The 122,653-nt window shown below is 44.3% G+C and overlaps 3 protein-coding genes across 3 annotated transcripts in view; all 3 read right to left on the bottom strand.

Annotated features, from left to right (window-relative positions):
- Positions 1 to 6,978: 6,978 nt before the first annotated feature.
- On the bottom strand, positions 6,979 to 60,964 carry egf (epidermal growth factor; the record flags this gene model as incomplete). The annotated part of the gene is made up of 24 exons (XM_084332015.1): positions 6,979 to 7,082; positions 7,611 to 7,707; positions 10,848 to 10,953; positions 17,939 to 18,103; positions 19,487 to 19,646; positions 20,833 to 20,955; positions 21,457 to 21,582; positions 22,513 to 22,624; positions 24,761 to 24,921; positions 25,660 to 25,809; positions 25,968 to 26,135; positions 26,786 to 27,009; positions 27,784 to 27,888; positions 28,737 to 28,879; positions 40,892 to 41,028; positions 41,880 to 42,005; positions 48,590 to 48,712; positions 51,860 to 51,982; positions 52,818 to 52,931; positions 54,140 to 54,342; positions 56,890 to 57,117; positions 57,499 to 57,680; positions 58,435 to 58,634; positions 60,838 to 60,964. 24 exons carry the CDS (start codon positions 60,962 to 60,964, stop codon positions 6,979 to 6,981), a joined length of 3,507 nt encoding a protein of 1,168 aa, XP_084188141.1.
- Positions 60,965 to 65,132: 4,168 nt separating this feature from the next.
- Positions 65,133 to 92,214, bottom strand: lrit3a (info leucine-rich repeat, immunoglobulin-like and transmembrane domains 3a; the record flags this gene model as incomplete). The annotated part of the gene is made up of 4 exons (XM_084331888.1): positions 65,133 to 66,208; positions 66,646 to 66,954; positions 87,247 to 87,713; positions 92,099 to 92,214. The coding sequence occupies 4 exons, from the start codon at positions 92,212 to 92,214 to the stop codon at positions 65,133 to 65,135; spliced, it is 1,968 nt and encodes a 655-aa protein (XP_084188014.1).
- Positions 92,215 to 96,322: 4,108 nt separating this feature from the next.
- gpm6aa (glycoprotein M6Aa) overlaps positions 96,323 to 122,653 on the bottom strand; it is a gene marked incomplete at its 3' end in the record, with an annotated part of 50,081 nt that continues 23,750 nt past the window's right edge. The window contains exons 2-7 of the mRNA XM_084331567.1: positions 114,721 to 114,913; positions 111,376 to 111,532; positions 102,249 to 102,402; positions 100,071 to 100,147; positions 99,426 to 99,491; positions 96,323 to 96,475 (exon numbers count right to left, since the gene is read on the bottom strand). Coding sequence (XP_084187693.1) covers positions 96,323 to 96,475; positions 99,426 to 99,491; positions 100,071 to 100,147; positions 102,249 to 102,402; positions 111,376 to 111,532; positions 114,721 to 114,913 — 800 coding nt within the window. The remainder of the gene's footprint in view (positions 96,476 to 99,425; positions 99,492 to 100,070; positions 100,148 to 102,248; positions 102,403 to 111,375; positions 111,533 to 114,720; positions 114,914 to 122,653) is intronic.

Raw genomic sequence — 122,653 nt, 5'->3', positions numbered from 1 at the left:
ATGTGACTGGACTGCAGCAATACACAACTGCCAAGAAGAGAAGAGAAGAGCTTATATTGTCCTCATCTGGAGGCACATATGGTGAACTGAAGACATGATATATATATATATATATTGTGACGAGCCTGGTGGGGTTCAGACTCGCCACGGTTCAAATACAAACACATTCGAATGTCCACACAAGAGCAATATCAATCAATACAAGTATTTATTGAATTAAAGGCAGAATCCAGTGGGAAAGGCAAAAGAATGGTCGTGATCCAGTCCGAGGGTCAAAAACACAAAACAGGCTCGCCGACAGAAAAAGGGATTGTTCAATACTCAGGGTAGTCGTCCGGTCCAGGGTCAGTACACAAGGGGGTTTCTCAGCCAGTCCAGGGTCCAGTAGACAACGAACACCTACTCGCTTTCACCTCTCCTCTCACTACCTCTCACCTTCACAACTCCGAATACAACAATCTCTCTCTCTCTCTCTCTCTCAATAACAACAACTTACTCCTCACTAACCTAATGGCTTTGTAGTGTATGGGTCTGGGCGTGTGCACGTGAGATGTGGGTGGACTAATGATGCGCAGGTGTGTTCTATCAGTACTAATCAGCTACCTAATTGTCTCTACTCTTTCCGTGGCAAAAGTATCTCCCATCCTTCACATATCCATGAGAGGGGGGGGTGAAATCTGCCACAATATATATATATATAGACTTAGATATATATACAGGTTTCTCTGTTTGAATAGGCAAGACATTACATAGTGTACCTAACCTTTGTTTGGACGGGGAGGCCCTCTTTAAAAGGGTTAACAACAATGTTTTAAATCTTGGATTCCTGAATGTAGAGAAAGTCGTTGCAAATAAATAAATGTATTATGATAATCCCCCATTAAAATGTAATTTAAAACAATACAGAAAAAATATCACATTTCAAAATCAAGGCCCCTTTTACTTACCTGTGAGTCTATTGACCCCTATTGCTCCCTATTGAGAAGTAATACAAAATAAATTGACACAAGGCCCAATTTCATCTTTATTTCAGGGCCGATCTGCTCCTGTTTCTGGCGCCCTAACCTATCTGTTAGACCTAATGGAGGGCAATATATAGATAAGTGTCTCGCCAGGAAATCAATATCAATGGGGTCACTGATGGTTTTTGAGTGAAAGTGCTTTGTTTTCTGCCACTGCCTCGAAACAAAGAGGTTGTGGGTCCCGTCTATTAACTACTCCCAGTCAACCTTGAGAGATGGAGAGAGAGAGAGAGAGAGAGAGAGAGAGAGAGAGAGAGAGAGAGAGAGAGAGAGAGAGAGAGAGAGAGAGAGAGAGAGAGAGAGAGAGAGAGAGAGAGAGAGAGAGAGAGAGAGAGAGAGAGAGAGAGAGAGAGAGGGGGAAGTGGATGCACTGGCACCACATGGCTAGAGTGTTACATCAAGATAGAAACGCATCACCACTGAAGCACAGCAAGAGAAATGTGATATGATGTGGAGAGAGAGAGAGAGAGAGAGAGAGAGAGAGAGAGAGAGAGAGAGAGAGAGAGAGAGAGAGAGAGAGAGAGAGAGACTTAGATGCCAAAATAAGATTTCAATTATATGGAGATAAAGTCATTAAAGACTTGTGATTTGTATCATTTGCAAAGAAAAGTATAGGAGGATAAGATATAGTTTGTAGATGTGAAGTGCAGTATACCATAAAAGACATTAGGGCCTTTGACCATGAGGAACCATGAGGAACCACGAGGAAACAGAGTCATGGTTAAATGAAAAGGTGACTTCAGGAGCATTTCTATTATAATTAAGAAGGAATAGGAGAGAAGGGAGGGGGCCCTCACAGACAGAAATGTAAGATATATTGCAATCATTCATACAGTACATCTTTGTAGATATAAGAATTTGATTTTAATACCTGCAAAAATTACAAGCCTCAATTTAAAACCATGTCAATCCAGTTATGCGTGGTTGTAAAAAAAAAAAAAAAAAATAGACATGATCACAGCTCAGTACAGACAAGAACAAATTTCTGAATGTTGTGCAAATGTGAATGATTTCCATAAAGAGGTTTACATGACTTCTCGATTACTAGTCTGAAGAGCTACAGTGAAGGAATGACATTGCACAAATCAGTAGCATTACATTCATTGCAGAACCTTCCCTTTGCCAGACAAAACAATCAGATTAAAAACCTACCTCTGTTTGATCTGTATTAGAATAAGTAAGACCTACACAGAGCTCTAGCAGTAGCGAACATAATGTCTTTGTCTGTATAAAAATAAATATAGCATCAAAGTCACCAAACTACAGTACATTCTCACAGTTGTCATGATAGCTGGACAATGAACAAGCGATAATGCAGGGCTAAATATTACCATACATGATGCTGTAGTATCTATACATTTATTGACACTAATATGGCATAAAACAAATGAGAACTAATTCGTCTCTCTCAGCTTACAATAGAACATGTTATCTTATAGCATTAAATAAGCGGTTGACTGCAAAATACTTTATATCGCTCAATTAAAGCTTGCTGACTGCTGAAACTATTTAAGCTTATGTAACATAGCTTATGTAAATAGAGACACTTATTCAATTGCTCAAATATTTGTGTTCTCACCAACACTGCACCCAACAACCTGTCTACCCAGGCAATATATTTGTTTGTTAAAAGTGAAAAGAAGACCATTAGAAGCATATTCTACTGATCTCTAACCAAGCCTGCCTCTAGGACATCCTGAATCTTTCCTTTAATGCTTGAAATACATTAATATGCTGAGAGGCAAACTTCCCAACAGCTTAATACACTGACAAAATGTGATGGTGCTTTCTAAACAAACAACAAAAGTAATCCCTTACAGCACAACTGAAAAAGTATAATTTCGTTATTTTTTCTTCTAATTGTTAACATAACCTACAAAAATCCCCAAACCTACAATGCATTTCTCATACTTACAAGTCCATCTAGCCAACACCTGATGCAGCTCGTATCCTCCAGAAGTCATAGAACTCCATCGTTCAAACTATGCTGCAAAGCCGTGCTGTTGCTTTGGTCACCGTAATTCATCTTTGCGATGAACAATGGGCATTGTACTTCTTCCTGGACTCAAGCGTAATGTGCAATGTTCCTGCTCTGGGACTATGTTGTTCTGTTTATTACCGTACGTCCATAAATCCATGGAGGTTGTTGCCTTTTGACATACATTTTGTAATAACAACAATACCCTTGTTTTTCATGATAATACATTACAATATAAAAAATTGGAAATAATGCGTTTGCGAGCTGTATTTAATGATTCTAGCATACAATGGGATCAGGTGGCTTCTTGGTTGAGAGCTCCTAAGGGTAGGAGAGAGTAGGACGAGTATTGAGAGCTGAAGAAATGCTTTGTAGGTTTGAGTCTTTTTGCAGGCGATGTTGACAATAACAGTTTAGGGCCACAGACTCAGAAGAGGGCAGCGGAGCTAAAATCAATGGTGAATCATATTTTGATGTCAGAGCTTATGAAATTATAATGTCTCAATAATGCTAACAATCTCTTGGGTTTCTATCCATTTTCAAAGCTTGGTCGTACAAAGGTATATTTTAATTGTGGATTAGAGGTCTTTGCTCTATATTGTGTGAAAAAGAATTATGGCATTCGTAATGTCCTGCCTCGCATTGACTCTGATACAACGAAGTTGGAAGCATCTTCATTTTAAATACATTTGAATGCTGTTTGTTGTGCATAGAGGACAAATAGAGATTAGCCACAGGAGCGAGTGGGCGTTCCAACCAGTGTAGCTGCTTTCATCGATTGTACAGTATACTGAACGCATTCTTTCACTGCATTCTGTAAATGGATGTGACGCCCCGCCACATTTTTATTACACTGGCCTTATCCTTAAAGCAGTTACCCAGTCCTGACACGGTACAGTTTTAGTCTCAGTCCTGACATCCTCAGTCCTGACACGGTACAGTTACCCTCAGTCCTGACACGGTACAGTTACCCTCAGTCCTGACACGGTACAGTTAGCCTCAGTCCTGACACGGTACAGTTAGTCTCAGTCCTGACACGGTACAGTTAGCCTCAGTCCTGACACGGTACAGTTAGCCTCAGTCCTGACACGGTACAGTTAGTCTCAGTCCTGACACGGTACAGTTAGCCTCAGTCCTGACACGGTACAGTTAGCTTCAGTCCTGACACGGTACAGTTAGCCTCAGTTCTGACACGGTACAGTTAGCCTCAGTCCTGACACGGTACAGTTATCCTCAGTCCTGACACGGTACAGTTAGTCTCAGTCCTGACACGGTACAGTTAGTCTCAGTCCTGACGCGGTACAGTTACCCTCAGTCCTGACACGGTACAGTTAGTCTCAGTCCTGACACGGTACAGTTAGCCTCAGTCCTGACACGGTACAGTTAGCCTCAGTCCTGACATCCTCAGTCCTGACACGATACAGTTAGTCTCAGTCCTGACACGGTACAGTTAGCCTCAGTCCTGACACGGTACAGTTAGCCTCAGTCCTGACATCCTCAGTCCTGACACGGTACAGTTATCCTCAGTCCTGACACGGTACAGTTATCCTCAGTCCTGACACGGTACAGTTAGTCTCAGTCCTGACACGATACAGTTAGTCTCAGTCCTGACACGGTACAGTTAGCTTCAGTCCTGACACGGTACAGTTAGTCTCAGTCCTGACACGATACAGTTAGTCTCAGTCCTGACACGGTACAGTTAGCTTCAGTCCTGACACGGTACAGTTAGTCTCAGTCCTGACACGATACAGTTAGTCTCAGTCCTGACACGGTACAGTTAGCTTCAGTCCTGACACGGTACAGTTAGTCTCAGTCCTGACACGATACAGTTAGTCTCAGTCCTGACACGGTACAGTTATCCTCAGTCCTGACACGGTACAGTTATCCTCAGTCCTGACACGGTACAGTTGTCTCAGTCCTGACACGGTACAGTTAGCCTCAGTCCTGACACGGTACAGTTAGCTTCAGTCCTGACATGGTACAGTTATCCTCAGTCCTGACACGGTACAGTTAGCCTCAGTCCTGACACGGTACAGTTATCCTCAGTCCTGACACGGTACAGTTATCCTCAGTCCTGACACGGTACACTGGTACAGTTAGTCTCAGTCCTGACACGGTACAGTTAGCCTCAGTCCTGACACGGTACAGTTATCCTCAGTCCTGACACGGTACAGTTATCCTCAGTCCTGACACGGTACAGTTAGCCTCAGTCCTGACACGGTACAGTTATCCTCAGTCCTGACACGGTACAGTTAGCCTCAGTCCTGACACGGTACAGTTAGCTTCAGTCCTGACACGGTACAGTTAGCCTCAGTCCTGACACGGTACAGTTATCCTCAGTCCTGACATGGTACAGTTATCCTCAGTCCTGACACGGTACAGTTAGCCTCAGTCCTGACACGGTACAGTTAGCCTCAGTCCTGACACGGTACAGTTGTCTCAGTCCTGACACGGTACAGTTAGCCTCAGTCCTGACACGGTACAGTTAGCCTCAGTCCTGACATGGTACAGTTAGTCTCAGTCCTGACACGGTACAGTTAGCCTCAGTCCTGACACGGTACACTGGTACAGTTAGCCTCAGTCCTGACACGGTACAGTTAGCCTCAGTCCTGACACGGTACAGTTAGCCTCAGTCCTGACACGATACACTGGTACAGTTACCCTCAGTCCTGACAAAACCCACAGAGTGCTAAAGTGTAATTTTATCGTAGTACAGTGTAACCTAACTGTGTTGAATAGAGATCATTCAATTTCACATGACTGGGAGACATTGAAATAGCACACTAACGCTTATTTTAAAGATTAAATATCCCAGTGTAATGTGCTGTCAAAATAATTTAAATTGAATGTAAAAAGAAATATTAATAATAATAATTAATCAATAGAATATTGGCATCACCATAACATGTATCATTATTGTGCGTGTTGGTTAACTGGTTAGTCTGATTATTTTATTTTTTTATCTCCTTTTTTCTCCCATTTTCTATTTTTCTCCCATCCCAATTTCGTATCGTCCAATTCTACCCTCCCCTGTCTCGAACGCTGTTAGGCCATGCCTCCCACAAGCCGGCTGCAATGTGGATGAAGCCTTACATCACGTGTCCCCTCCGGTAATCGAGGAAGCAGCCGTCGCATCTTTTCACCTGCACAGCGCGATCTCTCAGCGGCGAGGGTCTGCGTGGGAGGGACACGCCGCCCCCGTTGCTTCCTGATTCTGCTGCACAGGCGCACCAACCGACTTGTAGGAGTCGCTGTCCACAACGTCCGATCCCCACCCATCAGCTTTCCCACCCCTAACACTGCCAATTGTGTTAGTATGAACGACCAGCCAAGCTGATAGCAAAGCGGAGAGCTGGGCTCAAACCCAGTGTCTCCTGCATTGGTGGCGAGCGCCTTGCCCACTACACCACCTAGCCGCCCTGGTTAGTCTGATTCTATAGCTTAGGTTAATTAGCAAATGCTCATTTGGATGCACAATAAAAGGCACAAAGAACTGCCAAAGTGTCTGTTGACGGTTGTCAGGTAAATGTACCGTCAACTAATACAGCATGTGTCGTAGCACTGGAGTCAATCCACTTTCAATTCTATCAATTCATAATATAACATTAAAACCACTATTCACTTACTAATGATATTTTCAATGATTCCTTTATAGACTGTTTACAAGAACTGAACCCTTGCACTGAAGCATGATATAACTCATCACAAGAAAGTTCTCAACCTCTACTGTCTTTTAACAGTGCATGCACAAAACACTAATGTACAGCACCAGTTACCACCTTGTAGATAATACAAACATTGCTCCTCTGAAAACCTACTGTATATGGTTCTTTGTCTGAGGTACTTGAAAGGTTTTCAATTTACAAAATGTGATGAAAATCAACACGTTGAATCGACTAGATTGAAAGGGAAGTGAACCAATTCTTAACGTTTATTTTATAATTTATAGTTCATATTTTATGACGATGAACCACGGCCTCAGGTGAGCAGAGGGGCGGCGGGCTGAGGGTCATCCAGGAGTATGAGGTTGTCGATGGACTTGGGGGTGTGGGCACTGGTCTCGCTGGTCGCCATGGCAGCGGCTGGAACCATGGAACATTCATACCCATGGTTGTGTTTTGGCAGAATCTCTTCAGACGTGAGGCAGTCACCTTGACAAAAACATAATTTCTTTTGAAAGGATCTCAATTTCAGATTTTGCAGGATTTTGAACATTAAAAAGGTGCTGTAAGTAGTATTTATCCCCCCCCCCCCCCCCCCCCAAATAAGTGTTAAATAGCTCTACATTCCGACAGCCGTCACTGATATAGATATTTTGTCTGGTATCCCATTCCACTTTATCCAATCAGGAGAGAGAACCCTATAGGTATATCTTTCTGTCAGCAATTATTGGCAGCCGCGCAATTTGGAGAAGACGCTGCTATCTGTATCCATGAGCTGTGTGTTGATTGTCAGGTTCATCATCCATGTGTGTGTGTGTAACTTTGGTTGCCATTGTCAATTTGGGCATGAATGTATCAGAATAACCCACAATGTACAAGTGCACTGATAATATTTGTGTTCGACATTAATAAAGATTCTAAATGTGTGTGTGTGTTTCAGGAAGGTACCTGGTTCTGAGGAGCACGAGGGACACACAGCTCTTCTGGGACAACCCATGACATGGATGATCTTACCATCTCCAGCGTGCTCCAGCACTACATAGAACTACAGAGAGGAGAGTCTGTCATGACATCATCACAACAACAACAACAACAACAACAACAACAACAACAACAACAACAACAACAACAACAACAACAACAACAACAACAACAACAACAAGAGCTTTAGTTCAGTTCACTCAGTCACTTTATTATCCCAGATGGGAAACGTGACTTGCAGCAGTCAGGGGCACAAGATAAAAAAAACACAAGAGATTAAAGAAAATCCCCCGGACATACAATACGGAGCACAACAACACAACAAAGCAATATCTAAAGTGCTAGATTACATGTGTAAATTGAGCAGAGTAATTGTACAGGGAACTAAGGAGCTTTACTCCTATAGGGATGACTAGGCGCTACGTCATCATATTCCAAAACGCCATTTCCGTGTCCCGTTGCTTCCAGACGGGATATTCAAAGGCAGTAAAATGGTGCAGTGCTGTGTCCCGTGTTGTGGCAATAGAAATTATGTCAACCAAACAGTCTCTTACTACCGCTCTCCTCCGTTACCGTTATTTTTTAATATTGTTTTTTTAATAAATAATTTTTTTGAGTTATACAAGTTGAGACGCTTTTTCACAGACTTTGAGAAGTTAGCGAAGTAGGATGTCACAGTAAAAAGGGTGACCGCTTCCTGGGCTGTAGCCATTGCTGTTTACATTGGCCACATTAGACTAAACATGCTAGTGGACACGGAAGTAATTTGTGACGTCACACTAGCCATCCCTATTGCACTTATAGAGTCTCAACCTCACAGTGAAGGGGGTCTATACTATACGGTCCAATATAGACCGGCCTTGTGGAGAACCTGCTGGTCAAAGATAGTCGTCTATCACCTTTACCGGCCGCGTCTATTTTTTTACCAACGGATTTCCAGTTCCGCGTTCGCGTTCTGCGATCTGATTGGCCACTGACGTTTCTGGTGCGATCTGATTGGCCACTGACGTTTCTGGTCATGTGACATGTGCGCCCAATCGCGTGACGCCTGTGTCTTTGCCCATTTCCGCCTCGAATGCCATGCAAACTACCTAACGCCTAGTTTATCACTGGTTAAGCTTAGGCGACTCTTTCGAAGTTGGTTAAGGTTAGAGTTTGGAATCACGGCTGTTGTTCTATCGCCCTGCTCTAAGACAAACTCTAACCTTAACCAACTTTGAAAGAGTGCCTAAGCTTAACCGGTGAAAGAAACAGGCGTCACACGATTGGCCGCACATGTCACACGACCAGAAACGTCAGTGGCCAATCAGATCGCAGAACGCGCACGCGGAACTGGAAATCCGTTGGTAAAACTATTGACGCGTACCGGCCGCGTGTAGCTTTTCTCCAACGCGTTTGTGTTTCCGGGTTCCCGTTTTGCGCTCTGATTGGCCAGGTCATGTGACATGTGCGCCAATCGTGGGACGGCAAGTTCTGCGCCTATTTCCGGGTCAAACAGCCTGCAAACCACCTAACGCCTAGTTTATCACTGGTTAAGCTTAGGCGACTCTTTCAAAGTTGGTTAAGGTTAGAGTTTGGAATCAGGGTAGGCGTTCTATCGCCATGCTCTAAGACAAACTCTAACCTTAACCAACTTCGAAAGAGCGCCTAAGCTTAACCAGTGTAGAAACTTGCAGTCCCACGATTGGGCGTACGCGTCACTTGACCTGGCCAATCAGAGACGAACGCGTTGGAGAAAGGCTTCAAGCTTACCGGCCACCTTCAAAAATACTGCTCTGGTGGTTTTTGCCTCTGATGTTCAGGTTACTGTACCAAGCAATCATAGAAAGATTAAGAACAGAACTGACTGCTTGATCATTATGAAATGAAGTAGCGAAAACATATGTATTTTCTTTTAGTAAGAAATCTATCCTAACTATGTGTCCTAAACGCAACCCTTAAAATCGGTCCCGCAAGAGTAATCACACCCTTGTAGAAACAGGTATAGGGTTGTCGGGTTACAATGGATGCAACATGTATGTGAAATGCTAATGATGGCAGGTAGGTAGGTCAATTAAGAACAAAACATGTATGTGGCGTAACGGAGATTGCGTTCGTCACCAAACCCCGGAGCGGCTAGATTCGCCTTTTCGAATCCAGCTCACAGCTCCGGGGTTGTCACCAGCTTGGCTGGCCGTTCACACTAATACAATTGGCAGTATTAGAGGGTGGGAGAAGCTGGCGGGGTGGGTCCGGGTCGTTGTAAACAGCGACTCCTACAGTTCGGTTGGGGCGCCTGCTAAGCGCGGATAGGACTTGAGTGGGATAGTGTGATCCTTCCACACGCTACGCCCTCTCAATGAGAATCCGCGCTGGCAGGTGAAAAGAAGCGGTTGATTGGCTGGACGTGTGTCGGAGGAAGCACGTGATAGCCTCCACTCTCCCAGACCGACTGTGGGGGGTAAGTGCGCAGCGACCAGGAAGGGGATTGGGAATTGGCATAACGACTAACATTGGGATGGGAGAAAATCGGAGGAAAATGGAGGGGGAAAAATATAATAAAAAAAAAACATTTATAAATAAATAAAGGACAAAAGGGCCTCTCAAAGGGTAACAGGGAAAGGGGACCAGAAAAATTAAATAAAAGGCAATAAATACATCACAGAGGTAAGGGAAATAATTTAAACACACATCGAACAAATAAAATGACAAGGTATGTAATACATGATGCAGAACAGGCAAATTACATTTAAGGGGGGGGGGAGGGGGTAACAAGAAACATACTGTATGTTTAATATATCATATGAGTTAACTGGGTTTGGGGAGGGCCCATTCACTGAATTCTTTCAGGGGCCCAGCCGTCTCTGTTGGGGCCTGACTGTGACTTACCTGGGGAGGGCTGCTAGAGGCTGTGGTCTCTGTGTTGGGGCCCGACTGTGACTTACCCGGGGAGGGGAGCTAGAGGCTGTGGTCTCTGTGTTGGGGCCTGACTGTGACTTACCTGGGGAGGGCTGCTAGAGGCTGTGGTCTCTGTGTTGGGGCCTGACTGTGACTTACCCGAGGAGGGGAGCTAGAGGCTGTGGTCTCTGTGTTGGGGCCTGACTGTGACTTACCTGGGGAGGGCTGCTAGAGGCTGTGGTCTCTGTGTTGGGGCCTGACTGTGACTTACCTGGGGAGGGCTGCTAGATGCTGTGGTCTCTGTGTTGGGGCCCGACTGTGACTTACCCGGGGAGGGGAGCTAGGGGCTGTGGTCTCCGTCATGCTCTCATCAGTCATGCTGGTGTCGCTCATGTTGTCCACCGAGGGATGCTTCCGGAAGAACCTTCTAGTTCTGCAGGTGGGATTTAAATAAAGCATCTCAGTGAAGATTATAACACGTAGGATTGAACAACTTTTCCTACGTCAACGAAGGGGAAAGGAAAGTCCTTCACATTAATAATCTTGTCTTCACAAAGTCGCTTCACTCTGCTGCCATCTTGGTATCCATCCATACCAACCAGACCCCTATCTGTTTGAAGGGGGAGTCATCCGTATCTATGATTCTGTCACACATATACAGCACCATAGCAACCGTTCACTATGTGAAGCCTTTTGGCAGAGATCATTATTATCGTCATTTGAATTATCTTTAAAACTCCTCAATTTCACCTCAAGACGCAATCAATTATAGTCTTTACGACATAAAATCACATCACATTTAATGATTCTATCTGAATATCTTTATTTTGTTGACCTAGTCCCATTATCACCACCATCTTTAGTGGTCCTGAATTGTCCCATTCACAACGCCCACAGTGATGTGTCTCTCTTTATATTGTCTCTTTGCATTTCCTCTGGTGCCTTCAACTGGTATCTTGGATATCTACGGTTTAGAATTTTCCTTTATCATTTTCATCACCATACACTTCATTTGTCACATGGTTGATTTCATTGATTGAAAACCTTTATTTATCCCCGACGGGAGATTCAGATGTCCATCACAGCATCAACAGCCATTTAAAAACAGTTAATACATAACATACAATTATTTAGTACGTGTTAAAAACAAAGATGGACAAATACGTAGGGCTAAGAAAGAGCTAAAAATAAGAGCTAAAATAGGGCTAAAATAGAGCTAAAAGTGGTAAATGGGGAAAAAATAGTCATGATGTTAATGAATTAGTTAGTTACAGTCCACAAATCAGCTCCTCCAGTCCAAGGCAGTTAGCCCGTCCTGGCCCTGCCTGGTTGTGGAGCCTGATTGCCACCGGCACAAAGGACTGCCCGAAGCACTTTGCGGTATGTCTACAAATGTTTTGTTGAACATTTGTATTTCACAGGAGAGAAACTGTATTCAAAGAAAGCTATTAAAATAGTCTTTGAATCTAAATATACTTTCTTTGTGTTGATGTTACATTAATTCCATGATTTTACTCAAGTAAATATCTGTTACAAGCTTCGGTCTTAAGTAGAAAAATGCTATTTTTAATCTAGATTAATTACAGAAAATTTTGAGATTAATTAGTAATTTTTTTTATCTATTGACAGCACTAATTACAACACATTCTCAGGCACTAGGACACTATATTTCACCGTGAGTGAATATGTTGGATATGAATTAGGCCTGCCAATTAATTCCAGCATCAGTCATAGTGAGGATATCTGATATACAGTGTACTCTGTCTGTCTGTCTGTCTGTCTGTCTGTCTGTCTGTCTGTCTGTCTGTCTGTCTGTCTGTCTGTCTGTCTGTCTGTCTGTCTGTCTGTCTGTCTGTCTGTCTGTCTGTCTGTCTGTCTGTGTGCATGTGTTACATATAAATATGGAGATGTCGAATTATGTAAATGATGACCTGGAAATCCTGAATAGGCTACAGTTCCCTTTCAGTTGAGAGAATAGTGTAACCATGGACTACTCCATGTGGAAATATACCAACGTTTCCGTCACCGACCTTCTTCAGGGCATAGCATCTAAAAAGGTCCTTCAGAAGGTCCTCTCTAACAGGACCTCTTCTTACGTCTGTGTTGTTTTATGTTTTCTGTGCCTCATTGTAGCCTTTTTCCTTTTCATTTTCTATTGTTTTAATGCATTTTGTAGTTGGCTTTTTGTAGTTGGTTGTTGTATGTGTGTATATTGCCCTCTCTAGCGCTTTGAGATTTGCTTTTAATGAAAAGTGCATTACAAATAAAATGCCTTACTAGCGACGAAGACATTGGTATATTTCCACATAAAGGTGAAGAGGCAGGGACAGCAGTATGTGCTGGAGTGTGTCCCCCACTCAGGGACAGCAGTATGTGCTGGAGTGTGTCTCCCACTCAGGGACAGCAGTATGTGCTGGAGTGTGTCTCCCACTCAGGGACAGCAGTATGTGCTGGAGTGTGTCTCCCACTCAGGGACAGCAGTATGTGCTGGAGTGTGTCCCCCACTCAGGGACAGCAGTATGTGCTGGAGTGTGTCTCCCACTCAGGGACAGCAGTATGTGCTGCAGTGTGTCTCCCACTCAGGGACAGCAGTATGTGCTGGAGTGTGTCTCCCACTCAGGGACAGCAGTATGTGCTGCAGTGTGTCTCCCACTCAGGGACAGCAGTATGTGCTGGAGTGTGTCTCCCACTCAGGGACAGCAGTATGTGCTGGAGTGTGTCTCCCACTCTGAGGACAGCAGTATGTGCTGGAGTGTGTCTCCCACTCAGGGACAGCAGTATGTGCTGCAGTGTGTCTCCCACTCAGGGACAGCAGTATGTGCTGCAGTGTGTCCCCCACTCAGGGACAGCAGTATGTGCTGGAGTGTGTCTCCCACTCAGGGACAGCAGTATGTGCTGGAGTGTGTCTCCCACTCAGGGACAGCAGTATGTGCTGAAGTGTGTCCCCCACTCTGGGACAGCAGTATGTGCTGGAGTGTGTCTCCCACTCAGCGACAGCAGTATGTGCTGGAGTGTGTCCCCCACTCAGGGACAGCAGTATGTGCTGGAGTGTGTCCCCCACTCAGGGACAGCAGTATGTGCTGGAGTGTGTCCCCCACTCAGGGACAGCAGCAGTATGTGCTGGAGTGTGTCTCCCACTCAGGGACAGCAGTATGTGCTGGAGTGTGTCTCCCACTCAGGGACAGCAGTATGTGCTGGAGTGTGTCTCCCACTCAGGGACAGCAGTATGTGCTGGAGTGTGTCCCCCACTCAGGGACAGCAGTATGTGCTGGAGTGTGTCTCCCACTCAGGGACAGCAGTATGTGCTGGAGTGTGTCTCCCACTCAGGGACAGCAGTATGTGCTGCAGTGTGTCTCCCACTCTGGGACAGCAGTATGTGCTGGAGTGTGTCCCCCACTCAGGGACAGCAGTATGTGCTGGAGTGTGTCTCCCACTCAGGGACAGCAGTATGTGCTGGAGTGTGTCTCCCACTCAGGGACAGCAGTATGTACTGGAGTGTGTCTCCCACTCAGGGACAGCAGTATGTGCTGGAGTGTGTCTCCCATTCAGGGACAGCAGTATGTGCTGCAGTGTGTCTCCCACTCAGGGACAGCAGTATGTGCTGGAGTGTGTCTCCCACTAAGGGACAGCAGTATATGTGCTGGAGTGTGTCTCCCACTCAGGGACAGCAGTATGTGCTGGAGTGTGTCTCCCACTCAGGGACAGCAGTATATGTGCTGCAGTGTGTCCCCCACTCAGGGACAGCAGTATGTGCTGGAGTGTGTCTCCCACTCAGGGACAGCAGCAGTATGTGCTGGAGTGTGTCCCCCACTCAGGGACAGCAGTATGTGCTGGAGTGTGTCCCCCACTCAGGGACAGCAGTATGTGCTGGAGTGTGTCTCCCACTCTGAGGACCTGGAGGACACGAAGGTGTGAGAACTCTTTAAGAGCATTGAGTCCATAGAATAGTAACATGAGTTATTTGGTCTGATAGAGTAAGTGGCTTTATTATCCCACTGTATGTTTGATCCCAGTGACCTACTGTTTGACCTGCGAGGATAAATATAGATTTAGAGGCAAACCAGATGATGAATTGTGGCTCAATGTGTGTGTCTCTGTGTGTGTGTGTATGTGTGTGTGTGTGTGTGTGTGTGTGTGTGTGTGTGTGTGTGTGTGTGTGTGTGTGTGTGTGTGTGTGTGTGTGTGTGTGTGTGTGTGTGTGTGTGTGTGTGTGTGTGTGTGTGTGTGTGTGTGTGTGTGTGTGTGTGTGTGTGTGTGTGTGTGTGTGTGTGTGTGTGTGTGTGTGTGTGTGTGTGTGTGTCTCTCTGTGTGTGTGTGTGTCTCTGTGTGTGTGTGTCTCTGTGTGTGTGTGTGTGTCTCTGTGTGTGTGTGTGTGTGTGTGTGTGTGTGTGTGTGTGTGTGTGTGTTTAATGTACGTGTGTGTCTCTATGTGTATGTGTATGGCATATACTACTGTATACGTGTGCTTGCATGTGTGTGTGTGTGTGTGTCTGTGTGTGTGTATAATCATGTATATGTGTGTTTCTGTGTGTACAGTATGTGTATGGTATATTGTGCGCTTGCATGTGTGTGTGTGTGCGCGTGTGTGTGTTTAATGTACGTGTGTCTCTATGTGTATGTGTATGGCATATACTATATGTGCGCTTGCATGTGTGTGCGTGTGTGTCTGTGTGTGTGTATAATGTATATGCGTGTTTCTGTGTGTACAGTATGTGTATGGTATGTGCGTTTGCATATGTGTGTATGAAAACACAAGGAAATAAAGTGTTTGTATGCCTGTGTGTGTGTGTGTGTGTGTGCACCTGCATGTGTGTGCGCCTGCATGTGTGTTTGTATGTATGTGTGTATGTGTGTTTACGTGTGTGTCTGCTATGAAAAGGGAAACAAAACCAAGCTCAGAGAGAGCGGTGCGAGAGGTGGACCTGCACTCAAGTGCAAAAGACAATTTGAGGCAGAGCTATTGGCAGCCATGTAGCGTTTCCACCAGGGTCATACCTCACCGGGTCCATTTTGGGGCAGAGAAATGACCTATTTCTATGTGTAATTGCTGTAGAACAAGCTAAACCAAGCATGTAATTGCCGCTTCCACCGGGGAAGCCAGAGCAGGAACCTAGCAGAGAGGAAGAAGGGGGGGGGGGGGTTGTTTTGTGAGTCTAAAGAGTGGAGAACGCCGGCACCTTGTCTCCTAAGCCGCCAAAACATCCAGAAAACAAATCAGCCACTCAGTGGCAGATCAGGGGGGCAGAGGACAGCGGGGGGGGGGGGGGGGGGGGGGGCGTCTGGGGGTAGTTTACGCGTCGCTCCTCCTCACCCCTCAGCAAACCAAGGATGCATGATGCCATTCGTTCCACCTGTGATCTGCTTTCTGACCCCCCGCTGTCGCACCGGGACACCTGCATTACACGGATCATGGCCCCCTGGGTTTGATAGACACCCACGCGCTCCGGCGGACGTTTGGGAGGAGGGTCCGGTCGCGCCTCCGTGGTCGTGTGTGATCCTGCCCTGTGTGCTTCTGATGCCTCTGTCTAATCAAAGACTCAATGCAACTCCGTTTACACATGCACCGTTACCTCACAGCACACACACACACATGTGCATAAACTCACATGTACGCACACACGCGCACGCACACACACACACACACACACACACACACACACACACACACACACACACACACACACACACACACACACACACACACACACACACACACACACACACACACACACACACACACACACACACACACACACACACACACCACATCCAGTGAATTAATGAGTGAGTTAATTAAGATGGACTATTCCACCAATTGTTTACCCTTAATGTTGTATCTTGTTCAGATATTGTCCTAATATTTATTTGGATAGTAATGGATTATGTGTAATGGAATAACAAATGCAACAAATGTATCTGTCACTAATAATAGCATCAATACATTGATAATCTGACTGGTTAGTTACAGTGTGCGTTCTGCACAGCTAATCTGACTGGTTAGTTACAGTGTGTTCTGCACAGCTAATCTGACTGGTTAGTTACAGTGTGTTCTGCACAGCTAATCTGACTGGTTAGTTACAGTGTGCGTTCTGCACAGCTAATCTGACTGGTTAGTTACAGTGTGTTCTGCACAGCTAATCTGACTGGTTAGTTACAGTGTGTTCTGCTCAATTGATCTGACTGGTTAGTTACAGTGTGCGTTCTGCACAGCTAATCTGACTGGTTAGTTATAGTGTGTTCTGCACAGCTAATCTGACTGGTTAGTTACGCGTACGTTCTGCACAGCTAATCTGACTGATTAGTTACAGTGTGTTCTGCACAGCTAATCTGACTGGTTAGTTACAGTGTGTTCTGCACAAATAATCTGACTGGTTATAGTTACAGTGTGTTCTGCACAGCTAATCTGACTGGTTAGTTACAGTGTGTTCTGCACAGCTAATCTGACTGGTTAGTTACAGTGTGTTCTGCACAGCTAATCTGACTGGTTAGTTACAGTGTGCGTTCTGCACAGCTAATCTGACTGGTTAGTTACAGTGTGTTCTGCACAGCTAATCTGACTGGTTAGTTACAGTGTGCGTTCTGCACAGCTAATCTGACTGGTTAGTTACAGTGTGCGTTCTGCACAGCTAATCTGACTGGTTAGTTACAGTGTGTTCTGCACAGCTAATCTGACTGGTTAGTTACAGTGTGCGTTCTGCACAGCTAATCTGACTGGTTAGTTACAGTGTGTTCTGCACAACTAATCTGACTGGTTAGTTACAGTGTGTTCTGCACAGCTAATCTGACTGGTTAGTTACAGTGTGTTTTGCACAACTAATCTGACTGGTTAGTTACAGTGTGTTCTGCACAACTAATCTGACTGGTTAGTTAAGTGTGTGTTCTGCACAACTAATCTGACTGGTTAGTTACAGTGTGTTCTGCACAGCTAATCTGACTGGTTAGTTACAGTGTGCGTTCTGCACAGCTAATCTGACTGGTTAGTTACAGTGTGTTCTGCACAGCTAATCTGACTGGTTAGTTACAGTGTGTTCTGCACAGCTAATCTGACTGGTTAGTTACGCGTACGTTCTGCACAGCTAATCTGACTGGTTAGTTACAGTGTGTTCTGCACAGCTAATCTGACTGGTTAGTTACAGTGTGTTCTGCACAGCTAATCTGACTGGTTAGTTACAGTGTGTTCTGCACAGCTAATCTGACTGGTTAGTTACAGTAAGTGTGTGTTCTGCACAGCTAATCTGACTGGTTAGTTACAGTGTGTGTTCTGCACAACTAATCTGACTGGTTAGTTACGTGTGTGTTCTGCTCAACTAAATCGACTGGTTAGTTACAACTAACTGCATACGTTTGAAAGCCCAGCATGCTCCCACGTGCCATTTTCAAGAATAACGATGCCACTCGCGCTATAAACCGGACCTTACCCGTAGCAGTAGGTGACACAGGCTGCGATGGACAGCAGGGTGACGAGGACCACCATACATACAGCAATGGTCACGTTCCTCCTCTTGTCCTGCTCAGCCTGCTGCAGCTCCCACCACTCCAGGTCGCTGAACTGGCAGCGCTCCCCCATGTAGCCCGACACACAGCTGGGGAACGACATCAAGGAAACGAGATCAAATGAGACGGGCAAACTGAGGAGGGAGGGTCTCAAACATAAAGACACCATGGAGCCTTCCGGTACAACCGGAGAGAGACAGACAGATACAGAGTTTTTCCATCAAGTTGCCAGAGCGGTTGATGGATTCACATTCTCTCCAGCCGGGTTAAGTTAAGTTGAACCTGTATTATTCATGCATTTATTTGACCCATCCTAACTATTGAGGAGCAGTGAGCAGGCACACAGTGCAGCGCCCGGGGACCAACTCCAGTTGTAATGCCAGTACCTTGCTCAAGGGCACTGGCAGAAAACCTCACATGCATGTCTTTTTGGTGTGGGAGGAAACCGGAGAACCCGGAGGAACACAGGAAGGACCCCTGGGGTTTGAACCCACGACCTTCTTGCTGTGAGGCAACAGTGCTAACCACTGCACTACCGAGCCACCCAAGTTCTCTGCTACCACAGACTATTTTAGATTAAAGAAGAGTGATTGAACGGGAGGTTATCTGACAAAGTGTCGAACTGACAGCTTAAATGTTAGTATTTGGCTGGTGGCTAGTGCTAATTTCACCCCATGTATGGCATAATGGCTAGATTGGTCCTCTGGACCAGACCGCACATGGTCTAATGACTGGGTTTCATTGCGGGTCCCTCGAGGTCGTACTGAGCTCGGAAGATCTGCCTTCAGTGTCTTTACTGGAACTCTCTTGGAACTCTCTACAAGATACCTTAGAACCAAGAGCTTGTCTCTGTTTGTACCTATTTTAATTGTTTGTATCATGTATCTTTTATTAACTGTTTTTTTAATATACTTGTTTTAATTGATAGCTCTTTTTATGTATTCACTTTTTTTTTGGTCTCAACATCATTGCAAATGAGGCCCTGTCATCAAGGATGTCTCAAGTTAAAATAAAGGCAATATAATCAGTACTATGTTTCCATGTTCTATGTTTCATCCATCATTAAAAAATTACACAATCTATAATATATTATAGTATAGCTTTGAAGGGCTTCTCTTCTCAGCACCCGACTTTAAAATCCATCTCTCATAAACTCTTCATCCTCAGGGGCAAAGTCAAAAGCTTTACCTACAGGACAATAGCGACATCTACTGCATTTGTGGTGTAATAGCACCAATAATAATGAAGAAGGGAGGATGAGACGGCAGACTACAAAACGTTCATGTTCTAATCTATAGTATATAGAATCTATACTGTGTTGCATTTATTCTCCTCACCTTTGTGGACCCAGATGCTTCTCAACCCCCCCCCCAAACATCCACTCTCAGATCTACTCCAAACTCAATCTAACAGTAAACCGTCAACCATGGAGGTCAAAGGTCAATACCGAGGGGGGTCAGAGGGTTATTTACTTGCAGGCGAAAGACTCCATTTCGGGAAAGTAGAAGCAGAGGCCGTCGTACAGGCAGTAGGAGTCGTGGCTGGAGGGGCAGCTCTCCACTGTGTTGTGGCGCTGGGTGGTGATGTCTGCCGGGCTACTGGTGGTCAGCCATGGAGCGCTGCTCTTCAGCTCTGTGGGGAGAAGGGAGGTGTGGAGCAGTGACGTAGGGGACGAGTCTTACTATCAGGTGGTTTCAGAAACAAAAGGTAAATGTTGGCCATTGTAGTAGCTTCTGTCATTGGAAAAGCAATCCGTTGATGTGGAACGACCGCTGTCACTGCATGCTGTCAGGTACTTACAATACTCACACCCTTTTCAAAAAAGTATCATGGTATTTTCAATCAAGTATCGTGGTATTTCCATAATTCTCTGGTCACTATGATGATGGTAGTGACCAAGAAATTATGGAAATACTATTGGTGTCATGGTTTAAATTGGATTATACCATGGTAATGTTTAAAAAAGTGGTACCATGATAATAGCTTTTTCTATGGCAGTATCATCAGTAATTTTTTTCTGGTATGGCAAAACTGTAATTACTATCAAACTGCAATACTTTTTGGTAAGGGCACAGGCAGTAATAAATAACCTTTTTGACACATGTAAAAAGCAGGGCTATTTTTACACATCTTCACTAATTTGAAGAAGACTTTTCAGACAGCACACATGCATTGGGTGTTACTATACTGGAGTGCAATGGTCATGATCATGCAATTCTGATTACTAATAAAAAATAATAAATAAAAAGGCCTAATCAGTGATCCAAATGCAAAGGAATGGAGCGCCACCGCCAATAAGAAATAGAATGGAGACGTGTTTTTATAGTTGATTGACTGATCTCTTGATGAGCTCTTGATACAAGGACGAACACATGCAAGACAACAGAGAAAATGATACAATATTTGCTGTATTTTGAGGCTGTAAAATATTTGTTTACATTGGCATGGTTGTGAACACTTGAGTAAAACTATATTCTGTTTTATACTGGGTTTAGACGGTTTCTAGACAGGCGATTACACTGACATGTGGGCCTAGCTCACTGGCTGTTTTCCCAGATGAAGGTCTTCTGAAAACAGGGCTTTTCAATAAAAAAAAGCCTTCTTCTTGTTTTTCGGTCTTAGCGTATTCATCGGTCGTGGGTGTGGTGACTTTCTAAAAGAATTTACAAAAATCACATTTTCCATCTACAAATCAAACTCTTCAAGAATGTATGTGAAGACACCCTGCGTGTATTTAGTCAAAAGAAAATTGGTTCACTTCAAAGCTTATACTGAAGGCTGTTGAAAAGCAGCAAGTCCTGTTCTGCACCTCACACACCTTGACATGTATGGCCGTTGCCACTGTATCCATCCTGGCACGTGCAGAGATACTTCCCCAAGGTGTTCTGGCACTCTGCCTTCTCATCACATTTGTGCGTTTCCAGTTTACACTCATCGATATCTACAACAGCCATAGAAGAGACATCAGTGACTTAGAAATGTATGACCGTCCATGACCTCAGAATTCGAATACGTGCAAAGATATATGTGAGCAAACAAAAAATATATATGTATTAATTTATTTTTACTAAAGAAAGAAAGAAAGAAAGAAAGAAAGAAAGAAAGAAAGAAAGAAAGAAAGAAAGAAAGAAAGAAAGAAAGAAAGAAAGAAAGAAAGAAAGAAAGAAAGAAAGAAAGAAAGAAAGAAAGAAAGAAAGAAAGAAAGAAAGAAAGAAAGAAAGAAAGAAAGAAAGAAAGAAAGAAAGAAAGAAAGAAAGAAAGAAAGAAAGAAAGAAAGAAAGAAAGAAAGAAAGAAAGAAAGAAAGAAAGAAAGAAAGAAAGAAAGAAAGAAAGAAAGAAAGAAAGAAAGAAAGAAAGAAAGAAAGAAAGAAAGAAATAATTTTCTATGAATAAAAAAGGTGTATGTCAGCATGTACAGTAGTAGTAATGACTTCTGTCTCACCAGTACAATGGTGACCTTCCCCTGTAAAGCCTGGCTGGCACTGACAGTAATATCCACCCACTGTATTGACACATTCTGAACTTTGGCTGCTACACATAGACAGGCCCAGCACACACTCATCCATGTCTGCAAAAACAACGTCAGGACTGATGAGAACCGGATTAATCAGCAGTACATAAGTAAACGTTGTCATTCATTCCAATAGGAAATCCAGTATGTATGAAATGGAGACATGGCAAACATGACTTGAGGTCCAGGACAGAACATGTGCCCAATGATGGCACCTGTGTACATAATGGTCTAAATCAATTATTCCCATTCTTGTTTCCCTCATGGCTCCCCTATCACACCTCTGCAATTGCAATTCAAATTCTAGCCAAACATTGTCATTATATTGGGCAGTAAAAGTCAATGATGTTAGTCGATAAGTCACAGTTAGGACAGCCGAAACCCGACCAATCTTTCGCCGTCGACTAAAGACACACTTCTTCAATCAATATTTGAAATGAATGTCCTCTACTGTCATGCACTCTTCCTAATATACTAACATACACTCGACACTGTAGCACTCAAGTTTGAACACTTGTTATTCAGCTGATAGAGTTGTACCCTTCCTGCTGACTTGTTGTACAAAACGTCTAAGTCGCTTTGGATAAAAGCGTCAGCCAAATGACTAAATGTAAATGTAAAGTCGGGTTGTATAATTTGTACCATGCTGAATGTGTTATTTCTTGTAAATGATAAGCACGTTTCTGATAAGCACAAGATTTAAAGAAAGCCCTTCTGCATTATTGCATGTGGAAAACTCTATGACTATTAGTTGACAAGGTTCTCTCTCTCTCTCTGTAACACTCTAGCCATGTGGTGCCAGTGCATCCACTTCCCCCTCTCTCTCTCTCTCTCTCTCTCTCTCTCTCTCTCTCTCTCTCTCTCTCTCTCTCTCTCTCTCTCTCTCTCTCTCTCTCTCTCTCTCTCTCTCTCTCTCTCTCTCTCTCTTCCCCAAAGATAATATGATAATATATTATCCACACATGACATGAGCACCCAGACACTCACCCACACACAGCTGTCCATCCCCTGTGAACCCCTCCAGACAGAGACAGATGGGACTGCCATCGTCCAACTGGCACTGAGCGTTCACATCACAACGCAGTGAGTAGCAATCATCCTGGTCTAGGAACAGAGGGGCATTAGAGGGAAAGAAACACTACAATTGGCGTCTCACCATATAGACAATTTTAATGTTTGTAAACAATGATGGCCTTTTTGGATGCGTGCACCATTTTGTCCGCGGAGATCTCCAGGGACAGTCTGGATGAAAGCATACGTTTGGTTTCCTTCGCCTAGTCAAGTGCTTTCATCCAGAGTATCACTGGAGTCTTTCCCACGGAAGGACAGCATAGTGCAATTATAGTGTAACCAGGTAAGGGCATTAAAGGTGAATGAATGAATGAATGAAAACTTTATTTAACATATTGCAGAATGGGTACAATACAGTACGGCTCAATACACACAAATGTTAAGGTGATGCAGACCAGAGAAAGACATTTGTCTTGTTTACATCGGGGTCCCCCATTTTCAATTCATAGTGACATTTATGACATCCACAACATACATGACATTCATGGCATAGGGACATACATGACATACAGGTATTTAGTACTGTTACAATTGTGAGATATACGATATGCAAATATACAGTACTGTTACCCATAGATCCTGACAGAGTATATACATATGATGGGGAGGGGACTGTACATTAGGAGGGGGTGGGTGGGTGGGAGAGAAATATACATACGGTGGGGAGAGAACATACGGTGGGGAGGAGACTGTACATTAGGAGGGGGTGGGTGGGTGGGAGAGAAATATACATACGGTGGGGAGAGAATATATACATGCAGTGGGGAGGAGACTGTCTATTAGGAGGGGGTGGAGGTGGGGGGGTTTGGACATTTACGGTGGCCAGTTTCGAATTGCAGCCTCCCGTAGATGCTCTTTAAGAGCGGTTTTGAATGTGGGTAGGGATTCACATTCCTTTACAGCTGTGGGTAGGGCGTTCCACATTAATGTGGCATAATTGCGAAACGTGTTTAGTCCCTTGTTTGAGCCGAATCTGGGTTTAACATGATTTGTTGAGCTTCCTCTGGTGTTGTGGTCGTGGTATTCACTGACCTTTGGGAAGTATTTTGACATGTACATGGGTACCTTAGTGGTGTAGTGTATCTTGTAGACCAGGCCCATTGCAAGTTGCTGTACTCTGTCGTCTACTCTAAGCCATCCTAGGTTGTCAAAGTGGGCAGGGGTGTGGTGGGTTCTAGGGGTAAGGTCAAGTAGAAGTCTGACCAGTTTGTTTTGTGATGTTTGTAATCTTGTTTTTAGCGCCTTTGAGGTGCTTTGGTACCATGAGGTGCAAGCATAGTCGTGCTGTAAGTGGTGTATTTGTTTGGTTAAAATAAGTGTTAAATAGCTCTACAGTCTGACAGCAATCACTGATAGTGTTTGTACCTCCGCTCTGCAGTAAACAGAAAATAAATATTCTGGTATCCCATTCTAACGTTATCCAATCAGGAGAGAGAACCCTATTGTACTTATTTCAAGAAAGCTCACCAAACCAGATTGTCTCACTGCCCTGGCAGATTATGTTACTTGTTTCAAGCACACTATTTGCTTTTTTTTAGCTTTTTTTTTTGTCAGACCATTGTGTGGAGTTCTCTCTCCTGATTGAAGTGGAAACTGGATTCCAGGAAATGTATTTTATGTTTACTGTAGAGCGGAGGGACTGGGAAACACATGTTACTGACCAAACACTCTATATCAGTGATGGCTGTCAGAATGTGGAGCTATTATTTTAACATGTACTGTAGACCACTTGTTTTAACAACAAAATACTACTTACAGCATATTTAAATATGCTGACCCAGTACTAATGCTCCCTGCAGCAGAAAATGAGAACAGTGGAGACACCACTAACTTGTGTGCTTATCTGAATTCAAATGTAGGCCTACTGGGCCTAAAATATAAAACAAATGTATGTGAGCATTGTATACCATTACCAGTTGATCACAACTTACCCGAAATCATCTTCTCTGTGATGAGCAGGGGCTCGCTTCCTTCCTCTGAGTCTTTGTCCGAAACCATCTTCTCCGTGAAGAGAAGGGGTTCGCTTCCTTTCGCTTCCTTCCTCTGAGTCTTTGTCCGAAACCATCTTCTCCGTGAAGAGAAGGGGTTCGCTTCCTTCCTCCGAGTCTTTGTCCGAAACCATCTTCTCCGTGAAGAGACGGGGTTCGCTTCCTTCCTCTGAGTCTTTGTCCGAAACCATCTTCTCCGTGAAGAGCAGGGGCTCGGAGTCCATGTCTACCGCCTTCTCGTCAGCGGGGAGGTCAGGTATTGGCAGGGGCATGCTCTCATCATTTAGGGTTTTGTTTTTGAGAGATGTTGGATCAGCAGACTCACTGTCTCCAGATTCTAAAATAAAAAAAGAGAGGGAATAATTAAATCAGCTTTCATAATTATTTAATCTGAGTAGTGAAAGAACCAAATTACATTGTATGGTTTGGTTCTCTGGTATTCTCACATCTAATGCTAAATGCGTGGATGTGACAGGAGGCAACCAGGGTATTCTCTGTAATTCTTGGGCAAAAGACCTTAAGAATTCACACATGTTCTCCCTGAGCCCCAGGACAGTTCAGTCAATACTTGTGAACACGCACCACTCACTCCTGGAGAGAACCCTCCCAGCGGTGATGTAACTGGCATGTAAAATCTGGGGCTGCTCCATAGACAATGAATTGGGGCTCTGACTTCATGAGGCTCTTACACCTAAACAAGGTTCTCTCAATACTAGAATGCAAACCTCATCGTCGTCTCTCTCTGATTTCTAGCGTCAGGAGAAAGTGCTGCGTGTTTCCACAAATACTGACTGCACAGTCCTGAGGCACAGGAACAACACATGTGAATTCTTAAAATGGGTGGCATTCTGCTTTTAAGTCAACTTCAATTTGTGTAGTGATTACCAGGAAACCACACCATGCATGCCAGTTCCATCTGGTACGTAAGACTACTCCCAGGTCACAGAACCATCTGACAATCTCATGGGTTAATAAACAACACAATCATCTCACTTCACTCATGTAGTTTATTTTTTTTTTAGAATTGATGCAGAGCTGTCAAAAGGTACAGTAAGTGGGGAGGCCCTTATGTCACCTGTTGTTCCATTGGACGCATTGACCGGAAAGCAGTCTTTTCCGTCTTCTGATTGGACATAGTGTGATAGACAGGAGCAGTGGGCGAATCCTAGCCTGCTCACACACACCTGGCCACAACCTCCATTCCGGTGAAGGCAGACATCAGCCCCTAAAGGTGAATAGGAAGGTTGATCATCAGAAATTATGATTCTTATATTCTTGGTTTTACTCTTTTGTCAGTGGCACATATACTTATTATTACGGTCTAAAACTCTAAATCAGCATACAATCATATTAGAACATCTTCGTCTTTGTCTCCGACTGTACCTGGCTTAGCAAGGGGGTGGACCACCACGAGGGATGCGGGTTGGACAACGTTGTCATGGATACGCTCCAGTTTTCTCCCCGTCCGCTTGTGTACGCACCGCAGGAGCTGGTGTTCCCAGTCTGCGATCCAGAGCCTGTCCTCAAACACGGCCAGATCAAAAGGCCGACCTGGGGCACGAAGAGGACACCCGTACGGAAAAGGGTTATAAAAGAACATACATACACTGTGTCTGCCTTCAGATAATGTATAGGAAACATAATCGCTGCCAGATATCATGACTGTACTCCTAACATCTTTACATACTTTATGTTCAATTACTGGTTGCTCAAACCATATATTCTGTAAATTCCCTGTAGGAATCACATTTACTGTAGTGCCAATTATTTGTTAGACCACAAGTACCAATCTTGTAAGATTTGTATACATCTTTTCCATTATGGGAAAGAAGGATATACAGTACAATGTTCATGTTCCACAATATGATCCGACTGCCTGAAAAAACTTCTTCAAAGAGGAAACCCATCTTGACTGGGGGTGTTCTTGACTACAACACTGACCAGAGATATAAACCATGTGCATATCTCTGTGTGTAAATGGACGGCATTTATACAGCGCTTTTATCCAAACTTATGCCTCACATTCACCCATTCACTCACACATTCACACACCGACGGCGGGAAGCAACCATGCAAGGTGCCAACCTGCTCATCGGGAGCAGTTAGGGGTTAAGTGTATCAAGGACGCTGGCGGGAGGAGCCAGAATCGAACCAGGAGCCGTGTGATTGCGTGCGTTGTCTGTGCTCCACACAAGCCTCACCTACTTGGTTCTCTATCAGGACCCGTCTGTCGGAGCCGTCCAGGGCCGACGTCTCCACCACGCCCCTCTTCCTGTCGCACCAGAACAACCGGTCCTCTGTGAAGTCGACGGTCAGGCCGCTGGGGGCCACCATGTTGCCTCTGGCCACGACCGCGCGCTCCTTTCCTTCCAAGGAGGAACTCTCCACCGCAGGCCTGCTGCCCATGTCAGTCCAAAACAACTTCCTCAAAAAGTAAAACAGAGACTGTAAGCCATGATGATGATGATGATGACGATGATAACGATGATGATGATGATGATGATGACAATGATGATGATAACACTGCTACTAATAATACTACTAATCATTTTATATTTGATGAATGCTTTTACTCAAAGCACCTTACAGTATTATGAGCTAAAAATCAAACCCCTAACCTTGGCAGTGCTGATGCCATTCATGGCTCATTGATCTACAACATGCACAGAAATAGAGTAATCTGTATTTGGTTAAAGGGATAGTTGGGATTGTTGGACATTAAGTTGTATGCAATACTTGCTGGTACTGTAGTGGAAGCAAAGCTATTAGCTTATTTGCAAAGTCCCATCCAACAACATGCAGGTAAAAGGGTTATATTACCCATTTCCAACACAAAACCACAGTCCTCCAGCATTTCAGATTCTTCTATCACTTGGCACTATATTGTTTTATTGAAACAAGACCGTTTATTACTATGCACTGTAGCCGGTTCACAGTGTTGGACATGGGTAACCCGGCTTTGCCTGCATGTTGTAGACTGAAACATATTTGGTGCTGTGAATCACCCGAATCCTCATTTGCTGCCTGTCTCTAAAGCTTCCCGGTTCGCTCAGAACCCGGCCAGAACTCTGACCACGGGACTCAGTAAAGTCTAATAGCTTTGCTTCCACTACACTACTGGCAAGTATTTCATACAATTGAATGTCCAGAAATGTTAACTATCCCTTTAAGAAGACAGAAAAAAAAAACATGTACTTACTTTGCCAGAGGATGAACTGCGATCCCCCTGGGTTTCTGCAGTCCTTTACTTACGATGGTTTCTCTGTCCAGTCCAGTCAAGGAACTGCAGTCGATCGTTGACCGGCTGGACGACAACAAAACAGGAAATAATGAGTCTAGAATAAACATGTTGTTATACCAAACTACTACGGTTGAGGAGCCAGGAAAAACAAGCTAAAAAAGCGGTGACAGTAAAATGATCTGAATCTGAATCTGAATGATTCTATAGTAGGTTAAATAATAGTAATGAGAACAGAATAGCTTTTACCTTCATAGAGAGCACTAGTCAAAACGTTGTTTTAAAAACCCAATAGGAAAGACCAAGATTAACAATCCCAATTGGGATATCCAATATCAAAAGAAATGTTACACCAAAAGGTATATAAAGTAATTATGTATATTTGCTATATACTCTTGACACATCACACACCAATGACCTTAAACAATGTTGAAGCATGTTTAAGTGTAAACCAGACAACTGTAGGAAGCAATGAGAGAGAGCATAAGTGGACCAGCAATTAAAATCTCATATAGAATGTATATAATATACACATTCTATATGATATAAATAATATATATAATTGGCTTCTCTATCCTTCCTATCCCCTCTAAAACATCTTTCCTAAGTTGCTCTATCTGTTCACGATCATTCAACTCCTCATTATACCACCTACCCAAACTTTTCACAGGCTTGTCCCTTATCAATGGAATTTCCTCCTCATCTATGTAAAACCTTCTCTCTATTACCTTCCCTCTGGTCAATGGAATGCTTTTCTCAATTTACTAGGCTTAATCTAATCAATACACAAGAATCCTGAGGCTCTGGGTCTTTGGTAGTCTGAGGCCCCTGACAGTCCGGGGGCCCGGTGCCCTGGGGCATTGGGTTGGTAATCCAGGCATCGGTTCTTGTATTCATCCCACTCCACCACAAACCTGCGGTCAGTCCAGTACAACCTGCGGTTGATCCAGTCCACAGCCAATCCCTCTGGTGCATCCAGACCCTCGGAGACCAGAACTTCCCTGGGACCACCACTCAAATCAACCCGTTCTATTTGGTTCATATTGGCAAAGTACATCTAGCAAAACAAGAGGAATGAATGAAAAATACAGTTAGCACATAATATTGTATGCCATCAAATGGTAAGTTCAGAATTTTAAGGCCTCTAGTTCCGACTCTATTTCTGACTCATCAATGATGTTGTCTCAGCCCAATCCATACTGTGCTTCATGCTGGATACCCAACTCCTCCTTAGCTTGTTACAAAACAGTGTACTGTAAACTTAATGGGGCCATTGTGAAAAGCACCTAAACATATTAGAAAACAAACCTTTTATGTTTGGATACAGCGTGGAGTGGGTTTCAGCCTTTATTTCAGGGCTTGTACAGACTGAAATGTGGCCCCATTACTCTGAATTTGGTTTGTGACTAACTAGCCGGTGCCGAGCATGGACTCTACCAATCAACAACATCATTGGTAAGTAGAAAATAGAGTAGCGATCCAAGGTCCAAAATTCTGAACTTACCCTTTAATGAAGCCAGTGAACGTATCCATTCATGTAAAAGAAGCATGGATCATTTAAGACACTTAGCGTAAGAAGAAACGCAGGAAGAACAAATGCAAGAAGAACAAATGCAGGAAGAGCAAAACTCATAACTTTTCTAATCTTTTATCATACAGGATATATAGGTGTCCAGTAGGTGGCACTGTATCTCTACACTAAAACAAGGTGCCAAGTAACTCCAGTACCACTTAATTTTTTTTAATGAGTTTAGTCAAAACAACGAATACAACTGTATTGTATACTTAGGAAATACTTGCATACTTTTTTTTTATATTACGTTACTTTTTAAAGCTGGGTAGTTTTCATTATTAACTTTTTTAGATATTTACATTTACATTTTGTCATATAGCTGACGCTTTTATCCAAAGTGACTTACAAGTTCTGTACGACAAGTCAGCAGGAAGGGTAATAATAATAATAATAATAATAATAATAATAATAATAATAATAATAATAATAATAATAATAATAATAATAATAATAATAATAATAATAATAATAATAATAATAATAATAATACATTCAATTTGTAGTGCACTCTACATTTGGAAACCAAATATCAGAGTGCAGGGTAATAATAATAATAATAATAATAATAATAATAATAATAATAATAATAATAATAATAATAATAATAATAATAATAATAATAATAATAATAATAATAATAATAATAATAATAATAATAATAATAATAATAATAATAATAATAATTGTTGTGAAGGATCAGATTAAACCGAATATATTTATTTATTTATATATATTTAAATAGTGTTTGTATATCGTTTGATATCCCCTGTATATTCCTTGTACAATATGCACTGAATATCCCTTTAGTCTACTAAACAGCCCATAATAGTTTCATTCTACCATTGGACGAGAACCTGGCGCCAGGTTGCCATACCCCTAGGTTCAAGTTCAATCGTGCCGCCCAACATGTCGTGGCAAGCCCCGGTTCCGCGTAGGAATACGTCTGGCGAAATACGAATGGTACTATTTGTTCATAGCGCATATATATATGGCGCAAGTAAAGTAGAACTTTCTTTTAGTCCAGTTCTTTACCCTCCAACAGAGTGACAGACGCGAAGCCTCACCCACGACGCACGTGTGGTGTAGTAAGGCCTACTTGGCCTCAGAATAGGCATGGAGATATCGTGTGGATTAATAGTTGAATAGTCATAGTTTGGCACTATACCGTCGAGTTGGACGTATTCTATTAAGCTAATAATAGTCTATTTATGTATGGTGCATCGTTCGGTTAGAGTTATAAAGTTATCAGTACCCCCATCGTTCCTGACGTTATCTGGACGCTTAACCAGGCTGGGCAGACCCCTAGTGGTGCTTGCATCCGAGGAGCTCCGGGTCAGGGCGACTGGACCTGTATATTGGATTACTCTACCCGGACGACGGCGAGCCTTCCCCGGCTTGGATTATGCTTTGGGTGCTTTGATTATTCCATGGATAACGGCCAACACTCCAAGTTGATTCTCCCAAGAAACCGTCGGCCAGATGGGATACCGCCAGCGGCTTCTCTAACCCCCCCCCTCCTACTGTCTTACAACCAGCGGGACCCCCCCCCCCCCCTTAGTGTATCCAGCTATAATCATTTGAGTACCATCGCTATAGTTCCTAAATATCCAGGTTGTATACTTACTCCCTGCGTAACCAGAGATTGGACATTCAATGTTGATTTACCTACGAATACTCATTTGCCATACAAGTGCATATTTCAAATCATAAGTGTAAACAAGTGAACGTTGTATATACCTTTTGCTATATTAAATATTCGATTTGTACATTTGTGTGGATTCGTTTCATCAGGTGGGAAAGTGTTCATCATACTTATATCATGTACTGGATGGCCAGAAGTTAAAGTACAAGAGGTAGTGGTATTAAATACCATATCTAACAATACAGTCAGAGAATTGTCCCCCTCAGTTACAATTGGTCCTTCGAGCCGGAGGGTAACTAGTGTAATATTAATATAGTGTTATTAATATTGAAATGGCCTATGATGAACACTCCACGAAACGGTCCTCCTAACCTAGAACGCCCGCGGCGCAGACGACAGCCACCTCAGTACTTAGAGGATTACACTGTCAGTCAACTACCTAGCCTTCGACAAACGGTAAACGCGGTAAAAGTAGAAAGTAAAATTATGTCTGACCTTAACGACCAGGTTTCCCCGACCACAGAGGCCCTAGTAGGTCCTAATGTAACTGACCAAGCTCACGGTGGGGACCAGGAGGTAGCGGACATGCCTTTACCCCCCGCCACTACCCAAGAAGTAGTCCCCGACCAGCACCGGGAGGAAGACAACCCTACAGAGAGAGAACTCTGCACGGAAGAAGAGGAGGAGAGCGCCGAGGAAATAGAGCTCCAGGACTCCCCAACGAGTACCCCCAGGAGCGGCTCACGCAGGAGCGGCTCACCTCCACAACCGCCTTCCCCCAGCGAAGCGGAGAGGATGCTACAACAGGCGTTCCTCGTCAGCCTGACAGCCGCTACCGAACGCGATCGACTTCAGGGTGAACGCGACCGTCTCCAAGCACAGGCGCTCAGCGAGCGCGAACAACTCCAAGCGCAACAACGGAGCGAAGAAGAGCACACACGCCTGGAGATGAGATGCCTTCAGACGGAAGAGAATATGGCAAGAGACCGGGCCGACGCCCAGCGCGCCGCTGCCGGTGCCCAAAGAGAAGCAGATCTCACCAAGCGCGAAGTCGAGCGCGACAAGTTACAAGCGCAGCTAATGGAGCAGCTGATCCGCAAGGCAACACCCTCTCCCTCCGCCAGGGGTTCAAGGAACTCGTCGAGACAACAGTCAAGGGCAGCGTCTCCTCAACGAGCAAGCGACCCTGAACTTGACCAACAGACCGAGCCTATACCCCCCGCAGACCCCCTTCCCAGACCGGTCCAAGCGAGACCCAGCTACAAGGAAGGAGCGGCATACACTGCGGAGAAGCTAAATAAACGATTACAGGATCTGGAAGATCTGATAGAGGAAGAAGAGGGAGAGGAGGAGAACCAAGCCCGACGACAGCACAGTACTCCACCGGACCAGGAGGTCCAGTACAGTCCAGGCTATACCCCCGCGGCGCTGCGCTACAGACCCCCGACTCTATTCACGGGTGAGCACGACGCACGACCAGCCCCGAGGAATAGCACCTGGACCAGCGGGCCATGGTACCCTGTCAGTACCAGCCCACAGCGAGGCGCAAGAGGGGACTCGCCCAGGAGGTCTCTCCCCCAACGCTCGCCGATGTATCAGCCATCCACGGCGTCATACATTGCCACGCCGTCATTTCCAGACTTCGCCTATGAGAGTCGAGCACAGTACACGGAGCTCCGGATGTGCTTAGAGACAATGATGGTGGATGTCGCTGATGAACGCCACAAGTATGCAATATTACTGAAGCACCTGAAAGTACCGCGAGCGCACAATATAGCGCTAGCCTATGCCACCTCTTCGACACCATACACAGCGGCCCTAGCGGCGCTGGACCAGAGATATGGACGTATATGGGATTACGTAATCCAAGAGATAAGGCATATTGATCGCCTACCCCCAGCCACAGACAATCGCTCATTAGACGACCTGTCAATCAAAGTGCAGTCCCTGGTAGGGATGCTGGGAGCGCAACGGGAAAAGGGCATGCATGAGCTATACGCCAACTCTAACGTCGAGAGGATTTTGGAGAAGCTGCCACCCGCAAGACAGGAGCGTTTTAGGCGGCAGAGAGACTACCGGGATCCCAACGGCCCCGAGCCATCCCTCCTTGATCTAGCTGACTTCCTGGCGAGAGAAGTCAGCAGCTTACGACTGGATACATTCGGGCGGAGCACGCCAAGCTCCAGAGAGGGACCCAGGAGAATAAATGATGGAAGAAGATCGGTGACTGTCATGCACCAATCAGAGTCAGTACCGAGCAGTAAGAGTCACAGCACCCCCTCGAGAAAAGAGAAGTGGAAGATAGCATGTCCCTACTGTGAGAAAGAACACTGGCTGTCACAATGTGACCTATTCACAAAGATGAATGCAGAAGAAGTGAGTCAATGGATAAAGTCCAACAGGCGCTGTTACCGATGTGCGCGGCCACACATGGCAGCCGAATGCCGCCTAAAGAAAAGGTGCAGCCGGTGCGACGGAGCCCATCTAGATATACTACACGAGAGTAACAGAAGACGGCCTCCACCTGCACCATCGAGCGGCACCAAGGCAAGTGTCATGTACATTGACCCCGCCAGCAGCAGCGGCGCCCAAGTGCTCTTAAAGGTAGTCCGTGTGACATTGAGCTACCAAGATAAAGTCATGGACACTTACGCCGTCCTTGATGACGGGTCAGAGAAGACCCTTCTGCTCGCGTCCGCTGCGGCCCAGCTGGGACTGCGGGGGAGCAAGAACGAAATGACGATTCGGACAATAAGAAGAGATTTAAAGACGATAAAGGGCGAGAATGTCTCCTTCACTATCGCAGCAAACGGGCAGCCAGAGCGACGGTATAAGATTACAAATGCTTTCACCAGCCAAGAAATAGGACTATCGCAGTACACCTACCCTGTCACCAAGTTGATGGATAAATATGTGCACCTGCGCCAATTACCTATCCCGCTCATAGACGGCGCTACCCCGACCCTGCTGATAGGCTCCGACCATGCAGAACTCATAGTCCCGATTGACCGGGTCCATACAGGACCCCGAGGCTGTCCTGCAGCAGTCGAGACCCGCCTAGGGTGGACCCTACAAGGCCCCCTCGCTAAATCTCTCAACCGAACAGCAGCCACTAGCTGCCTCCACTCCAGAACGACAGAAGAAGACACCACTCTCCTGCAGCATGTCGAGAGGCTATGGACACTAGAGACAATGCCCTTTAAGAACGAAAAGAAAGATATTCGTTCTAAAGAAGACATTTACGCCATCAACCTACTCGAGCAGGGGACAAAGAGAGTCACAGTCGGCGGAGTGATGAGATACGCAACTCCACTCCTGAGGCGAGAGGGAATGCCCACCTTTCACGCAAAGAAAGACGCCACGGAGCGCTATCTATTGAACACGGAGCGGCGCCTAGCCAAAGACCCCGCTCAAGAGAGTGTGTACCGCGCTGAGATTGAGAAGCTAATCACAGCGGGACACGTAACAAAGATTGACATTAAAGAGGCCGATCAGACGACCGAATCATGGTACGTGCCGCATCACAAGGTCCATCACAACGGCAAGGATCGCATTGTGTTTAACTGCAGCTACCAGATCGGATCCCAAAATCTGAATAAAGAGCTCTTGCCCGGCCCCACACTCGGCCCCTCCCTACTAGGCGTGCTACTGCGCTTCCGCCAGGACAAGGTGGCTATCAGCGGGGATATCAAAGGGATGTTCCTGCAGGTGAGACTAGTAGAGGAGGACAAGCCCCTGCTGCGGTTCCTATGGAGGGAGAGGATCGGAGATGAGAACCCAGCCATCTACCAGTGGGAAGTACTCCCCTTCGGAACCACATGCAGCCCGTGCTGTGCTACATTTGCACTACAGAAACACGTCGCAGAGGACCCAGCAGCAGATGAAGAGGTCCAACACAGTGTGAAGAACAGTTTCTACGTGGACAACTGTTTACAAAGCGTTTCGACTCAAGAAGAAGCCGAGGCTCTCCTAATCAAGTTACGCGCCTCCCTGATCAAAGGCGGCTTTGATCTCAGGCAGTGGGCCAGCAGTGACCCGCACGTATTGCGCAGCCTCTCCCCCGCGGACAAGGCTGCCAGCAGCGAGACCTGGATGGCGACCATCCCAGGAGAAGCCCAAGAAATGACACTAGGACTAGTCTGGCGCTTCAAAACAGACTCGCTCCACTATAGACACAAACCCTTGGCTCCAGAGCAGGGAAGGTCGACGGCGATACCGACCACCAGACGGAGTGTGTACAGAACACTCGCCAGACAATATGACCCGTTGGGATGTATTCTACCTTACACCACCAGGGCAAAGATGATTGTACGAGCACTATGGGACAAGGACCAGGGCTGGGACGACCCAATACCCGCACACCTTGCCTCAACATGGAGAGAGTGGGAGACGGAACTCCGCTCACTCCCAGGCGTCAATATACGCCGCAGCTACTTCCCATCCACAGTGAGGCCAGAGACATGTGAGATTGATCTACACGTCTTCAGCGACGCCTCCGAAGTAGCCTATGGATCGGTGGCCTACTTGCGTGCCCAAGAGAAGGGAGGAAAGATACACACTGCTTTCATCCTGGCCCGCTCAAGAATAGCCCCACGAAAGCAACAATCTATCCCGCGTCTAGAGCTCTGCGCAGCCCTAGCAGGAGCGCATCTAGCCACGTTAATCCAACGTGAACTCACCATTCCGGTGCACAGAACAATCTTGTGGTCAGATTCCACGACAGTACTCACATGGATCAAGTCTGATTCATGCAGATACAAAGTCTTCGTGGGAGCCAGAGTCACCGAGATTCAAGAGTTAACAGAAGCAGCGAGCTGGCGGTATGTGGACACCAAACACAACCCAGCTGACGTCATCACCCGGGGAATGTCTCTGGATGACCTAACCCGTCGCAACATCTACAGTGACGGACCAGAATTCCTCAAGCTCCCGGAAGGAGAGTGGCCTACGCCCACCCCACGGGAAGCAAGTAACGAGGAGGCTGAGAACAAGAAACCTATGTTCTGTGGACTGAGCACAGTCGCCTCCACAGACCCCAACATAGATGACTGCATTACCCTAGAGAGTGCGCAGCAAAGAACATTCCTGCGGCACCACCCAGAGATTCAGTCCACCACTGACATGTCAGCAGCTGACTACGAAGAAGCAGAACTTCTTCTACTACAACGAGCCCAGAGAGACTCGTTCCCCGATGAGCTAGACTGTCTACAGGGAGGAAACCCCGTCCCATCAGACAGCAGACTGCTTCACCTGGCACCAGAGAGTGACGCCCATAATCTCATCAGAGTGGGTGGTCGCCTGCGGAGAGCCCCCGATCTACCGGATGATATTAAGTACCCGATCGTCTTGAACAGCCGACACAAGGTCACAGAGCTGATCATAAAGAAATACGACGAGGATGTACACCACGCAGGAGCAGAGAGAGTCTTCGCGGAGATCAGACGTCGTTATTGGATACTGCAAGGGAGAGAAGCAGTACGGCGCTTCCAGCGAACCTGTCTAGACTGCCGTAAGTGGCGCGCGCAGCCCAGCATACCACGGATGGCTGACTTACCCCCCTGTCGCCTCCGAATCGGCGACAAGCCATTCCACTCCACAGGCATGGACTGCTTTGGCCCGTTGTATATAAAGAGAGGAAGAGGAACCGAGAAGCGGTGGGGTATTGTATTCAAATGCATGACCACCAGAGCGATACATATCGAGCTCCTTCCGACCATGAGCACAGACTCATTCCTTATGGCCTTCCGAAGATTCACATCACGGAAAGGAAAACCGTCTACATTGTTGTCTGATCACGGGACAAACTTTAAAGGCGGAGAAAGAGAGCTGAGAGAGAGCTTCCAAGCTATGGGCCCAGAACTTAGACCCACCTCGCTCCATCCCAGATTGACTTCCAGTTTAATCCCCCGAACGCACCCCACTTCGGTGGAACCTGGGAACGAGAAGTACGTTCTATAAAGACAGCCCTGTACGCCGTGCTTGGGGCCCAGACTGTGGCGGAGGAAGTCCTAATGACAGTCCTCACGGAGATCGAGGGAGTATTGAACTCAAAGCCCCTCGGTTACGTCTCCAGTGATGTAGCAGATGTCGACCCAGTCACCCCCAACACACTCCTAATGGGGCGGCTGGACCCCGCGCTACCCCAGACAATGTACAGGCCTGAAGAAGCAAACGGCCGAAGAATGTGGAGGTACAGTCAAGTACTAGCTGACAAGTTTTGGAGCAGCTTCCTACTCCACTACCTACCGTCTCTACAGACCCGCCAGAAGTGGGTAAAAGAGAGAGACAATTTGACAGAAGGAACAGTCGTCATGATTATTGACCAGTCACTACCCAGAGCTATGTGGCCGGCTGGCCGCGTAAGCAAAGTGATCACCGGTGCCGATGGCAAGGTCCGAGCAGCTGAAGTACTCGTCCAAGGGCGCACTTACACACGACCCGTGGCGAGGCTCATAGAACTGCCCCGACTCCCGGATACTATCGATGATGACCATGACCCCATGACTTTGTGAGTTGACTGACCCTTACAGCGGACCTTGAGTGGTAGACAGTGCGGTTAATCTGTCTCTGCTTAGCTAATTAGGTGGGACTAATTAGGGGGCGGCTGTTGTGAAGGATCAGATTAAACCGAATATATATATTTATTTATATATATATATTTAAATAGTGTTTGTATATCGTTTGATATCCCCTGTATATTCCTTGTACAATATGCACTGAATATCCCTTTAGTCTACTAAACAGCCCATAATAGTTTCATTCTACCATTGGACGAGAACCTGGCGCCAGGTTGCCATACCCCTAGGTTCAAGTTCAATCGTGCCGCCCAACATGTCGTGGCAAGCCCCGGTTCCGCGTAGGAATACGTCTGGCGAAATACGAATGGTACTATTTGTTCATAGCGCATATATATATGGCGCAAGTAAAGTAGAACTTTCTTTTAGTCCAGTTCTTTACCCTCCAACAGAGTGACAGACGCGAAGCCTCACCCACGACGCACGTGTGGTGTAGTAAGGCCTACTTGGCCTCAGAATAGGCATGGAGATATCGTGTGGATTAATAGTTGAATAGTCATAGTTTGGCACTATACCGTCGAGTTGGACGTATTCTATTAAGCTAATAATAGTCTATTTATGTATGGTGCATCGTTCGGTTAGAGTTATAAAGTTATCAGTACCCCCATCGTTCCTGACGTTATCTGGACGCTTAACCAGGCTGGGCAGACCCCTAGTGGTGCTTGCATCCGAGGAGCTCCGGGCCAGGGCGACTGGACCTGTATATTGGATTACTCTACCCGGACGACGGCGAGCCTTCCACGGCTTGGATTATGCTTTGGGTGCTTTGATTATTCCATGGATAACGGCCAACACTGCGGAGTGTTGGAACTACCCCCCGGAGAGGACTCCAGGTGAGACGGCGCTCTACACCAGTGAGGTCGCCTCACGTCTCTCCGTTGTGGACCGGCAGCTACCGTCCACCAGAGGGTCCAGCTGTATTCGTCTGCGGACCGAGGTTCTGTGGGCACCGTGTTCAAGACTTTGAATTCTCCCAAGAAACCGTCGGCCAGATGGGATACCGCCAGCGGCTTCTCTAACCCCCCCCCTCCTACTGTCTTACAACCAGCGGGACCCCCCCCCCCCCTTAGTGTATCCAGCTATAATCATTTGAGTACCATCGCTATAGTTCCTAAATATCCAGGTTGTATACTTACTCCCTGCGTAACCAGAGATTGGACATTCAATGTTGATTTACCTACGAATACTCATTTGCCATACAAGTGCATATTTCAAATCATAAGTGTAAACAAGTGAACGTTGTATATACCTTTTGCTATATTAAATATTCGATTTGTACATTTGTGTGGATTCGTTTCATCAGGTGGGAAAGTGTTCATCATACTTATATCATGTACTGGATGGCCAGAAGTTAAAGTACAAGAGGTAGTGGTATTAAATACCATATCTAACAATACAGTCAGGGAATTGTACCCCTCAGTTACAATAATAATAATATTTGTACTTCGTTACAATTATACTTAAGTACTGTTTTTGGTGATTTGTACTTTACTTGAGTATTATTAGGTTTGTATACATGTACTTTTACTCAATTACATTTCAGAGTAAAAAATACATACTTTTTACTCCTTACATTTAAAATGCAGACCTACAAAGTACAAAGTACAAATCTCGCAGGTCCAACTATTTTAATTAGTATATTTGTTTCTCTGGCCGAACTAACGTTAACGTTATTAATCCTGCGGCCACACTTTATTTAAAAACAGCCAATCAAATCCTGATCAATGGAAAATGAACCCGCCCATACCCATGCTGATTGGTCCTAGAAAGACTAGAAAGCAGGGATCTTTGATTAAACACCTGCTATCAGAAGAATAGACAGTCAGAAAAAAAGTTTAAACTTTTTAGTACTTAAGTACATTTAAAAGTAGAAACTTTTTTACTTTTACTCAAGTGTGTTTTTAGCCAGATACTCTGACTTTAACTTGAGTAAGATTTCGAGACGGTACCCATACTTTCACTTAAGTATAATTTCTGGGTACTTTTTACACCCCTGATAATAACTTTGTTTTATATAGCGCCTTTCAGAAGACCCAAGGTCGCTTTACATAGGGGGACAAAAATAACAAAAGTAACAAGCATAGTGGACAGACACAACATACAAAGTGAGAGATTAGGGGTTAAAGGCCAAGTTGAAGAGGTGGGTTTTGAGGAGTTTTTTGAATGAGTCCAGAGTTGGGGCGTTGCGGAGTTCTGCAGGGAGGGAGTTCTAGAGGGTGGGAGATGCCACACTGAAAGCTCTGTCCCCAAAGGTCCGCAGTCTTGTTCGTGGAATGGAGAGCTGACCAGTGTCCGTGGATCGCAGGGACCGTGACTGAGTGTAGGGGTGGAGGAGGTCAGTGAGGTACTGAGGTGCCAGAGCGTGGAGGGATTTGTAAGTGAGCGGTTTTGTAGGTAATGCGGGATTTGATGGGGAGCCAGTGGAGGTGGATAAGGGTGGGGGTGATGTGCTGCCAGGGTTTGGTGCGGGTTAGAACCCTGGCAGCTGAGTTTTGAACATACTGGAGGATGTCCAGGGTTTTGCTTGGAACCCCGGACAGGACCCAGGGTACAATTCTTTCAGCTGAGTAACAATGTTCATCAAAGTGTTGAAACTTGAGTGCTGCAGTGTTGAGTGCATAGTAGTAGAGACATATTAGTATATTATGAAGAGTGCAGGATAGTAGAATAATAATAATAATAATAACTTTTTATAGCATACATGTATTGCAGCTCAAAGTGCTTTGCAGCAAATAGCATAAACATAGGCATAACATTTGCATACAGTTGACAGAATAAAAGCAATGCATAAAGTGCAGACATAAGAATAGGTATAAAAGACAATAAAAGTAGTGCAATGTAGAAAGTGCAGACATAAGAATAGGCATAAAGTAAGTACAATAAGTACAGTGTTGCTCGAAAGCATGTGAGCAACACTGTACTTGTAAAATAAGTACAATAAGTACAGTGTTGCTCAAAAGCATGTGAACCCCCCCGGAACAGCCAGTCCCCAAAACACCCCACAGATCAATCCCCACCACATCCCCATCCAAGACACACAACCTGATAAAGCATGTCATGACCGAAGGAAAACACAAACAGCCCGCGCGCCACTCACACCGCCATGCACGACAGTAAGAAGGTTAGTTTTTTTGTATTTGTAAAACTTAACAAGACTTAAAAGCAACAACAACAATGGGACTCATCAAGCACCCAATACTTTAGTGCTATGAAAACATAGGACACTTAGAAATCCAAGTGTGTTTGTACAGTATTACCAAATGTATGCTTTGCCCTTACTTTGTTTTGTATTGGATCATAATCCAAAGCTATGAGTGCTCCTTGACGCTCTTCCAGAAGCTTCTGGTCTCCAGAACCATCCAGATTCACTCTTCGTATATCAACCGTATTGGCAAACAGCAGGTAAGGGGGTGGCCCTAGAGAAGAATGACATGTGTTGATGTTAGCACTTCATTACATGTTGAGTGTGTAGTATGTACAGTATATTGGGTTAGGGGGAGGCTGCAAATGTGTGTGTGTATGTGTCTAGTATGTAGGTATAATATGTATGCGTGTGTGTGTGTGTGTGTGTCTAGTGTATGTAGGTACAATATGTATGCATGTGTGTGTGTGTGTGTGTGTGTGTGTGTAGTATGTACAATAATGTATGTGTGTGTGTGTGTAGTATGTAGGTACTGTATTGTATGCATGCTTTTGTAAAAGATAAATGGCTGCATTTATATAGCGCTTTTATCCAAAGTGCTTTACAATTTGTTCCTCACATTTTACCCATTCACTCACACATTCACACACCGATGGCAGAGGCAACCAGGCAAGGTGCCAACCTGCTCATCAGGAGCAATTAGGGGTTCAGTGTCTTGCTCAAGGACACTTTGACACACTGCCCGGGAGGAGCGGGAATCAAACTGGGAACCTCTGGATTACCAGACGACTGCTCTATCACCGGAGCCACTGTCACCCTTTTGTGTATGTAGTATGTAGGTAGTAGGTACAATATATGTATGTGTATGTGTGTGTGTGTGTGTGTGTGTGTGTGTGTGTGTGTGTGTGTGTGTGTGTGTGTGTGTGTGTGTGTGTGTGTGTGTGTGTGTGTGTGTGTGTGTGTGTCTGTGTGTGTCTGTGTGTGTCTGTGTGTGTGCGTATCTCCTGTGTGTGTGAGTGTACTGTAGGTTCCAGAATGTGCACAAGCGTGTATCTCCTCTGTGCGGTGAGTGTACAGTACGTGTGTCAGTCAGGGGGATGTGTCTGTCTGTACTGCAGAACTCACCAGTAGCAGTGCACCGCTTGCCACCCTGATGGAGCTGGTAGCCCGGCAGACAGTCACATTCCCACCTAGCGGGGCCCACGGCGACACAGACCTGACTGCAGCCGCCTCTGTCCGCAGACGAACAGCCTGGAACAGCCAGACAGTGTTTAGAGGCAAAGCAAAGCACAGACACACTTCTGTTCCTTACAAACACACTCCACTTTATTAGCTGCGACCAGAATCTCTAGAACGTCTGTCGGTCCACAAAAGTGTCCCCCCACCCTCTAGCGGACAGAGTTTTCGCCCTAGGAGGCTGACATTTTTGCAGGGAGGTCAACTGAGTGCGTGTGAAGGTATGTGTGTGTTCATGTTAATTGGCTAAATGGGGGGGGGGGGGGGGGCAATGGGTGTGGCCTATCTCAAAAAGGTTGCAGCTATTGCAAATAGACCCTTTTCACAGCGGCCATTTTGACATGTCAGTGCAGGGTAAACATAACATTAATTAGGATACGTTCCATTTAGGTGCCAGAACCCTTTCAGGGGGAGAGTATGCACACTACCAGGGCCCTGGCTCCAGTACACCTGAATGGAATGGAACCCTAATTATATAACTATTCACGCTTGTTGTTTAACAATGGCTCAGTCTCACACACTGGATATTATGATACAAGTCTATTGGGTGTTTTCTTGTGTTTTCAACAGTGACTGTGGATTTTCTGGTAATGCTGCCCTGACTCAACAGCTCATTCGTTTCTCATTTTACTATCTGTGATATTTTAATATGTATGATATTTTACAATCAGTGATATTTTACTATGCATTTTATTTTACTATCAGTGATATTTGACTATAATGATATTTGACTATGAATTTTATTTTACTATCAGTGATATTTTACTATCAGTGGTATTTGACTATGAATGATATTTTACTATCAGTGATATTTGACTATCAATTATATCAGTGACATTTTACTATCAATGATATTCTACTATCAGTGATATTTGACTACGAATAATATTTTACTATCAGTGATATTTTACCATCACTGGTATTTTACTATCAATGATATTTTACTATCAGTGATATTTTACTATGAATTATATTTGACTATCAGTGATATGTTACTATCAGTGGTATTTTACTATCAATTATATTTGACTATCAGTAACATTTTACTATCAGTGATATTTTACTATGAATGATATTTTACTATCAGTGGTATTTTACTATCAGTGATATTTTACTATGAATGATCTTTTACTATCAGTGATATTCTACTATGAATGATATTTGACAGTGATATTGACTATAGGCTACGTTATTTGATGCACAACTTCCTCAAAATGTAAGATATAACTGTATGTACTCCTTCCTCCCTGATTCCTTTATACATATGACATACTTGGCAATACATAAACTTAATTCTGATCTACAATGGGTCAGATGATCCAATCCGGTCTAAGGGGTGATTTAGAAAAGAAAAAAATGCCAACAAAAATTATTTGCATAATTTATCATCAGTTTTTGTGTCCTGCTTATTGTGTAGGAAGTGGAACACATGTATTAAAGGGACACTTCACCGAAAAACAATGCTGATTTATTTAGGAGCACATAATCTCACACATATCCCAAGGCTCTAAACTGTAGCACATATTTATTTCGTTTGACAGTTATTGAGAGTTAATGAGTTTGAATAGCTCCTGTGATATCATCAGAGGATACTGAATCATTGTGTTATGTTAATTACAGCTTAAAGCTGCAGTAGGCAACTTCAGATAAATTAGCAGGAGTGAGTTTACCTGCCCGGCAGACATAGAGCAAGCTCTGCATCGCTTTTCAAGCCCATGCACAGTATATTTCTCAACCTCTAATCAGCAGGTGGTTTTGCACATGTGGTAGTTTTGTCTGTGAAAAACCTTTTGTTGTGCGTGCATGGGCTTGAAAAGTGATGCAGAGCTTTTATAAAGCAGATTGTACTGCACACTGAACTGCCACAGTGTTGTTTAAACCTCTGTGCTGTGGTATTAAAGTAAAATGTGGCCTCAGTTTGACACCTTTCATCAAGAAAAGATAACAGTTCGTTTGGTATACTATGAGTTTTTACATGCCATGTGTGGGAGAGCCGGGATCATGTTCCTCGGGTCCTATGTTCCCCGGGTTCTATGTTCCCTGCTTTGATTGATTAATATATTGAACATTTTATTAATTTTTATTATTTTATTTATTATTAATGTCCGCCTTGTTTCGAACGGTTAAGCTTAGGCCCTCTTTCGAACTGGTTAAGGTTAGAGTTTGGAATCAGGGCTGGTGGTCTAAAATGTTCAATCAATCAATCAATCAAAGCGGGGAACATAGAACCCGGGGAACATAGGACCCGGGGAACATAGACATGCTCCCGGAGAGCCAATGGAGAGCTACTTGTCTCACCACCTAGCTAGCCGCCAGTTTATGAGACAAGTGGCTCTCCATTAGCTCTCCCACAATGCAGCAGGACTCAACAGAGTCAAAGAAAGGTTTGAAACAACCACACCGGTCTTTCATTAACTGAAACACCAAATAGGTCTACACACCAGACCAGACATAGGAGCGAACTGAACCAAAACCATAAAATCCATTAGGAAATCCTGACCCGATGGAGCACACCTGGAAGACCCCCCTCTTTGATGAGGTGCACCAGGTGTGGCCAATGCCATGTTCACACTCAGGCACTGGGAGCCAGCTGCCAGTTGATGAGATAAGTCGCTCTCCACTCTCCCATGCTGTGTTCATGCTCTCATGTTATTCTGTTCATTTCAGTAGCCACCTGTACACTTGTAGATTAGATTACTGTACTACTGGCATAAACCCTACAAGCCTGAAATGGTTTATCTCCTACCTATCCGACAGGGACCAACAGACTGATATCCAAGGCCATCTTTCCAAGGCTCAGCCTGTGACTCACGGAGTCCCGCAAGGAAGTGTCTTAGGCCCTTTATTGTTTTACATTTATATTAATGACCTACAAGCTGCTTGTAATGTAAATTTGTTTCTGTATGCAGATGACTCGGCTATCCTAGCCTCTGAAAAGGATTTGAATACGCTGCAGGCCATTCTCAGTGAGAAATGTAATCAAATTATCTGGCTCACAGACAACAAGTTGTCTCATCACATGGCCAAAACTATATCTTATTCGGTTCCCAACCCAGGCTGCGGAAACTGAATTTGTCTAATATTAGCTTTGGGGGCCAGTCCTTTCCTGCTAAAACCTCAGTCAGCTACCTAGGTTGCTATTTAGACAACAGCCTGGGTAGTGAAACTATGGCTTTAACACATCCCACACCGGAAATGGCTTACGACGTGTTTCAAGTTCATGCGAATTCTGCCAATCCACGGCGTACGACGTTATTGAGATCATATTTCATTTTTTCGCCATGTTATTCATAATTCCCTCACGGAGCCTGGTATGATGCAGTGGGAGCATGCACAACTCTGCAACGCTTCAATACTGCCACCTGGTGGATGATCGGCGAGTTGCCAAACCGGAAGTGCATCTGACAAATGCATCGGGCACTTGTATATTGTTGCGGGACTGTATACATGTCCGTGTGTAGCGATCGCTGCCATAACCCAATAATTGATACGATTTGGCCATGTATTATGATTATACAAACCGGAAATGGATTTAGGAGATCGCCGTCAAATAAGTGGGATCTTTTTCCTCCAGTCTCATCGTCGAACGGTAAGAGGACACTGACGTCATTTTCAGCGTGTTTGTTTATTATTATCCATGCAAACTGCTCTCATCAATATATCACCCATACTACATAAAGCATTTACCGACGATCACGGAATTATAAACGACCCCCCCCCCCCCCATTCATCCGCGCATGATCAGTCATAACGTTTAGGATCATGTACAGTTGAAATGTTTTATATAGCGTGTATCGCCAACAAACGGCATTTGATAATCTATATATGCGTTTATGCCTATATCTCACGTTCTAGAAATTACTGCAGAAAACGATAAAAACATATTTATATTCTAGACGTATTTTCGTATGAATCTATGAATGAAAAAGTAAAACGTTCCTACATCCTGAACGATAGATAATCGATGTTGAATGGGCCATAGTAATGTCAATTTAGCAATACAATTTAAAAAGTTATAGCCCTGCAAAGAAGGTGAACATCTCAGGCTTACAGTGCTGGCAGAGGGTGGTTTAAGATGCTAAAATTGCGTGGCAGGGAATGTGTTAAAGACCATAGGGCTGACCTCGATTAGTCGAATAGTCGACTAATCGAACGAAAGGGGCCGTAGTCGACTGCCAACCACTTAGTCGAATGCAAAAAAAAAACGTAAGATTATATAAGATTATAAAAAAAAGAGGCCTAGAAGCGTGGCTAACGCTAATGGCGCACATACCAGCGAGGCTAACTGCCTAAGAAAACGGGCACAGAAAGAGGATTTCACACACTAGACATATCAAGATGTATCCATCAGTGGACCAACTGCATGCTTTCGCAGAGGACAAGAAGCCTTCAGTCGACTTCTTCACACATTAAGCACCCCCCACAGCCCAAATGGAATGACCCACCCCCCCCCCCCCCCCCCCCAAAATAATAGATTCTGGGAATAATCAACTATCGGCAAATTTCGGCCAATCAAAGTTGACTATACAAATCCTTAGTCGGGGACAGGCCTGAGCGGCAGAACACAATTGCTGGCCAGGAAAGCTCAGTTTCTGGACGCAACTAGTCTCCGTCTGTTAGCCAACTGTCTAGTTTCATGTTGCTTTGATTATGCCATCTGTTCATGGTATGGTGGCCTGACCAAAGTTCTAAAAGAGAAATTACAGGTATCTCAGAATTAGCTAGTCAGGGTAGCGTTGGGGCTAGCCTCTAGAGACCATGTTGGTAAACAGCACTTCCAGCAGTTGGGCTATATTGTTTAATTATCTTTACTATAATTGCATTGCCTATATTGTCTTCTACTATTACCATGCCCATACCTGCTCCTCTCCCCCATGCTGCTATGATGCCTGAATTTCCCCAAGGGGCTCAATAAAGGAATATCTTAATATCCCTCTGGGGCATAGAGGTCTCATGGGACAGATAGACAGTAGACGACATTGCAAGTGTGCCATTCATTTCCAATTAAATAAGGATGACAAGCCTTTGTCCATGAAGCAACAAGCGATGCTCGATCTCATTGGTATTTTGCGCTGGCACACATTTACATGCATATGTAAGGTTGCAACTGCAAAGTAGAAAACATCTTTTGAGCTATCGACACGTTGAAGCTACAAAGTCATTTGTTGTCGTCTTTGTCGCTCATTGCCTACCATGTGTCGAAGCCATTAAACATCGGAATGGGACGTCCTCGCTTGGTTGTACTCGCAATCTACTTTTAGGAGGAAAACTCCCCATTCCCCTGTATATGGTAAATGGTACATTTATATAGTGCTTTTATCCAAAGCGCTTTACAATTTTGTTCCACATTCCCCCATTCACTCACACATTCACACACCGACGGCGGAGGCGACCAATGCAACCATGATAATATAGTGGAGGCTAAGTCACCAACATCACCTAATGGGAGATAGGGGTACAGCACATGCTCAGGTTGCGCTGGTAGAGTGTTTGCTGGTACCGTAGATCGCTATTTTATTTGGCCTGTGTAAAAAAACGGTTCCAACACTGGCCACCATTGAGAGTTCATGCTAATTGTGAAAAGTTACGTTTGATCCATCTTCAGGCGTGCACTTTCACGTCTTTACCCATTCAGCTGCAGGATATTTCCCTGCCTGGACATTTAATATTATATTTATGAATCTCCGGGTGACTTAACACAAAGAGGTAATTATAATTTCTGGAACGGGATAGTCTTCAATATGACTTACATCTGTTTGCTTCCTCCTAAAGTTGTAGATTGCGCTGATGACAGGTTGCCAGTGAGATGCATTGCCATACATCTTATTTATTTTAAACTATGAATATACCAGAAAGACGACGACGACTGGTTGTCTCTCTGTTTCCAATGGTTTTCCAGGTTGTAACCAAAAAATCCAACAATCTGACTAGTTAACAATCTGACTTGTAAACAGTGATGCCACAGATTACTTGTAAAAAATAATCTGATTACTGATTACTGATTACTCCTTTAAAAAGTAATCTAGTTACTTTACTGATTACTTGATTAGTAACCAGGTTAAGAAGTCGTCGTCGTCCCCCCTGCTGCTGCCACAACATAAAAATGACAACAGTTTTTTTTCTCTCTCTCTCTACCAAATCCATTCTGAGACAACGGACTCAGTGCGTACTCCGCAAGTCGCGCGTAACATGAATCTCTCTCTGTCTCTCTCACTCTCACTCTCTCTCAAGTAGCCAAATTACACTATAAAACAAATTGGATAGTTGATTTAACTTCATGCTGAAGCCATTCTAAAATCAGCTATAAACGTAAACATGACTGTACCCCTGGCTCTCTTATCATCAGCATTATGAGATAGTAACTAAATAGTAACGCACAGCCACTTGGAAAAGTAACTGTAATTAGATTACTGGCTTGTAAAAAGTAAGTAAATTAGATGACTATTTACTGAAAAAGTAATCAGATTAGAGTAACTAGTTACTGGCATCACTGCTTGTAAAGCTAATTACACTAATAATTACACTGTAGGGGGTGTAGTGGGGATGTAGTCTGTTGCTGCTAGATAGTGCTAGTTAGTATCTTAGTAACATAATCCTACCGGTGCAGGACCGCCCGTCCTGTTGTAGTACGGAGCCTTCTGGACACACGCAGACGTAACCATTTTCAGTGGCAAGACAGCCGGGGCCACACTTGGTCATATTTCCTTCACACGCTATGATCTCTGTGGAGATAAAGACAAAAGGTGACTATACTATCTCCAGATGCTATTGGAAATGCTGTGATGTAATGAAATGAACTGAAATCAATTGAATTGAGCTGCTGTAAACACAAGAAGCAAATCAAAGTTTGAGTCAAGGACAAGCAACATGACTGATGGTATACGCTACAGTCATTAAATCTTGTGTTGAGAACATTATACTGTAGTTCAACAGCTCTCTCTCTCTATGGCACTCAACCTAACTTGTCACTAGACCAACTCAAACGTCTCTTTCACTGGATCAAAGTGATGTTGTCACATGACGTCATATGATGTTCAAAAATATTCCCGGTCTATTGTCGGCCGGTGCGGGCCCTAAACAGGTAGTATATCTCGGGAGTCGGACAAAGCCAGATGGTCGCAGGGACAACAAGCTTCTTAACCCTTGCTCCGGTCAGTCAGGCCTAATCCTAATCCCATCCAAACGGGTGAAAGTGTGGTGAGAATGCAGTGAGACTCCGGTGTAATGTAATGTTTGTCCAGAATGGCACATACTGTACCTGACATTATACAACAGGTAGTTCCAACTAAGTAATTTGATTGGACAAGAGGCTTCCATGAGGATTCCACGAGTGCTGGTTTTCAGTGTAGCATCACTGGGACTTTTAGGCCTATTGTATCACTCTGCTGCACAGGTTTTCTATTAATAACCATTAATTAGGCAATGGTCCAAGTTCAAGAGCACAGTTGGTGGAACTATTTGGTGCCAGAGCTAAATAAATGATTAAATAAACAAACTAATTATAATCTGTTGTTGCTTATTATTGTTAACTAATAAATGGTGATTGTAGAACTGTTGTATGAAAGCAATATCACACTGAAGGTTGTGCTGTTGTACTGAATATCAGTACGGCTGTGATTATCTTTGGTACTCGGTCTGTGGCACCTACGACCGACTCACAGCCATGCTGATATTCAGGATGACAGCACTCCCTCTGGTGTGATATTGCTTGTGTGAAATCTTGGTGCCTACTGTGAACATTGATTGATTGAATATTGAAGCACTGGTGTAAAATATAAATGAGGAATCCTAGTTTCTATTCATACATTCTATTTAGCGTTTTGATCATCTGAGACAAACACAAACAATTATTATTGTATTTGTATACAACATCATTAATGCTATGAAAGATGGGATAATATATGTTTTCAAAATAGTTATGCTGAGCAGTGATTTATTTTCTTTATTTATTAATGTATTTATTTCTTTATTTGCTAAATGGCAGCCTCTTCCACACTGATTGTCTTGGAGCACACATGTGTAATGTTCTATACCTCCTTGGCGAAGGATGTCTGTTAACCAGCTTAGTAGGACAAAGCTGCTGACTAAATATGTCCCCTATTACAAATATCACGTGATCTAATCTAACTGTCCTGTTTGATTTGAATGAAGAGATTAGAACACAGCAATATGTTCACTTGCTTAAACTGTTAAAGAGATAGTTTGGGATATATAATATAGGACCTATATATTTATTTGTATTATTATTATTTTTTACCAATTTAGTTAATAAAGAGAAATGCACATATGTATCCATAAAGAATATATAATAATAATAATAATAATAATAATAATAATAATAATAATAATAATAATAATAATAATAATAATAATAATAATAATAATAATAATAATAACAACAACAACAACAACAACAACAACAACAACAACAACAACAACAACAACAACAACAACAACAACAACAACAACAACAACAACAACAACAACAACAACAACAACAACAACAACAACAACAACAACAATAATAATAATAATAATAATAATAATAATAATAATAATAATAATAATAATAATAATAATAATAATAATAATAATAATAATAATAATAATTATTATTATTATTATTATTATTATAGCAGTGGTATACAGTGACAATATACTGTATATGTTGATACCAATGCTGTAAAATCTATTTGTTAGCTGGACCACAATATATCATATCATAGCCTATTGAATCTAATAATATCTCCGCAAAATGTGTGACATCACCAAGCACTGAATTGTTATAAGAAAGGCCAGAGCTTACATCGCTACTAACTATCATGTGACTTCCCTCTTTGCATCTATTTTACGCAACCTTTCCCTCTCAACTTCTCCCAGACATGTGGTTTGACCCACATAACCTAACAGGGAATTGACACCTAGGTCTAGTCTGTCTGGTCTCCAGTTTTATTGGAACTGTGGGGTCACAGTACTGTCTGGGGGACAAACAGCATCTTCCAGAGCAGCTAAAGCAGAAAGGAACTACAGCATATAGCCCATGAAGAAGTAAAAAGTGCATGTGTGTTTCACAGGATGTAATCACACAAAATGATGCATGTCTTGGTTGAAACGATTCCCCCCAAATTCCCCAACTTAAAACATATATTTGGAAAACACCCCATAAGGACATAGTCATAGCAAGTGTCCATCTTTGCAGTTAAACTGGAATTTGGATGTTTTGATAGTTTTGCTGTTGTTAAACCAAATCTCCATTAACTTCAATTCATCAAGTATTTTGGATTCTTTGTTCACCATGGAGACATGCGAGAAGAAAACTACTCTCAGGGTGAGTAATTGATATACAAATTATCATTTTTGGGTGAAATGCTGCTTTAATTTCATATGGTGTGGGTGTGGCACTGGCCGTGAGGCGTGAGCCATCTAGAACAGGGTTTGTCTGTATGTCTGTCTGTATCTCTGTCTGTCCCCACAAAAGTAGACCAATCACAGCTCACGCTGCTACGTGCATACACACAGCAAACCACAAGGTACAGTAGCATGTTAGCTAGTGATGGTAACATTAGCAATGTGTTAGCCAAGCTAACATTACGCAACTTTAGCAACATACATGAACCTAGTTAACGTTATCAATGCTAGCAACATACGAAGCTAACATTATGCACTGTTAGTCAAGCTAACATTATCGACCTCTAGCCAAGCTAACATAGCAATATTAGCAACACTATCCATACAGATTTTTACAGGGAAGTGACTTACGTTTTTCATACAGTCATAATGCAATTCTTAAGTCAAAAAACTGAATAGGTTGATTAAACTACATTATATAGGTGCTTTAGATGATTTTCTGTTATAGTCCAGTAGCCTACCTTGGCAGGTTTTTCTGTCTGGAAGCAGAGCATAACCTTTGGGGCAGGTGCAGAAGTACGAACCCGGGATGTTCTCACAACCCAAGGAGCAGCCATGGTTCCACAAAGCACACTCATTGATATCTATGGTGCACACAAAACATTTAGGTATTTTTTTTTAATTTAGGTTAATTTGGTAATAGCTATTACACAGACATTATTCAAGAAGTGTTTACTGTAAATGTATTAACTTAATGTGCACTATAAAATATCAGATTATTCAAACATTAGGATTTTCCAGGCTCTCCCAAATTCATGAATATTGATACAGAAAAGGGTAAACTACAGTTGAGCTTGAAGCTATAATCTGTAATGCCGTCAAACAGCGACATCTAGGCAAAAGAGCCCCACTTGGTATTGTGCTTTGTTTACGTTTTGGTCGTTGGAGTTTAGTAACACTAGTTATTGTACTGTGAATTTCTCCAGACCCCTCTTGGTGTGGCCAGCAGTATCAACCCCTCCCTACTGTAGATACCCACTGAAATCCAACCCACACATCGGACAACAACAAAAACTGTAAACAAAGCGCAGTACCACATTGTCATCTTTTGCTTTTTGCTTTCCCGAGGTGTCGTGGGCCTAACTTGACGAAACAGCAGTGAAGGGAGGTGCCCACTTGATAACCCTGGTGAAATGCTGGCTCTCGCTGCCTATCTATCTACACATCGGGTTGTGGTGGCCATTGGGGGCCATGTGGTAGGGTATGTAGTAGCGGCATTGCCAATACCTCAAGCTCACCTTTTAACCATTTCCTCGTGCACCCACACCATACAGTAGATGTTTGGCAAGGGGATTGGGTTTCTTCATTGAGTGCTTATCCTTATCATTAGGGCACAAGTATCTTGTGTTTTATTACAAATTTCATAGAGGTCGCTGTTTGACGACGTTACAGATTCTACCTTTAATACAAGTTTCTTACCTTCACAATGATTGCCAAGCCTGCTGAGCACAAAGCCTTCACCACACTGGCAGACCCCCTGCTCAGCTGGACTGGAGCACACATTTACACAGTCACCTGTCTGTTGGTCACAACCTGCATGGAAAAGTTAACAGTTAACATTTGACTAGTAACATGATGTATGAGAATCGTGATTCAAAAGGCAGCCAGATGGTAACTCTTACTTCATATACAGTATAGAGCTATTATAGGATTTTGCTGGGATCGGTCTGGCTATTTCATACCATTTAATACCCAAAGATCCTAAATATATTTACTATGCCAACATGAAAAGGTAAAGAAAAACATGATTGTATATTACCATACAATTATTATATTATTATTAAAAAAAAAAACATTATTATTTTATATATCAGAGAATCTGAATTATTGTCACATCCCCATTCAGTTACAGCATAGAGGAGTTAAAGTATTTGTTCTTGCATGGCTCCTCTGCATAGCAGAGCAGCATCTACACAAGTAGCCTACTACAAAAAAGAGGCAATAAAACATGTAAATATGAAAAGATTTGCAGCATAGCCATGATAAAAAAATAAAAGAAAATCATTAATTTACAATACAATAGTCACAATGTAGTAATCACAGTGTGGGTGTGGTGGGTGCAAAGTGGCAGTAGAATCAGTAGCTCTGGCTCCTTTAACAAACACTGTGTCGGTGTAGTGCAGGGACGTGCACAGGACTTTAGAGGGGCAGGTGCTCAAAGGCTGAAAAGGGCACTGGGCTGGGCCTGTGTGCGTGCAAAGCAAGTGTGCGAAGAGCGCAAGCCCGATTTTTGGGGGGCTTTTTTGGGCGGGGGGCCCCCTTTTTATGCTTTTTGGGGGGTTTTGGTGATCAAATATTGATTATTGAACTATAATAATCAGTGCAGGAGCTCACTTATCCTTGAAAGACACTTTTATCACTGACTTACAAGGCCCATACATCTCCATAGTATATGCGCAACGGTGAAAGAAAAAAAAGGTGACTTTTTTATGAGGCACAAAAGGGCAGGTGCTCGAGCACCCTTTGGGCTCTATGTGCGCACGTGCCTGGTGTAGTGTGTGCAAATCAGTAGCAGAGGCAGAGATAAAATAGCACTGTATTACTCCATTCACAGGCCAGTAGCCGTGATTGTGATTGTGATTCTGAGGTAGTTTAAGAACAAGAGATACTGTGACTGTATCAAAAAGGGATATTGTGACATTTTAAAATGTATTCAGTGATTCTTAATCAAGCACCAGCATACTGAGAATGAATACATTTCCTAGTATCCTTTTAAAGCAAGATATTGTGAACTCTCTAACCTGGAAGCACTGGCACAGAGTCTTCTATTGGCTGGTTGAGGGGATGTACCACCTTGACATCAACGGGGGGTTTTGTCATTCGTTTTGTATTGACGTTCTCTGCATTTCCACCTGTGTACTTGGTGACTTGTCTTATAGCCCGTGATGTGACATCGGTGTAATACATATTCTCCCGAAAGACTGAGATCCCCAGAGGCTGAAACCTGACACAGTAGGAAGAAATCATAAATCATAAAGACTGATATCCCAGAGACTGAAACCTGACACAGTAGGAATAAATCATAAATCATAAAGCCTGAGATCCCCAGAGACTGAAACCTGACACAGTAGGAAGAAATCATAAATCATGAGTGAGATCCCCAAATACTATAATACTACTATAATTATACAACAACAACAACAACAACAACAACAACAACAACAACAACAATATTTTGATCATCTCAGGGTAAAGTGAAAATAAACAAGTTTGTCACACAACAGAATTTCTTTGTTATTAACCACCCTGTCAGAATGATTAAACACTTTAATAACTAGTATAATAACCCAGCTAAAAAAATTATAATCTGGCTGCTCAGACCATAGCTGTGTCTCAATTCAGGAGCTGTTTTCATCTAAGGATGCATTCTACAAAGCCATGTACTTTGTAGTCTGCCATGGCCAAACCGAGCGACGTTAATACGACGAGAAGAAGAGACTGGGGTTGACACATGCCCAGATGAAACCAGGAATTTGTAGCAAATTGGAGCAAGTTGGAGCATATGTGGATAAACTGACCACATATTGGGAATCTAAATGGTTACATTGTCGCCTGAAGAAATATTAAAACTTAAATGTTAAATATTAAAACAGCTTTCAGCCTTCTGCCATCGCTGCCGGTTGGTGTGAAATGCATTCTGGGATACTTGGCTGTCCCAAAGGATCCGCCCATTGGATTTTCCAAATTTCTGCATTTCTTGAATGCATTTGAAGGAGCCTTCGGAATGGGACAGCCTTTGTCTGATCACGCTTGATTGACAGCTGCTTTTCAGCTCAAGTGCCATTAAATCTTTCCATTCAATCACTAAAACGTTTTGCTATAAACTATCAAAACTTCTAAATGGATCCTACCTCCTGCTAGCAGCTCATGCTCTCAGCCTGACCTGCCCTGTTGCCTTGGATTCTCATTTCGCGCTCTGCCCTCCGCCTGACCTCGTGTGCTCAATTGTTCCCTGGACTCTCATCGTCTCTTCCAAACCCAGCTTGGATTATTTTTCATTCATTGTACTCTCCTTGTCTCTTCCAAACCAGCATGTATTATTTTTTTGTTTGCTCATCATTTTTACATGATACACCCTTGTTGGGTTTTCAGTTTATTGACTTCTGTGTTCTGTAAGACCATGGCATTACATTATTTGGTGAGAAAGCTTGACTAGCTAGGTTAGACCACCAAAATCTGTTTTTATGCCACTAGTTGTTTTAGCATTTTCCATTCACATACATGAAACAGTTAGCTTTGTTATGCTACACTTTTGAGCATACTGTACTTATCTGCTCCAGGAGATCCATGCTAATGCTAACACTCTTGTTTGTATAATATAGTGTTAGGGGTTATGCAAGGATGGCTCCAGTGTTGAGCCATGATTTCAGGCCTGCGCAAAAAATGCTCAACACGGGGTGCCCAAGTGGCGAACCACGTAACATGCTGCGTCGTGGCACGGCTGACCCGGGTTCGATTCCTGGACCACATTTAGAAAAATGGTTTAACTCCACAATTCAGCACTATTATAGTTTAGCCTTTTCACTTGTTTTCTGCCACTATTTTCTAACATGTATCATGTGTTTAGGAGCTAGTCTTACTGGACTTTAAGACTTGATATTTCTTAAAGTTAATGCTAATCGCATCTTAATGGAAAACGTAAAGGGCCATGTTTTCTATGCACACCATTTCACATGCAATGTTTATCTCAGGTAAATGTATGGGCATGGTAATAGTAGAAGACATAAATACAGGCAATAAAATTATAGTACAGTAGAAAAGTAAAAAATAGGCAGTGTAAACAATATAGTTATTTTACAGTGAATATGTTGTACAGGTTTGAACTTTTTAGGAACTTGCATCAAAATAAATCTTAAGACTGTAGAAAAAATCTTTTTGGCGAATAAATAGGAGCGATGAAATGAAAGAGTATGTACTGTATTATGGCGGGAATGTCCCTTTAATACAAATGGTGCGGTTTGTTTGTGGAAATCATGATTTTTATTATTATTTTTTTATTATCTTTTCCCCCCTTCTTTTTCCGTTTTTCTCCCATCCCAATGTTAGTCGTTATGCCAATTCCCAATCCCCTTCCTGGTCGTTGCGCACTCTACCCCCTACCGTCGGTCCGGGAGGGCGGAGACTATCACATGCTTCCTCCGACACATGTGTACCCAGCCCACCACTTCTTTTCACCTGGCAGTGACTCTCACTGGGAGAGTGTAACGTGTGGAAGGTCACACTACCTCTCCTAGATCCTTCCCTTGCTGTGCAGGCGCCCCGACCGAACTGTAGGAGTCGCTGTTTACAATGACCAGGACCCACCCTCGCCGGGTTTCCCACCGGCTAACACTGCCAATTGTGTTAGTATGGACGGTCGGCCAACCCGGAAGCACCACAGCTGGATTCGATCCCACTGTCTCTGTGGTGGTAGACAGACGCTTAGTCCGCTGCACTACCCGGCCGCCCGAAATCATGATTTTTGACGACACATGCTTGTTAGGCTACTCACCGAAATGGATGCTCTGTGACGATGATGACATTCCCATTGTAATCACAGGAGCCAATGGCGCTTTCTCCCTCCAGGCCAAACTGAACCCAGAACACTCTCTTGTCCTTCCAGTCAACAGACAGCGTTTTCAGCTTCTCTGGGATCTTTAGCACTGTGGTTGTCATCTGCCCCGACACATCCGACCGCTGGATGCTGGGGGTTATCCCGTCAGACAGCCAGAACAGAAACCTGGGGAAATAGACCTAACAGTTATGTTGAGAATGTGCCTTAAAACGAGTGATATGTGGAAGAATTAGGCCGAGAAATAGCAAGGGGAACCTTGTAGGTAACCGTGATTCATACCAATTCTGGTAAAGTGCCACAATGACATAAAACGGCTGGCATCACCTAGACTGGTCAAAATGGCTACCTTTGTGTCCTACTCGCGGGTTAGTGGTATGTGAACGTCAGTCAGTCATATTGCACCTATGTGCTTGAAGGAGGGAGACATGGCATTTATAGTAACACACAAACAAGATGGCAGGGAACTGCCAAGATGCCTTGGAATACTTTTCTTTCATGCGACTGCTCTTTCCATACAACCGCTCGAGCTTGACGAACGTACTGTACCTCTCACTTGGGTCAACTGTGATACAGCTTGGTTGAGTCAACTGCTTCAAAAGAGTCCTCTCGTTTTTCCCGTCTACATCCATTCGCTTGATAGTTCCCTTTTCGTCACTTGTCCAGTAGACTTTGTTCTGAATCCAGTCGACAGCAAGGCCTGAGATTCCTTTCTCAGATGAGTACAGTTTCTGGAGAGGGTGTTCAAATGATAAGTGATTACTTACCCCATACACCAAAAACAACATTCTCAAGGGGCACTTCACAGAAAAACAACGCAGATTTATTTTGCACATAATCTCACACATCCCAAGGCTCTAAACCGTTTTGCACAGTTTTGTGCAATTACAGCTCAATGAAATGATGTAGATGAAAAAATAGATATACAAATTGCATTAAGGATTGCTATTTTTTTCCTGAAGCATTAACTTTTACGGAAGCATTATTTCTCTGGAATGCCATACTGATGATGCCATAGTAATACTGTAAAGAAACGTTGATATCTCACATGCAACATTCTCCCATCTCTGGCTGGAATGCTAAATTAACACAATAATTTTAGCATGAAAATACACATTTCTGAACAATGACCAACACATTAAAATTGAGAGGCTTGCATGTTATTGACTGAACACAACATTCTTCACTCAGAATTCTGTATGACAATACTGTAGATGATGTATGACAATACTACAGATGTATGACAATACTGTAGATGATGTATGACATTACTGATGTATATGATGTGTGACTATACTGTAAATGATGTATGACATTACTGTAGATGTATGACTATACAGTAGATTATGTATGGCTTTTCTGTAGATGATGTGTGACTATACCGGATGATGTATGACATTTCTGTAGATGATGTGTGACTATACTGTAGATGATGTATGACATTACTGTAGATTATGTGTGACTATACTATAGACGTATGGTCACCTGTCTCTGTGTTCCCGCCAAGGATGCTTTGTAGATGACACCAGTATTTTTGTCAGCCCAGTAAATTCTCCCCTCTTTGTAATGGAAGTCAAGCAGAATAGAGCTTCCGACTCCAGCCACGATCCTTCTTTGGTGTCTCCCATCCAGATCCATGCGGTGAATGGCCTTACCATGACCAAAGATCAGGTAGGGCTCTGGACCTTTCCAAAAGGAACATGTATTTCATATCCCATGTTAATCCCACAAATTCCACTCATTCATGTCCTTGAAAGAACATGTTTGATCTCAAAATATGTTAATAACAGTTTCTGTATGAGTATTAAAGTAGGCATGCAATTCTATGGGCACTTCTACCTGTTCCACTCTGGTTGAATTATCCCCTGTTGGACAGAAAGCTCAGATTATACGTGATTTTAAACAGATACGTAATTTTGGGTTGATCAACAATTATCGTCCTTTTGCAGGCACCAACCACACTGTTTGCTTTCTCAGTTTTTTACATCGCTTCCCAGTTTAGCCACTGAATGGAATAGCTGCCCTCTGCTGCTTTGTGCCGCACTGGACTGATTATTGCTTAGAAACCTATTCACGGCGGTAATGGGGTTAAGTTCAAGGCGGTCTCAGCTGCTTTTGAGCTAAACGGTTGTCTCTTAGCAACACAGAGCTCTCGCACTATCCTTTCACATGGTGGAAATCCTTACATGTGAATGAAGGTAGTATACCAGGGGCAGGGCAGAGTTGTATGATCTTCATATGACCTTTTGCATAGGGTACACTATAATATGGTAGAAATTGTACAAAACTCAATGTAACTGGATCACAATGTATTTTTTGGTTCGTTTGTAACTTTTTGTATTTTACACCCGGGGGGATTAAAGTTTGGTTCAACTTTCTACTAACATCTAAGGGAAACATAAAATGCCCCCCCCCCCCCCCCTGCAATATGTCCACTGTGTATATAGAAAAATCAGCTCAATCAATGACTCTGCTCAGACAAGCTGAGTTGAAGGATCATAAAATAATGGATCCGTGGTTGGTTCTTTCTTGAACATATGGCTAATCTGCTCTGATATGTTAATAAACCATCTCAAAACTCTGTCATGTGCAACCATGGCCACTGCTCACCAGTTCTGTGGAATGAATAGAACAATGAGACAATGACCTAGACCAGACAAGACAAGGGACTCACTGGCCTGTATTGAGACTCCAAGATGTTGCTGCTAAGTTGCTAGGACACACTGTGATTCATTATTGGTTGACAAGTCCAGAAGGTGGCCATTTGGGATTTTAAACCAGTAAACCTACCCAATTTTGGTTAGTAATACAATTTGACGTTGCCTCAACAAGTCCCTCCTATCCACGGCTAGGCACATATGATAAAAAAAAAAAGTTTATCAAACAGCCAACCACTTCGAAATTAGTTCTGGGGAGTAAATCACAGTTTTGGCTGGGAAAGATGGGAAGAATAAACTTGGATACTTGGACCATGCTGAATTATTGTCATCTTCCACTGCTCATGCATCGTCTATTTTGTGCTTTGTATATCAAGTGATTATCTGACAGCTTAAGGGGTCGAAGGTCAGTCTGGCTGGCATCAGAGTACCTTGATTCAGTCAGAGGGGATGTCATGGATTCTCAGACATAAGCCTACAATGATATCTATGTACAGTCGCTTCTGAACCAAGACACAGGGCTCACCCTCGTGGTGATCAACACCCACACAAGACCAGACCAGCTTGGCTGTGTGCATATCACACTGTCTGGTCAGCCAAGCTCCTTGTGTGACGCATTGGAAAAACTGCCTGTGACCGTCCTCTTCCCCCACGCTGTCTTTCCTAGGGATGGAGGCATTCCTTGTGTGAGAGACACTGTTATACCAAAATAGTGGCTGATACACTTAGTTTGATATATAGTAATGATGAGGTTACCTGATGTAGTAGTGTATACACCCTTGTGGCATATCACTTCACGCATGTGCATACAATAAAAAAAAAAAAAAAAGATGGGGCTTATATACATAATGTTTTTGGTTCATTTGTAACTATAACAGTGTATTCTCTATGAGAATGTGAGAACCAACAACTTTTTACATCATTTCCTGTTTGTTCATTTAGAGGGCTACTGTACATGGCAAAAGTTAAAATTGTATTAAATTAAATAAATAAAAAGAAATTATAATAATAATAAAAAATACAAATAAAAAATAACAATTAAACAAAGAATAAATTGTCAACCAAGCATTATCTTAATCCAATTTCATGAACTGCATCATCAAACGCAGGCATTGCGTTAAAGGCATCACAAAGGTGTTCAGTGTTTTCACTCTTACTTCTGATATACACTCTCAGTGACAGGGCCGCACAGCACACCAAGTGAACGGGACAGGTATCCAACAGAACTCACCCCCACAGCTGCCATTGCTGCCCACAGCCGACGGGTACCCGTGCCAGCATGCCCTGGCAGAGGCCAAGGCTCCGGCGCTTTGCACCATGAAATAGACCAGCGCTGCCGTGACCGTCGCAACCAACATAATCCTGCGCTCCGTCTCTGTCCGGGGAGCCACACTTCTTCACTTGTTCTCAGGCATTCCGACTGTGAGCACGGGCACATGAGAGAGTTCCCCAGACCTCGGCGACGCTCGCCGACCGACTGTTGGCATCGCTCCCCCAAGGCCCCGGTCGAGAGAGAGAGAGAGAGAGAGAGAGAAGGGAGGTTTACATCCCACAAGGAGGCATGAGGACCAAGGCAAAGATCAACCGAAAAAAGGTGCCGGGCGTAAAGCGGAGGGTAGCAATGTCGCAAGTGCCGCTTTTCAGTCCCAAAACGGTGTGTGTGGGACCCTGTGTGCTCTTCACTTTGGACCCCAGGTTGCCTGGCTGTTTTGGAAGCAAAGTATGAAATTCCTGACACCCCCGTGGTAAATTTTACACATCCCCAGGTCGACTCTGGAGAAGTATTTTCTCTGAGCAGCAGTCAATGTCCCGAGCAGAATGTTGAAAATGCAAGTAATGAGGCTGGGCCACAGAAAAGTCTCGGAAAGAATATCAGCCTCACTCCACCCCCTGACCCGTGTCCTTTGTGTGTGTGTGTGTGTGTGTGTGTGTGTGTGTGTGTGTGTGTGTGTGTGTGTGTGTGTGTGTGTGTGTGTGTGTGTGTGTGTGTGTGTGTGTGTGTGTGTGTGTGTGTGTGTGTGTGTGTGTGTGTGTGTGTGTGTGTGTGTGTGTGTGTGTGTGTGTGTGTGTGTGTGTGTGAGTGAGAGACAGAGAGAGACACACACACACACACAGACAGGAGAGAGAGAGAAAGAGACATAGAGCGTCAGATGGCTTGTAGTCAATATCATCTGTTTTGTGGTAAATTCTCTCTATACCCAGAGAAATAGATAGAACCTTTGGCACCTCTGTATTCAAAAACACATATCATAGATACTAACCCCCCCCCCCCTCTATCTCTCTCTCTCTCTCTCTCTCTCTCTCTCTCTCTCTCTCTCTCTCTCTCTCTCTCTCTCTCTCTCTCTCTCTCTCTCTCTCTCTCTCTCTCTCTCTCTCTCTCTCTCTCTCTCTCTCTCTCTCTCTCTCTCTCATACACACACACACACACACACACACACACACTTCTCTCCCTCTTTCTCACACACACGCACGCACGCACACACACACACACACACACGCACGCACGCACGCACGCACGCACACACACACACACACACACACACACACACACACACACACACACACACACACACACACACACACACACACACACACACACACACACACACACACACACACACACACACACACACACACACACACACACACACACACACACACACACACACACACACAATTGGTACAATAGGTACACTATGTCCAATATGAGTGAATGTGAACTGTGCATGTCCGTCAGACAGTCTCCAGTATCTAGGTGGCTCTGTCTCCTCGGAGTGAATCAGCCAGGATGAGTAATCCATATATAAGAGAAGACGAGTGCAGGAGATTATCCGCAAATTGTTTGCCTTGAGAACAACCAGCAGACTCCCTAAACCCTATTCATACCCTCCATGACTGGTGTATTGTTAGCGGTAACATCCCAATTAACCTTGTGGACTAGCTGTGCAGGGTTTACATAGCTGAGAAGGTTCCCCTGTCTCCTGCTATTGTAACGGGTAAACATGATCAGGGATGTAAATCACATTTCCCCTTTCCCACGATTTCATCTTTGGCTGACAATGAAACTGTTGGTGTCCATAACTCCATTTGAGTTGACTATAGGGTGGAAAGTAGCAGCGACACGCGTCCTTGCATCGTGCGGACACTTGCAAGCTTATCCCTCATTTTTAAATCACGGATGTATACATCATTGCAGGTACATCATCACAGACCCTTCAAATCATCTGAACTATTGATCAATTATGAGAAAAGCAATCAAACCTGTTATACAGTCCACGAAAATGTAGCAACAATCATCTATAGTATACAAATGAGTCTGCAGAGAATTTGAGAGTTTTCCGAATGGGAAATGTGATTTCTTTTAAGGAGAGCGGGCAGCCCACTCCCCGGAGGGAGACGGATTAGGGGAGACAGAGGGGAGAAGGTCCCATGATCCGGGGCCAGGCCAGCGGGCGCGAGGACAGCACGGTAGATCCCTGGTCACAGGGAAGAGGGATTTGAGCAGCAGGTTGGTTCTTCCCCAAACCACCAGGCCATTCAATCTGTTTATCAAACAGCCTGTGTTGTCATGATAACAGAACAGCTGGCGTGGATGACGGACAGCGCCACAGACGTTGTGCAGCTGGTGGGCTCGCTGGAGGTATCTGTGGTGGGAATGGTTTTCCAGGTCCAGCCAGGATCCTACAGGACAGCCATGACCCATCGATTAGCAGGCTGACTTGGCCCGACTTATACATGGCACACATGTGGGACGTGAGTGGCGTTCCATGCTCACATGGGGGGGCGACAGTGGCTCGGGAGGTAGAGCAGTCGTCTGGCAATTCGGAGGTTACGGTTCGATTCCCACTTCTCCCGTGCAGCGTGTCGATGTGTCCTTGAGCAAGACACTTAACCCCTAATTGCTCCGGATGAGCACGTTGGCACCTTGCATGGTTACCTCCGCCGTCAGTGTGTGAATGTGTGAGTGAATGGGTAAAATGTGAGGAACAAATTGTAAAGGGCTTTGGATAAAAGCGCTATATAAATGCAGCCATTTACATGTATGAGCGGATACTGCACACTTGTGTGTGTGTGTGTGTGTGTGTGTGTGGTGTGTGTGTGTGTGTGTGTGTGTGTGTGTGTGTGTGTGTGTGTGTGTGTGTGTGTGTGTGTGTGTGTGTGTGTGTGTGTGTGTGTGTGTGTGTGTGTGTGTGTGTGTGTGTGTGTGTGTGTGTGTGTGTGCGCGCTGTGTTGGTGTTGTTCTGTTCTGTTCTGTTGTGGTGTTTTGTTATGACAGCTGTGATGCAATAATACTTCCCTGAGGAACTTGTAAACCACCATCATCATAGTCATCTCCGTCCCTCCTACCACACACATACGATGCTTGAGTTTTTACATTACATTTACATTTAGTCATTTAGCTGACGCTTTTATCCAAAGCGACTTACAAGTTCTGCACGACAAGTCATCAGTTGCTAGATCCATCTCCCAGACTAAAATATTAGAAATGATCACTTGGGGATATATTGTGTAAACAGAAGTTTTGTATGTTTGGTAATACATTCCGATGTAGTGAGAATATGTTGTATTTGTCTGGATAATGTAATCCAACACAGGTGAAATTTAACAAATGTTTATTTCATTAAAAATAATGTTACAATACAATTTATGTACAAATACTGTATATACATTTATTCACATAGAATCTGGGTGAATTTATAGCGTAAAATCAAACGTTCTACATTCAACGCTGACAATCTTTTTTCCGTAGAGTAAGGCAACAATTCACTTGAAGCTTGAAGCAACCAAGAACTGTAATAATAAATGCTTGTTTACATGTGTAACAGTTAAACAAATTAATCTGGTTTACTTTGACACCGTCATATAATATTCAATTTAGATTTTCTTTACACCTGACAGACATTTTGGCATTTAATGCAAACTCCAGCAAAGCAGCTGAAAACCATTTCAAGGTTTTCAGCAAATGTAAGGCTCCAACAAAATTGTATCAGTCACTAACTGAGTTTTAACAAAACAAAGCTTGTAGACTGGCCAACAACCCCTGTTTACTTTAAAACAAATTATAACTATCCTTTATAAGCTATGTAACGCATTAGTCATTGTGAATTACTAATTAAAAATGTATAAAAATATCAAACAATTATAAAATGGTTCCACAAATGTGCAAGGCTTGCTACAGACTTGTTTAGATGCTTCTCATCAAATTCTTGAACTACTAACAGTTCAGTAAATCACAGATAGAAAATAAATATCAATGATAAATGATGTTATATGCAAAGCTTATAAAGGATAGTTGTTATTAAGTGTTGTTATTGACCATTTCACTGTCACACAACAGACGGTTAACCGTCGGTAGTGTGGCAGTGAAAGGGTTAACCTTCTGTAGTGTGGTTGTGAAAGGGTTAGCCCTTTGTCATGTGGCAGTGAAAGGGTTAACCTTCTGTATTGTCGCAGTGAAAGGGTTACCCGTGTGGTAGTGAAAAAGGGTTAACATGGGGTTTGCATGAGAGCCCGGGGCTCCTGGCGTCAGCAGAGGAACTCCGATCTGGAACCGTCACTTTTATAGGTCATCTGCGAGTCGAAGCTGGACCTGGAGCACAGGAGCATCCTCTCTGACTCGTGGGTCTGCCTCCTGGCCCACAGACTCTCAGCCGGCTGATTGTTCATGGTCCTCTGTTTCATTGAAAGTGTCTCAAACTTCACGTAGCTCTCTTTCTCCAGCTCCTCCACATCGACAGGCGTACTGGTCTTCTTGCAGTAAAGTGCAAGGATCTTATAGACCAGCAGGACGATAAGAGGCAAGGCCACGACACAAGCGGCTCCGCTTACGACCAGCAGCAGCTTGTTCTGACCGTCGTCTTCATCGAACGTGTAGAACTCAGTACAAGGGTCTTTTCCAGCAGGGCTGCCCTTTGCCACCAGGCAGACTGAGTAGGTCAAGCCAGGAGACAATCCCTCCAGCAGCACCTTCCCACTCCCAGCGTTGGTCTCCACTGTCCTCTTGGTGTCGTCGTCACCGTAAGGGGAATACACAACGGTGAGTGGGGCGTCACTGGAAAGACCCTCCGCGGTCCAGAGCAGCACGGCGCTGTCGGACGTTTCCTCCACGACCTTTAGGTCTTTGACAGATTTTGAGCCGTCACTTTTCGTGCTCTTTTCATCCGCTGCGAGCTTTCTGCCATTCCCCTGAATCTTTGCAGGTTTGGGTGAACCTCTCTGCTGGACGTTGCTACTAGGGGTGGTTTTCCTCTTTACAAGGGTGGGGGCAAGCGTGGTCACTTCTCTGGGCATACTGGGGATGATGGGGATGGTGGGGATGGTGGGGATGGTGGGGATGGTGGGGATGGTGGTCGACAGGCTAGTGGTGGAGATGCCAGTAGTGGGAGCAGGGCCAGGTGTTGAGACCTGACTGGCTGCTTCAGTCCCAGACCCGACGGGAGCGACTGTGGTGCTGATGGATCCGGCAACAGAGACCCAGATGGTGGCCTCTGCATTTCCTGCAACATTCTTAGCCTTACAGCTGTAATTCCCAAAATCTTTGTACAGTATCCCATGCAGGCTCATGATGGACCACCGGACACCTTCTTCTGGAGACTCTTGGACTGCAAAGTGAAAGATGAACATATAACTTAACATATAACAAGTTCTGCACTTCTTGACACTATTAGTCTTTCTTACATGGCGGGTACTGAAAGAACTACAGTACACATTGGACAACTGTATTAACAATGTCTGCTAGCTAGTGTTAGCTGTAACATGTGGTCACTGACATTAGCGTATTTGTTTGGTAGCTTATGACTAACACTAGCTAACAGCAAATGTGGATGTTAGATGCTCTGCATTGTGGAATAGATAAGGATGATTGAATGGCATCAAACATGGGGCAGGCATCTTTAATACAGTTGGCCATTGCAAAATAGGTACTTAACCTTCTTGGACACGGTCATTTGAAGTATAATCAATGCATTCCAATGCATTGTCACGTTGCAGATCTTTTCTAAAGTAGATATCATGTGTATCAAAAAGGTCCATGGCCTACCTGTGTTGTTGTTGACAGGTGAATCATCTGATCTGGCCCAGAGCAGAGTTGGTGTAGGGAGTCCTCTGGCATCACAACGTAGCAGAACATTGCTACCCAACGAGGATGTGATCTTGGTTGCAGAAGTCTGAACTGTTGGCTTAACACATTGGTCTAGTTCAGCTCGCTGAAACAACACACCAGCCAGATTCTCAGGTCCACTGCAGGACAACAATATGTCCATCAGAATCACTGGTGTGTCAGTCATTTTGGACAGCTCCATCACCTTGGAGATCCTGCAGTCACAGTACCAGGGATTATCTTGAAGGCCTGGTGATGAAACATTAAGAAATGTGTTTATGAATACCAAGTCTATTGTGTTAAGGTTTTCACTGATTGTTTTTTTGCCAATCCAGTCTTAGAGAGATTTAAGAACTATATTTTAAAAAGTATCATGTTTAATATATGGAACTGGCTGGATGATGCTTTAGGCTTCCAGTTCATTCCGGTTCATGGCTTCCTCATTCAATTGCCTACATTCCTTAGTGCAAATCTAAGCTAATGGCAGCCATACACCGTATTGGCATTGAAAAAATAGAAAAAATAAGAAAAATACTTGATGTTTCTTCATTCCTAGCCAGTTTAACACAGTCTGTGCCAAAAACGGCTTTTTACATGTTTGGCCGCCGACCGTTGAGTGCCATAAACATAAAAAGTAGTTTTTGGATCGTTTGATCTGTTTACTTTGATCCCCGCTCTACACAGTTGCCCAGAGTGATCTGCATCATTTAGGCAAGTCCCGACACATTGGAACTGCTTTCTGATCAACTATCGCCAGGTGGCAGTATCGTCCGGTGTCTGAACTGCATGGGGCTCTGGGCTGATCGTCAGCTTCACTTTCAGTTTATCCTCGCGAGTGGCCCCTCCTTCTCCTGGGACAGAAATGCAGTCCTCGCCTCGGAATTCCAGTGCATAAGCGTATTTGACCATCGAAACGTGTATAGACATATATATCACTTGGAATTATTCTTTTGGAATACCTTCTGGCTAAGGTAAGGTACATTCTAAGTCTATTTTACCGAATCTGAAACGTGTATTTTTTATTTTTATTTATTTTTTAATCTTTTCCCCCGTCCTTTTTCCGCCGTTTTTCTCCCATCCCAATGTTAGTCGTTATGCCAATTCCCAATCCCCTTCCTGGTCGCTGCGCACCTACGGTAGGTCTGGGAGAGTGGAGGCTATCACATGCTTCCTCCGACACATGTGTAGCCAATCAACCGCTTCTTTTCAACTGGCAGCGCGAACTCTCACTGAGAGGGTGTAACGTGTGGAAGGATCACACTACCCCCTTTAGATCCTTTCCTTGCTGAGCAGGCGCCCCGACCGAACTGTAGGAGTCACTGTTTACAACGACCAGGACCCACCCACCAGCTTTCCCACCCCTAACACTGCCAATTGTGTTAGTATGAACGACCAGCCAAGCTGGTAGCAATGCCGAGAGCTGGGCTCGAACCCAGCATCTCCTGCACTAGTGGCGAGCGCCTTGCCCACTGCACCACTTAGCCGCCCTGAAGCGTGTTTTTCTAACTATCACAGTTCTGTGTCATACTAGCTCCCGCTCAGCGTCTATTGCATATATCTCGCTTCAGCGTATATACACTGAATACATTTCAAAATGTACCTTTACATGCCAGCATTCATCTGGCCACACCCCCATCCGCTTATCTACATAAGCAGGGATGGGACCACACACTCATCTCCTTCTCAAATTTCATCACAAGCTAAGTGCTGCTCACATGCCCACTTGACGTGGAGAAAAATATTTACTCTGAGGAAAGGAAGAACAAGGAGATACGTTGACATCATATCTTTATTTTCTCTCTCACTGTATTCGAGAAAATACGGCGATATTGTCTTCGTACTGGAGTGTCTGGAAGATGATGATCATTCTAAAAATCCTCCACCGGTTTTCGTATTGGGAGCGCGCCGCTGCATGCCTCCCAACTGCAGTTCCTTGCTGTGGCTGGTTGCGGTAAAACCTTTCAGCACAGCTGGACTGTAGGACGCGCCGCTGTTGTGAGAAGCGGTGGTTCCAGGTTGGTGAGTAATGTTTTGCTTGCAAGCTCCACTTGTCTGTTAGTGCTATGGGGGCTGGCTGACAATGTTTACGAACACCGGCCCCAGATTAAGGTCTTTTGTTCAGCCTCTTAGGCAACAGCGGAAGACCTTGGTCTGAAGCCCATTATAGTTAACTAGTGGGCCACGACCAGTAACACTGGTGATCCCTGTGTTTTCTGGATGAGTGGATGTTTCTCTGTCACCGTGAGGCCCCGTCTTTCATATACAAATGAGAGTATTCCCTCACGAGGAAATATGGGCATGGATGTTCGTTAGTGGAAGATCTGTGTTCAAGTCAGCTACAGCCCAGATGGGAATTGTGCTGGCCCCGCCGGGTGTTGGTAAAATCACTGTTGTAAAACTGTGTTAACATCTTGTTTCTCTTTTCTCTTAAAAAGTGAGGAGGGTTTCAGAACGGCGGCCTGTCTGAGTGATTGTTATATCATTGTGTACAAGTTCAGGTGATAGCTGCTTAGCTTACGTGCTAGTGGTGGCCTACTGTTAGCCAGTCAGCTGCGGCGCTAGCCTGTTGTGATCACTAGGCTAGGAAACGTTAGCTTGCGTGCTAGTTGTGGCCTACCTAGGCTAGGCTAGGAAACGTTAGCTTGCTGCTATCGGCCGAGGGCGGCCGTTAACTTAATGCTACACTGTTGAACGTGCTGTGACTATAACATGTTTTAAACACTCTTGACTACGACGTCATCTTTGACAGAGGATGTTCATCGAACCTGCCCTGAGCCAGGCCGGCAAGGACTGCGTCAACAAGGGGGACCGTAGCGGCGGGATGGAGCGGCGACGCTGCCCAGGTCGACAACACAGTACGGCTGTGTTTACTACGGTGCCTTGTTAGAGACTGCAGTTTCGCTTGATCTGCGCTCAAGGTAGGCAAGGTCCTGACCAGGCCTTGAACACTTCTTCTTGCTTTCCCTTCTAAATGTTTTGTAAATAACGATGTTTTCCAAAACGTGTGTTGCTGCACTACATTTAGGATACGACGCGAGTTATGTGTGAATTGTCTTGTCACTGGTATTTAGCTTCTCCATGCAAATCGGGTTGTTTATTACAGATGTGAAAATGATCTGGTTTGTTGTGTTGAGAAACATCATGTGTGTTCTTGTACCGTGCACTCACAACTAAGGGGGTTAAACTAACCTATAAAGCTATGCTTAGTGACATATGAGTAAAGAATGATTCTTTTCTCAGCCTGTAATGACAATGAACAGTGTGTTCACATATTAACAGGTTTACCTGTTTAACTGGCCGTATTAAGGGTAAAGTAGGAGGGTTGTGTTTCCCCCCGGTTCCCTGGGGACTTCTTCATCCTCCTCTCAGACATGTTGTTACACTATATTGTGTCACTGTGTGGTAGGGATACGATGTAACCCTTAGCTTAGTTGTTGGGGTTGTGCTAACCGCTTGAGAAACTTTATTTTCCTAAAAGAAAAGATTGTTTGGTCGCTTTTTCGTGTGTGCTTAGCAAGGCCTGTGGCCGATACTAATCGAGAATTGTGTATTCTCTCATTATGAAAAACGGCGTTCCTCTGTAGAGTGTTTTTGCCATTTTTTGTAGGTGATAATGGGTTGTGTGTGTCGTGTGACCTACAACTGGGTTGGGCTGGCCACAGAAGCACATGTGTAAGTCTGATACCGGGGCTCTTGAGAGGGCCCTCTCTATTCTGTGTTTTTTCCTTAGTAAAAATCAGATAGCAGGTTGGCACATGCGCTGTGTGAAGCTGTTAGACGCTTCATGGATCTGACTATGACTGCGTCATACTCTTTTTTGTCATTACATCGTATCATGGGTGTGGGGTCGTAAAGGGGTGAACTGGTAACCTTTTCTCCCCCTTTTTTTTCTTTTCTGTTGGTCAGGGGTAAACCCACCTGTCCTTCAAATCAAATCAAATCAAATTTATTTATAGGGCCCGACAAAACACGTTAATGTCCCCATGGGCCGTACAGGTCTTCTTTAAACAAGTCAAGAAGAAAACATAACAATAAGTCAAGAACAGAACAAGAACACCATAAGGTCCAAACATTTTTAGATGAATGCAAATAAATGAAAGAATGCAAGCACTCCCAGACATACCCCATGCGAAGGTAAGGAAAAACTCACTAAAACCTAACAATAGGGAAAAAAGCTCCACAGGCAGTGTGGAGGAGAGAACCCTTAGAAGGGCCATTCAAGGGGGGATCTCCCTTCTTAGATGTTGGTGATAGTAGTGTTGCAGACGGACAGTTGGTAAGCATGCACTCATGTGTGTGGTGAAACACAGATGAGTGCATGCAATAGCAACTGTACATTTTGAAAGATTAAAGATAGAGCTAATAGCGATAGCAACTGAACATTTTGAAAGATTAAAGATAGAGTTGATAGCGGATCTATTTGAGGCACAGGGGCGGCGCAAAGAGGGTCACTTCAAGGTTCCTGTCACGTTGCGGTTCGGCACGTTACAGGGTGAGGGGGGGGGGGGGGGGGGAGTTTCCTGGTCCCACGCCCTGGAATATTGGGCGTGTGCACCGCAGAAATTCCCCCGCCATAGAGTACGTCACTGTGCGCGTCTCTGTTGGTAGGACTTCCGTGTGCTGTTCAGGTCCATATGATGGATCTGTTTCAGGGGGTGGTCAGGGCTCCTCCTCACGAAGCTCCTATTCGGGCCTTCTGTGAGTTGGGACTCTCCTTCCATGTGAGGGAGCCTCCTCAGAGTACATTGCCTCCTCCTCAGATTGTCAAGGTGAGTGGAACCTCAAGAAGGAGTCCTACTCTATTGTGTGTGTATTCGATTCAATTTGATTATTGAGTGTGTATGGGTTCAGTGCCTCCTCCCCGGAGAGCCCTAAAACCAAACTTTTACATGGCTCAAGGTGCAATATATTCTTTTCAATCTGTACAGCTCGCGTGGGAAGTCTCTCTGGGGATTTCCGTTTCCTTCCTATGGGAGGGTGGTGGGATGTAAAAATGTGATTTTTTTTTACCCCCGGCTGTGTAGACTGGGATACATACTGTTGGTGCTTCCTTCTTTTCTTTTAAAAAGAGTTGGAGTTAGGAAGTATCACACCCCTCTTGTCGTTCCCCTGGGCGCCTTGAGGATTCAATGACACGTCTAAATAGCCTGTTCATTGATGTGGTTGTGTCCCGACGCACGCATAGTGCTAGCTCGGGGTGTTCTGTAATCAGGCGACTGACTGGCACGCCTTGGTTGCTTGAGGTTAAAACGGCGTTTTTATAAAGCAACTGGGATGGAGGTTTTTCCTCTTCCGACGACCTGTTTTGGTTGTCGACGGATTCTCGTTCATATCTGGGGGATGATGACGGAATCTGCCCCTTCTCCTGGAGTAGGCATGTCGGCGTGGTTAGGGCACGGGACTGGTTCTGGTCACGCTGGTCCGGATCAGTTAAACCTGTTGTCCGCCGGGGATGCAGATCTGCTGTTCTGGTACCCTGAGGGACTTGGGCTTTTTCAGGGGGAAAATGCCAGGTCGGTCCGGGTGTCACAGGGTTAAGCGCTATGGAGACCCTGGTTGGGTATATTTTGTACTCTGCACTGTCGTAATGGCTTATGGCCATGCCAACCTGTACACGCTTGATCTCGTCAGATCTTGGCCGCTACGCAGGTTGGTCCTGGTTAGTACTTGGTTGGGAGACCGCCTGGGAATACCAAGTACGGTGTGCTTGGGGCTGGTTCTCCATTCTTTTCGCTCCTCTCTCACGCATGGCGAAGAGGGGCCTGTTGGGGTGGTCTTTGACCTCCTCTGGTGACCCTGTGCTTCCCGTATCGCCGGGCCCGGTCCGCAGTAATGTTTCGTCGACCCGTAGGCCTGGGTTAACCCTTTTTTGGAAACTGAAACACTTGTACTGCGGTATAGCCGGTGTATACCCGCAGGTGTGTTTTGGAGTTTTTTCTTGAGGGGTTATAGGAACAACCACCGCATTGGGTAACACCAAGGTGGTTGATTCCCTGGTGTGTTGGAGCAGTGTCAACTCCCGGGTTACCCGGTTGAGGGTGCCCCTGCACGTTCATTACGTCTGCCAATCGTGTCAGCCTTCTCTGCCTCAACCCCTCTGGGTGGGTTTTTTTTTTAAATGGAGGCTTGGTCATGCAACAACGCCAGCATACGCCCCTTCCGCCGGCGCGGCTGTGTTCAGCTGTCCCCTCTGGCGCCTGTCTCGTCCGCAGTCTCCAGGCTCGGGTTAACAGCCTGTTGCCTGGTTTTTCCCCGGTGCGCTGCCTGCTTCCGTTGGTTAACCTTTTTTGTGTGCTTACGGCCATGCTGACTGCCTGTTCTGCGGGGTCAGTGTGCCAGGCGGTGGACTATTGGGGGGACAGGGCCCGCTCGGCTGAGGGGCCTTTGTCCGAATACGCTGGCGATGTGGGGGGCGGGGTCACTAAGTGCCCACCTGGTGGGGTCTTGATGCTGGCATCATGGACTTCTCCGGGCCCCCGTTCCAGGGGGTCCAGTCCCTTTGGTGGGTCTGGGCCTTCCTTCGTGCTCCGCTGCTACGGCCTTGCCACAGGGTTGGGTTTGCCCTTGACCCCGTGATTCTGGGGGCAGTAACGAGGTTGTTCCCTCCGTTCGTTCCCGGGTGGCATGCGGGTTGTGCGTGTGTGTAGTCGTGGGGTCAGGCCACGGTCTGCTCACCCTGTGCGTTGAGTTGCTTGAGTGCCTCTTCGCACGGTCGGGTCCGTCACCCTCCCGGGGACCTCCAATAGGGGGGGTGCCCTCCATTAGGGGGGGTCCGGGGGGACTCGGCCCTCCCTGTTCTGATGGTTGTGGGGGGCCTCAGCGGGGTTCATTTGTCGAGCTTCTAGCTCCCGCTCAGCTCCTGTTATGCAATAGACGCTGAGCGGGAGCTAGTATGACACAGAACGTTAGGTTATGTATATAACCAAGTTCTGTTAATACTAGTGACGCTCAGCGTCTAGACGCCGCTGCGGCCCTTGATTTTTCATTGTGGTGAAATTTGTTGGGAAGGAGATGAGTGTGTGGTCCCATCCCTGCTTATGTAGGTAAGCGGATGGGGGTGTGGCCAGATGAATGCTGGCATGTAAAGGTACATTTTGAAATTTATTCAGTGTATATACGCTGAAGCGAGATATATGCAATAGACGCTGAGCGTCACTAGTATTAACAGAACTTGGTTATATACATAACCTAACGTTATGTGTTTCACCGGACAAAAAACATGCTTGGCAGTTTTGAGTTAAAACGACCCCACCCCCCCTTGATGATTTTGTGATGATACATATATACAAATCATATACCTGTGATTTGAGAGTATTCTGGGTTTCAGGGGATCAGCCAGAACGGTTTGGGCTTATTGCACATAATGCGTTTTATCTCGCAATCTACTGTATGAAAAAATACTGTATTATCTTGGAAATGCGCGATGTTTAGTGTGTAATAAACTACAAACTACAGCGTGTGGAAACAAACTATTATTCCCATGCTGGACTACAAGTAATGTTTGTCGAAATGGGCCACACCGTGTCTCTACAGCTATAATACACTCAAAGTGTTAATGGCCAATCGTGAGATATTACCATTGAAACTTTCAAAATGAAAGGGTCAGGAATTGAATAAATGACTAGGTTACTACAGTATTACTTAGTTATACAGTGTCTAGCAAAGTAGCAAAGTGGCTTTCCTAGAATACACGTAAAATAAACAGTGACACACAGTGATCACATGCATGCATTGGTGTACAGAACACCCCTAACCAGATTAGTTTGTTCTTAACATTACAACATCCAAATGCTAAAGCTGGTGCTGGCCTTCCTCCAATTCATGGTAGTGCTCTCGGTAAACCTCCCTGTTGGAATCAATCTCAATAAATTGCTAGCAATTCTAATACACAAGCTAAAACTTGTTCATCACAGATCTGCTGTAATTTCCTTTTTTTCCCCCTCTCGTTTACTTGCAGGAAAATACAGAAAACACAAATACAAAAATATGTTTAATTTGGTGACTATATAATTCTCATTTTAAATGGTACTATTAAGGGACTAACTTATTTACTCAACATGTGACAGACTTGAAACAATAGGAAATGATATCACGAAAGAAGCCGCCCTCTATTCTGCACATGCAATGTTTTTTTTTGTTAGTTTTTTTGTTCAGCCTAATCCGGTTTCTCCTTCAAGTAAGACACACAGCCAGCTTTTCGAAGGGGATAAGCTAGCTTGCCCTAAACACCCTATTAACATTATCCCTCCCTCTCCCATTGGAAGACAGATGAAGAGCCCAGACTTTCAACGACATCCTCCCTACACATATACTGTAATGATTTAAAGGGGACATACTGTACTATAGAACATTTATTTTGTACATATCAGCCTTTGCATGGATTTGGCAGTCTGAAATGTTGTTTATAGTCACTGGGGAAACACAGATACGTCTTGCTAGGGTTTGAAATCCTAATATTAACAAGCATATAAGCTGTTTGTTATATCCTGAGGATTTCTTAACCTCACCTGTATAACAATAATGGCTCGGACCACGACTATATGTTTATATATTTGATATTGTTTATATACAGTATGTTTATTTCAGTCTACAACGCAGGTATAACATCAGTGTCTTCCTGTTTTACCAACAGCTCCCAGGAGCCAGGAACACTGCCTAACTAATGTACTCACTCTTGCATGGGGGGTATAGCCAGGCAGAGAAGGAAATAATTCCTAAACGATTTGGTTTGTGTTACACCTACCAAAAACCCTATGTCCAACACAAAGAGGTGCCGGAAAATAAATAATGAAGATTTTATTTAGACTAGTTTCTTTGCAAAAAAACCTAACAAACGTGTTCCACAGATTTAGTCCCATCAAACAGCAACCTCTAGCCAAAAGAGACCCATTTTTGGTATTGTACTTTGTTCACATGTTTTGTTTTGGTCTAATGGGTGGGTTGGAATTGAGTGGGTATAGGGGAGGGTTTGCTACTGCTGGCCACACCGCAGACTCTGTCAAGAGAGGTCTGGAGAGATTCACAGTTTAATATAATACTGTAACTTACTAAACTCCAACCCACACATGAAAACTAAATAAAAAATGTAAACAAAGTACAATGCCAAGTGGAGCACGTTTGCCTAGACGGCATTACATATTCTACCTTTAGGGAAGTTGAAAATATAGAAAATAATGTCCCCTTTAACTTTTACATGGCACATAATTAAGGCATGGACATGGATTCATATTTAAGTTGAAGCCAAAATGATTGCACTGACGAAGAAACACGAGAAAAGTAGTAACGATATTTCTAAAAGCTGGAATCCATCACGTGATAACCCCAGATAAGTTGCATCATAAATAGATTGACCCAGTAACTAGCCATGTGACAATGAGGTGTCCTGTATCGGTTATTATCAATGTATTAAGCAGATTAAGCACCTCCATTCTACCTCAGTACTCTGCTAGAATCCATATACATGCATGCCTTATATTCTTTATATGATGTGCGGGAGATAAAGTCTTTGTCTTCTCATAAGGACATGTGTCTTTGTCTCCTCCCCTTTGTAAACTCCATTTCCTGGTGGCGTGTAGCTTATTGCCAGCGGAAGAGTGCAAGAATGCTTCCGCATTCGTCACCGCACGCCAGTACGGTAATGCGCCTTTCCTTTCGCCCCGCTCAGACAAATGCATGTAGTACATTGCAACACAACGCAGCATTTCCGCGTACATTGCAACGAATCACTTGGAGTTTGAAAGTGATATCAGAAGAAACTACTCAACCTCGGCTGTCTTTAACTATGAGTGAACACAACGCATTGTAACGTTAACGCAGCTGTCAACTGTACTTTACTATGGAATATACATGTATATTATCGCGACGCGTCGTCACAGACTAAACAGTGTTCTGGATTTTCCTACAATGGATTATTGATTGTAAATTGAACCCTTGCACTGAAGAACCATTATGAATCTGTGTTAGAAAATGTTTTGGATCTAAATCACTTGGAGTTTGAAAGTGATATCAGAAGAAACTACTCAACCTCGGCTGTCTTTAACTATGAGTGAACACAACACTCTAACTTACCATGTTTAGATAATAAAGTACTCAACCTCTACTTGTCTACTGTCTGACTGAACACAACACTCTAACTTACCATCTTTAGATAATGAAGTACTCAACCTCTACTGTATTTAACTATGAGTGAACACAGCACTCTAACTTACCATGTTTAGATAAGTACAGTTGACAGCTGCGTTAACATTACAATGTGTTGTGTTCACTCATAGTTAAAGACAGCCGAGGTTGAGTAGTTTCTTCTGATATCACTTTCAAACTCCAAGTGATTTAGATCCAAAACATTTTCTAACACAGATTCATAATGGTTCTTCAGTGCAAGGGTTCAATTTACAATCAATAATCCATTGTAGGAAAATCCAGAACACTGTTTAGTCTGTGACGACGCGTCGCGATAATATACATGTATATTCCATAGTAAAGTACAGTTGACAGCTGCGTTAACGTTACAATGCGTTGTGTTCACTCATAGTTAAAGACAGCCGAGGTTGAGTAGTTTCTTCTGATATCACTTTCAAACTCCAAGTGATTCGTTGCAATGTATGCGGAAATGCGGCGTTGTGTTGCAATGTACTACATGCATTTGTCTGAGTGGGGCGAAAGGAAAGGCGCATTACCGTACTGGCGTGCGGTGACGAATGCGGAAGCATTCTTGCACTCTTCCGCTGGCAATAAGCTACACGCTTCCTGGTGTGACCCCCCTCCCCTCCTGCATATAACTGACCCCTGAACCGAGAGTTCTCTCTCTCTTCCTGGTGATAAAAGCTGATCACTGGCCAGGGGACCATCCAGCCATATTCTCCATCTTTGTAATTGATACTTTCATTCTGAGTTAATACATTGTAATAACCGGATCCACCTGATTGAGTAAGTCATTAATATTGTCAACAATTGCCACACATTGCGTGAGGTCTAAATTAAACAGGGCCAGGACAGAGCGTAACCCATAATAACCTATACATTTCTTTTTGAGATTTTCATTTTATGTTTTAAAAGTGTTTCAGTGGAGGGGCTCTGTGAGGAAAGGCAGAGAAGACTAGCCTCCACTACTGAAACAGAACATAGTGAGAGCACAGTATTTGGTACACCAACGGGACACCAGTAGATGATGGTAAATACTCGTATAGCAACATGCAATACAGTATATCCCCCCTGTATCCTCCTTTTCCTCTCTCCTCACTTGGTCCCTTTTCCTGGCCCTGTGAATGCTTTCGGCAACCAACATGCCCTTCCGCGTTTCTCTGATTGGCCAGCAATCGGCCAGCCCTCTATGCTCGTTTTCCCCCTACGCCGGTAACGCGCGCATGCACATTTCGTACTTGTCCGGTCCCCCTGAGACGGGGGCCGCTGGTGTACAGCTGAGAGCTCCAGCATAGCTATGTCCGCGAGCTAGGCGCAAGCCAGAGTAAAACACAGTTTTCAATCAATCAATCAATCAATCAATCAATCAATCAATCAATCAATCAATCAATCAATCAATCAATCAATCAATCAATCAATAATAACATTAACGAGACTCTCGTTGTGTCTATTCTGCTAACGCTACCTCTCATTGCTTTAACGTTACCTAGGCTCGTGTCTATCTGCTAACGTTAACGTTAGCATTAGTGTTGTGAAGGGCCAGATTAAACCGAATATATATATTTATTTGTATATATATATTTAATTGTATTTGTATATTCTCTAATATTCCCTGATATCCCTTGTATATTCCTTGTACAATATGCATTGAATATCCATTCTAGCCTACTGAACATCCCATAATAGCCTCCATTCTACTATTGGTCGAGACCTTGGTGCCAGGCTGCCATACCCCCCAGACCCAGTTCAAACGTACCGCTCAACATGTACGAACAAGTCCTAGTTCCGCGTAGGAATCTGGCTACCGCACCACTAACGGTACTATTTGTTCATAGTGCGTATATATACTGCGCTACTAAAGTAGGACTTCCTTTTTAGTCCAGTTTCTTACCCTCCAATAGAGTGACAGACGTAAAGCCTCCCCGCGACGCCACGTGTGGGAGTAAGGCCAAGTTCGGCCTACCATCGGTATTGAGACATCGTGTATATTAATATTTGAATAGTCATATTTGGCACTATATCGTCGAGTTGGACGTAGTCTATTAAGCTAATAATAGTCTATTCATATGTAGTGCTTCGTGCGGTGAGAATACTATCGTAGTCAGTACCCCATCGTTTCGGGCAGAGAACTGGCTGCTTATCCAGGGTGGCCGACCCCATGTGAGGCTGCACCCGAGGAGCCCCAGAGCCGACGAGCGAGTGGACCTGCATACCGGATTATTCTACCGACGACAGCCCGCCTTCCCAGGCACGGATTATGCTTTGTATACAGTGATTATTCTATGGATAAAGACCAACACTGCCGTGTGTTGGAAAACCCCCCCCCGGAGAGGACGACAGGTGAGGAGACGCTCTACACGACGAGGTCGCCTCACGTCTCTCCATCGTGGACCGGAGGAAGCCGGCCCACAGAGAGTCCAACTGCTTTCATCTGTGGATCGAGGATCGCTGAGGCACCGAGCCGCACAACCGTGGGTTCTCCCAGGATACCCTCGGCCAGACGGATACAGCCAGACTCTACCCCCCCCCCCCCCCTTCTCCAGTTGTCTTACAAGCAACCGGAATTCCCCCCTAGTGTATCCAGTTCTATAATCATTAAAGTATCATTGCTATTATTCCTTAAATATTCCAGGTTGTATATTTACCGCCTGCGCCACCAGAGATTGGACGTTCTCTATTGATATACCAACGAATACTCATTTGCCATAAAAGTGCATCCTATTTCAAATCATAAATGTAATTAAGTGATTGCTCTACATACCTTTTGCTATGTATTAATTATTATTAAACGCAGACTTTCGACTTGGTACATTTGTGTTGGATCGTTTCATCTACGTGGGAGTGTTTACCATAATTATTTATGCCTAGTACTGGGTGGCCAGAGTCTAAAGTACAAGAGGTAGTGGTAGTAAGTATCATATCTAACAATACAGTCAGGGAATTGTACCCCTCAGTTACAATTGGTCCTTCGAGCCGGAGGGTAATTAGTGTAATATTAATATAGTGTTATTAATATTGAAATGGCCTATGATGAACACTCCACGAAACGATCCTCCTAACCAACGCCCGCAGCGCGAACGACGGCTCCCTCAGTACTTAGAGGCTTACGCTGTCAGTCAACAACCTAGTCTTCTACTAACAGTAAACGCGGTAAAACTAGAAAGTAAAAGTATGTCTAACCCCAACGCCCAGACTACCCCGACCATAGAGGCCCCTACGGGTTCTAATGTAACTGACCAAGTTCACGGTGGGGACCAGTGGGAACCAGACATGACTTCACACCCCGCCAGTACTGAAGAAGTAGTCCCCGATGAGTCCCGGGAGGAATACAACGCTACCGAGAGAGAACTCGGCACGGAAGAAGACGGGGAGAGCACCGTGGAGATAGAGCTCCAAGGCTCCGCAAGGAGTACCCCGAGGGAAGGCTCCCCTATACAACCGCCTTCTCCCAGCGAGGCAGAGAGGACCCTACAGCAGGCCTTCCTCATCAGCCTGAACGCCGCTGCTGAACGCGACCGACTGCAGATCCAGCAGCGGAGCGAAGAAGAGCATATACGTCTAGAAATAAGACGCATTCAGAGGGAAGAGAATGTGGCCCGAGACCGAGCAGACAGCCAGCGAGCAGCTGCTGGTGCTCTACGGGACGCAGAGCGCGACAGACAGCAAGCGCAACTAATAGAACAGCTGATCAGACGGACAACACCCTCTCCCTCCGCCAGAGGCTCCAGGAACTCGTCTAGACACACCTCCAGGGCGGCATCCCCTAGCCGAGTAAACAACCCTGAACTTGACCAACAGACGAGGTCTATACCCCCCACAGACCACCTCCCCCCACCGGTCCAAGCGAGACCTAGCAACCGGGAAGGAGCAGCATATCCTGTGGAGAGGCTGAACCAGAGACTACAAGCACTGGATGACCTAACTGAAGACGAAGAGGAAGAGGAGGAGAACCACGCCCGACGACAGCACAGTACTCTACCGGACCAGGAGGTCCGGTACAGCCCAGGCTATACTCCCGCGGAGCTGCGCTACAGACCCCCGACTCTATACCCGGGTGAGCACGACGCACGACCCGCACCGAGGAACAGCACCTGGACAAGCGGGCCATGGTACACTGCCGGTACCAGCCCATACCAAGGAGCGGGAGGAGACTCGCCTAGGAGGCCTCTCCCCCAACGCTCGCCGATGTATCCACAGTCAGCGTCATACATTGGCACGCCTATGGTACCCGACTTCACCCAAGAGAACCGGGCCCAGTATACAGAACTCCGCATGTGCCTGGAGACCATGTTGGTGGATGTATTGGATGAACGCCATAAATACGCCATCCTACTGAAGCACTTAAAGGTACCCCGCGCACATAATATAGCGCTCGCCTACGCGACTTCCACCACCCCATACACAGCAGCGCTGGTAGCATTGGACCAGAGGTATGGGCGCATATGGGATTACGTGATCCAGGAGATCCGACACATCGACCGCTTACCCCCAGCAATAGACAATCGAGCACTGGACGACCTGTCCATCAGAGTGCAGTCCCTGGTAGGGATGTTGGGAGCGCAGAGAGAGAAGGGGAGGCATGAACTTTACGCCAACTCAAATGTGGAAAGGATCTTGGAGAAGCTGCCGCCCGCTCGACAGGAGCGTTTTAGGCGGCAGAGAGACCACCGAGACCCGAATGGCCCCGAACCGAACCTCCTCGATCTAGCAGACTTCCTGGCGAGAGAAGTCAGCAGCCTACGGCTAGATACATTCGGACGGAGCACCCCTGGCTCCAGAGAAGGAACCAGACGACTAAATGATGGAAGAAGATCGGTGACTGTGATGCACCAATCGGAGTCAGTACCGAGCAGCAGGAGCCACAGTACCCCCTCCAGAACGGAGAAGTGGAAGATAGTGTGCCCCTACTGTGAGAAAGAACACTGGCTAGCGCAATGTGACTCCTTCCCCAAGCTGAACGCGGAGGAAGCAAGTCAATGGATAAAGTCCAACAAGCGCTGTTTTCGCTGTGCGCGCTCACACATGGCAGCCGAATGCCGCTTAAAGAAAAGGTGCACCAAGTGCGATGGAGCCCATCTGGACATACTTCACGACAGTAACAGACGGCGCCCTTCACCCGCACCATCCAGCAGCAAAGCGAGCGTCATGTACATCGATCCCGCCAGCAGCAGTGGAGCCCGAGTACTCCTAAAAGTAGTGCGTGTGACACTAAGCTACCAGAATAAAGTCCTGGACACTTACGCCGTCCTCGATGACGGGTCAGAGAAGACCCTTCTGCTCGCCTCCGCTGCGGCCCAGCTAGGGCTGCGGGGAAGCGAAACCCAAATGACAATTCGGACAATAAGACGAGATTTGAAGACGATAAAGGGCGAGAATGTCTCATTCTCTATCGCAGCAAGCGGCCAGCCTGAGCGACGGTACCAGATTACGGACGCTTTCACCAGCCAAGAAATAGGACTGTCGCGGTACACATACCCCGTCGCCAAGCTGATGGAGAAATATGCACATCTGCGCAAGTTACCGATCCCGCTCATAGACAATGCTATGCCGACCCTGTTGATAGGCTCCGACCATGCAGACCTCATTGTCCCGATAGACCGGGTTCATACCGGACCCCGAGGCTGTCCTGCAGCAGTCGAGACCCGTTTGGGATGGACTCCCCAAGGCCCGCTCGCCAAATCTCTCAACCGAAGTACAGCCACTAGATGTCTCCACTCCCGAGTCAAAGAGGGAGAAACCGCACTCCTGCAACACGTAGAGCGGTTATGGACCTTGGAACAAATGCCCTTTAAGAACGGAAAGAAAGACATTCGCTCTAAAGATGACATTTACGCCATTCACCTCCTCGAGACAGGGACCAAGAGAGTCCCGGTCAACGGCGTGTTGAGATACGCCACGCCACTCCTGCGGCGAGAAGGAATGCCTACTTTCCACGCCAAGACAGACGCCACAGAACGGTACCTGCTGAACACGGAGCGGCGCTTAGCCAAGAACCCCGCCCAAGAGAGTGTATACCGCGCTGAGATTGAGAAGCTCATCACAGCGGGACACGTCACAAAGATGGACATTAAAGAGGCTGACCAGACCACTGAATCGTGGTACGTGCCTCACCACAAGGTCCATCACAACGGTAAAGACCGCATAGTATTTAACTGCAGCTACCAGATCGGATCCCAAAATCTGAATAAAGAGTTACTGCCCGGTCCCACACTCGGCCCCTCCCTACTCGGCGTTCTACTCCGCTTCCGCCAGGAAAAGGTGGCCATCAGCGGGGACATTAAAGGAATGTTCCTGCAGGTGAGATTAGTAGAGGAGGACAAGCCCCTGTTACGGTTCCTATGGAGAGAGAAGCCAGGAGATGAGCACCCAGCCATCTACCAATGGGAAGTCCTCCCCTTCGGAACGACGTGCAGCCCCTGCTGTGCTACATTTGCACTACAGAAACATGTAGCAGAGGACCCAGCAGCGGACGAAGAGGTCCGACACAGCGTAAAGAACAGCTTCTACGTAGACAACTGTCTACAAAGCCTTTCAACCCAGGAAGAAGCCGAGGCTCTCCTGATTAAACTCCGCGCCTCATTGATCAAAGGCGGCTTTGATCTCAGGCAGTGGGCCAGCAGCGATCCGCAAGTACTGCGCAGCCTCTCCTCCGAGGACAAGGCAGCCAGCAGCGAGACCTGGATGGCTACAATCCCGGGAGAAGCCCAGGAGATGACCCTGGGATTGGTGTGGCGATTCAAAACAGATTCGCTTCACTACAGACACAAGCCCCTGACTACGGAGCAGGGAAGGCCGGCGGCGGCGCCGACCACCAGACGGAGTGTGTACACAACACTCGCCCGACAATATGACCCGCTAGGATGTATTCTACCGTACACCACCAGGGCAAAAATGATTGTACGAGCATTGTGGGACAAGGACCAGGGCTGGGACGACCCCATTCCTGCACACCTTGCATCCACCTGGAGAGAGTGGGAGATGGAGCTCCACTCACTCCCAGGCGTTAATATGCGCCGAAGCTACTTCCCACCCACGGTGAGGCCAGAGACATGTAAAATGGACTTACACGTCTTCAGTGACGCCTCAGAGGTCGCATACGGATCAGTAGCCTACTTGCGGGCCCAAGAAGAGGGGGGAGAGATCTACACAGCATTTGTCCTCGCCCGCTCGAGAATAGCCCCACGCAAGCAACAATCTATCCCACGCCTAGAGCTCTGCGCAGCCCTAGCCGGAGCGCACCTAGCCACGCTCATCCAACGTGAGCTCACCATACCGGTGTCTAGAACAATCCTGTGGTCAGATTCCACGACAGTACTCGCCTGGATCAAATCGGACTCATGCAAGTACAAAGTCTTCGTGGGAGTCAGAGTCACAGAGATTCAAGACTTAACCGAAGAGTTAACCGGAGAAACAGAGTCGCGCTACGTTGATACAAAACAGAACCCAGCTGACGTCATTACCCAGGGAATGCCCCTAGATGACCTCACCCGTCGCAATGTCTACAGTGACGGCCCAGCATTCCTAAAGCTCCCGGAAGGAGAGTGGCCCACGCCTATCCCGAGGGAAGCCAGTCAGGAGGAGGCTGAGAATAAGAAGCCTGTGTTCTGTGGATTGAGCACTGTTATCTCCGCAGACCCCAACATAGATGATTGCACTACCATAGAGAGTGCACAACAAAGGACATTCCTACTGCACTACCTACCGTCTCTACAGACCCGCCAGAAGTGGGTAAAGGAGAGAGACAATTTGACAGAAGGAACAGTCGTCATGATTATTGATCAATCACTGCCCAGAGCTATGTGGCCGGCCGGCCGCGTAAGCAAAGTGATCACCGGTGCCGACGGCAAGGTCCGAGCAGCTGAAGTGCTTGTCCAGGGTCGCACTTACACCCGTCCCGTGGCGAGGCTCATAGAACTGCCCCGACTCCCAGACACAATCGATGATGACCATGACCCTATAACCCTATGACTTTGTGAAGTTGACTGACCCCTACAGCAAACCCTTATGTGTAAATAGACAACGCGATTAATCTGTCTCTGCTTAACTGATTAGGTCTGGGACCAATCAGGGGGTGGCTGTTGTGAAGGGCCAGATTAAACCGAATATATATATTTATTTGTATATATATATTTAATTGTATTTGTATATTCTCTAATATTCCCTGATATCCCTTGTATATTCCTTGTACAATATGCATTGAATATCCATTCTAGCCTACTGAACATCCCATAATAGCCTCCATTCTACTATTGGTCGAGACCTTGGTGCCAGGCTGCCATACCCCCCAGACCCAGTTCAAACGTACCGCTCAACATGTACGAACAAGTCCTAGTTCCGCGTAGGAATCTGGCTACCGCACCACTAACGGTACTATTTGTTCATAGTGCGTATATATACTGCGCTACTAAAGTAGGACTTCCTTTTTAGTCCAGTTTCTTACCCTCCAATAGAGTGACAGACGTAAAGCCTCCCCGCGACGCCACGTGTGGGAGTAAGGCCAAGTTCGGCCTACCATCGGTATTGAGACATCGTGTATATTAATATTTGAATAGTCATATTTGGCACTATATCGTCGAGTTGGACGTAGTCTATTAAGCTAATAATAGTCTATTCATATGTAGTGCTTCGTGCGGTGAGAATACTATCGTAGTCAGTACCCCATCGTTTCGGGCAGAGAACTGGCTGCTTATCCAGGGTGGCCGACCCCATGTGAGGCTGCACCCGAGGAGCCCCAGAGCCGACGAGCGAGTGGACCTGCATACCGGATTATTCTACCGACGACAGCCCGCCTTCCCAGGCACGGATTATGCTTTGTATACAGTGATTATTCTATGGATAAAGACCAACACTGCCGTGTGTTGGAAAACCCCCCCCCCGGAGAGGACGACAGGTGAGGAGACGCTCTACACGACGAGGTCGCCTCACGTCTCTCCATCGTGGACCGGAGGAAGCCGGCCCACAGAGAGTCCAACTGCTTTCATCTGTGGATCGAGGATCGCTGAGGCACCGAGCCGCACAACCGTGGGTTCTCCCAGGATACCCTCGGCCAGACGGATACAGCCAGACTCTACCCCCCCCCCCCCCTTCTCCAGTTGTCTTACAAGCGACCGGAATTCCCCCCTAGTGTATCCAGTTCTATAATCATTAAAGTATCATTGCTATTATTCCTTAAATATTCCAGGTTGTATATTTACCGCCTGCGCCACCAGAGATTGGACGTTCTCTATTGATATACCAACGAATACTCATTTGCCATAAAAGTGCATCCTATTTCAAATCATAAATGTAATTAAGTGATTGCTCTACATACCTTTTGCTATGTATTAATTATTATTAAACGCAGACTTTCGACTTGGTACATTTGTGTTGGATCGTTTCATCTACGTGGGAGTGTTTACCATAATTATTTATGCCTAGTACTGGGTGGCCAGAGTCTAAAGTACAAGAGGTAGTGGTAGTAAGTATCATATCTAACAATACAGTCAGGGAATTGTACCCCTCAGTTACAATTAGCATTAGGCTAACAAGCTGTAACGGCACCAGTCTCGCGTCTATCTGCTAACGTTAGCATTAGGTAATAACCGGTTTAAAATGGATGGTGATTATCTCACGTTGTGTCTATTCTACTAGCATTAACCATTAGTTACTAGTACAAACAATCAATAGCGAGTTATATTGATCACGCTATGTACGATAGCCATGCTAAAATGCTAGCACAACATTAGCACCTAACCTAACAAGCTTAACAAGTCAGCGATCTTTTTGTGAGACTAAACTCTCCGCTCGGTGGCAAATTGTGTTGATGTCGGTTTTGTTTCATCAATAAATGAGGCAGAATACAGTGACTGTATCCTTTTTTGTTTATTGCACTTGTTCCTGCTGCAAATGAAATCCTACATTAAAGATGGTGGCTTTCTGTTTTTGTGGAGAGCCTCCGACGAGTGACGCGTCTCTCTTCTGACCAATCAGTGGTCTGCAGTGTTTCACGTGACTTTTCTGGTACCACAACATGCCTTTCGCGTTGCTCTGATTGGCCAGCGATCGGCCAGCCCTCTACGCTCGTTTTCCCCCTACGCCGGTAACGCGCGCATGCGCATTATCGCTGGCCAATCAGAGAAACGCGGAAGGGCATGTTGGTTGCCGAAAGTATTCACGCTTCCTGCATAAAGTCAAGTCCTCTACTGAACTCCTGATCTAAATTGTATTTGATTAGCAATGTTTAACAATACGGTACATGTGTATCAACCATGAAGATTTGACCATGTGCGTGATTAACCTCTCTGTTTTTTTATTTTATATGTTTAGCTCCAGTGAGAACAGAACCCTTGTGTGCATCCCACTGAGCTACACAGGACCCCTGATCCAGAGACCAAAACTCTGGATACTCCACTCTTAGCTTACCTAGCACAACCTTCTGGGAGGTGTTGGAGGAGATGGGCATGCCATTGAAGGGGGGCCAGTTATCCATGAGATCTGAGGGCAGGGTTGTTAACTTGTTGCTAGATAGATCCAGGTAGGTGATATTGAGGAAATAGGGGATTGCTTCCAGGGGTACACTGGTGATCCTGTTGTTGTGCAGATCCAGTGTCCGCAAGCGGGGCATCTCCTTCAGAGACTCCCAAGGAAACATGGAGATCAGGTTGCCGTCCAGCCTCAGTTCGTGGAGCACCTTGAGGTTGTAGAAACTCCCGGTGTCGACGGAGGTGATAGAGTTATAGGTAATCCACAGGTAACGTAGATCCGACAGATAGTAGAAGGCTTCCGTCGGGATCCGCCGCACTGCGGTTTTCTCAACGCGGAGTTTGACCGTGTCCACCGGGACATTAACCGGAATGTCCGACATGTCTGGATCATTGCAGAGCACAGATCTGTGAAAAAAGTGCATGGGTTAAATATGATTCGGCTTGGTATGCCCCCCTATGTGAGTTGTTCGCATAATCTGTTTGATACTGAGGAGGGGTAGTAGATTGTTACTTGAACAGGGTTGCCATTATGGTCTAATATTTCTCAAAAGGGCAAACAAATACAATCCCATTACAGTGAATGGTCGCCTGTATCCCATCATGCATCTCTTTCTCTATGGTGATGGTAACTTGGTGAGCAGAATAACAGTGATTCTACACTCAATAGTTTATAGAATAATTACACAGATTTTCAGTATTCAAATATCCTATTCCAATTGTATGTTATTCCCAAAGTGTGACGGCCGGGGATCCACTCCACTGGTCGAATTACTTACTCGTGAGTAGTACGCTCGTTGATAAAGAAAAGCAATGTCCACAGTGTAAAGTAAAGATATCCAAATGGTTTATTTGCAAAGTCTCTCTTTACAGAAGTGGTCCTAACTCTACTTTCCTAAATATTCCTGTCAATACTACTACAAGGTAAGAAAACTGTATTTTCCCAGTCTCCAAAATCACCGCCGACTCGACACATGGAAATTCCTTCGCAACGTGGAAACCGCAAATCCGCTGGTGGGCTTCACGCCTCAGTCCTCTGTTCGGTCCTATCCAGTCTGGTCGAAGATGCCTTTAAAAGGCTCTTTCTTCTTCTTCTTCTTATTTGAATTTCCGGCAGTGTAGACGCATCGTGGCGTATTACTGCCCTCCGCAATTCTTGCTTCGCCCACACTTGAGAAAGTTTACACTCCTCTTCTTCTTCTTCTCATCTTCAAAACACATTTCTATCGTCTCTGTCTCCTTCTTCTCTGCTCCTCTTGTCATACAATCACAATACAAACATCATCTCCTCTCTTGGAGGGCCCCCCCAAGAGGGGGAACCCTCCATCTCCGTCCTCTGCGGGAACGCCCGATTATATAGGAGGTTCTAGAATGTTCGGTTTATGACATCATCCGGTGACCTCACGAAGGTTCCAGAACCTTCTATCAAGATGATACATTCTAGCATGTTCTACTATGACCTCACCCCACACGTTCCGGACTGTTTTATGTTCCAGAAAGAACTATTTTGACATCACCCCAACATTCTAGAAGGTTCTCGGTACCAGAAGGCTCTATTATGACCAATACGACGGTTCAATGACTTTATCTAAATCGAATCAATATTAAACATTCATATAATACAATAACCGAAATATATAGCTTTGGCTCTTACACTAGGCCTAGTACAATCTGCAGGCTATTAGTGAATCATAAACAGAAACAAGCATGACACCCATTGCTCCAGGGGTTCTCAAAGTTTTGATGGACCCAACATTGGATTGAGGGCCGCCCAAGTAAAAAATGCAAAATAACGAACGTGCCTGCAATGTTCAAGTTTCTTTATTAGTTGTCATACAGAAGTACAGAATACTTTTCCGTCGATGCTGAGGGGGCTGTAGTCCCTGACCCCCGACCTCCTGAAGTCCACAATCATCTCTTTTGTTTTGCTGCCGTTCAGGGAGAGGCAGTTCTCCTGACACCACTGCGACAGATTCTCTACCTCTTCCAGGTAGGCCCTCTCGTCGTTGGCAGAGATCAGGCCCACCACAAATTTGATGATTGTGTTGTTGTTCCGCTGTGCCACACAGTCATGTGTGTACAGGGAGTAGAGGAGGGGACTCAGAACACAGCCCTGGGGGGCCCCTATGTTGAGCGTGATGGATGAGGATGTGCAGTTGCCTGCTCTTACCACCTGGGGTCTACCCCTCAGGAAGTCCAAGACCCACTGGCAAAGGTCATAGTTCAATGATGACATAATCTGTCTCGCGAGTAGGCATACTGTATCTCACAAGTCATACATGACTCACAAGATGCCTAGTTGCCATGCAACCAGTAGCCTAGTCAGTGATGTTGTAGGTTGGTTTAAAAGGGATCATGCCTATGTTCCCACAGCCCTATGTTCCCACATTTCTTTTTTTCATAAATTTGTATCTGATTTTATCCCCCTTTCTCTTAATTTGGTAGCCAATTACACTTAACCTATTATCCAATGGTAGTAGAGGGTCCGTCTGGGAACATAGGGCTGTGGGAACATAGGGCCTAATTTTGAGTGAAAAATAAATCTTAGAAATTTGGGAACATACAGTAGGGCTGTGGGACCATTGGGCTGTGAGGATATAGGGCTGTGGGACCATAGGGCTGTGGGACCATTGGGCTGTGGGAACATAGGGCTGACACTGTTTAAAACAGTACTGGAACTGGTTAAATATAACACAGAGTGAATGAATGAATGAATGAATGAATGAATGAATGAATGAATGAATGAATGAATGAATGAATGAATGAAAACTTTATTTAACAGATTGCAGAATGGGTACAATACAGTACGGCTCAATACACACAATTGTTAAGGGGATGCAGACCAGAGAAAGACGTTTGTCTTGTTTACATCAGGGTCCCCCATTTTCAATTCATAGTGACATTTATGACATACACAACATACATGACATTTATGGCATAGGGACATACATGACATACAGGTATTTAGTACTGTTACATTTGTGACATATACGATATTCGAAGAGGATTTTATACTTGCTATACTTATTTTATACTTATCTATTTTTTTCTAGCACAATCTCTGGAGCGAAACAGAAAGAAGCATTTTGTATAAAAGTATTCTGTACTTCTGTATGACAACTAATAAAGAAACTTGAAACATGCATTTACACCTTAACAACTCCTTGTGAGCCACCAGAAAGGTTTCCGAGGGCTGCCATTGGCCCGCGGGCCACACATGCCTGATCTATAATGTCATACCAGTGTAGTGCTCTATACTGTAGAGATTAATAGATTTTAATAGATTTTAAAAGAAGTCAGTATTGGTGATATGGATGCATTTTCCTCAATTATTCTTCTGTTTATTAGGGTTTATTACTAGGGAGGACCTACACTCTCTCTGTACATATTGCTTCCCAGTTTTAGGAACACTGACTGGAATGTCTGAAGCCACACAGCAACATATGATATATTAGTTAATACTAAGCAATGTTGAGTATGGCAATGATGTTAACCGAAGGCCCTCTGAATAACTAGATGTGACCCTGCACATTCATAACCTGATGCACCAGATGGTTTGTTACACAGAAGCATCTGGAAACGGTTTGGAAAAGAGCAGGCGCTTTCAAAAATAATTTGTCGGGTGATTGGTTGAATCATATGTCTATCTTCAACCAATCAGATCAGCAAACCATATGATGTAGTAGGAGATGCTGAAGAGGAAGCTAGCTGTGTAACTAGCTACATGTATGTAGTTAGCATGTTTGTAGACGATTCTTGCCGTCTTTGTAAGGAATATGAATACCAAAAGTAATTTTATACAAAGAAGGTACAGTAACAAACATCACACCTAAACCACGCCCGTAGCTGCCAGTTGTTCCTCATATGACACTGGTCGGAAATACTGTGGTTCAGCCACAAGACCATAACTTCAAGCCTGATAAGATGGATTCTTGTGTGATCTCGTGAATCCAGCTGCCTCACAATGTAAACTCATTCCTTCCTCACCTTTGAAGTTGGAGGGTCTAGATCAGTGGCATAAGTGCAGGGGCAATGCAGAGGGTGCAATTTATGTATACACACAAGTGAAATTGTTCTCACCAAAGAGTTAATAGTGCCTACAATCAATCAATCATTCAATCATCCATTATTTTAAGCCTTCAACGTGCCCTAAAGGAGATCTGTGGACTAGTTCAGTTCCGTAAGGCAGCACACATTTAGGGTTGGGTAGGTTACTTCCAATATGTTATCTGTTTGCGAGTGCTGATTACCTACTTGAAATATTAAGTAACATAATCCACTGGAATACACATATCCAAGCATTTAAAGTTATTATTGTGTTTCTTTCAGATTACTATGCCTTCAAAAGCCATGGTAAATACGGTTAAACAAACAATTTGTCCCAGTTTACAGACTACAATGTAAGTTTACGCAATTATCAACATCAAAGGCCATCTACAACCATTTCAGAAATATATAAAATGTTGTTTGTTCATAATCTCACATCTATTTTATTTTATTTAAACATGTTTTTGAGTACAATTAAGTAATTTCATCTGGTCATCTGGATCATTTTAGTTTTTTAGTAACTAACTTATTACTGTTACCCTATTTTTTTATTTGACTAAACATGGCTCCACAAGCAATAGTCGACGTCAGCATGGAAAGGCACAAGTGGCAGCATATTAGCCGAGGTCCACAGGTACTGACCGGATTAGCATTCCTCTATCCAAGGCCTTACAATTTGTTGAAGAAACCGTGTGTCTAAATATTACCAAACGTGTTTGTGAAGAGAACTGAAAGCCTTAATATACCTGGTCCCCATTCCATCGCTGCGTCCGTGGAAGAGGCAGGTGCACTGCGATGGACAGAAGGAGTGGACCACACTGAGGCAGCAGAGAAAGACAAGGACGTAGAGAAGACGATACATGATGATTTCACCAAACAAGCCCCGAATGTTCACGCCGAGAGGTCGTGAGAAGAGACATCCAGATTCATTTGGAGAGAGCCGGAATGATCAAATAAAGACAGGTAAAAACATTTATAAAATAAAGTCCCAAGGAGTCCACAATAAACATGCTCAAGAAGTGCTTACAGGTGAGCCGCCGCTATGCGTGGGTGAGGGAAGGTTGGGGGAGATTAGCAGAGGATTTCTCCGGGTTGACTGGGTCACACATGATGCAATGGGGGATGGGGGACTGAAGAAGCCTCGGACGGGCTTAATCTCCCAGGTTCAGAGGTTTCCCTGCATGGGGTCTGGCCACAGCCTTGGAGCGGCCCTGCCTGGCCCCGCCCCGCCTCGACGCCTACCTCAGACTTTCCTCCTCGCTTTTCCTACAGAGCAGTTGGGAAAGCACCTCCTGAAACGTAGGCGGTGTTGCAGTTGCGTGAGAGAGCTCTGACTGACACAATGGTGCAAGCTGCTATTTGGGGCGTGATTTATAACCAGACTGAGGAGTGAGACAGGGGGGTGGAGTAGAAACCTTCCTCAAGAGTACACACCCAGATAACTGAGATACATGCAGAAACAGGCCGATTCACTGTAATGGAGAATAGAATTTACACGTTGGGAATGTTTTTTTCCCAACTTTATCTAAAAAAAAAAAAAAATACTCTTTTTCTCCGCCTGATTTTCTATGCTTTTCTCCCCATCCAAATGTAGTCGTTATGCCAATTCCCCCCTCCCCTACCTGGTTGTTGTGCGCATGTTCTCCCTACTGGTCGGTACAAGGGAACCCTGAAGTCTACCACATGCTTCCTCTGACACATGCAGAGACAGCCAGCGGCTCTCTTTTCACCTGGCAGCGAGGACTCTCATTGGTGAAGTGTAACGCGTGGGAGGTCACGCTGCCTTCACCACTTCCTGCCTTTCGCTGAGCAGGCGCCCAGACCTGACCTGTAGGCGTCGCTGTCCACAACGCCAGATTCCCACCCACGACTTCCCTCCCGCTAACTCAGCCAAATGAGTTAGTATGACGATCAGCCCAAGCCGCAGGCAATGCTGACTCCGGGAGTCGAGACCGCAGCCTCTTGCATTGGTGACGAGCGCAATCTCCGCTACGCCACCCGACCGCCCATTCCCAACTTTATCTTTAATAATACTTGTGTTTGTGTTGCCTTTTCCTTTTTAAATAATTTTTTACCCACGGTATAGGTTGGATGCTCTTTTTCAGCAACGCCCTGCTTCTGACTCACACATTCACACCTGGGAGTTGCCCAGTACAGCCAGTCTTATACTGTATTGTTGGCCATTGAGTAGCTCCACTGGAGCATTTTGGGGGTTAAGTGCCTTGCACAAAAGCACTTCAATGGTGGGGATTGAGGGAACTCTGCCATGGTATCCGAGAATTTGACAATACAATCGTCAATTTGACTTGAATTCGCTCCATATTTTATCTACAAGACGTTACATTCACATCTACTGTGTAGAATGGGATCCCCACGTGCACGTCACACACACACATTTTAAACTTAAACATCATAAAACTAAAAAGAATAATTAACCAGTGCTGGCCACAATTACCTTTTAGCTTGCACATTACAGGCTGTTAAGTCGTAACCACAGTTAGGTAGTTCTGAATTTTAAAGACTTACTGATTTCAGGCAAAGCAGGTTGGTTAAGGAGAAAGAGAACATGCTTTATTTACTATGTGTACTTCTCCCTGCATCCTACCTCTTCAATTGCATGTTTCCCTCAAAATATTTAAATTCAATTTAAGGATGAGTTGTGTATTTGACTATAAGGTAGATGTCATGCCTGTACCTGGAACAAAACGATTCTATGGCCCATTAGAGGGCCCTCCTGGCCTAGGGCTCTGTACCCGACTATAATAATACCATTTCTTTAGGAAAACTATTTGTGGTGAGACTGAAAATAATAGAGAATCAGAACTAAAAGCGGATCTCTGAACAAAAAAAAAACACTCAAGAAAAACCCAAATATTTATTAACAAGTACACAAGTGAATTTTATTTATGCAAGCAAATTTGATCCTACAGGTCAAAAAAGCCACTTCAAGCTGTTGGCACATGAATGTACAAAACAGATTCAATTTAAAGCCTGCTACTAAGTATTCTTAGTGAAAGTACAAAAGACTAGTACAAGGAGGAAGCTGAAAGCATTTTAAGGTCATTACTGAGTAAGCAACGTTGGTACAAGTATTAGTTTTAAAGACATGGTTGAGAGCTCATCACAAACTAAATAGACACAACTCAAACACTATAGTCTCTAATATCAGTAGCATAATGCGGTAAGCGTGGGCGTTTTAGTACTGCACATATAAACAAAGGGTTGGTCCAGCAAGACAGTCGAAAGTGTAAAAAAATTAAATAAAATAGTGAAATAAAACAACTTTTGAGTCAATACTACTATACCATTGATGCATGTCCATGCCACGAAAAACATCTAAATTCACAGTCTTTACCTAACAGTACAGTTATCCAACTTGTAGTTGAACACCAATGCGCTTACACCTAGAGAGAGCACAGAAATGATCAAATAAGTGCATGAAACTAGCCTTTAAAAGTACTGAGGAAACAAAGACTTGCCAGGCAATGAAATGACAGGCGATCTTTGTAGTCTCATGGCGTAATGACGTGTAAGCAAGACAATCAGACGTTTACTGTCATGAACAAAATTACTGTGACACACACTTTTCTCACGTCCGATAGTTCCACCAACAAGTGCCAACATTACATCAACAATTTTTTTAATCTTTTTTTACTGTAATTTTTTTTATTTTGTTTAGAGACTGATGACTGGAGAGTGAACTGAGCCACACTGGTCTCTTTTTTATTCCCATATGAATTGTCCTGAAATTTAAGTGCTTAACATATACGTTTGCTTTTATATATCAATATATACAGTGCAGAGTTCTGCAGAAACTGGATTCATACTAGTATTTATAAAGTTTCAACTTTTTAAGAAATTAAAAAAGAGGTTATGAAAGCATGTGCTTTTTTGTGGCGTATGATTAAAGACGATGGAATCATTCACAGTCCTAAAATACATATTAACTGGTACGACTCCCCCCGCCCCCCCATATTGTAAAATAAACCATAGTTTATCATTTACTCAACTAGTCCCATCTTTGATATTGACCTTGGTCAGTATTTCCTGTTTAACAGGCTTGGCACAGCTAGCAAATAATATTTTGTGCACCTCTTAATAATTTTGGTATCTATTATTGTATTGTATTGTATTACTGTTGTATAACAGCAGTTAAAAAACAAGACGAGGAGTGCGATTTTAATTCCCCCCCTTGTCAATTTTTTTTTCATCCCTGGGAATAATGATAAAGGCTAAAGAACCTTCATAGTTGCCTTGTGAGATTTTTAAATAGTTTTTAAGTCTTCAAAACCGATCACCCTTCACATCCTTTTAAAACGAGATCTTCACAGACACACCAATGTGAGAAATGTGCTTGAAAAGCCCCAATTGACCCCCTACTAAGAAAATCAAGAAAAATAAATAACAGAAAAGAATTATGACACCTTAAATCAAATAAAAAATGTAAGATAAAACAAAACAAATTAATGCAAAGTATAAAAAAATAACAAAGTCATTGAAACACTACTGCTACTGCTACTGCTAATTCTACTGTCTACTAAACTACTATCTATACTAAACGACGTCTGTTCAATAATAACATAACTGCGATAGTTTCAATGATAACACAGTCCATGAGAGAGGTAATGGGGCTTGTTTGTTTAGTTTTTTCATCTGAAATGCTGTTTGTGGGGGGGTCATGTGAGGGTCCCCCCGGACCACCTTGTCATATGACGCACCAGTGACATCAGCAGTGGCGAGGGGCCCTAGGGCGCCATCCACACCCCCCTCTGGAGGGGATGGTAGAGAGAGATTAGAGAGAGAGAGAGAGAGAGAGAGAGAGATAGAGAGAGAGAGAGAGAGAGAGAGAGAGAGAGAGAGAGAGAGAGAGAGAGAGAGAGAGAGAGAGAGAGAGAGAGAGAGAGAGAGGGAGAGAGAGAGAGAGAGGGAGGGGGGGGCTTGAGGAGCAGGGCCAGGCCTCGCGTGGGTCTTTATGTGTAGGCGTTCAGGCGCTCCTTGGAGCGGGTGGAGTGGATGTCATGAAGCTCCTGCTCCTCCTTCGACTTGATGTCCTCGTACTTCTGCATCCGGCAGGCGTCCTTCACGTAGGCCCAGTTGGCTGACAGCACCATCAGGTAGTGGATCTGCGGGGAGGGGAGCGGAGGGGGGGGGGGGGGGGGGTCACAGTTAAGACTCGTGGACAGAAAGCAATTATAGGATCCCATTACTCTGTCCACAGGGGTTTTAGATAGGGGAGATACTGTGTCCACGAGGGTTTTAGATAGGGGAGATACTCGGCTGTGTTCAGCAGGTGGCATGGCGCCACATATCACCAACACCCTGAAAGTTAATTAATCTGGAGAAACCGAAAACGAAACTAAGGTGTAACCGGCGCCTTAATCTTTCTTTTACTTTTCCGAAGTAAACCTGCATTTGATTGACCAGTGTGACAATGTCTTCTTTGGATTAAAACATAAATATTCTTCCCAGTTTATGTTTGCCTGCTTTATTTCACCTAGAGTAGACAGGACTGATTGAAACATCTTACCGTTAAGGGTTGCAATAATATGGGTATTTACGGGGATGAGAAAAAAGTGGGGAATAAATAGTGTGTTTGTCTAGTAGTAATATGTAGTGTGGTTGTTGGGCCCTTGCATGGGTATACTGGTCCAGTAGTAGTATGTAGTGTGGCTGTTGGGCCCTTGCATGGGTATACTGGTCCAGTAGTAGTATTTAGTGCTGCTGTTATGCCCTTGCATGGGTATACTGGTCCAGTAGTAGTATTTAGAGCTGCTGTTATGCCCTTGCATGGGTATACTGGTCCAGTAGTAGTATTTAGTGCTGCTGTTATGCCCTTGCATGGGTATACTGGTCCAGTAGTAGTATTTAGTGTGGATGTTGGGCCCTTGCATGGGTATACTGGTCCAGTAGTAGTATTTAGTGTGGATGTTGGGCCCTTGCATGGGTATACTGGTCCAGTAGTAGTATTTAGTGTGGATGTTGGGCCCTTGCATGGGTATATTGGTCCAGTAGTAGTATTTAGTGTGGATGTTGGGCCCTTGCATGGGTATACTGGTCCAGTAGGATCAAGAGATCTGGCTGATAAGAGCTGGTTGCTATGTGTAGTTTTACCAATTTGATCTAGTTGTGATGACGGTCAAGTGTGTGGGTTTTACTGGGCGGGGCGTTTAACTGTCAATCATTCATGATCCACTAAGCTTGGGGCAATGTAGACGTGACCAAGGTGCCCTGTGGTTGGTGGTTCCATGGGTGAGGGTGGGGCTAAGGAGGTTAGAGAATGTCACACCTGAGGGCGTGGTCTCTTGGTGTGGGGTTGAGAAGGAGTAAACAAGTAGCTTAGCGTAGCCTGAGATTGTGAGACTGGTACCTGTTTTTGACGCGGGTTACGACCATACAATAGCCTGTTTGACTTCTAAATAAAGAACCACTTCTCTCCTGTGAATCCCTGTGTGGACAATCTACTTCATAACAGCGAGGTCGCTACAGTATTACAAAAACTCACATGCATGGCAGTGGCATCAGAATTATGTATTCATTCATTTTAAATAGCTACATCCATATGACTGAATGTCCACTTGAAATGCAGTAGAGCGGAGAGTAGAGGGTAGAATTCAGAAATTTGGTTTATGGACACGCCCATTTTAAGTTCACTTATAGACCAGCAGGTGGGGGTATAAGACCCTGTGCTGGCTTGGCCCTATGTTACCATGGCAGCAAAGGCAATAGTGCATGCATTGTGCTTTAATGACCTCAGCCACTCTTTTCACAAGGGATCACGGTGGTTTACAGCTGCTTTGTATACATGCATGTAGACAACCGGGTCACTCGGATTTGAGCAAAAGCTGCAGCCTAGCAGCACACTTTAATGTCCAGTGAAAGAACTCAATATGTCTCGTCTAATTACTGCTCTTGCCAATTACCCTCTTAAAGGGTAAATTGGGGAACATGTTGGACCCCTAGCCCTATTTCCCCAATTACAAGTGATGTTAGAGACAATCGGTAGAGTCCTTCTCAGCACAACGCATCCTGTTCTTCATACCGGATGCATACAGCTCCAGCTGGTTTGCCACAAAACGAATGCAAAGTCAATGGGGCCACACTCCAGGTCTGTACAAGCCCTGAAACAAACACCGGAACCTACTCCACGGTGCACCCGAAGAAGGTTTCATTGTTTATTTCATGGCTCATACAGACTGGAGCGTGGCCCCCGTCGACTAGGCTTAATGTACGTCTGGTATCCAGTATGAATAACAGCATGGCTTGTGTTGAGAAAGGACTCTACCGATTGACAACATAATTGGTAAGTAGGAAGGAAATAGGGCCCAGAATTTAGAACTTACCCTTTAAGGTTTATCTGTTGGCTGAATATTTGATTCATTTCCAAGCATGAATGGGGCCAACTTGCATTGATTTAGTTTGTGGCTGTGATGCTTTTGTGAGGCCAGTCTTCCTTTGGCAAGTGCGTGTGTCTGCTCCGCTGTTTAATTCCCCCGACCCATTTGTTTTGTTTAAAAGGGCGGCAGTCCAGTGTCTTGCTACAATTTGCAACATCACCCTTGACTAACGAATGCATTCTGTTTTGTAGAAAATGGCTCCTCACAAATTACTGAGTGATGTTTTCGACAAGCGTCTGCCCTTTCTTTTCCCAGTTTCCATGACAACCATGTGACATGCCTAGCGCCTCCGAGAGAGAGAGAGAGAGGGAGAGGAAAGCCTTGTCTTTCCACTGCACCAAAACGCCTTCTCTCTCTCTCTCTCCGCTCCCCGGCTATCTCACAGGAGTCCAGAGCACCACAGACTTAACTAGCTGCACCCTCGTTTTCAAATACTGTCAAATCACAACCCGGCCGCATCATTGATTGTGGCCCCTTTCGCTGAATAGAGTTCCAGAGGGAAATCACATTGATATTTCCGCGCATGCAGAACGCACTACATGAGGCTTAGAGACTCGGGTGGTTCATATACAGATTACACGGTTAATTAAAGATGCTATCCCACTCCGACAGATATCCTGTAAGTCCGAGCTGTGACTGACGAGATAAAGAGTAGAGGGGAATCGTGACGGCGTCTCACCATGGCAATAACAGCTGCTCCTGCTCCTGCCAGAGCACAGATGAACAGGTGGAATGTCATGTCCAGCTGCAGACAAAAGAGGAAAGCCCAGCGCTCATTAGTAAGGCTGGCTTAAAGTTCACACTTGAAAATACAATGGTTGCTAACATTACGCTTATTGTGTTTAATCATTTAAAGCAAAATGTTACTTTAGTACAAGATTTCCAGTTTTTTTTTAATCATGGATATCCCAGATATATTGTCTGCCCCAGGTTTCTGCATTTGATTTTGGTACCATAGTTCCAACACATACAAACCATGACAATGCAACAAATTACTTGCAATAAAATTGGTATTGTTATTGATTTTATATTTATTTATAGAGTTAAATAGTTACACAGTGATTTTCTCTTTTTTTTAATTTTCTTTTAACAAATTTGATTTTGAGTCCATATAAATATTCTAACAATCTTGGCTTACTGGATAGGTCGAGGGCATCTAAAGTTCAGCAAAGCTGAATTGGTCTCTTGGATCAGCTCAATGAAAGGTTAGCAAAAGGTCTATGTCACAGGTGGGAATCAATCAAATGTTATTCACCAATGTACATACATTTTGTTATAGGTCTATGAATTTTTCAGGCCGTTTCAGGTCATTATTGTCACCTACCTCATTAGATTCACACATCTTATAAAACTTCTCAGATCCAGTACACACGGTTTTTGCCTCAGCAATTGGCACAATACCTGTAATAAGAGTAGACAGTGTATTTAGTGTATTGTGTATTGTTTTTCCACATCAGTATAGCATGTTATACCTTGGTGCTTTTATTTTCTGAAGGCCTGATGTATTTCCACTTATATGTGAATAGAATATTTCTTGTTTTATTAGCAAAGGAAATACATGTGTAAAAAGCGGGATGATAATCACTACATCTATGATTGTATCACTTAGGCATATAGCACACCTGGCTCATATGCTCATCCATATTCCTTACATTGCACACGTTCAATCTACTTAACCTACAGTATGGCAGGTGGGCAAGATGCTGGAAAATACCAGGTGATTGATTGAATGAAAACTGTATTAACAGATTGCAGAATGGGTACAATACAGTACGGCTCAATACACACAATTGTTAACGGGATGCAGACCAGAGAAAGACTTTCGTCTTGTTTACATCAGGGTCCCCCATTTTCAATTCATAATGAATTGTAAGTAGTCAAGTCAAGTCAAGTCGAGAGTTTTATTTGTCACGGCATACAAGTATACAGTGAAATGCGGGGGGTCTTGCCCGTAACGATTGTGCATAATACAATAATAATAATAATAATAATAATAATATAATAAGAATCCAATAGAACGACATTGTGCAATAATACAAGTAATCAAAGTAGGGCATATCGGTATATGTACATGAGTTTTTACGAAGCATGGTAGGACATGCTAGGTCCTGTGGTAGTGCAATACACTGTTAGCTACGGATGAGGCACTGGGTAAGTAAAGGTGCAATTAGCACTGTGCAATCCATTCTTTGTGGATCTAGCCCCAAGTGTTCAGAGAGAGAAAGGGGGAGGGGCTGTATGGATGTATTCCTCTCAACCACCGCATGGATGCACAGCTCTAGACTATATGGTCTGTGCCCTATGGGTAAACTGAGAGAGAGAAACACACACACACACTGAGAGAGAGAGAGAGAGAGAGAGAGAGAGAGAGAGAGAGAGAGAGAGAGAGAGAGAGAGAGAGAGAGAGAGAGAGAGAGAGAGAGAGAGAGAGAGAGAGAGAGAGAGAGAGAGAGAGAGAGAGAGAGAGAGGAGAGAGAGAGAGAGAGAGAGAGCAGAGAGAGACAGACAGACAGACAGACAGACAGACAGACAGACAGACAGACAGACAGACAGACAGACAGACAGACAGACAGACAGACAGACAGACAGACAGACAGACAGACAGACAGACAGACAGAGACAGACAGACAGACAGACAGACAGATAGATAGATAGATAGATAGATAGATAGATAGATAGATAGATAGATAGATAGATAGATAGATAGATAGATAGATAGATAGATAGATAGATAGATGATAGATAGATAGATAGATAGATAGATAGATAGATAGATAGATAGATAGATAGATAGATAGATAGATAGATAGATAGTAGATAGATAGATAGATAGATAGATAGATAGATAGATAGATAGATAGATAGATAGATAGATAGATAGAGATAGATAGATAGATAGATAGATAATAGATAGATAGATAGATAGATAGATAGATAGATAGATAGAGAAGGGTATATATAGTATATATATATAGAGATCGATTGAGAGAGATAGAGAAGAGCTAGAGAGAGAGACAGACAGAGGGAGGTAGAGAGAGAGGGAGAGAAAGAGAAGTAGAGAGAAAGAGAAAGAGGGAGAGAAAGAGAGAGGGAGGTAGAGAGAAGAGAGAGGAGGAGGGAGAGAAGGTGGAGGTACAGAGAAGAGACAGAGAGGAGGGACATTTATGATGAATTGAAAATGGGGGACCCTGATGTAAACAAGACGAAAGTCTTTCTCTGGTCTGCATCCCCTTAACAATTGTATGTATTGAGCTGTACTGTACTGTACCTATTCTGCAATCTGTTAATAAAGTTTTCAATCAATCACAGAGAGAGAAAGAATCAGACAGAGAGAGATAGAGAGTGAGGACAGCCTTCCTCAGAGAGAGAGAGAGAGAGAGAGAGAGAGAGAGAGAGAGAAGAGAGAGAGAGAGAGAGAGAGAGAGAGAGAGAGAGAGAGAGAGAGAGAGAGAGAGAGAGAGAGAGAGGATGAGAGAGAGAGACAGAGGGAGGTCTTCCTCACCGTACTGGCGAGGGTCCAGGCAGAGCGAGGCGCCCTCCAGCATGGTGGTGTTTTGGCAAATGGTCCAGATGTTGAAGTACATGAAGACGGGGAGGGAGGTGAAAGCCGTCACGCCGAGCCAAGCCAGCATGAAGATGTACGTCAGCATGATGAACTGAGACAGAGCACAACAAGATGTCACATTTAATAGCTGCCATCCTATTCCCAGACGTTCCTGTCTCTGACATCAAGGCCACCTAATCATCGCTCCTTAATTGGCTGATATCACTCCCTGTCCCCTGAGCCGTTTGGCCATTGTGGATGTGTGCCGGGTGCCAGTGTATGGCAGCCATTGAGCCTGCGTTCAACCCAAGGTTTGGGTGCTACACAGTGGTGGTGAAGGAGGCAATTTCCACTCTACACTGTGGGGAGCGCTTTGAGTGTCTAGAAAAGGGCTATATAAAATGTAATGATCATTCATACTTGATAGTCTGTACAATTCTATGGACCAGTTGCATGGACGTGGGTTAAACCTATAGTCGCAGATTATTGCTTTCAGTGGCGATCTCTATTGTGGTTCTGGTGTCGGCCGTGAGGTCTGGAGACTCGCTGAAGCAGCAGCTAATGGACGCGGGTGTTGCTGGTCAGGTTATTTAACCTCTCCCTCATCATCCACACTGAGACTGGGGCTGAGCATCCAATGTAGTGGAGCATATATGCAGCACCTTGCTTACAGTACGTTTCAAATAGGTACTCAAATGTATGAGCACAGGTTTGTGCTAGCATGGTTGTCTCGCTAGCTCACTGAACTATAATAATAAGATAAGATAAGATATTCCTTTATTGATCCCCTTGGGGGAAATGCAGGCATCATAGCAGCATGGGGGAGGGGTAGTAAAAAGCAGTGTAAACAATATAACAAATCAATATGCTTAATGGTCAACACGGTGCGAGATGAGGGTATGTATGCCCTCTCAGTTATATAATGAGCCTCCTGCCAGACGGTGAGCTTGTAATGTTATTGAATAAAGGGTATAGGTATTCAATTTTCTTTACCCCTCAGATCCATAGAACCCATTTTCATTCAGATATCTTGCGGTGAGAGGTCAAGGGATGGCCATGGGATTATTGAACCCCCTTACTGACAAGCTAGCATGACATGCTTGATACCTATGGATTCCTTAGGTTGATCTTCACACTAGTGTAAGAAATGAGCACACTAGATCCTGCGGAGATCAGCTAAACTACTAGAATAATTTGAGCTTGAGACCTAGAAAGGGTTGGGGCTGCCACTGCAGGGACGGCCCATTATTCAGACAGCTCAATAGTCCAACATATTATTCCCATTGGACCGAAAGCTCATTGGTCCGACAGCCCATTATACCGAAAACAAAACCCATTGGTCTGAAGTGACGTTGCCCCGATTAGTTAAAAAGGAGGCTCATTAGTCCTATGGTCCGTTATCCTGAAAATACACACACTTCGTGGAGTTCTTTTTGCCATTCATATTTAACACATTCCCTGCCATAACTTATATCCATCAATATAGCCAGCCTGCCACCACTGTAAGCCTATGGAGATGTTCACCTTCTCAGGGCTGTACGTTAACTTTTTTTGCACATAGCACTGGTGCTACAGAGGTTGATAGTTTTGTAGCACAAGTATAAAACGTGTTATATTTGTAACAGTCACAAATGTGCCTATTGTATTTGTGTTATTTAGTTGCAGTGCCATGTTTGGCTGTCATTTTCATGCTGACAAGTTGACGTCACACAGCCAGACACGTTACGTGTAAGCAGGGCACGAAATTTACTTTTTGACTCACCGGCCAGTGGCGGGTAGATGGGAAGAATCTACCCGCCAAGCATATTTCTTACCTGCCAATTTTTTTTTGATACAAAATTCAAATTAAAAAAATATTTTATATAAAAAATATATATTATATAATCATACTTGTAGTTGTATTATCTGCGAGACATCGCCACCACGCAACAAGTCAAAATGCTTGCTATCTGCAAACAGCTCCACTGTCTGTGTGTATACTCGAGTAGCCTCCAGCTCCAGCAAGGATTCTCCGGCACTGCAGCTGGACCTATACTCTACATTCAGCATGCAATGATTCTCCGGCGCTGCAGCTGGACCCTATTGGTATAACGTTACGGTTCTTTGGTCAAATCACATTCAGCATGCCCTCAGCTAGAATACGCATTGAATCAATGTTATAAGACATTGATATCAGGAGCTATCTGTAACTACTGCCAGACCAGGCTGCAGAAACAAATTAGTGGGGGGGCATAAAATGTTCTCGGGGGGGCACAATGGTTTTTCAACACAGGTTCCCTTTTATACGTTTCAGCTGGGACAACGGCGCTGTGGCTTGCTTGGCGCTGCCCACGGTGCTGAACTAAACAGCAGAGAGGCAATTGAAAAATCTAATTTCTCTCTATCTTAAGAACATTCACTTATACAAAAACAGACTGAACGGATATATATAACAGACCTGCTGGGGCAGCGGACTGAGAGCAGGGGACACAGACAGGCTGGATAAGATGGTCAGGAAGGCCAGTAGCGTGGTTGGGGTGGAGCTGGACGCCCTAGCGAGGGTGGCGGAGAGGAGGAGCCTTGCTAAGCTCCAGGCCATCAGGGAAAACCCCTCCCACCCACTATACACAGACTTGGCTGACAGGAGGAGCATGTATTGTTATAGGCTCACACTACCTAAATACAGCACTGAACGGCACAGGAAGTCCTTCATTCCGACAGCCATCAGACTATACAATGCATCACTGTGCCTCACTGCATCACTGAGCACAGAGTGACAGTTACCATCTTCCTGGACTCTTACTTTTTAAACAGCACTGTGCAATATTACACCTACTGTAGACTTCAGTATATTTTTACTGTATTTATTTACTGTATCTTTTATTCTATTTAATTTTATTCTATTCTTAGGCCATTTGTTTTGTTATTCTTATTCGTGACTTGTTCTGTCTAAATGTTTAATGTTGAGTGATTTGGAGTGTCAAATTTCCCTCAGGATAATACATTTCTATTCTATTCTATTCTATATGTTTGAAAAGTCTCCATTTATTCAACACTTCTGAATTCACTGACGAACTGAACTGACAAAAATAAGGTGCATAAAAAAGCAAACAAAATTCCTCCACAGGCTACTCACCATCATTAGTAGAGCGGCAAGCGGCAAATCTTCTTAAAACACTGTCCCTCCACTCATTCCTGAACTTTTTTGTTAAGTCCTTCTCAAATGCCAACTGAATTAAATTGGCCTTGCGTCGATGAAGCATACTAAGGCGATGTTCTGTAAAGACGTGCTTAAGGGTAGAAAACGAATTATCACAGAGTGCCGTGCTAGCTTCAGTAGTGTTGTTGTTGACATCAGTGCCCACTAGGGCTGTCCCCGACTAAGGATTTGGATAGTCGACTTTGATTGACAAAATTATTTTTTATTTATTTATTTTTTACCAGGGTGGGCACAGCTGACTCAGTGGGCGGGCCCGGCCCCCCAATGCCCGCCCATGGCGCCGGGTCTGGCTACTGCTAGCCCGCTAGATAACGTTAAGACAACGCCTCAGTGAACTATTTAGTTTACTGGGACATATAGATCTAACGTGAGCTAGCTAACGTGAGCTAACGAGGGAACAGAGGTATTATGCATTCGAGTCGACTATTGCTGGAGCATTTGTTGATATCAGCAGCTATCAGTAGCTAGCCAGCTAGATACCGTTAGACAATGCCTCGTCATGTATTAAACTAAAAGTGAATAGTTGACTGGGTCATTTTTAAACAGTAACGGTAGCTCATGGAGGTCCGCTCTAGACTAGAGCAGACTGCCTCTGTGTTGATACGAGCAGAAGCCAATAGTATCCCGCTGCAGGGCTGGGCGGATATGACTCGTTGCCACGTTTTTTTTCAAAATAAGAGTATCATACGAACCGAATGTTGCTAACTGCCGGAGCCATCGATATTATGACTGGAGCTGCGCTTGGGGCGGAAATGAGACCGGCACAGGATTTTCAAAATAAGAGTATCTATATGAACCGAATGCCTATCGCACCAGTGCTACTGAAGTAAATCGCACAGACGGATGTTGCTGTAGCACGTGCAATATATATGTCGCACTGTACAGCCCTGCTTTGCAGGGCTATCACTTTTTAAATTGTATTGCTAAATTGACATTACATTGACATTACTATGGCCCATTCAACATCGATTATCTATCGTTCAGGATGTAGGAACGTTATACTTTTTCATTCATACATTCATACAAAAATACCGTCTAGAATATAAGTATGTTTTTATCATTTTCTGCAGTAATTCCTAGAATGTGAGTTATAGGCCTATACGCATGTATAGATTATCGATTGCGTTTATTCCCTAGAGACGCTATATTAAAAAATGCAACTGTATATGATCGTATACGTTATGCGTCATCATGCGCGGAGGAAAGGGGGGGGGGGGTCGTTTATAATTCCGTGATCGTCAGTAAATGCTTTATGTAGTATGGGTGATATATTGATCAGATGGTTTGCAGTGAAATGAATAAACAATTGGGCTGAAAATAACGTTAGCGTCCTCTTACCGTGCGTCAAAGAGACTGGCCGTGAAATATCCCAAGTATAGGACGTCGATCGCCTAGGTCCATTTCCGGTTTGTATGTCGCAATAAACGCCGAAATCATATCGATTATTAAGTTTATAAAGCGATCGATATGTACTATAGTGTCTGTCGGGAGCCTTGCAACAATGTCTGACGGCCGGATGAATTTAATCGACGCACACCTCCCACTTCCTGTTGTTCGAGTGTAACTCGCCCGACCATCCACCAGGTGGCGGTATTGAGCCGTCGTTGTATTGAGCCGTAGGGTCCAGCTGCAGCGTCAGAGGTGTATATATGAATTATGAATGCCATGATGAAAAAATGAAATATTGATCTCAATATTGCTGTACAGCGTGGTCTGGCAGACAACGCATGGCGGGCAATAACGCTGTACAGCGTGGATGGCGGAGAATGTGTTAAGGTATTGGACTGATATCTTGATTAGAACATAACATTTTTTATTTCCACTCCAAGCCGCATTGGATTAATCATGTCAGTGGCTCAGCGCCCATTAAACAGACACTCTCCATTGAAATCTTGAGAAATTGGACCATTTCAATAACTTCGGGTAAGTATTTGACAAATAAGTGGTCCGTTATGTTTAGATAATATAAAATGTGTCTTGTCTTGAAATGAGTATGTAAAATAAAATGACATGACATACTGTTGCCCAGGAGATAAATCTTTTTTTATTTCAGTCTATGTTAATTTGCCCAGCTGTGATATGAAGCGAGTAAAGTGTAGCGGTACATGTACATGTAATTATAATCATCCACTCCATGCAATTTTCTGTACAATTGAACAAATGTAACAATGTGATTTATGGGATGGTCGGCACAGAAGGTAGTAAGGTACCCTTAATGCCTCCCTATGTGGTCATGGTAAAAATAGAGACTAGACTATTAGTTGACTAATAATTGTCACGGACAGCCCTACCCTTCATACTTGTTTACCGTTATTTATAGTCAATTTAGAAGGAATAGATGTATAATTTTCTCAACTCCCAACCTACTAACTAATCTCAATGTCTCTCAGTCGTACTTGTTCAGATACGAGAAGTGTTCAACTAGAATGGAGATACAGTACAACACCTGCAGCATACTGTAGCTGACCTGTAACACCACCATCCAGACCATAGGAGAATGGTGGACTGAGGATGCTCATTATATTATGGTAGAAACTGAGGACACCTCGCTTGTATCCTATTCTATTCTGGCATAGTCGGAAATCTTGTCAGTTGCCATTTGAATCCTTGCTATACACACCAGTGGTTAATACTTTGACCCTGGTCTGTACAATTGATCTTTGAGTTATTGCAGGTTGTTGGTGGACTGTCAGTCCATCTACTAAGTTTGAGCTAAATCAGATGGGCAAGCTATCCCTGTGATGGACACTCACATGTAATTACGATAGACCTTTCACACTCGTGACTCCACATGCAGGTGTAGAAATCCCCATAATTGGACAGCAGCTCAAAAGAATAAACCGCAGCCGTGTTTTCCATGTGAATACATGGTGCTCTTCTACTCCATTAAAAGTGTCAAGCTCGATGCATTTTGACAGAGGAACAACAAAAAAGATTGTTATTGCCTTCCATTCTCCTTTCGCTTGGCTCCGACTGCTCCACAGGAAGAAGATAACTGATTTAATGTACTCAATAACCGCAACACCACAACATAACTTGATTCCTCTATCTCCCAATGGACCTATGGATTAATGATGTGGCTATGCATGACCCGTATTTGGATATAGACACCAGCCACCAGTAAAATGGTCAGTTTAAAGGGGAACTATCTTATGAATGGCCTTTTTCAGTGTTTAGCATTGTTTCCAAGCTATGTGGACTTATATTAATAGGATCTATGTCTCTAATTCTCATATTGGCGCATTCTTCCAATTCTCCTCTCACAATATTCACCCTCACTGAACTGAGTCATCTGAAAATGTGCATATCTGTGATGTCAGATATTTCTCAGCTGCATAATAATGTGGCAGTTGGTGTGGCAGTTGGCACCAGGCCACACAGTGGTTGGAGCCCAGCCTCAAAACGGCTTAAGATCTTGAGGTAGAAAAATGCTGTTTTTGAGTACTTGATTAGAAATACAAAACAATGCATTTAAAAAAAATAAAAACTTACAGAGGTGTTCCATAGACTCACAGGAATTGTGTAAAAGTGCCCAAATAGTGAAAGAAATAGTAAAATAGTTCCCCTTTAAACAAGTGTCAAAATGCAACATATATTCACATCATGGCAATTAAAAAATAAACGAATTAAACGAGCAATAGACAGCCGCAGATCTTTTGGCAACATTTTAGATTTCTTATTATATCTTAACTCATCCAGCGCCATCGCTTAATGAGCCAGGGGGCGCTAGAACGCCATCGCTTTAATCAATGGGGAGACTGCGAGATTTGCAAGTGCTTAAAATATATCTTATATTATAGCTATGGGTCTAATACACCCGTCGATTGTTAGTGAGTTGCTTCCAGTCAACATGCACAAAACAGATTGTTTTTTCATCTGTACATTTCCGTTTTATACCGTTTTGAATATGAGTAGTTTTGGTGATTCTTAGTAATCCCAGGAAAAGACGCGATAATAGCGTTTTAGTGGAATACACTAAACACATTGTCATTTTTCGCCTGATTATCGAATCTTCCTGAAAACAACGCTAGATTATCATTATTATCCTTCCTCGTGCATACATGAAATGGTCCTCGTAGCGCGGCGCTCCCCCCCCCCCACCTCCTGCACCCAACGGTAAACAGCCACACACACACACAGACAGATTCGATCGCGGTAGAAAGAAATATCAGATCAATGCAAGATTTTATATATAGAGTCCTTACCTAGTCTCTGATGTAATGCAAAAGAAATAATCCAATTATCTGATCGCCATTCCAAATACTGCTCATGGAGGTCCGTCCCACATTGCCCGGCATTGCATATGAAAGGGGGGGGGGGGGGGGCAGCATCACAGATGTAACATTGTAAACGCTAGTCCTGCGTATTTAAACCCCACCCGCACAGCTCAGATCGGCCAAGAAAATAAACTACACCATTTCTAATAGAGTGCAATACTGGCTGGAAGGCGTAGGCGGCGGTTTTTGCCCTTTTGCGAGCTCAGACCCATTCCCAATGATAACATCAGCCTGGATGGATGAAAAATGATTGGATATAGCTAATAAAAGAAATAACAATTAAAACCCGAGTTTTCTCGTGATTGCCGCTGAACGGTTGGCGAGTTAACCCGACTTTTCTCGTGACTGGCGCTGAATGAGTTAACAGTAATTGATAACACAAAAAACAAACAACAGAGTCAAATGAGTGGAATGAGTGAGATCTCCATCAAACCCTCCATTGACACACTTGCTTGTTATGCGCATAACAGTTGCGCGCATACACAAAGCTGGTGATACAAAGCTGCTGCTAATACATAGCCGCATATGGCTCCTTTAACCCCTTAAGCCCGATTGGCCTGGTACCGGTACAATATTTATTTCACGTCATAAATAGATCAATACAGTCCTGTTAAGTAATTAAGTAATGTTGCGTTTCTTTTTCAAATGTAGCCAAGAGTAAAGACCCTAACCCTATCAAAACAGCAGTCAAAGTGTATATTTTCAGCACTACGTTTGTACCAATGATTTGATGTGTTATTAACGAAATATGAGCTTATAAAAATCTCTGCGCATTGCACCGGAAAACGGACGATTTAGACGCGAGAAGATGCACTCATGAAATCATTGTAGTCCTAAGAAAGAGGAGACCCAGGGCTTTCGATGGACGTCGACATTCCATAAAACTACACTACCCAGCTCACACCAGCCGCAGTCAGGCTGACGTGAAAAATAAATATTGACGTGAAAATTGTGATTATATCTCACGGGTCAAACAAACCTGAATGTTATTGCCATAAAATACAACGTATATTGTTTCTTTACCTCTCTGTGAACGTCTAGAAAAAAACGTGTCGCAATCCAGTGAAAAATGGCGGAGCTATGGACATTATACAAAAGTTACTGTACTTACAGTAGATTTCATTCATGGTATTTGCTGCCCTGTAACGAGTGCCTGGTGGTACTAAATCCAGATTTACCTCTGCCATTGGGAAGAGGAGATTTGGCCCGATCCATAGATGTATGACTTGGCCATAATAGGGTAATTTATAGGCCTGATATTCTATATTTTATTTTTTATTTTATATTCATATTTCAAATTGCATGTGTGCAAAGTACTGATGCCAAAATTCAGTACTGTATCTACAAAAAACCCTGTAAATCATCTGCCCTTTGTTCATTTGCTTAGACTTTTTGTACACTTTGAGTTTAGTATTGACTTTTGGTCAATGTTAGTATGGTGTTATTCACCGTCAAAGATGAAAAAAATATACGAATAATTTATATTCTCCTTTGGTTCATTACAATTTACTCAAGCATACTGTAGTAACACACACTATTTCTGACAATATGGCTAGGGCTTAAGAGGTTAAGAGACACGACTGACAGAGTTGACTCAAGTGATACTTACCCAAGCACTGACGCAACGTCCACAGGTGGTTATCTTGAAGTCTCCATACAGGTCCTTGATGGCTCCACTGGTGAAGAAGCCCTCGACCATCAGCAGGATGCCATAGACAAAGAAGGCCGAGGCAATGCCATAGATGACGTACTTAATGATGTCAATCCTGGAGGACACATAGAGAGACAAAGAAAACCATGACAACCACTGAAAGGGACTATCAAATTGTCAATAGTCATTTGCATGCACATGCTATTGTGTACTAGTAACATGCAGAACACTAAAATGCAAACAAGGCAAGCTATAGGGAGGTATAGAGCTCCGGAATCCAATTATTGTTCATCAAATCCGTTAGTGACAGGGGGAATGATATTGCCTTACAATATTACCATATTACAATTCAGAATTCAACCTTTGCTGTGGGGGGGGGGGCAGTTCAATATAGGGATGTTCATGGGTATTTCACCAATCGATAACTGTCTAATCATGGGAATTAGATTAACTGTCTAATTTAATCGTGTCATAGCTGCAGATCCAGCAGTATTAGGAGGAATAGTGCTGCTATATTGTGCAGCAGCGGGCTTTCAGCAGATTGGCTTTTGCTTTATTTTCACTTTCAGTCTCTTCTGTCCCTCATCTGACAAGGAATTGACATGAGCCGGGCTGGGACTGCAGAAGGTTATATAACTTAGTTGTCAAGATAGTCATACACAGGTATTTCTGAAGATGTCCTCCGTGTGGACAGGAGGCCGAAAGTGCAGAGAAAATATCTGTATATACATGTGGAGGAGGGCCATTAGTCATGATGTCAGCATTGTCCACAATCTCCGGTTTCACCCATCCACACAAATACACTGTCTATTTTTGTATATTTTTTATATTTAATACAATGGCCCAATGTCAATTAGCCGACTGTCCATCTCACTCTATATTTGCTGTCCCACCTTCGAATGCAGACTGGCCAGTGCTAGCTTAGCAGCAGTTGTCTTCTGACATTGTCAGAATTCGACTCCATAGACCCACATGGGGGTTTACGTTCAGATTTTCTATATTCTCAGGCTCGTCTTGTGGGCTTTTAGGCAGATGTCAGAAGGGAACATGGTGAAACAACGTACATGGAGTAGCCTACATGCAATAGTGACACAGAGAGGCTGAGTAATGGGATGCTTTTGTGTTTTGGTTGTGTTTCTGAAACTAAAACAATATGAATTGTCTAGTAGTCCAAGAAACTGGAATGCTAGTTGGGTTCTATTAGCAACCACTAATGCTAAATGAATGGGAGTAGTGGGAGCAAGCATGGCATGCTCCACAATTATTGTCTAAATCCTCTCAAATCAACATACAACATACAACATTAAACTGTATCCTTCATGAGGATGAATAGAGACGTGTTGAGCCCCTATTCACCCAGCATTAGCAGAGACGTGTGTTGCTAATATTTGTGGTAATTAACAGAAACCACACATTGCCAAGGGCACTTTTACCTTTTTGTACACTATTGTCATTTGTCAGGACAGAGAACCATCCGAACATAACATAAAAAAGAAACACATAATTTACAGGTGCTGGTCACCAAGATTTTCTATGAAATGAGGACCGTTTGGAATTGCCTGCTTATTCCACATGAGTGTACAGTTCTCATTCCAAATGGCCAGTGATCTAAAACCGCTCCCCAGTGATCCTACACGACTCTCATCCTGTTTATTCCGTAATTCACTTTGCTTTTATATACTTATACTTTTAAAGGACAATGGGAACACGAGAAATAAAAGGGATAGGCCTAATTAAAAGTTTTACAGTTCTACAGACAATAAATCAGTTTTACAAAATGTCTTTTGTATTTTGTATTTTGAAAATCTCATGGGGGCCACCATGTTTTTGTTCACTACAGGCATCACTCCAGTGACACTGCATATCCATGACAAATTTGCAATAGCTGTGACCTTTTTGCAATAGGCCACTCCCATTACCACGTCCCCTTTTAGCCAATCGGCATGAACACACACAATGTAATTCTTTATTGCCCATATTTATTGTAACGTATATTATAACTGATAGGCCTTCACAGACCCTCATCTGCACCTTTGACTACACTGTTTAGTTTTCTCTTAATATTCTTATATTTAGAGTAAATTATATTGTTTATTTTTATTTTCTTCTTTTTTTTTATCTACTTTTTCTCCCCATTTTTCTATTTTTCTCCCTTCCCCAATTTCGTATTGTCCAATTCTACCCCTCCCCTGTCTCGAACGTTGTTAGGCCATGCCTCCCACAGGTCGGCTGCAATGTGGATGAAGCCTTGCATCACGTGTCCCCTCCGGTACACGAGGAGGCAGCCGTTGCATCTTTTCACCTGCACAGCGCGATCTCTCAGCGGCGAGGGTCTGCGTGGGAGGGACACGCCGCCCCTGTTGCTTCCTGATTCTGCTGCGCAGGCGCACCAACCGACCTGTAGGAGTCGCTGTCCACAACGTCCGATCCCCACCCACCAGCCTCCCGCCCCCTAATACTGCCAATTGTATTAGTATGAACGACCAGCCAAGCTGGTAGCAACACCGAGAGCTGGGCTCGAACCCAGCATCTCCTGCGTTAGTGGCGAGCGCCTTGCCCACTGCACCAATTAGCCGCCATTATTTTTATTTTCTTCTCATATTTCTTTTAATATTCAGATCACATTTGATTACCTATATTTATGTCTTTCTACTATTTCCATGCCCACACCTGTACCTCCCCACCCCCGTCCCCCATGCTGATATGACGCTCTATTTTCTCCAAGGGGATCAATAAAGGAATACCTCACCTCACCTCACCTCACCTCACCTCACCTCACCTCACCTCACCTCACCTCACCTCACCTCACCTCACCTCACCTCACCTCGCCTCACCTCACCTCGCCTCGCCTCGCCTCACCTCACCTCACCTCACCTCGCCTCGCCTCGCCTCGCCTCACCTCACCTCTCCTCACCTCGCCTCTCCTCACCTCACCTCTCCTCGCCTTGCCTCTCCTCGCCTCGCCTCACCTCGCCTCTCCTCTCCTCGCCTCACCTCACCTCACCTCACCTCACCTCACCTCACCTCGCCTCGCCTGACCTCACCTCACCTCACCTCACCTCGCCTCGCCTCGCCTCGCCTCACCTCACCTCTCCTCACCTCGCCTCTCCTCACCTCACCTCACCTCTCCTCGCCTTGCCTCTCCTCGCCTCGCCTCGCCTCACCTCGCCTCGCCTCGCCTCACCTCGCCTCTCCTCTCCTCTCCTCGCCTCACCTCACCTTACCTCGCCTCGCCTCACGTTATCTTATGTTATGGTGTTTCCCTGTCCCTCCCCAGTGTGCGCAGCCTCCTCCTGTACTCACATGGTGAAGACGTCCAGAGAGTCCATGGGGCTCCTCACCACCTCAAAGTAGTTCTGCAGGATGGTGACGGTGCCGGACAGGGCCTCGTGTCCGCAGCCGCAGAACAGCGCCACCCCAGCGTACAGCAAGATGGTGGCAATGAGGGACGGGTATGGGATTCCACCCAGGCATTTGATGCAGCACTCCAGGCATCCTAGACACACACACACAGGCGGAATGAAGCGGCCATTTGTCAAGTCTGAAAATCACTAAGAGCAAATGTTCACTGTGAACGGAAGAGCCACGGACAGCTGTGCACTGTAAAAAATTAAAAATTAAGTGTTCACAGGAAATTCACTATTATTTTACAGATTACCTTTGTTTTTCTACTTTAAGTGTAAATACCATAAAAATACAGCAAATGACCTTTTATCAAAATATTAACCATTAAATAAAGGTTATAATCTGTAAATATATTTGATTTTACTGTAATTTGACAGTAAGTATTTGGAAACCATTGATGCCAGACATTTACCGTATTCTTGCAGCTTTTTTTTCTTACAGTGTGGATAAGAGGCGACATGTGTCTTTGGATCATTTCACTGGAGTGTAAGAGAGAGCCGAGATGAAATTCAGCTGCATTGCCACCGGGTGGATTCATTTCCATCTACTGTACATTGTGGTGCCGCTCTCCATGATTGGGAGGCATCACTCAACATACCAAGAGATTTTTTTTATTTTTTTATCCACTTTTTCTCTTTATTTTTCAATTTTTCTCCCATCCCAATTTCGCCTTGCCAATTCTCCCTTCAATTTTCCCCTCCCCTGTCTCGAACGTTGCTAGACTATGCCTCCCACTGGTCGGCTGCAGTGAGGACCAAGCCTTGCATCACGTGTCCCCTCCGGTACACGAGGAGGCAGCTGTTGCATCTTTTCACCTGTACAGCGCGATCTCTCAGTGGCGAGGAGTAACGCGTGGGAGGCTCACGCTGCCCCCGATGCTCTTGACTTGACTTCTTGACATTCCTGATTCTGCTGTACAGGCGCACCAACCGACCTGTAGGAGTCGCTGTCCACAACGTCCAATCCCCACCCACCAGCTTTCCCACCCCTAACACTGCCAATTGTGTTAGTATGAACGACCAGCAAAGCTGGTAGCAACGCCGAGAGCTGGGCTCGAACCCAGCATCTCCTGCGTTAGTGGCGAGCGCCTTGCCCACTGCGCCACTTGTACCAAGAGAATCTTAAAAGGAAAAACTCCTTGATAAAGTGAGAGAAGTTTAAGTACTGTCGCAGGACATGAAACAGAACCCCATCCTATCCTCTCCCCATAGTGAATAGATACAAATATCATGCTTATCATTTTCATTTGGAAGTTGCACATCCAGTTGGAATGTTCCTGGTGAATTCATAATGTAAATATGATTCAAATAAATTTTCTCAAAACAGAATATGGCTATGGTAGCTTGATATTTGGAGTAGAGAAATAATACAAGTACAGTCAGGTATTGATTGATTGATTGATTGAAAACTGTATTAACAGATTGCAGAATGGGTACAATACAGTACAGCTCAATACACACAATTGTTAAGGGGATGCAGACCAGAGAAAGACTTTCGTCTTGTTTACATCAGGGTCCCCCATTTTCAATTCATCAGGACATATATGACATACATGACATACAGATATTCAGTACTGCTACATCTATACAGGTTCCAATGTTGTACAAAGCACTTGTGTATCTGGGGTTCAATGTGACTACAAATTGTGAAGCAATCCACAAAGGTCCTTGAGAAATCTCCATTGACATACCCAAGAATTTACATCATAAACAATGGTGTCACTGTATTGAAAGCCACATAAGTCACAAAGCAGAACAGCACATCTATTTCTGTCATACTTTCATACTGATCTCATTGAAGCAGTCAGTTTCACTGTTAAGAACGTTTTCTTAAAGGAACACACCAACATTATGGGAAATGTGCTTAAGAAGCTAGATATATAGAAGATAATAAGATAGAAAGCTATCCGGCTGCTAGCTAGCCTAGCTTAGCACAAATTAATGTAACTGTATACGGACCAGCTAACCTAGCTGTTAGGGGTGTGCAGAGACGTCATTATCTGTATCTGTTTAACCAACAAAAGTATCTGTATCTGTATTCTGATATACAACCAGAAGTGGGCGTGGTTTGTATCGGAAATGTTGTTGTTGTTGTTTCTTTTGCAAGAATTACTGTACAATACAAGATGGGAACAGATTTAATGAAATTAACAAACGAACATTAGATTAAAGGAACTCACGTTAAATCCGGCAAACCTAATATTAATTGGAAATGCAATTGTTGTGCCTTCAAAGCATCAGTTTGATTTAATATTTGCATATAATTAATTATGAATATATATTTCTACCTCCCTCTTCTGTCATCTGTACTTGTGCGCTCTCTCTCTCTCTTTATTTTTATATTTAACTAAACTAAGTTATATGAACTGTATGAAGTTGACCCCCCCCCCCCCTTTTAATTGGGGGACATTTAACAATCAGAAACTGAAAAAGATATTCACAATTATTTTATTGTTGTTATGCAGCCTGTAGATTATTACGAGCCAAATAACCACTTTTAGCTACAGTATTTAGCACCCTTTTTGTTAATGTAGTGTAGTGTAGTAATGTAGTAACTAGTGTAGAACAGCAGGCCTTTGTGCACACCCCACCTTCCCTCCCCTGCTAAATCACATGTGTTCTTTGTCATGCAGCCTGTAGACTAATATGTAGGCTGCCCATAAGATGTTGTTGTTATCTGACAATACAGTTTCATCTAATCTAATCTAATCTCATACATTTTTGTGTGATGATCTGAAAAGATCATTGTTTTTAATGCAAATTCATATTGGCCCATGTTCAAGATTTAGTTTCTAAAGTCTATCATCTAATGAATTATTCATACATAAGAATGATAATTTGCCTAATTATGAAATGTGTGGGCTGTTTTGCAGTAGAAGGCATGAGGAGCAGATACCGCCCCAGTTCCAATAACGTAGTTCTCCATGTCTGATCATTAAACTGACATGACCACCATGTCCGCACGTCAAAGAATACTTATTATCATTTGTTCTTCTTATTGATTGGGAGTAGTGGAAATATTTGCAATAATATTTGGAATGGTGTGTCTAGAGAACAAACGATGCACGTTCTCATATGGTTCCCAAACTGTGGTGCGCGCACCCCCTGTGGTGCGCGAGCGCCCTCTAGGTGGTGCGTGACATGAAAAGGCTAATGGTGGTAAATTAATTTTTATTTTAATCTTTATCTATTTTTTACAATAAAATTTCATAAAAATCTTAGTCAAATCTTAAGTATTATGGATATTAAACATGCTGGCAGAGTACATGCATCCATGTTGTCGTGAACATTTTAATTAAATAAAGAAATTCCCTATCCATAGTCGCCGTGGGAAGAGATCAAATAAAAAATCAAATCTGTGCACGGAGACCAGCAACAATTTTTTCTAACAGAAACCCATTGGGGGGTGCGTCAGCTAGGTCGGGAGGTGACAGGGGGTGCACGGCCAAAAAAGTTTGGGAACCGTTTATGGTATCTCCGTTACCAGTAACTGCATTTGTATTTGTCATACCAGGGCAACGTATGACAACGCATGACAACGTTTTAACAGATAAATAATAGGCTACCAACAAATCATATTCCTGGAATTGGCTTGGGGACCCTGCTGTTTTTTTTATCATAAATCGATCAATACAGACCGTATTAATTAATGTTGTGTTTCTTTTTCAAATGTAGCCAAGAGTAAATACCTTAACCCTATCAAAACAGCAGTCAAAGTGTATATTTTCAGCACTACATTTGTTTACCGATGTTCAGAAAATAAGAATTTATTCGGTAAAATGCTAATTCTATCTCTCTTTCTATCGTAAAACCGTGAGGAAATGACTAAATCCAGATTAACACTACCATTGGAAAGAGGAGCTTTTTCCCTATCCATAAATATATGATTTGGCCATAATAATCCAATCCAATCCACTTTATTTATAAAGCACATTTAAAACAACAAAGTTGACCAAAGTGCTGTACAAGTCTATAACATAGGATAAAACATAAAACATACAAAATATTGAATAAAAGCACACAATAAAAACAGTACAATGTGTCACATAAAAAGGCCAGTCTCTCAAAAACGGTTTAAAAACAAAAGCCAGAGCAAATAAATGTGTTTTGAGGCGTGATTTAAACACCTGCAGAGTGGGGGCCTGCCTAACATGCAGTGGCAGCTCATTCCAGAGCTTTGGGGCTGCCACTGCAAAAGCACGGTCCCCTCTAAGCTTCAGCCTGGAGTTTGGAATGGCCAAGAGGAGCTGGTCAGAGGACCTGAGTCCTGAGGGACCTTGGGGGAACATAGGGTTCCAGCAGGTCCGAGAGGTAACCCGGTGCCAAGCCGTTCAAACATTTAAAAGCAAACAGTAAAACCTTAAAATCAATCCTAAAACGCACAGGAAGCCAGTGGAGGGCAGCCCGCACAGGGGAAATGTGCTCCCGCTTTCGTGTTCCCGTCAGTAGATGGGCAGCGGCATTCTGCACCAACTGCAAACGAGAGAGGGAGGCCTGACTGACGCATACGATACTGTCTGGCACCGTGGACTCCACCTGAAGCTGATGAGGATGGTACCTGATCGGCACATGGTGAAGTTTATCATGGAGATGTTGTCTAACCGCAGTTTTGTCCTACACACCAGCGATGGCCAGCGCAGCAGGCTCAGAAGACTGAGGAACGGTGTCCCACAGGGGTCAGTCCTTTCTCCGATGCTGTTTAATATTTACATCTACGATCTCCCAGTCACAGCATCCAGAAAGTACGGCTATGCGGACGATCTTGCCATCATGCTGAGAAGACCCACATGGGAGGCACTGGAGGACGGTCTTAACCAAGACATGGACATCCTAGTAGCCTATCTACAAAAGTGGCGCCTACAGCTCAGCACCAGCAAGACCGTTTCAGCAGCATACCATCTCTGCAACAGAGACGCCAAGAGGGAACTGGAGGTATATGCTGACCACAAGCGTCTGGAGTCCCAGCAAGCCCCTAAATACCTTGGCGTGCGTCTGGATCGGACACTGTCCTTCAAACAACACCTCGAAGATGTCAGGGCAAAGACAACATCAAGGGTTGCGCTGATCCGACGCCTCGCAGGTACAACCTGGGGAGCCACTGCCAAGACCCTTCGGATATCCACCCAAGCCCTGGTCTTCTCGGCAGCAGAGTACTGTGCCCCAGTCTGGAGCAGAAGCCCACACGTTAAAAAAGTTGATGCGGCTACTAACAACGCCCTCCGGATCATCACTGGATGCCTGAAGGCTACACCCGTCTTCCTGCTGCCAGTCCTTGCAGGAATCGCACCAGCTGGCCTACGACGAGAGGCTGCCACTCTCGCCCTAGCAAGGAAGGCAGTGAAGCATGACTGGCACATCCTACACAACACCACAACAACAACAGCACCTATGAGCAGACTCAAGTCCCGCCACCCCTACAACAAGGTGGCACAAGAGATGCTCCGTTCCACCACTGAGGACCTATCCAGAAATGGATGGCTGGCGGCAGCCTGGAAGAGAGAGTGGGAGAGTGCTGGGCCAACCCGTATCCACCACCACATCTGGGATCCAGGAGATGGCGCCACAGGAGACGATCTTCCACGCCGGCAATGGGTTCTGCTGAACCGTTTAAGATCTGGGGTTGGTCGCTTTAAAGCATCATTAAAGAAGTGGGGCCTGGCAGACAGCGCTGCATGTGAGTGTGGAGACCCTGAGCAGACTGTTGACCACATCCTGACCATCTGCCCCCTATACAAACCACCCTCGGAAGCCAGCCTCTTTGATGTGGGACCAGAGTTAAGGGCATGGCTACAAGATACGGAGTTGGACCTCTGACGTTACACGAAAGAAGAAGAAGGTCCGAGAGGTAACCCGGTGCCAAGCCGTTCAAACATTTAAAAGCAAACAGTAAAACCTTAAAATCAATCCTAAAACGCACAGGAAGCCAGTGGAGGGCAGCCCGCACAGGGGAAATGTGCTCCCGCTTTCGTGTTCCCGTCAGTAGATGGGCAGCGGCGTTCTGCACCAACTGCAAACGAGAGAGGGAGGCCTGACTGACGCCAACGTACAGGGCATTGCAGTAATCAAGGCGAGAGGTGATAAAAGCATGGATAACCGTTTCAAAAACGGAATGGGATAAAAAAGGTTTGACCTTGGACAGCCTCCTAAGTTGGAAAAAACTCTTCCCCACCACAGCATTGATCTGCTTCAGGGGCGGGGCTAGGGGGTGGCTACTTGGGCTCAAGCCCCGAATGTTTTCTGAAAAGCCCCGAATCTACTTTTCTTTTTTTTTACAATTAATCATTGTTACATGAAAATATGTTTGCACCAGATTTAGCAGAAGCTAATTTCCATCTGTAGTCTATCCAGCTGCTAACTGTATTTGAGTGAGTTAAGTCTTGGTGTTATGGTAGACTCAGACCTAAGCTTTAAATCACAATCAACAAGTTGACAAAAACATAATTCTTCCACCTTAGAAACATAGCAAAGTACGGCCATTTATAAATCAAAAGGACACTGAAAACCAGATCCATGCCTTTATCTCAAGCCGACTCGACTACTGTAATGCACTCCTTACCGGCCTCCCGAAGAAATACCAGGATAACTATTTTATTGCAATGCACTATTGCATTATTTTATTCTATTTTACTAACTATTTTATTGCACTGCACTATTTTACTTTGTATCAGTGATAATCAAACCGTAAACAAAGACGCCTATTAACACTTTCAGCGCCAGATGACGCTGTTTACTGTTACTGTTGAAAGGCCAGCGCCTTTTAACATGGGGATACGTGGCTGTGTTTGCAGGCCTAAAGCTATATTATATATTATAGCTATGGATCTAATAATATAGTCGATTGTCATTGAGTTTCTTCCGGTCAAGATGCAAAAAACAGATCATTTTTCCATCCATACATTTCCGTTTTATACCGTCGTGAATATGAGTGTAGTTTCAGGGTGGTCTGGTGTCATTTCCAAAACGCTTCGTAATGGCCGGCAACGTGTATTCTAGTAGACGCGTTATCGTTTCTTCCCTGGACTAGCTATTGTTCTCAAATCAAATTTAGATTATCGGTATTATGTTTCGTCATGGATGCATGAAGGGGGGGGGGCGCCTCTCCGTGCTTTGATCGCAACCAACGGAACACGCCACACACACACACGCCCCAATCAGCATGAAGGAATTTGAAGCTGTGAAGCACTTTGAGCTGCAATTCTTGTATGAAAGGTGCTATACAAATACAGTGTATTATAATTATAATTATAATTATTATTATTATTATTATTATTATTATTATTATTATTATTATTATTATTATTATTATTATTATTATTATTATTATTATTATTATTATTATTATTATTATTATTATTATTATTATTATTATTATTATTATTATTATTATTATTATTATTATTATTATTATTATTATTATTATTATTAATTATTATTAATTATTATTGTTTGCTTCATTAATTAAAGGGTGTGAATTTAAGTGTTCTCTAGTGCCTTTTGTCCGCTTTAAGGTGGTGGTATAAGTTAAAGGTTGTGGTGTCGAAGTAAAACAATTCCGTGCCAGCTTACACGCAGGCACCTATCTGGGCTAAGCCCCGGATCTCCTACAATCCAACTTTAGGTCACAATCACATTTTACCCCTAGGTTGGTGACTGTTGGCTTCACAAAAAGCCCAAGAGGGCCCAAGTCACCAGGAGGAGACACATGCCCATTGCCGGGACCAAACACCATGACCTCTGTTTTACTGTCATTGAGACAAAGACAGTTTGATGCCAGCCATGCCGTAACATTGTCAAGGCATGCTAATAGTGGTTTTACCGGGTTGCTATTGTTT

This window comes from Notolepis coatsorum, assembly GCF_963971535.1.
Source record: "Notolepis coatsorum genome assembly, chromosome: 16".
In the NCBI taxonomy this organism is placed as follows: Eukaryota; Metazoa; Chordata; class Actinopteri; order Aulopiformes; family Paralepididae; genus Notolepis; species Notolepis coatsorum.
This window is presented reverse-complemented; position numbering and strand designations above follow the sequence as displayed.